Below are 144,179 nucleotides of genomic sequence, written 5' to 3'. Positions count from 1 at the left end.
AGCTGCTGGCTGTAGCTTCATATTTAGCAGACAGACATGACAGTGGTATTGATCTTCCCATCATACTCACAGCAAGCAAGCACATTTCCCATATCCAATATCCCTTCACGATATCGAAGTGGAACCCGCAAGTTGACGGCATTTTTGCTTGAGCAACTGTGAATCAATTATCAAAATTGCTCCTAATTAATTTTCGATTTTTTAAAACAACTTATTGGTCTCTGCCTCGCAGGGCAACTTCCATTGTCTCCAAAAACCATGCACACGTTTCTTACGGTACAGCAGCTTGCTAATGCAGAACTACGCATGAGACGAACATCTGCTTTTGATGCTTTAATGATTCCAACAGAAATGCATAGTGCTTGATATCAAATGTTCATGTAAATAGCTTATAGATACACCAGAAGTGCAGTATGATCAGCAGCTGCTTCTCTGGGCATGTAAGCCAGTGACGAGAAAATGCCACCGTCAAAAAATGATTCACACCGGAACGTATTCACCATGGCAACAAGTTTTTCCTCACGCATGAGTGTGTTGTCTGTGTCTGTACGGCATATGCTGGTATGTTAGGTTGTGCTTTTTGTCCCATCCTGCCTATCAACATTTCATTGTGAACTGTGTTAACGACACCTCGCTGAAAGCTCAGGGTGCGCGAAGCAGGAAGAGCAGAATGAGAGCGCCACTCCGCAGAGGGAGTGAGATAAGCACCTCTTTTGAACACCGGTGTATGACAAGCACAAAATGAGCAGTCATTCAGGAGCAAAGAATGGCCAGACGGGCTAAGAAAAAACAGATCGAGGGAAGATAAAGAGATTGGAGATCGTTTGGGTAAAGGGTTGAGAGAGGGAGTGGAAGACAACGAGCACAAATATTGTCTTTAGGTAGACAGACAGAGGCAGGCAGGGAGGGAGAGAGCAATTAGCAAGAGATAAAAAGCATGGCAGGGAGGGTAAGACAACCTCCTATTACTCCAATTAATCCAATTTGAAAAAAAAAAAAAAAAGAGAGAACTTAGCGCACCAGAAAGGCAGATCCATTTCCCTGACAACAGCAAGTGTTTGAGGGTCATGAGTGGGAAGCCGGAGCCGGCCTCCTGCCACGCTGAGCAGAAAACAGCGTGCTGGCATTTCAGCCAGGCGGAGGGGAGCGCACGCCCTGTCAGCGGGCACATTAACGCTAATTCAACATGACTTGTTGATATATTTCCATGGCGGTAATGATGTTAATGGCAGTATTTTAATGCCCGTGTGCATGGAAATCAGAGGGAATATTAATGGCGCCCGCCGCTCATCGTGCTGAGGGTGGAGCACATTAATATGCATCGAGCGGGCCCGTGTGCATGTGTGTGCGTGAAGTGACTAATACTACTCCAGTTTAACGTTTACTTGCCCGCCACTAAATTAAACAAGCAATGAAACGGTCATCACTTATCTTGCTGTTAAGCAGACTTGGAGCGTATGTCAGCGACACAACAGTTATAACCTGTGGATAACAACCTCAGCCTGGCCGATATAGAGGTGAATGTGCGGTGCCAGTAGAGTGAACTGACTCTATTTTGAGAGATCTGTGATGGGCATCAAAGCATTTGCTGTGGCACCCTGCCACCACGCAGTCCTTTACTGACCCAATTAATGTGTTGCCTTAGCCACAAGTAGGTGGAGTGATGTCCACTACAGACGAAAAGATCTGAGCCACTAATTAACGGGAAGGCTCTGACGTGTCTGTGATCTGCCTCATGGTCCTGCTCTTTTGAAAGCTCGTGTCATCACTGGATGCAACCGAGAATCAGGCCGACCATCACCTGCTGGAAGCTGTAATCACTGGCGCACAGTCTTGCAGGCAAAGTTCGGTTGTTGTCACTCAGGTTTGGGTTTCGGCGCCTCAGACGCGAGCTGAAAAGCAATTTATTTCGGTTCTCAAGCTGCGGCTTCATTAGCCTTATCTGCAGCAATTGTTTCAAGATGTGTAAGATTGTGTTCGTGTCCTAACGCTCGCAATCAAAATACCATTTTCTCCACCAAACATGGTCTGAGTAATCCCGCAAATAATCAGGTCCATTTGCGATCAGATTACTCTGGTATTTCTACCAGTGGCAGTAATGGATTAGACCTGTATGCGATAGCACAGTGGAACAGATTGCTGCCCTCAGTGTGATCTACTGAGTCTTCATCCAGCCCGTTTGACAGTTGTACTGTTTGAAAAATAGCAAGAATGGAGGCTGCTGTGAAATCCCACCCTGTAGGGGCTCTTTAAGCTGTTCACCGCCGTCATGGCTCCACCAGTGTACGATGGGAGTGTGGCTCTCAGTCTTCTCCCCAACGTCAACATTGAGCTATTTAGTGTTGTTGACATCTGGGGCCAGGTTATCGTTTTGGCACCCCATTATCGAGCCTCCCCCTTCAGCTGGCACTCTTACTGCTGTCACATATCACGCTAGGCAGGGACTGCTGTACACAAACTGCACTTTATTCCACAAAATATAGATTTTATTGCGCATACATTTGAAACTTTTGCGTCTAAAATTAAAAAGTTGTTTAATGCTGCTCTGAATGACACTGAAGCAGTGGTTCCTAATCTAATCATGACCCCATGTTCCTGTGATGTCCTCTTCTCAGTTTCATTTGAATTTATTCTCCTTAAATGTGAAAAATATCCCATAGAAATAAAAATTTATCTTATGATCCCTTGCAATGTCCCCCGACTCTTGGGTGGGGACCTTAAAGGGATATTTCTTTACTCCAGTTGTTATTAAATAATATTGTATTTACCAAGTTTATTAGTGAGATCTGGGAACGCACAACCTCCCTGGAAGAAATCAAACAATGCAGCAAATGAGCAGTCAGACAGAGATCAGAGATTTTAAAGGTAAGCTCCAGCTTAACCAAACTCATTTGCGGAGATGGAAAGAGCAGTTCTGGAAAATTGCTCTCAGGTAAAAGACTGTTACTTTAAAGGCATTTTATTCAAGTAAAAGCGGTGTAAAATGCACTCATAAAACCTTCAAGGCCTTATGTCAAAACCGACAATAAATTCTCTTTTCTATAGTTGGCACTTTGCAGCCCGTCCACACAACTGACTATCAATTAGAGATATATGACTGCCTGTCTCAGTGCAGCCTTACTCGAATTCAACAACAAATAAAAGATCTGTTGACACCACGGCAGGTGCATCATGCAATGAAATTAAATAAGCTTAAGCAGCAGAATAAAGCATCACCAAGGCAGACAATGCAGACACGTATAAACAATATACAGTAAACTCCACAGCGGTTGCAGCCAATAGACACACACATGAAAGCAAAACAGAGCATGAACAGTTCTTGCACACTGTGACTGCACACATAAGAGAGAGTCTGTTGATCTCACCTGTCTGATCGGCAGCCTGTGAAGTCCTCCAAAATCTGCTCCTGGTTCAGCTTGATTGGTTGTTCGTTCTAAACGCAAAATACGACTGAGTCCACTCAGTCTCTCCTGGCACACTTTGCTCCTCAAGGTTTTCAAATGTTGAGCTGAAGCAGCCCTCGGAAGACACAGCAGGTGTTATGAAAAACAGCAGGAAAAAAAGGCCAAAGTGAGCACACCTCACTCCAGGTAGAAAGCTCCTCTGGAGGATCCCTCCCATAACACGTTAGCTTGAGCCAGCTTGCACCTGGGGGTCAAGCAACACTGTGGTTCAGGTGTGTTCAATTTGGGTCACTAACGTAGCAGAACTCCCTGTCTGGTGCATCAAATCAGTGATTAATTAAGGTAGATGCAACCTTTTTTTTGTACACATGCTGAGGTAAAACAGTGCTAACTGTGACCCACATTTAATTTTACTGCATTGTTGTTCACACAAACTCCTAGGCCCAGTCCTGCACCCCCCACACTCCAAAGCAGTGAACTTACACACATAAAAGATGCTAGCTGAGTTTCCACAGCCAGGTGCCCACGTGGCTACAGGCCTTTTCCATCACATCTTTTCTTTTTCCACTGCCATGAATGGGATTTTCTGTGATAGTGATGATACCTTTAAGGCATCAGCGCACATGTCGCGAGACCTCGAGGTACCTGATGTTCGAATGTGTTTAAACATCAGCATTAAACCCCACTGTGAGCGACAATTTCTGAGATATTACACCCACATGCGACTCAATCTTTCCGCCTGTAAACCTGTCATACAGCAGGCTTTGTAACACATCTCAAACATTTTACACTGTAAAGCCATAGATGCTTGCTGCATGTATGGCTTTACTGCGTATCTTACTGTATAACCATCATTAAAATGCTCCCTCCCTGTCTGCATAGGTACTCCTTCTTGTCCACCACACTTTCTGCGACGTGAGTGTGTTTCAGATTTTCATTAGGCGTTTCCTTTTGATGTGTGACAACCGTGTGTTTGGATGAATGTTTGATGCAGTTTTTCCATCCATGAAATCAATGTTTTCATGTCAGTGTTCTGTCCATTTGTAGATGGGAACGGTTTTCTCGTCTGTTTTCCGCAGATATTTTCCGTTCCTCCTGCTGTGCAAACTACAAAAGATCACCTCCTGTTTGCGCAGGACTGGAGCTGGGTTTCATTTCTCTCCTGACATTTTCTGCTGCTCACTTCTCTTGTTCGGCTGTCATGGTGGAGTTTTTGTTTCTCCTGCGTTTCTATCAACTGCCCGCGTACCTGGACAGTTCACTCAGGTGGAGGTGGGTGAGGTTGGCAGTTCTCCTTTCAGCCGACGTCCCATCAGCAGCTGCACTGGTGATAATGTAAGGGCTGCCATTATTACACTCTGATTTTTTCAGTAGATTTTCTATACTCGGTTCTTTCTTGTACCAATAGACTAGATGTGATGCGCTTGAATTCCCAGCTTTCTGCCACGTCTTTGAACTCAGCACTGGCATACTGAGAACCATAATCCGAGATGACACCGTCAGGAATGCCATGCCTCGCAAACATCGATTTCATTGCAATAAGGACACTGCAGCTGGTGATCTGTGGGAACTTTGAAAAGTAGTCCACACACAGAGCAGACACTCTGCAGTGAGAGAGATCACTGCCTGCTTTCTCCCATGGTCTTTCTACTATTGAGAGTGAGACTAACGGCTTTCTAGGATTGCTGTTCCAGTTCTTGTTACAAATGGCACACTGAGATACCATCTCCTCAATATGTGAAGACACGTTTGGCCAATTAAGAATGCCTTTGGCTCTTTCTTTACTCTTGACAATCCCCAAGTCTAACTCGTGGATTTTGTTAAGCATTTCTTGTTCCAGTTGATGTGGAACAATGAGCTTTGCTGCTTTGAACATCAGCCCCGATGTGTGATGTGATTTCATCCCTGAATGTCCAATATGGCACTTTTTTCTTTTTCTTTGGCACTTCTCTTGTTCAGCTACCCATTTAGTCTCTTTCTGTGGGTGCCTTTCAGGGTCCTCTGCTGTTGATTTCATGAAACGGTGCAGTTTGTCCTCTGAAATGGGCAGGTGAGGTGTCAGCTGCTCCACCTTCACTTCTCTCTCTGCAACTTGAAATCTAAACCATCAATCACTCCTTGCCAGACTGATAGTGAGCATCGGTGACCAGCAGTTAAAGCAGCTCAAAACTCCTCCTTTGTGCTTCCTCACATAGTAGCACTCTAGTATGACAGGTTAGGTATGAACTTGTTAAGATGCTGACTCAATTCAACGAACCACAACACATCCCACCTGTCCTGTGGCGGTGGTAGCTGGGCCACTGCTCTCATCTTTGCCTCATCCGGGCTCAGTCCAGAGTGTGCCCAGCATATTTGATTTCCGTTGTCCTGATTTTGCACTCACTTTTGTTTACTTTCAGGTTATACTCCCTTGCTCAGCCTGTGGTTACGCTCTTCCGCAGAGTATCTCAAACAAGCGAGGCATCAATGATCTTTACAACACCATCCATACCTTCAATCATCTGTGCGATGGCCCTTTGAAACACCACCAGTGGCAATGAAATCGAAAATGGCAAGCGCAGGAATCCATATCTTCCTAAGGGGGCATTAAAGGTGCACAGCTTTAAGCTTTCAATGTCAGGTTTTATCAGCCAGAAGTCCTAATTAGCATCCAGCACAGAAAAGCACTTTACATTTGGCGTATGGGAAACTACTTCCTCAATAGTGCTCCTGTTTGTTAGCTTGGTTCAACTTTGGATCCATGCAGATATGGACTGTCCACAGTCACCAAACTGCTAACTTGCTCTCTCAGCTCAATCTGCTTCCATGCATTGAAGCTCCTCAACTACTCTGTCCATGAGTGCTACTGGACCACACACAACAGGTGTAACAGTGTGATCAATCTGTACATGGTGCTGACCAGGTAAGCAGCCTGAACCAATCAGAGATCACCGCAGTCATTTAGAATGCACTTTCCTTTTCAGCATCATAAACTCTTTTCATGAAGCCCAGTTTCAGATCTGTGGCTGCTCTCAGTTTACCTGGAGGAGGAGTGAACTCAGTGCTGTGCTTTTGGCCCTTGTACTCACACGCTAAAGCTCTCTTAGCCAGTGGTGCTACTTTATGAGCAGAAAAGGCACCGAGTTTGCTTTACTTGCCCTGGCTGCCTCTAACATCCAGTGCATTGAATGTTTTAAATAACATTGCATTGCGGTCTGCAGTGCATCCATTCTAAAAGATACAATTCTTTTATTTATTCTCAATCTTTCAGTCCATCTTTCTTTCTCTTCCTCAGATTATGTCCCTGCAGACTCCCTCACCATGATGTTTTTTGCCCTGTTCCACTTTAACTGTTCCAGTGAACACGCTGTTTTCACTCCACTCATTTGCATGCACTTTCATTCCAAGCTGATGCTGAGAGCCCATGGCTCCTGCATTACATCACATGTAATATGAGCTACAGGTGCCTGCATTGCATACAAGCCATTTACAACACAAATGCCGCCTCTCTGCCCTCCTGCAGCTGCAGACACACCAGCAGCTTCTTCTTTGCTGCAGGTGCTGATTTGACACCTTTCCTTTGTTCCCTTCTCACGTGGTTTATCAGGACTTTTTCATGCGACTTTTAGTCTCAGTAACAACAGTGTGCACAGATTATTTATTTTGTGCACATAAGATATAAAACATCAATACTATCTGTTGGGACCTCCGGGGCTTGATAATGTACTGTAACACCTTGAAACAGGCCTTCTGCATAACCTGCAAGTCCCACTTTTTACTTCTATTGAAGTTACATCAGTGTTTTTTTTTTTGCTTATATAGCAGATCTGAGTACTGACTGTGCACACTTGAGATGTTGTATATTGCCTGTATCTGAGCTGTCACTTTGGGGAGGACAATGTTATCATATGCAGCTATGCAAAATAAGAGCTGAGTTATAAAAAAAAAAAAAAAAAAAAAGGATTTTTCCTTTAAACTCTGAAATTCTGTCATTTGGGATTTTGCTGCCTTGCTCCCTTTCCAGCAGTACTTAATTATGTAACACTATATTCTCTCCCAGCAGTAAAATACAATCATTTCAAGCATCTAATCAGAAATCATTGTGACAATCCAGGGTGTACAGCCAGAGGGAGATTACAGGACCTGGGCTCTGAAACAGCGCTGAGGACTCGGCAGAGAACCAGAGCATGTTAAGTTTTGAGCTTTAGCTCAAGAGGAAGAGGGGATGCTCAGGCCTTGAGAGGGCTCAGAGACAAGTGAGTGGATAAAAGGCAGGCAAGAGAGACACGCTAACAGGTGGGACATGTAAAATAGACTGGACTCTACCAAGGACGCGGCTTAATAACATCAGAAGTGTCTTTACCCACAAGCCCTTTTCATTCCAGGTGTGTGTCAGCTTCCACGACAGAGCCGCAGCTTGACGCGCACAATTGCTTTTTGCCAAGTGAAGCAGCAAAATCCCCAGGCCCTGCTGACATGTAATGACAAATGTGTGAACACTGGCTGGGAAACCGGCTGTGATTTCTAAAACATTGTCTGAAATAATGGTGGCAAAGGGAGGGGAGAACGCTAGACAGTGCAAATTACAGCAAAGGCAATGGGCTGGAAAAAAGAACAGCCTTGTTGATGACAACACTGTGTGCTTTTGTGACAGAGACCCTCACTTTAGCATCCATCTCTCAACGTATTCCATAAAACACATCGTCAGCTCTGAGGGGAAATGGGCCGCTGAATGGCAGAACACCATAACAACTCCTGACCGAGATCTGAGGAGATCTTGTAAGGGTGTCTTGTAAATGTGTAAAAAGGGGCTCCATCACTCACTCCCGACAATCTGATGTGGCTTCGAATTGAATTCATCTAAATATTATCTCAGGGTTGACTGTAAATGTGGGTTAAGTGCGCAGGGTAACTGTTCTGCCCAGTGAACCTTCCCTAAACCGCCTCGATGAGCACTGCTCTTTTGCCGTATGTTTCCGCACACAATAAATAAGAAATGAATTCCTGACGAGTTTAAGTTGCTCCCTGGCATTTCGCACCAAACTAATGGGCCAAGCGTGAATCATTGATGAGTGTTGATCAAGGAGAGAGCAGAAAATAGGTTACCTTTAAGCTCACACTCAAACACAGTGACATGTCTGAATATTTCATCAAAAGGGGTAAATAGGCATGTGATATGATGATAATATTCCAAGGCTTTCCTTCTAATCGCTAATTTGGGAAATAAAATGAACCCAGGCGTTGCTATTGACTTGTGTTCTCTTCAGCTCGCAAGACCTCATTTGACTTCGAAGCCCTGTTCAGCAGCAGTCTTATCTCTTTCCTTTAACCCTTGCATCCCTCGCTCTCTCCCTCTCCCCGTTTGCTGTGGGAAGCGGTAGCTTGCGAGAGAGATGCGAGTGACCTTGGCCTGGTTCTGTGGGCTCCAGAGGACGGCCGTGTCTCGCAGCGATCCGTTCCTCCCCACCAGTCCCGATTAGCAGGCGGGCAGCAGGCAACGGACGGGAACAAAGTGTCGCAGTGCAGAGAGGGCTGTCGAGGAGCTGGAGCCGGATCTCTGGCCCAGAAGAGGTGTGAGGAGGGGAGGTGGAGTGTTGCCGGGACGGGGGAACAACAGCCTGTGGGGTGGAGGGTGCGCACGTGAGGGGAGGGTTCTGTAAGACAAGGATAATGGAGGGATAGTTCAGCAGCAGGTCAAGGAGGACAAAGAGTCGCAACTGATCTCAGTGGGTAAGGAGATGAGAAGGCATAAAGGCCTGGAAGGAGGCCGCAATCTGGGCTGTGCTGCTGAATGTTTGACTGCTCCTCAGAGCCATCACTGCACGCTGGGACAACACACAAACAGAGCCAGATGTGCACACACACACACGCACATGCGTACAAACACAAACTATTATCAAGCACCAAGTCCCAAACTAACCGTGCTGTGTAGAGAAGAGGAAAGGCTATAGGCAGATTTTGAAATAGTGCTACATGTGCGCTAAACGCGTAAAATGTGATAAATTCTCATTTTCTATTTTGGAACAGTAAGCAGGAGAAGGGGGATCTCAGATTTAATTGGATAGTGGTTGCACAGTGAGATGAAATGTAATTAAACCTGCAGCAGCTGATTTTTTGGGGCCATTTGAGGGGATGTAAAATAAGCTGCAAACACAACATTTGGCTATTTTCACACCCAACAGATAAGGAGCCGCATTCGTCTTATCTCTGGTCACCTGATGAAAGTCTAACATTCATCTCCTTCTAGCTCTCCACCAGCTGGTCGCTAACTGTGTCTGTCTGTCTGCAGGTGCTGGGCAGGTAGCGTACGCTCTGTTTTTGAGGCTTTTAACTACCTGCAGCAGCCAAAAGGACACCACAAGCACAGGGAGTGAATCAAAACAGTAAATTTGCCGGCCAGAAAACCCAAAAATGAGCCGAAAGACACTAAAACACACACGGAGCTGCAGGAAAATGCAGAGTTTGGTGATAATTCTCTGTTGGTTCATCACTGTGAGTTCACATACAAGCACTCATACGACCCTTTGTCATTATAAATATACTACAATCGTGTCACTTTGAAGTCAAATACTGAAATATGTAGAAGAATATTTTACACGTTTATGCCAAAATGATGGACAAAGAAGCGTACAACATACTTTATGTATTTTTGTTGATCTGCTCAGGCTCAGCTTAATAACAGGGAGGGCGGGCTTCCATACTAAGTATATGGGAATAACAGGGAGGTTTTACGGATATGTGACAAAACAGACTGGTGTTAACAACAGTACCAGCATGTTTCCTTTGTTTAAAAGTTTTAAAATTCACTCTGAAACTTTGTTTTAACCTCTGAGTTTTTCTTTGGAGATTGCAACTAAATGACTGCCTGTTTCCTTCAAGCCTTGAGGCAAACATTATGTTTTGTCCCCCTCAACCTTCTCCATGCAACCTTTCATCGCAACACACACACACACACACACACAAAGGGTATGTGCGTAATATACACACACACACACACACACAGCAGATGGGCTTGTGCAATGACAGCCACCTTTTCAGTGTCCTTGGCTCCCTCCTCGTATTCCCGCCTCCCCCTCCTGTAATTCTGCCCTCTGCTGTAACTCTTTCCTCTTGATTCAAATCAATTTCAGGGCGCTTCACTTGCAAGACAGGCGACAAGGTTTGCCATGCAGAAGCACTGGAAGTTTTTATCTCTCTCCCTGCCTTCCTCTGGCCCCGTCCATTTCGTTCTCCCTCAGTCTGACTCCCCCTCCCATTATACACTTCTCTTACATGAGGCCCTGGCAATCGACCCCAGTGATAATCCAGTCTTTCATATTGGCAGATTAATATTGACTCAGAGCCCTGGAGCTGATGTTCGGCCCATCCTCCAGGTGCTGGAGCATGCAGAGTATGAGAGATGGAGCTTAATATACATTCTGCTAGTGCCTCTCAGCCCAGAAGAGCTGCACGAGAAACACTGTTAAGAGTGAGGAAGTGATTGTGGTTTGCCAGCTTTTCAGCTTCACTGTGTGCATTAGCCACACATGTCTTTGAATGAGAAACACTCCCTGCAATACATGTATGCCGATGTGCATGTGATGTGCACACAGCTGGACATACTTATGTTTTAAACCCCTAGGCGGTTTTGAGGCTGGAAAGATACGGTTGATGACTAATAGAGGATGTGCCACAGGGTTTATTTAAATATTCTTTATCCATTTGCCCACTCGACCAAAACGCATGCGGGCGGCTGCGTCTCTTTTCCAATGGAGTGACCATGATGAGCACTGACTGAGACAGTTTCATGGTGATTAATGAGGATTTGATGATGGCAAATCAATGATGTTCATTAAATAGAAATCAGTGAGAGACACGAAATCGAATGCCCCCCAACGTGAGATAAAAATAACATGTGAATATGAAATAAATGAAGAGTAAATGGAGTCCACGGCAGGGCGACGTTTTAATCGATAGCCATAGATTTATTGACGAGCTCGCTAATGTAAATGCACTGATAAGAAAAAGAAACAATTATGTGTCAAGATTAGCAAGCAGTCCTCTAAAGGGTAAGCTCATGACAAAGGCTTTCAAGTCTCCAGCATGACCCACAAGTAGACAATAACCTCCTGCTTCAGCCGACGATAAGCCCCGCCCTCTTTTCCTATGTTTTCTACACAAAAAAGGTTGTTTGCATTTGACGTCACATCACTCTTCTGCTGTGCCGCGAACTGCAAACTGATTTTCTGCATTGGAAGCACAATAACTCAACATGCAATGTTTTGTGTTGTTTACGGTTGCTCAAATCGATCAAAATGGGAAACCACGAGGAGCTTTTATCGAGTACCAAAAGCAGTTGTTCATAAGAGTGAAAAATGCCAGAAACTGACCAAAAACACTGGGAAAAAAAATGACTTTTTACTGGCAGCATATTTAAAAGCAGACAATTTGAACTTCTGCTCTCATGTTTATGGCTTTAGTAGATGCGTGATATCACACTGACTCACTGCTAATGGTGCAAAGAAGACTGAAGCTGTAGGTTACAAGTCCTGGGTAAAAATTTGAAGTTACACTAGGCTACTGCTTTAGGTAGTAGCTATATTGGAGCTAGTCATGCTAACACTAGCAGCTTGCTTAGCAGACAAACAAGCAATTTAATTAATTCTTTGAACGTTTGCTCATCCAGTTTTGTAATGGAAAAGGCCCCTCATTCGTTTTGTAATGGAAAAGGCCCCTCATTCGGGGCCCAAACCTCTGCAGTATGTGAAGGGCACGTCAAAGGGTGACACACCTGTTGAGTGGCTGCCGAACCATGATTTGACAATTGCCATACATTAAACTCCTGAAGACACAGCAATTTCTTTGTCATGTCACAATTATGCCAAGTGTCTAGCAGGCTTCATAAAGTTATCATTAGTCAAGCAATTAAAGCTAATGGCCATGAGAAAAGTTTTTAGTAGTGGCATCGCAGTGGCTAGTTGAGCCTCATGCATTAGGGGTGTTACATTTTTTGTATTTAGCCCTGAAAAAAAGAAAGTGGTAAAACTCAAAATGTCACAGCACCCATCTAATTAGTAAACAATATGTGACTCTTGCACCTCTCGCCCTCTACCTGACCCTTCATCAACTACCCGATTAGCAAATACGTGCAAGCAACAGCACAATGTCGAATGTTTTACAACCTGGCGATCACAGTTACGCCCTTGTCCTTGGAATTTATCACATGCAAGCTGAAGTGCAGAGCGATATAAATCTGACTGCAGCGGGACCGTAAAACACAACCAGATTTCAGTGTTAACAACCTCCTGGCCATTACACCTCTGCCACTCCGAGATAATAACAACAATAACAACTTGACAAAGCAAACGAGGAGGGTCTGGCAGTGATGTGTGACTAATGTTTGCACTCTGTTATTTTAGCGCTGAACATCCAGTCGAAGTTCAAGTTCGAGCTGTTCGCAGCTTATCCGGCGTGTGGGCACTGCTTGGGAATTTCACAGTGGATAATGCACTAGCTGGGCGCCGTCATGTTGACGTTATGATTGTACACGGCTGCACGGGGACATTTTCTGTCCAAGACTTCAATTTATTATTTGAAATTGTGACACAGATCTGCAGAGATGATTCATAGCTGAAAGAAAAATAGCTTTCTGTTTTGACAGGAGAGATGTGATCAGGAAGGGGAGACAAGGAAAACAAAATGTTTGGCCGTGTTTGAGAAATGGCTGACAACGGAGGACCAGTCAAGTTGACAGCCAAAGTGTTCTCATCCTCGCTGACTTTTTGTCTCCCTGCTGATTCACAGCTTTTGACTTTTAGCACAAGTTTGAGTACTGCAGAGTGTCGTGAAATTATATGCCCGGGCCCGTGCACTTCCATCTGTGTTTGGAGCAGTTTTTAAGTATCAAGTATTCCGTTTTATGCCATTTATCATTTTAACTGAGCAATGAGCCATGAGAGTCTGTTCTACTGCAGCTTAAGACCAGCTGAGGAGGAATTAGGTATCACATAAAGTGAAAAAAAAAAACCCTTGAGCAGCGACTAAATGACACAGATGCAACAAAGCTCCTCCGCCATAATGTGGTGATTCTCAGCCCTTGTATTATTTGACAAAATGAACAGTTGTAGCCGTCAAATGATGTGCATTTATATGCTATTTTATAGCTCCAAACTCAACTTCAACTCAGCTAATAAAGTCTTACACTATTGAATTAATAGAGGCATTTCACAGAAATTAACTATTTCCAAAAACTAAACCAACCTCTGCTTCATTATCTACTATTAAATTGTCAGATGCGTCTTTACACTCCAAAAGTTGAAAACCTCATGTTTCTGCAGCAAAAGACCTAACCTTTTTTTTTTTTTTTTTTTAAGAATAGCATTGAAATCTGAACTTTGCATGGCACTGCAACACTCAGGGACTGCTGTTGTTCAAGGTTCAGGCTTGACAGAGAACATACTTAGCGTAATGATCCATTGGCTGTGTGTGTCTAATGAAGAAATAGATTATATGTGGATGCTTGCCCACTTCATTGGCTTGTTAATGAGCATATTTGTTTGCATGTATGTGGGAGGCTGCATGGTGGCTTGTGTGTGTGGAATATATAGCAGGGGAGCCTGCAGTATAGCCAGCCTGAAGAGGAGGGGTTAATGAGCCAATCACAGTCCATCAGGGAAGCTATCAAGTGCCCAGACGAGTCCACTGGTCATTCACTCTGTCTGGTTCTTCCTTTTACTCTTTCCCCAAACTCCTTTTCACTCTGCAGCCATACCTCCCTCCTTTTTCTCTCTCTTGAGCGGCCTCCCTCCTTTACTCCATCTACCACACTCCCCACAGATTAGTGTTAATGAGGATATTAGCCATGGCAGTAAACACAGTCCCTTTCTCTGATCCAGTTGGCAGCGAAGAGGTGAAGGGAGGATGGGTCTCACTTTTTGCTCTCTTTTCTAGCCCTTTTGGCTGCTGAGGTGAGCACTACTAGAGAGTAATACAGAGCGTTTATGTGTTTGGGTGTGGAGGAGACAAAGGCAGAGAAGATAGTGCCGCTACTGTCGGAGGGGTCGGATCACACTGGCACCAGACCACATTGGAGGTCACGTAATTTCAGCCCCCTGACTGGAGGAAAGTAAAAACCTTTCATCAAAGCCAGCACTCATCAGGCCAAAATTTTCGGGATTCTTGCCTGCGAGGAAACCCACTCTCTGGCCATTTGGCATTCTTTCATGCACCCTAACCGCCGCTGCAATATTTTACTCCCTGAAATGTGAAACTCGTCCGAGTTTTGTTTATTTATAAGGTTTGTTTTCTCCAGGGGAGAAATCGACCATTTCCATCTGTAGGGAACTATACATTTCTCCTGTGAGTGCTGGGGTGGTTTAGCGAGTACCTCCGGTTCACCTGCAGATCAGTTGCTTTGATAAATGGGTTTATGTCTCTCCTAAAACAGCCACAAATCAATAACGAGCACAACTGTCACATAGTGATTAAATCCTCCCATTCCAATGACATCACCCGCCCATACACACAAACATATGTACATGTTCCCACAAACTGAAATGCAGTTAAACACACCCTTTGTCCTCAGCAGGGAGCAGCTGAGACAAAAGAAATGTGAGAGGGAGTTCAAGGCCTGAGAATAGGTGAGTGTTACGCTTACCCCAAGGTACAAAAGTGTGCGTGTATGTGACCTCAAAGGCACAACTTCACATCCAAACCGAAACTCATAGGCTATCTTCTCTTGTAAAAACCCTGGTGTAAGGCTTCAAGTGACACGCTGACATTTGCCCTCAGGGTATGTGCAATTTGACTACAATTTTAAGGCTTCGGCGGCGCAAAAGAGACAAAAGCTGACCTAAATAGATGGATCTGTGGATTGCTCTTTTTGGACACAATGGGCTGCCACAGCTGAAGTACCTAAGGACACGGAGGAAAGAAATTCATCAAAAAGCAATCATCAGTGCTGGGTGGTGACTGATCTAGTGTGGCATCCATTCATTATGTAAATCTCACAACCTAGCTTTTCTTTATCATCAAAGACCCTCATTCTGAAAAATTAGCCACTCTCCGTCTGTGGAAAAACAACAGAACACTAAAACTGGACTGTTGCTATGGAAACTATGTGGGAGAAACCATTTTAGGGAGAGCGGGCGGACGGGGTGTGTGTATGTGTGTGCACCGTCGGGGCAGGTGCGTGAGGAGAGCAGCGTTAGCAATCAACAGGTGTACCGGCAGCAGCAATATCTGGGCCCCAAATGGAATGGTAAATTAGATTTAGGATGCCGTGACATCGGACAGTGGATTAGTCTGCCAATATGATGGCGTCTGTGTCAACCAAGATTGAGTATTAAAGTGAAGGTGCTGTACTTATTGTCACTGCCGCAGATGGACCTCATTATTAGGAGATTAGTCCACGGCTGCACAAAAAATAATCCCATTCATTGATGTCTATCAACACTGCAGAGCTGCGTGGAAGGCACCGGCTCGCGCAGCCGTTTAGAGCAAGTGTGGAATTCCTATTGAGGTGGGATTAAAAAAAAAAGCTAAAATAATACAGCAGGGTATGAATATTGCAGCATATGAAGAATACCCCCCCAACCCCAACCCCCCCCCCCCCAGCATCACGCTTACTTTTCGCAAACTGCAGCTAACATGGGCTCAATAAAAGATTCAAAGGAGAGAGAGGGTGAGAGAGAGAGAGAGAGAGAGGGACTACCTTCAAGGGCATATCAAACCCTGAACGATCATTTACATTCATGAATCAATAATCCTTGTCGGATGAAAGGGGGAGATAAAGGGTTGTCTCATCTTTGGGGTCATTTCTTTGGTGAGGGACCTAATTTTCATTACCCGGGATGAAACGCACCAAAGCCCAGGAAACCTCCATTTGCCCAAGCATCGGTCATCTCTGATGGCGCCCTACCTTTTCATTTTTGGAATTTATGAGGGCTTTTTATTCTCCCCCCTTAGCCATAACTTAGCAAGGTTTGACAGCAAACAGTGTTCCTCATCCCGGCATCGGGGATGTCTGTGTTTGGAATGTAAATTGTGATATGTAGCGGCGGCCCCTGTGTTCGCAGTCTGATAAGAAGGCGTTTAACGCATCAACATCGTGTGGGAGGATCAAAGTCTGGCCGAGCGGTTTGTCTTTCTCCGTACCTTCGGTTAACGCAGGCTGAGGTTAGAGCCACATTCACCCAGGATTTGCTCTCAGGTCATCAGGGATGATCAGCTCGGGGAGATCCTCTGTTGACTGACAGGAGCAAACACAAACACCAGAGGTCAGAAACACATGAGAAAATTGGATTCTTCCTCACAGCGTTACTTCTTCATCACATGCAAAGAAGGGAAGAAGTGTGTTGACGAGTTATTTTGGCCATCCGGGGTTCTGGAAGCAAAACTTCATTTCCTGCGTGGAAAATGCTCGGTGGCTCGCAGTCGATAGCCCGGTTCCAGATCTCTGCCCACATTTAGGATTTGTACAGAGATTCAAACAGATCTGGTTGGATATGTAAGAACACCTTCGCATAAATGTAAAATAAATGTTTCTGTTGCTGCTAATGATGAGTTGAAGCCAAATATTACACTTAGAAAGAAGTGTAGAAACCCTCTAATGCATTAAGCAGTTAAAAACAAATTGATTTTAGGTGTTCTGTGTAATTTAAACTTTATTTAATTACTGTTGTTCTGTGGTTTTATTTCCAATCTTATATTATACTTTGCCTTTATGTTCATTCATTTTTATGTGTTATTATTATCAAGTGGGCTTTATTCTCCATGTTATTTATCATTAATTTACCAATCCCTTTTGCTCCTATTTTTGTGTTTCTACTCTTTGTATGAAAGGTGCTATATAAATAAAGTTTATTATAATTATATTCTTATTATTATTTACAGCTGGTGGCCATCATATAAACTGTGGTATTTTTACATTATCCTGGAGAACTTCTATACAGCTATGGGGAACATTAAAACCATCATTTCAAGAAATCTTTCGAATGCTAATTCACTTTGAGGAAACATACATCTGGGACGAGCGCTTCCTCCCACTTCGCCGCTCTGTATTTGCATACCTGTGCAGCACACCAGGATACCCTCTGCAGCAACCCTCCAGGTATCTGTCTCTATTCATCACCGTGTTATAAATCACTCTGATGTGAAATTACTTACAAGAATATACAGATTTCGTTGCAATATTCTGCCTGATTCATGTATCGTAAAGCAGCGTCATGAGCCTAATTCAGCAGCCACCTGGGAGCCTGGTTGGTGGGGGCACCATTTGGAGGGGGGGGGAATGTGAGAGTGTGGTGTACTTCAGATGATCGGGTGAGGAGGACGATGAAGATCATGTGTGTGCATGCGTTTGTGTGTGCGTAGTGGGCACAGATGAGTGATAGATTGGGCGTTGTGCTCTGTCACCTGCTCAGGCCCCACAACAATGTCATCATAAGCCAGGCCTGAGCACCTGTCACACGCGATAGATGGAAGGCAGTCGAGTGGAAATACATGCGTGTGTGTGTGTGTATACCTGAGAAGTGAACATTGCAGTCCTTTCAGCTCCTGATAAGCGCGGGAGTTAACAGCTCACTCCCGGCTTTTGCTGCTGCTGGAGCCTCTTCCCTTCTCTCCACCTCCACAGGGGGAGACGCAGGCATGCAGTGAGTTCACCTCCACGCCTGTATGACGAGGAAGTATTCAGATCTTTAATTTGAGTTAAAGTAAATAAACAATCTTGCACTTTTTTTTTTTTTGCAAAATAATGCATTAAAGCATTCTACTTAAAGCGCTCCTCATGAAGAATGGCTCCCATCAGAGTATTAAATAATTGATGCCTTAACGTGTAAACAGCTGCTTAATTTTGCACTCGGTCCAGGTGGAGCAAAGCTTAAAAAACCTGAGAACCCATTTAATTAATCAGCTTTATACTGAATGTGATGGGGACCTACAACCCTGATTCCAAAGAAGTTGGGGCACTGTGCAAAAACATAACAATAGAAGAGAATGTGATAATTTGTAAATCCATATACTCAACTGAAAACAGCACAAAGACAATATTTTCAGTGTTTCACCTCATCAGCTTCATTGATTTTTGTAAATATCTGCTTATTCTCAATTTGATGCAGCAACACGTTTCAAACAAGTTTGGACAGGAGCAGCTAAAGACTGGGAAAGATGTGGAAATCTCCAAAAACACCTGTTTGGATCATTCCACAGGTAAACAGGTTCACTGGTAACAGGTGATAGTGATAGTATCATGATGGCATCCTGGAAAGGCTCAGTCAACTACAAGCGAGGATGGAGTGAGGTTCACCACTTTGTGAACACATGATTGTATAAAGGATATCACTGCATGTCAAATATTTTTTGTAAATACCTGAAAAACTGAGTTCTTCCTCACTGTTTTACTTAAAGACACTTTCTGTTTTACTTGAAGTGCAGTTTTCCCTTTGGACAGTGGAGAAGTAGAAGTGCGAAGGAGCATAAACTGACCTGTACTTCACTTAAATGGACAAGTAAATGTATGTGGCTCCTCTCATTGGCTCTACGCTGCGATAGCTTCAGGTCTTCCTCAGTTTCTTTGGCTGATAGTGTTTCTCTGAAGGCGGTTTTGGAGCATGTGGTTCTGGAAGGACGTCATGGCTTTGTTTGAGCGTAGGAGAGCTTGTTGAGCCTGAAGACAAGCCGAACGTTTCATGGGGATCTGCTGTGGAAAGACTCCAGGCTGCTCCTTCATGACAGCCGTGACAACCCTCCAACTGTCAGATCCACATGGAAAAGAACTGGTCTCACAGTGCTGAACTTTGTATATCCGCCATCCACCCGGACCACCTCCCTGTGTTTGACTCAAGGAAGCATCCTTGAACATAATCCAGGCCGGCTTTACGTTGCAATAACAACATAATTATGAGTTCAAATTAGCTGTAATTTCTAGGAGAGATAATGTGTTTAGTGATATAAACACACTCTGAATGGACACAGAAACGCTGGCAAAACCAAATGAAGAATTCCTGTTTAATTGAATGAATTATTCCACTCTGTGAAACTTGATTTTCACACTGTAAGAGAACGTGTGGGAGCGCATCGCTTCTTCTGAGGGGGACACCCAATTATATTTTTTGCAAACACAAGCACAGATAATGTCACTGAAGTTTATTTGTGGAGCTTCTAATCATAGATGCCGTCTCTAAAGACTTCACAAAACACACAAACAACCAATAAAGGTGACCCTCAAAACCATAATGTGGGAAGAAGAGACAGATGACACAAACATAAAAACTTTAGTTTGTTTTACTGCTTCTAGCACAGTGTGAAGACAGAGAAGGGCTGAATTAAGGCAAAGAGGAACCACAAAGCAGCGCCATATGGTGTTAAAAAATGTTTTCACATTTTAGTCAAAACACCCTCATTTTTTTTCTTTTTCTACATTAAAACATTTGTTGGGCCGTATGGCTCTACTCATGTGTTACTCCAGCACAAGTCTGCACACCGTTTCCTGTGAGTTCACAATCCCCCTGGCAGAGATCCACAACAGTTAAATGGATATAAACTCCTGTTCAATAGACAAACATGCTGAATTCACATAAATCTAAATCCTAATACAGGAGGAGGTGGAGGGACTTAAACTGCTGGGAAGGAGGCAGGATGCAGTGCTGAGCTGCAGAGTTTGCAGGACAAAAAGAATCATATCTATTTATATGGATCGCCTCGGCGTTGAGTCAGGTCATCGTTATTGTATATGATTGGAACGCATTTAAAGCAGCATCTCTGCCTGCAGGCTCCATGGATGACTGCACCAAAACACACATCTGCACACTCGAGCCAAGAAGCTGCAGCTGCATTGTGAATTTATTATTAACCATCGTTTGACCTTTAGCCTTTACATCATTATTGTATTCATTACCATTCCTTGCACTCGTGGAAATGTCTTCGAGACCATTTGCCTCAAAGCATTGTTTCAAGGCTTTCCTTAGGCCAGAGGCTGCCTTTCAGGTGACACAAACTTCATTTTTAAAGCATCTTTCATACAGGAATTGCAGCTCAGAGTGCTTTACAATAAAAAAAAAAAATCACATCACTAAGAGAGCGCTTCACATAGAAAAGACAGAATGTGCGTAAAATAAGATGGAGAATAAAACTCACTTGATAATAAGGATGAAAATAAAAAATGAAGACAAGGCATAAAACCACAGAATAGAATAATAAAATGTAGGTAAAATTGAGTAGAATAAGGATGAAAGTGACTTTTCTCATCAGACTTCCCGTTCTGAGATGGCCTCATCTGAGTGATATGGAGGCTGCAACAGGTAAAGAAGACAGTAAAGTATTTCACAAGAAAAATAAGAAAGAAATAAACCTTATTTCAACCTAAACCCAAGTTGGGAACCTCTTCCTTAAAGGGCCTAAGAGCTGGGTCCAGGGGTGCCTCTCCGGTTGGCTCTGCAGGACAAACTTAAGACATACGACCATAAAACTTGAATACAGCACTTCACATTTTTTTAGGATGCTTTTTCTAAAACTGTGACAGTGAATTGAACAAGAATCTTCTCCTCTCTCTTCACTCCCACCGGGTGCCCAGGCTCGCTTACAACAGACCTTCATTTATCATCATCAGTGTGAACCCGAGGGACCTCCACCCCCCAGCAAAGCCCTGTCCTGCGCATCTTCCTCTAACCGCTCTCCACTGCTTACTCTGCTCGCCATCGAGCTGGAAGTCTCCGAGAACACTGCCGTCTCTGCAGTCCTCTGTGACAAAAGCTCTCTGACAGCCTACTAGCAGTCCATTTCTTACTTCACCTTTCGGTGTGACACCAGCTTCCCGAGAGCTTAATTGTTCTGAGACAAGTGAACTTTTCATCAGGCTCCTCCACCACGTCTGACAGTTCCCACTCATCAACTGTCGTCAGCCATCATTAACAGAGAGACGGAGGAGCCACTGGAGGCTCTAAGAAATCTTGTGTCATGCCGGCTTCGACGTCAACCATTATTCTCTGACAACATGCTTATACAACATGCGTACACACTGTCATCGAAGAGACAAGCTGCATCAGCGTGCCGTCCCAATGTATATACTGTATGCTATAGGAGGCAGGAGGTAGTCTAGTACGGGGACATCCCGATGACCTTTTGATTAAGACACACCATGTACCGGTTTGATTCTCTCTCTCTGCTCTTACCTCTCAGCAAAACCTGTTCTCACTTCCAACTTGTCACAGACGCTTGGTCAGGACCTTTAGTGTCATTTTTCAGCGTGCAGGGCAGTACGATAGACGTTTATAGACTCCCAGCATGTCAAATGACAGTTTAAAGAGCGAGAGGAGTCCCCCTTTGGAGGAAGGTGAGGTGGTTGGATGGCACAAACAAGACCGTCACTCAGGAGACCAGGCCGGCGTCCTGAGTGAAACCAAAAGTAAAGGTCAGTCCTGTCCTGAAGTAACATACGTAGCCAAATGTATGTAAGTAGCATACACAGCTAAACCATTATGTTTTCATAAACCTAACCAAGCAGTTTTGATGCTTAAACTTCACCAAAGAGCAACTGTTTCACAACATTAACGTGTTTATTATTGTTGTCATTTATTGAAAACAACAGGATGCTGCATATTTGATGATGCTAAAGGGGGTACCGAAAGCCAAAAGGGGTACCCAAAGCCTTAAAAAGTGGAGCCAAGGGGTGCTGATCAACCCATAAGCTGAAAACTCAGGCTAACATAAGAACAATGACTTAAGTGGGGACAAAACACAGGAGAACGTACAGAATAATTGTGATGATAATTTTAACATCTTCAGTGATGTTAATTAAACAGAATAATTACAGCATAAAAAGACAAATAAATGAGGCAGCAGGATAAATGAATTCCCTTTGTTGAAGTGTGTTTTTAGACATGATTTCAAAGTGACACGCAGAGTGATAAATCATCATCAGCTAGGGTCCCTCGGTATGATCAGCTACTCACATCAGTGCTGGTGTTAACTTTAAAATTTTACTGCCAAGTTACAACATTTAATAAGAAAAGTGAGAAACGAAAGCAAAAACCCGACTGAAACAAAATGGTGCAGCTAACAACAAATGCACTTGAACCAAATGCAACCAAAGAGGTGACATTGTACACTAAGTATACAGTATTATACACAAAGTACTTTGCCATTGTTTGTGTCCCATTAAGTACACAAAGTCAAGCATCACCCTATAAAGCTCTGTACCAAACAAACTCTAAAGGTGGAAGCCTTCAAGAAGAAGCTTGCAGGAAAATCACAACCAGACACCTTCTAGCTGTAAAAAGGATGTTGATACTGTCTCTCTTCGTCTTTTACAGTGTGTTTTTTCTCTGTGTTGAGATTGATTTTTCCACTACTAACTAGCCCCCATCTCTGCCACTACCACACTTCAGTTTAGTAGTGCAGTTCAAATGCAGTCTGACATCCAATATTGCAGTGTATTAAGTCTGTGCTACAGTACTTCTACTCAATAAATAATTTAATGTAATTTTAAATGCCACCCATCAGGCCTTCAAAGGGCTGCTCTGAGGATATTTTGCAGGACAGATTGTTTGCGAGCTCTGCCACTAGAGGCGCTGCCACCGACTCTGCTGTGTAGCGTCTTACCAGGTTTTACGGGAGCGAAGTTGGTGCTGCATGATACAGATTTAGGATCTTTTCAAATTTAAGGTGCTACTCCGAACTACTCCACCACTGTGCATCCAGAAAATATGGGTCATTATCATTATTATGGACTTCATTTATCGAGGTGAACGGCACAGAATGGTCACTTATATGTCCGTTTGTTTCTAACAGCATATAATGTTGCAGATGATGCATTCAGTTTTTCTGAATATTTAAGTTTCGTGCAAACTCCTGCTTTATATTAGCCCGCTGTGACTAGCATGCTGCTAACAGGTAGGATATCTGCAGCTATTTGATGCTTTTGCATTTAATGTGGCTTAATTCCACCGAGCTGATCGCGATCATTCTAGACAAAGCTTGTGGTCCCACATGCGCCACAGCAGTTTTCAGAGGTGTGAAGCGGTCACGTCAAACGGTACAGAGCTGACAGAGCCGGGCAGGAAGTCAGACACAGGAACAGCATAGAGCTTCTGGTCAGTTTTCAAAATAAAGCCCGCTGTAGAAGCAGATTTAATCAAGAAAAAATGACCAAATCAGCAAAATTCAAGCAAGTCAAAACTGGGAGGGCAAAACGCTGGAGGGGTAGGAAGCCGGAGGACGGGCAAAACCGCCATCACAGAGGTGCGCCCTGTGGAATCAAGGTGTTAGGTGTGAGCTGTTGTTAGTGGATACACTGCATTGTTTCATCCTTTAGAACTACACACACGATTTCTTTATATTGCATTAAAATGCAGTAAATTGATCAACTGTCTCATGTCTTGGGGGAACATAGGGAGTGCATTCTCACAGATGTAGACTCCACAATCTCACAACTGAGAGCAGCCTGGCTGTAATTATTTGGCATCCGCCAAAAGGCCCTTAACGCCCACACAGGTGTTTTCACTTATTCTTGCTCATTTTTGTGCTGCTTGGGTTGAAGTTGGGTAGAAAAATGCTGGAAGTGCAAGATGAAAATCGAATCGACGAGAGGCGAATGTGTCTCGGCTCGTTTTATGTAGAAATTAATGGGAAGCGAAATGCATCTGACTTCGCCGTGAGGAAGATGAAGGTGCAAGTTAACCCACCCGCACAGGTGCAACAAAGCTAAACAAATGTCCGATAAAGGCTCATCAAGCACAGTCCTGACACGTCTGCACAGTCAAGAAAAGAAGGTCTAATAGGGACAATCAGTGGAAACAGCTGTGTTGGATGTCGCAGCGTGAGCCAGCCTGCTTCCCCTCAGGTGGTTTCGAACTTTAGGGCCCTGAACGCAAACAGCCTTTGTCATCTTTACTTTTCACAGATGTCAGAATTTCCAGGATGGTTCCGTCTGTGGATTTAAAGATGCTCTCTGGCTTGTACTTGGCTTATCTTTCTATGAGATACGGTCAAACAAAGTCAAATACTTTGGCTATACAAAAGAACAATGACAAAAATCAGGGGAGGGAAAGAATGTAAGAACCCGAGCAGGAAAACGCTGATGACATAAGTCGAGTTAAAACCTCAAGAACTGGAAAGACAGGTAGATAAAATCAGCCCAGTGGGGAGATGAATCATCATTTTAGCCTCAACAATTAGTATTGGTACATCACTCTTCCGGAAAACAACTTTCATAACCACAAGCCTAACTGTAACGGCTCAGGCGATAAACAGGCGGATAGCTGTAACACCATAACCTGCACCTTCAAGATGATCCATGATTCAAACAACGCTGAGTGTGGCATCACATCTGTTCACATATAGGGGCTGTAATTGCTCTGAGAAGCATGTTTGTCATCCATTTTCTCTTCAGTATTGACTTTTGTAAGTTGGGTTTAATGTACTCTTGCAGTCCCACATTATGGACGCCATCTGTGCCCCCCCCCCCCCCCCCAAACAGATGGAGACCTTTACTCAGACACACACACATGCATATATGGCATTACTGCACATGTGAGGATGCACTTTAAACTTTAAACCAGTTCAGCCAACGAACAGTCCCACGAACGAGCAAGTAGTGCTCTTCATTTTGCAAAATGTTTTTTCTTTCCCACCTGCAGTTTTACAGTGATGGCTCAGTTAGAAGGTGGTGGAGACCAAAACAGAGCTGCTGCGGTGGGAGAACGAATATCAGACTTACATTCATCAGGTGGCGAGAAACACGGCTGTGTATGAATGCTAATGTCACTCTGTGTCTGCTCGCTGTGTGTATAGGCAACTGTTTGCTAACCTTTTTACCATATCAGGTTAATAAAATGCTGGTGTGTCAAGCGTTGGTGTGCTGCCACCAAGTGGCCAAACAGATAAACTGATGTAGATTAGAAGTTAAGACATTGGCTTACCTCAGCTCTGAGTCCCCATAACATGACAGAGGGAATGGATTCTTGTCCCCACAGTGTAACTAATACAGGTATACTCACTCACTAACACACACATACCTGAGGGCCGAGCCCCCATCAGACGGACCCCGGTGTGTCCCCGGGCCTGGGATCCAGCAGACATCCAGCCTCTCTGTGAAGTCAGCACTTTAGTGTCTGATCAAATAATTGGATTCCCATTTGTCAGCAGAATACACGTGTACCCCCTCACTCAGCAGATCCAAGCAAGAGTGAGGGGGGGGTGAGGGCACGGAGGGGCCGTTATTAATTCTTGTAGCTATTATGTGATTTGCCAAACAGGGAGATATTATCGCCAGAGGATTTTTTAAATGATTTTTTTATTGTAATACCTCACTCGCAGCTGAAGAGCACACTTCTCAAGCAGAGTTTAAGCACCAGGTTTGAAGGCTCTTTTCAAGTAGACCCCCGCAGTGCTGTCACTGACTTCACTGAGACCCTGACACTGGTCTAGAGTCAGCAGCTGCCGCTGGTAGAGGCAGCAGTTAAAATCCTCGCTGCAATAAATCGTTGTTTTGCTTTCCCCCGAGGGAGGGGAAAAAACAATATTGAAAATCTGAAAATTTAAATGACTCAGTGATCCCTTAAGGCTAAAGGGGAGCCTAATGCGATATAGATACTGTCAAGAAGACAAAGCCGGCACAAGAGGAGAGGGAAAACTGCTCCTGATCCCAGCACATAACCAGACTAAAGGTAAGAGCTCCGTTAAAGCCTTCACACTGTTCACAGTAACCTCATATCTCTAATAACTCAGGTTTATGATTCCTGATGATTTTATTTCGCAATTTTCCTCCACCAAAATGCTTGCAGCTAAACTACACTGATGAATTTACCAAATCAAAATATGAAAACAAATGTAACGTGGAAAACCTACAGGAAATGCGAAAGCAATATAGCTATAAGTGAAGTATTATGAGAAAAACCTCAGCAGCGGCGGCGTGTCGCTGTTTGCTTTCACTCCCTCTCTGCTGACCTTCTTGAAGTCAGCCTGCAGTGGCCATTAAAAGAAGCAACTTAAGGCATTTCTCCATCAGTTCAGCACTCAGGAGGTGAAACACTGGAGCAGAAGTCCAATCAATTTGAACTCTTGCCCATTGTGCCAAATTGTCGCCAATGACCACACAGCGAGTGATGCGAGTGGGAGATAGAGATGAAGAAATACAGGCTTGTATATGGTAGAAACAGCCTTTATGCTTGACTGAGCTCCCACAAATTTTCCCTGGATCTTGCTGATAAACAGTGATGGTAACGCTATTCTTCTGGGGCAGCCAGGTTTGTGGCTTCATCTGAGGGTAAACAGTTTGGAAATTTTACCATCCCATTAACAAGAGTAACTTTTTTTCCAATATTCTATCATTTCATCCTCTCATTAGTTATTGTAATTCTGTCTGGACAAGAACTCATCTAAATTACGACTTATCTTCAGGCAGCAGAAATGTGGGTAAAAATGTAATAAATCTGCAAAGCCAAGATACGGGCATTACCTCTGTTCCATAAAAAATGTTTTATTAAATGTTTACCAAGTCACATGCAAGTCGCTCAATTTGTCCATGGCTCACTCAATGAAAACTTTCTTCTCCTTACGCCTGATATTCTTGCTCATAAACATACGCTCAGATATGCGATGTACAATCGAGTTGAACCCTTTTTTAATCAGTGGCTTGCACCCACATTTCGGTTCTGAGTGAAATGTCTCAGCATGGGCTGGGATGCCATGACGTTTTCTGCACACGTGTCAACGTGCATTTAGTCCAGCTGAGCCTGAGCACTGCTGAGGCCGACGAAGTGCCGCTTATACTGCTGATCGTTGAGCCAAACCTTCCTCTAGTGGCACCCTCAAGCCAAAATATACATATTTTTTTGCCTCACTAGTGGTAACGATCAAAATCCAATTTTTCATCCGCATAACAATTTCGTTTTCCTGGTGTGTAATGAGCATTGCAGCCTCATGGGGCCACTAACAAGGCGAGAGACTATTGGTCTTGTTGTTTTTTTCCCCGCTACTTTTGCTTTGATTGCTACATTTTATGGTCTGCTTACTTTGTTTACCTTCATCTGCATGCGCGTGTGTGAAGTGTGCGGCAGAGTGGGGTGGTGCAGGTATTGATGTGATAAGTTTTGGCACAATTAGGGATCTGGTATTTGAACCTCTTGTTAACTTCTCCTCATCAGTTCTCCTGCATGTCTTTCTAGTGTTTCAGATGTGAAAATAAACCAAACCGAGCATGTTCTCTGCACCCTTGAATCCCAGCGAGATTCGGCGGTGCAGAGGAGCTGCTGCGGGGTTCAAACACTACGCTGTGTGATTAGCATTGTGTGTGAATGATCATTTTTCATGTGCATGGACAAAAACATTGAAATATGGTGATGGGGATTAGAGCCGGCACTTTATTTTCAGCTAAATTGTTTCCTTATGGCAACATTGCATGAATATTGACGATGTAACCAAATTCTGTTTTACTCTAATATTGCCTTTGCTCATAAATATTGTACCATATTTCTGAGCAGAGTTATCATTTATTATAAAAGAGTAACTCTCTAAAATGTGCTGCCTTACCATAGAAGTCTTATTTATATTTCTGATCAGACTTGAAATAAATAACACTGTGAAGAAATGGGAACGCAAATTGCTGTAACATTCACACTGACACACATCGAAATTACAAGTGACAGAGAAACTTTAATTTCGCCAAAGCTTTGAAAATGGTATCATAGACTATTACGGTGAATGAGGACACCAGCTCTGCGTTTTAGAGGAGATGTTTCCAAACATGATGGCGCCATATGGAAACAATTGCATGTTATAAGTTAAAGAAGAAGTGAACAATTCAAGCATATGTCTGATCAGTGTGTTTGATGTTAGGTTTATAACAAAAAAAAGCATGTTCCTGTGAATGTGGGGATGCAGGTGACAGAAGACAAATGTTAAGCCAAATTCTGAAATGTGAACGTGGACATTTTTCCAGCATGGATCTCATAAACCCCAGGAGAAATATGGTTCTGTTACTCGCTCGTGTCGGAGAGGCACAGAGAAGCAGGGGGAAGAAGAAGCCCACTCACTTTAGATTATGTTTAAGAAATGAGGATGGACACCGCAGGATGTCCAGGCCTGCAGGTAGAACTTACGATGAAAAATGATCCATCAGATTGTCGGGAAAATTCCACTGTGTGAAAGTGAAAGAGCTGCTCTGGGAGATATCATTAGCGGGCTCGCAACAAACCGGCCGGAGCGCCGGCCACGTCGCTGAGCAGTTGCTCTGTTCTGTGCAGGCCTTCTGTGACCTGAGAATTTGGACGGAGCGACTAGAAGGCACAATGAGAAATCCTGAGGCTGGCTGGCAGAATGACTTTGGTGTTGAGACAATCCCTGGATTTGGTGCTTCCTCAGCTGATGATCTCTGCAAGCTTCTAACACAAAAAGGCATTTTTTCATCCAGCAAAAGGAGTCTCCGTCTGCTTTACACTTGCTGTTTTTTCACTGCATTTCCAGTCCAGTGTTAGCCTGCTTAGCTTGACAAGACTGGGATTCACTGTCTTGATCAATACCACCTTCTTGTCTCTACACTAAATATGAAGCTCCGGCCAGCAGGTGGTTGGCTCCGCATTAAGATTGGAAGCAGGGGACTAGAGCTAGCCTGGCTTGGTCCAAAGGTAATGAAAAACTGCCTAAAAACACAGATAAAGCCCTCTGATTGTACAATGTGTGGGTTTACAGGGAGTTGCATGCTGTCATCATTTCTTGCAGTGACTTCCTGAGATTTAGAGGTGCTGGTCGGCAGGTTGTTTGACAGAGCCAGGCTAGCTGTTTCCCTCTGCTGCAGTATTCATGTCATGCTAAACTAGCCACCTGCTGGCTCAAGCTTCATACTGTAAGACCGTGAAAGTCTACTGCAGAAATGAATGATCGAACAAATATGCCAGTAAGTAAGGATTATGCAGACTTAATGCTAAATTATGTCAATAACTGATGTAAATGTATAATTAATTCACTCCCTTTCTTATGATGCACCCATGACGGTACATGAGATCTCAAGAATGCTAAATGTTGATAACCAAACTAGCTCATTTTGAAATGCTAAACAGGATTTCCTTTTTTATGCTTCTACAAGGTCCGACTAATATCTCTCTGGATGCATGAGGACAATCGTATCACTCTGATCCATTTCTTGTAGGCATGCCCAAAAGGTCAGAGCGTATGGTTAGAAATTCATGAGACTATCAAGCCTGTTGTTGGTCAAGACATCCCATTTACACCTAGCCGATATGTGTCGGGCAACCCGCAGGGCCTCCTTGTGCATTGATTGCATGGAATATCTATATTGCATGGGGTGAAAAAGCTTTTTGCTCCCCTAAGATGTAAATCTGCGGAATGAACCCCAGCGAGCGTAAAGTTCATGCAAAGTGTAAAATGATGCGTGTATCTACTTATATACACACAACATGAAGTTATAATGATGTAAAAATGATAGATTTTACTTTGGTGGTTTGTTCTTTAAACAAATGCAATACAAACTTTGATAATTGAATAAAGCCTGTTTTCAAATGAGAGCACCCTTTGCCCCTCTGTGCTGCTGTGTTGCATTCATTCTGCATTTGCATTGAATAACAGAAGAAGTACACACAGCAGGCTGCTGTCAAAGAGCACACAAATACATACTTGTAATCGTAGCTATTTTTGAGTTTTTACCAATTTTATACAAAGTACTGTTGTTGACATTTAAATCTGCCATCTACCTTGTCACGGCTACATCCCATCCACAGATTAAAAACACACCTTGGTGTCACTCTGCACATACTTTCAGTACAGGTGCTGCAGAGCTTTTGAGAGGCACTGAGTGTAAATTATATTCATGCATGATTGCCTCTGTACTCTATATTCCAAATCCATACCAGTTAGGCCAAATGAACCAAAATGAATTCCATGATGAAAGACAAATGGTCATTAACCACTTCTGAACCATGCACTGTAATGGCGGCTGCAGAAACATAAAGCCTGCATGCTGCACGGTGTCCCAGCTCAGTCTCCCACCCTCGCTACTTTGTCTGCAACTCTCCTGGGATCCCAGAGAACTCATCTATCTGTAAGGAGCGAGAACAAGGTTTTTGATTTTATTTTTGGCGTGTATAAATTATTCAGAGTGCATCCCCCTACATTTATCTCCGATGGAGCCTGGCTGTTCAGTCGGTGTCGAACTCTCTCCATCTAACTCTTACTCCATCTGTCTTTCTCCTGCGCGCTCGCTCCGTCTCGCAACCCCCACTCCTTTCAAACACACACACGCACACACGGCGGATAAGATCTGTCTTTACCTCATCTCAGAGGGGCCTTGGCAGGCACTCTCAGGAATATTGATCATGACACCCTTGTGTGGCAGGCCTTCTCTGCAGCTGCGGCACACAGCAGATAGAGCAGGGGCTCTTTTGGGACAGCTAGACTGGGATTTTAGCTGCATGTTATGAGGTCTGAGCGAGCTCGGTGGCCCACAAGGCACAGCAAGAAAAGCCTTTACATGGAGGTACCAACATACTGTGGGGCTCTCAGGGGCTTGGATTAGTCGTGGAGACTCTGAATAGTGTCACTGCATTATTAATCTAGAAGGAGGCTGAGGCTTACTTTCTGTCTTGTCCTACCCCACAGGCTAGACAAACCATTCTTGGCTCCCTCAGACCAGCTGGGAAAAACCTGTCAGAGAACGAATGAGACTCTACCTCACTGCACTAACTGCTGCTGAGGTGCTTTTGAGCAACAAATTTGACAGCGAATTGCCAAAGTGATGCCACTCAGCATCCAATAGTGAAACAGTGTGGCTGCAGTGGGCAGTTCCCAGGTGGGAATCTATGTAAGAGTCCCACTGTGAAGTAGAGCAGAGCTAAAAAAGAACAAGTATGCAAAAGAACATGCCTGCTCAGCAAAAAAACACTCCCTGGAAGAATAAAGGCTCAACTAACTTCATCCTGTGACAATCTGAAGACACAGCTCTGCACGCTACTGCTTTGCATCTCATTATTCACATACAGTATGTGCCCATCACAGTCACAGTCTGCTGCAGGGCTACAGTATATTTACTGCATGTTGATCTGCAAATGCCAAAGTGAAGCCGACACACATTGTCCTGTGTTTGAAGAGTTATGGTCATTTTCATCCCTTAAACCTCAGCTGCAGGTGGGTCAGTCTTTGTAAACTCAGGCTGCAGCCAAACATGGGACATGCCAGCGTTTCCAGAGATGACACATGATCCACAGAGCAGCTACAGTGTTTGAGTCTTGGGTGTGAATATTTCACGTCATACAGAAGCTTAAATCAACAGCAAGAACAAGCCGACGCACATTATACAGCATATGATACTCTGCAGGCTGGAATAACAGGTTTTTTACAACCCTGAAGGGAAAACAGCACGTTAAAAGGGGCTGAAGTGTCACAATAAAAAAGTAAAAGTGAGAGAAGTCACTCACCACCTGTGATATCCAACCAGCCATGGAGCTGTCAGCTGTTTGTGTCTTAAGGCTGTATCTGCAGTAGAAAGTAGATTCCATGATCACGTTCACAGTGAGGTTGACATGAAATAGAGTCTGACGCAAGAACATTTTTGTATTGTTACCGCAAACCTGTCTGTGAGGTTTGCTTGTGTTGCAAGTTGAATTCACAAACTCATCAATCACCTGTTTCAACTTGATGAATGCCACCTGTTGATCAGGAGGTGAGATCATTGGCTACCTGTTCTGCTGCGTTTGTGGGCAGGTTTCATCCCTGAAAATGTCTCCCAAGAGTGAAAACAAGAACTCTACAGGGTGGAACCTGAACTATCTCTGCAGTATTTATGATTCTGATTGTGATGAAATCAGCAGAGGAGGAAAGTCTAACAAATTTAGCAGTCCTGATATTTGGGGAGCAAGAGAATAAAATGTTGAGAAAGCTGTCAGCACTGTGTCACCGCAGAGCTGCACGGTGACAGAAATAAAGAAGGAATTATTTGACATTAAGTCAGATGTCAAAAACGTCTTGCTAAAGCAAAGTGGTCCATAACTGAGATGGGAGATGACAGTCCTCAGTCCCTCTGGACAGAGACTTGCATGAAGACCCTGAGGCAGCTATTCCTCGTAAAAACTCTGAAACTGGCAATCCCTCTGATATGATAAACAGAGTGTTAATATTTCACGAGGTCTTATTTTCATTTTACTTGATTTTGGTAACAAATTGAAGCCCTAAATACATCTTAAATTCTAAATACAAGAAACTGGTGAATGCCACAAGTGAAATCACTCATACTGCACCTGCAGTATGAGTGATTCTTGCATGAGTTATTATTGATCCCTGTTCTCTGCATTTAAGCCACCCCAAGATTTAGGAGCAATGGGCGGCCACTGTGCAGCAGCAAAGGTCCAGCTCCAGTTTGAAGCCAGTACCTGACAGGAGAAATAACCAAACATACATGAAACTGGAGCACCAGGAAGAAAAATGTAAACCTGACAGCAAACTGCCCCGACCTACATCCGACTCTGGGCGCTCTCGCTGTGAGAAGGCATTTTTCACTGCACCACAATCAAAATTGCATCCACCCCCATTGTGTCACGGTGAGAAAAAATAAAAACCAGAACAAAGAAAACCAAAACTACACATGTGACACCGCTGGTGGTGAGTGTGAAAATACGCTTTTTAAAATTATTTGGGTGAACCGACCCTTTGAAGAGCTTGGAGTAAAAAGGCGGTTGCAGCAGTTTGTCACACTCAGAGTCATTATTAAACCTCCACTGCGAGCCCCTTTGGCTGGGTGACATGAGAATTATGTCATATTGCATGGAAACCGCCGTTAGAATCAGCCTCTCAGTAAGTAACCTGTGATTAGCCTGGGCGCTTGTTTGCTTTGGGGTATTGCATATGTTATGGTTGTTAAGTAAATTGGCAAACATCTGGGATGATATGAATAACCTGAATTTTCCACTAAACTTGGGAAATGAAATAACCCCCACTGTGCGGCTGATGAACAGCGTGCTCAGGCATCCTAATAAATACTTGCTCATAATTTCAACTCGCTGTCATGCTGAGAGAGGGCGACAGGGGCGGCTGGCGAGGTCTCACCGCTTTGAATGGGGGCGTGAGAATAAAAACACTGTGAACGCCATGTGTGAGTGCCGGGTTAATTTGCTGTCTATGCTCTCAATTCAAAACGCAAAGAGAAGTTGCAGTTAATAAAGTAATATTGCTTAATGTTCAATTAATCGATAGAACTTTTTTTTTTTGCCATTTAGATTTACGAGGACACACGCTGGCTGAAATGTGATTTGACCCCCACTGCAATGTGCGTCAAGAGTGAAATTACACAACAGTGAGAATAAAAGAGAAAGTTATGTCCTGTATATCCTTTCAACAGAGTCCACAAAGCAGCCATCAATCTTGAAAACACTGTCACGAAGGCCACAGGGAAATACAAGCCAATGCACAATCTGCAGGGCTAACAATAGACAACTTGGAGGGATCAGGCGGGTGGGATGAAAAACAGAGACAAAATAAAGCAATGTGACATTTTACCAGACCCAGAAAATTGCACAGGAGCTCATCCATGTGTTAACATGTGCAGACGCGTTCTGCCCAGCAGACGTGTCCATCCCCACACGCGTGCACACTCACAGTCTGCAGCCAGCAGCCTCAACTACACCTGAGACGACAGTGGCTGGGATCACAGACAAGCAGGTAAGTGTCGGGTCAAGGGCGAGGCCACCATCACAGGGAGGCTGGAGCCGGAGGCAGTAATCTAACAGCGTGTCGAATCGAGGCCTCAGACTCCAGGACTTCACCCATCTGCATGGGGGGGAAAAAATAACTCCACTTGGAATTACGAAACCTTCGCCAGGCCGAGCTTCAAAAGCCAGAACTACACGCTCATGTCTAACAGGAGAACATTCCTCACAAACCCACTTTAGAGGGTTGTGGAGGCTGGAGACGAGACAGAATATTGTGCTTGAAAAGATAACAAAGCGCGCTCAGATATCAGGTTTTTAGTTATCTGCCGAAATCAAAGAGTTGTACCCTGTAAATAGCTAAAAAGCACTCTCCTTTAATCCCCCCAGAAAGAGAAACAAAACTAAATGATGGAGAAAATATCCTCCGTAGAATTACTCTGATGACGAGCGTGGATGGGAACATTAGGGCTTATTCATAATAAGGCTTATAGGTAATACCTTTCATCTAAGGCTCCTTTAAACACCTGCTTCCTTTAATATTAACCGGATAATTGTGGGGTGATGTCAGATACATGAGCCTGAATTAACATATGATTAAACTATGCATAATCAAACTGACATTAAAACCTTTTTTTGGAATTCAGGCCAGTTCAGATTATTTTTGAGGGGGGTCTATTAAAAGAGCCTGACAGTGAATTTATCATAGCTGGAGAAATTTATGAAAACGTCCACAGCTGGTTGGGTGCCAACTGGCAAAAGTGGCTACTTTTCCATTGAAATGCCACGAGCACAGTCCATCACATCCCCGGTGTTAATGGAAGACATTTTTTTTAGAGCACTTCAATTATCATACTCCATGCTGGGCAATTTGAATGTTGCTTCTCGGCATTATTTGTTCCAGACAGAGACAAATGTACAGGAGATGTGGGCAGAGCCGGCCAGTATAAACACAGCTTGGCCTGGCTGCTGCAGGGACTGGCGGTAGACTCGGCCCACCGCTTTGGTCCATACTGAAATGTAGTAGTCCTGTTTGTATTTTTGTTTTGTTTTGTTTTTTTAGTGAAATATCAGCTTTTAAACATCTTGCTGTGAAATTGAATGCAAATATCCACAGTCCCCCCGGGATGAATGCTAGTGAATCTGACTTCTTATCCACCTCATGTCTTCGAGCACCTACAAATGGAGCTGCCCATGGCTTCCTACATCAGGGGTGGGGAGCCTTTGTTTACAGGCCGCGACGCAATTCACGAATGCTCATCCCACTCAACCTGTTTCAAGACGACGCTTGACTTTGACCTTTTTTATTACTGTGAGTGTGTCCCTAATTGCACAGGTGTTTATCACTTGTGCTCTTCCATCAGGTTTTGATGGGACAAAGGTTAAAGGCAAATAGGTCTTCAAGAGCCTACAGCAAGTGCAGCCGCCAATGACTCTGCGGTTGATACCACGTCAATGCATCATGGCGCTTTCCAAATGAAATGGACCTGAAACAATTATCTATTTTCTTTTGGTTGAAGTAACGACTAGAATGACAGCTGGGCGGAGCTGCAAGAGGACAAATGTCTGGCACTTCCCACCAATCTTCTAGAACCACAAGCAAGTCTCAGTTGCCTTTGGAAGCACTTAGATGTAAAAGGAATTAGCTTGTGGGGATGTGCTCACAGTGATGAAGGCCAAAGTCAAGAGCCATCACAGCTTGAAAAATGCTGAACTGGATGAGCGCGTTCGGAAACCCAACAAGCAGCTTTGACAGGACCACATTCTGACAGAGATGGTGTGACGCTGGCATGCCTTGCGGTTAGTGAGTTGACAGCTCAGACGCTGAAACCTCATTCAGGAGGAGAACGTCTCCATCGGCATGCAGCTCTTTGGGCCTCAAAATGTCCTCACCCAGTTTGACATGATTCAAACTGTGATGACTGATGAGTTTGGCTACTATTGTCACTGAGCTGTGATGCTTTTTCTCTCACCTGTAGTGTTCTTTACAAGAGCTAAAGGGTGGAGACGGAGGACTGAGGGTAGAAGACTGGTGTGGAGAAGAAAGCCAGATGGACAGACAGAGCGAGAGCCCACTCCTCTCTCGATATACAGTACATCCAGACACGGGAGAACTTTTTGTCCTGTAGCTGCTGTCGAGGCTTTTCTGCTGTCACACAATGACACTATAATTACAGAGCAGGGACCAAAGGAAGACAGGCACTGCCCACTTAGCCTCCACAGAGGGAAAATCAGCAAGCAGGGGCAATTATACAGCTCCCGATCCACGCCTGAACTTAACCATTCCTGTCTGTACATCCAATCTCCTCTGGATCTTCAGTGTTTCCCTTAAAATAACAGGAATTTTTCTCTCATGGCCTGAAGATAGTGGAAATGTCCTCACATATGCACGTCCAAGAAGGATGAGGTCATCCCTTCTCCTGCTGCCAAATATGTTACGGCTTTAAGATTTAATCACCAGTCTCTAGACATGCCAAAACCTTGTGAGCAATCAGTAGGAATCATATATCTGTCATGGTTGTCCTCAATGACGCGTCATACTTTTTTTTTCCACTGAGGAATGATAACATCGCCAGAGCTTTTATTGGCGCACCTGCTGTGATTAGTGTTTGGCACTGTGCATGAATGGTTGATGTACGGCAGCCCTAGGCGATTATTATCCCAACCACATTCATCTCACCAAGACCATTGATTTGCAATTAGTCCAGGGGTGATGTTACACACTCAGGTCTCTCTTTTACAACCAGGTACAGTATCTTTTGTGTGCTGCGCTCAGCTATTGTTGTTGAGTCCCACTGTGTCGCCCCAGGCTCTAAGTCAGCGTGGATAAAGTATTCAGCAAGTGTGGTGTTGTCGACTTCCACCGTGATCCTCTGAATTGCTGCGTATAAGTATGCAGGCAGAGTGGCGGTGTGCGTCTCCTCAGTCTCCCGCTCCTCCCCTTTGGTGAGGTACGCAGGCGGTTTTATCAAACCCTGACTGGGAAGACAGATGGCTTTGAATAGGGGAGCCTAATGTAAAAGTGTGTGGAGTATGGCGGAGTGGGAGATAAGCAGCAGCCGGCCATTTCTCTCTGGCTGTGTTGAGGTACAGGGCCTTAAATCACCTGTTATCTCCCGCAGCCTCAGCCAGACGCTAATGGTCATCACAGCGGGCTGAACCCCGCAGGCAGCAGCAGGGGGAGGCGGGCGGGGGCCGGAGCTGTGGTCTCTCCTCTCCACCGCTGCTGCAGCAGGCTTCACATGGACTCACGGAGGGATGGCGGATGTTTCAGCAGCAACATTAGTCTTTGTGCTGTACGTCCCAGGCACACGAAGCCCATTAGGCTACTGTAAAGAGACACCACTACCCAGGCAGAATTATAGGTACAATGACTGCATTTTAAAGGAATGTTAAGGTTTCTGAACAGGACATTTTAGTGTCTCAAGTAATTCCTGAGATCTGAGAAGACAGCAACATCACGTCCGTTAAGTCCCATGGGCCAAGAAACATGAGACATTCTGACAAATTGCGAATAAACCCAGAGTTTAGACTGATTATCTAAAGCAGGCGCAACAGCGGTGGTGGCTAATTACAGAGAGTAATTGTCAGCATAAAAAGATAAATTCGGACAGGGGGTCTCTGAGTTTGTTTGCGGCTTCAGGTGCATGTTCACCAGTCATGTAAGTTTTGGCTCAGGTGTGATCATGTCTATCCTCCAAACACCTGGAACAGAACCTTTATCTGGTATGTATTTCACTGTGGTTCATTACTAAATAAAACATACGGGGGGACCAGAGTCAGGGAGTGACTGGGTACCACGCATGCTGATGACCTGCTGTAGGTAAAAATCTGTATATTGTTGTTGGAGGCGTAACAGGGAGTGATGAGGATAAACCCACTGCCCCAAGTTCAAGTTAATTACCACCAAAAAATGAATTGACCATAACAGCATATGAAGTCGTATCATTAGCATTCAGCTTTTCTGGCCCAATCATATCATTTCCTTGCGGCCCAGCAGTGTATGATCCACGGTCCGGTTCTCGTCTGTGGCCTGGGGATTGATAACCTCTTATCTAAATCACTATTTAATAGTAAAACCAAACACTAATGGTAATAATCCCTCACGGCACAGCAAAACTGCATGTGCACGGGACTATGGTGAGTACAGCTCGACTGTAAGCTGTGATGGATGTTTACTACGTACAGTTTGGGGAATAATTTCACAGTTTGCTTTCATCTCCTCCTCCAAAATAAGTTTGAACTCGGGGTTTGTTTACGGCATACAGTATTTTCTCAGTCAGCTTCCTACTATGAGCAGTGAGGTCTGACATGAGTACTTCATTTTCTGCAAACTTCAAACTAGAGATTTCTTTTTTTTCTGTGCTTCTCACGCTGGTTTGATGTGGGTGGGGCTGGGTTGGAAAGAGGCGATGTCACAGGCTCCTATGCACCAATCAGAGTTTAGCAGCATTTGCATTAGAATCTGATGACAGTTGGTTGGATGACTGTCATGCATGCTTAATGTTATAGAGAAATATTTAAGGTGATTGCCATGTTTCTTGCCCTGTCAGACAGTCACTGAGAGGAACGACGGCCAAAACTATGAAAGTAAAACCTACGTTTTGTAATCATCATACGCCATCACAATGTTACATTCACTGCCATCATTATCGTGTATTATTATGCACTATTATGACATCATTGTCACAGTGCTAATAATATACTTCTTCTTCATCAGGCTGGTAATACAAAGCGCTTTGTCTGTTTCACAACAAAGGAAGCTACAGAGAGTCGAGTGAGTGCAGCTCCATTGTCTGCGTGACATCCGAGCTCTTGGACCAGTCGTGGTCTTTATGAAACTGTCAACAACTCTGCTGCCGGTACATGCAACTCATGAAAATGTTGTCAAGAGTGTTCGCTGATAGTTTTCAGGCAAAGCTCAGCACACTGCTTTCATCAACCTGAACTGAACGTTTACAGTGATACGTCAAATGTGTTTTAAAGACCCTCATCCAATGAAAATCAAGTTTTAAAAGTCATGTCATGAGCGACTCCATGAGAAGTTCTGCCCTGGAACGGCAGTGTAAAAACAACTCACATATTCAGACAGCCGGGGTTTCATAGGTCACGTCGCAAAAGGAACCAATCACAGCAACTTTTGAAGCGTGGCTATGGTGAACCGAGGGGTATCAGAGGTTAAGCCATGTGAAGCTATGTATCAGTATTTTACAAGCTTCTAGCTTCACTGTTTTCAAATCAATGGCAAAGACGTTTTTAGTTTCAAGTTGCTAAAGGGGAAGCCTTCATGGATGACCAAAGGATCTCAAGATCTGAAACAGCAAAAACTCAGCTTTGCAGTGGCCATTTTCAAAAGAAAATTTCACACACGAACTGATGGATTTTGCCCAAAAACTTCAATTGAAGCCCAACGCTGTCCGTTGCGCGGGACAAGGCAAAACATTCAAGTGCATAAGGTGCGTGGGAGACGTTTTCCTTCCCCCGTTTGTGTGTTTGATGAGCAGAATCAAAGGCGAGCAGGTACGCTTGAGCTGTAGGCGAGCGGCAGAGGGGAGGATGGAGACAGGTCCGCACATACTAAATGAAGGCAAAGGGGTGACATCTGAGGCATTTATAGGTATAAAGGGATGTTTTTGATGGAAAAACTTCTAAATATGCATTTTTGATGAACTGAGATGAGTTTTCAGGACTTTAATCAATGACAGGGAAGAACTTTAAGCTTTTATCACCTGCTGTTATGCTTGCAGGACGATAACAATATGTAGAACCTTTATGGACAGCTGTTACATGAACACACCATTGATTAGATTCTCATCTTTTCAGGCTTGTTTTGTTAAAAATAGTCGAGTATGCAACTGGAAGCTTGAAACTATAGTCAGTCAATCAAAGCAGTCCTTGAAAGCTTTATGTGCAAATTCAATGCAAGGGTCAAAAATAATCAAAGTGGTTTTACTTCAGACAGGCCTTCACCTCCCAAAGCAAAGAGGAGTGCTGTATGAAGCAAATAAGAAAACACACGTTCCTGGTTTCACTCATAAAGGCAGGCGACGTGGTAGCAAAATGCTGTTGAAAAGGTGTCGGCTTTCCTGATAAGAATAAAGTCTCCCGTGTGTCAGCCCTCCATTAGAAATGATTTACTGGATTCACAGCAGGGATCACAGTTAAGTACAGTATGTGTGCCAAACAAAACGCCTTTGTTGCTCGGAGTGATGATGTACTCCTCTCCGGCTTAAGTTGGCCCTGCTCTGTGCCAAGAATCAGGTTTACAGAATCAGGTTTATATGGAGTCCAGATAACAGGTGGGATTAAAAATACAGAGCTAATGAAAGCCAAACTGCGGCCGTTTGCTGAGTTGATTTAAGGTGAGGAGGAGACAGATTGACACCCTCCTCTTTGCCTTATGAAAGCCTGACAGTTTCTTGTTCGAGTTCCTCCCCTCAGCTTTGATGTGGGCCAGGTACCGTAGGGCAGACTTCACTTGTTACTGCTGCGCCAACAGACTACCGATTGGAGCCGGCTGGGACTACAATAATCATTTCCATTTCCTCTCCCTTTTTCATGAGTCAGTCAGAATTAATTCAGCTGCCCTTTACAAGATTAGGGTTCCACAAGACGACGGCGTACCCACTTATCTCTATATAATATGAATTCCATCAGAGTTACATGGCCACGTTGAAATCTTGGTCCATGTTCTTGAGCATTAAAGGACAGGTTCACAAAACTACACCCACATGCCCACATGGACTTTGAAAGCGTTACTGGTCACTGTGATTGTTCCTGGCTGTTAAGTGGTTCAAGTGAAGGGTCCAATGGCTTCAATCAAAGCAAAATGTCCAAGTTCAGTAGGAGGCAAATTTGATTACAAGGAATCAGCAGCCTGAGGTCGTCAAATCAAGCGGGTATCTTCAAAAATCCGTCTTTTTAGCAACACTAGCTGCGTGGCTTTATGCATGCCAGTTGATCTGTTCAGACTGACATATCTGAACATGTTAGACATGGATTACTATGAAATTTTGCACAGACATCCATGGTACCCACAGGATGAACCCCAATGATTTTGCAGGGACAACACGAAGCTGACATTTGTGGTTCAGAGTGAAACATCTCATCAATGACTCGATCGATGGCCATGAAATTTGCCACAGGTATTCAAAGACCTTAGAGGATAGCTTGTAATGACTTTGGTGATTCCCTGACCTTTCATCTAGTGCTACCACCGAATCAAATTAGTCCATTATTTTGGTATGTGAGCAAAAACCTGCAAAACTAATGACATTCCCATCAGCTGTACTTTGTGTTTAGTGCTAATCAGCAAATGTTGCATGTTAACGTTATAAATAATGGACTTATTACCTCCTTAACATGAGCACTCAGAATAGTGACTGTTAGCATTTAGCTCAAAGCGACACTGTGCCCATCTCTTTGGAGTTTGTAGAAGAAGAAGAAACCACTAACTCGACATAAACATGGCCCGTTGACACATGTTTGGAAAAGGATCAAGCGCTCAGATTGGATCTTACAACACATAACTTAAAGGGCCGCAAATGGCCTCGCTGTGCTCTCAACGCGCTCCGCGACAATTAGACCACAAATGTACAGAAAGAAACCCGCCTCCCAAAACCCTGACTGCTCTCTATCAGGAGCAGAGTCCAATTAACAGAATAATTAACTGAACTAACGTCTCTCTTAAACGACTGTTACAGGCCACTGCGACAGCAACGAGTGTATTTTAATTAAAGTGCTCTCCAGTTAGCATGCACATTTATAAAGCCCACGAGGGACTCTTTCCCAGTGAAAAGAGATGTTCAATGAACTGCTGTACACTGCATGTGCATTGTGAACGCTTTGTCAACGTGGGCTAAATTGGTTGCGGATTGTTGTCAGGCAAGGAAAGAAAAAAAAAAAAAAGCAATAAAACTATTCCTCTCCCTCGCGCACGCCAAAAAGCTCATCTCTGCTACCAGTGCTGCGGCTTTCCTTATGGGTGTCCAATGAAGCATGCAGATCAGCGCTGAAATTAAAGAGGGATCTGTAATGAAACTCCCAGAGCCCCTTCAGTAAGAAAGTAACAAGACAGCCCATAAATAAGACACAGAGAATAAGATTATAAATGATTTCGACAAGGAGGAAGCAGGAAGTGGGACACTAGACGAGAGCAGGAAGTCTTCTGGTGCTTCAGTGACGTCGCGGCGTTGCGGCTCCACGGGGAGACATGTTTGGTATTTGGGGCAGAAGTGTCATGTAGCTGTCACCAGGAATATTCAAATGAAGGGTGGTAACGTCTCTGTTGAAGGTACTGATCTTGTTCTTCAGTTTGAAATGTAAATCAAAGACGGATTTAAGAGTTTTCGCTCCAAAACGACTGGAGAATGGATTCTCTCTTCCTGAATGATTTATAAAACAAACTACTGGTGCTATTTGAAGGTAGAAGGTAGCTCTAATCCTGGGATGCCAAAATGATGTCAATTTTAGAAGCCGGGTCCTCCTTTTTATGGAGATATCAAAAGATGAACTTAAGGTAATGACTTTTACTCTTCAAAAATAGATGGATACCCTTCAGGAAATGAACACTTCAAATGTAAAAACAGCCTTGATTTTCAATTTGGAATGTGCGTGATGTCGCTGAAGCGTGTGCAGCCTGATTGAACGAGCAGGTGTGGCCCGTTAAGAGATGGAGGAGCAGATGGCGAACAGAATCAGACCGAAAAGGAAAAAAAATGCTGTGTTGATTTCTCAAGTTTATTTGATCCGTGGTTATCAAAGACAATGCCCAAGAACATAAGTTATGAAAAAAAAAGCCTTCATGATGGGGACTCTGAGTTTGATATGACATAGCAGTATCATTTTTAAACATAGGCATATTTTTCCTCATTTATTTTAAAACAGCAATGTTAAAAGTAAAAAAACAACAACAACAAAAAAAAAAAACCCAACAAAAAAAAACAAAGAGATGGACAGAAGAGACTGCAGAGATGCCGAAAAAAGGACATTATTCTCGGTGGAGTGCTTCTTTTGGTGAGCCTCAGGACGGCTCCTGTGTCTGTGGTGTGTGCGTGCACCATGAGTTCACCATACTCCACATAATCTTACCATTGTTCACTAGAGGTCACCAGCGGAATGACTGGAGTTCACCATTGTTCCAAGTGCTGGGGGCTGAGGACAGTCCCCACCGTCACCGCCAGTCTCCCGCTGGCCACACAAACACTACTCAGTCGGGAGGAAAGCCGGAAATAAAGACACACACCGCTCAATAACCAGGCACCAGGTCGTGACATGGCCCCTTAGACTTAAACAGCACACACAGGCACGCTTGATCTCACACACACGCACGCGCATCCCTCCACACGCACGCGCGCACACACACTGTACAGTATACAATGCACAAGCCCCTTGCACACAAAATTAAGACCTTTAAAAACACTCGTTTAAAAGCACAATATGGTATTTTAAAATTAATTGCACGTGTAGAGACGAGATGGAGGAAGCACAGTGAGTGGAGGAGGAGGAGGAGGAGGAGGTGGTGGGGGGGAGGGGCAACAGTGAGCATGGCAAGAGGAGGATACAGTACATTCAGTAAACAAAAAAAAAAAAAAACAGGAGAAAAAGGGGAAAAAAAGGCAAGATTAGAATCAAAAACCACTGAAAAGAATTAAATAAAAATCAAAACACCTTTTTCCAGTTTGTCATATTTTTTTTCTCATTGATTCGAAGCTAACTCTGGGGTGTGCCAGTCTTACAGTAGTCCCAGTCTTATCTCTGGAGAGCGAGCTTGGTCAGTTGTGTGGATTTTAATTGTTTTCTTGCTTTATTTAAAATCAATGTTCAACGTCTACGTCTCTACAGACCCAATGTCAGAGCGTTGGGCGGGGGAGTAGTGGTAGGGTGCAAGTCTTCCATGACCTGACATATGCACAGGCATTTACACAAGTGCACACGCACACACACACACTCTCGCAGACACACACACACACACACACTCTCTCACATGAACACAGAGTGCATTCTCATTCCCATCACCCCTGGGTACAGGCTTTTTCTTTTCTTCTCAGCTTAGCGCACTAAGTACGCCTCTCTCTTCTGTACAAAAGCAGCTTCCTTCCCTGGAATCGGAGTCTGCGTGTTTCTCCTCACTCCTCCTCGTCTTTTACTTATTTATTTTTTTCATTTCCTCTTTTACTTCTTTTGAGAGTTGAGCATTTTGTCTGCCTCGGGGTACGTTGGGTACTTCACGGTCTCGATTTTCTCTTTGACCTTGTAGGAAGGGTAGAGGCCAGTGCGGCCCAGTCTGCGGTTGATGCCTTTGGAGTATCCGTTCCAGTGGTTGCCGGCCACGCCGATCACGTCGCCGGGCTCCAGGGGAATGTCCTCGCTGTTGCGCGGCTGGTGGGGGTAGATGGCGATCTGGTTGTGGGCATTTTGTCCTCCAAAGTAGTAAATGTCATCCAGGGAGTAGAAGAAAGAGGAGGCGTCTGGATGCAGCATCTGCATGATCTCGTAGGCCACACGGCAGACCTGAGGCGGACACAGGACACAGATTCACATTCAGCTGTGGCCCAGGTAAATAAGTACATACACTCGAGTACTGTACTTAAAGGTATACTATGCGTGATGAAAAGCAATCAATCTCCATCATCATTTATGACCCAGTAGAAGTGTGCGATGGTGTGTGCAGCTGCCAGCCAATACCAGCACACAGGTGAGGTCAGGACTCTGTGAACATCAAAGTACCATTTCACGGCCTCTCTAAACGTGGACCGACCTGTGAGGAGAAGGTGCAGACCAGGAAGTCAGTCTGAGACAGGAAGTGGATGTCCAGGATGACTCCTCTCAGCGAGTTCTCGGTGTAGCGGTTGTGAAGGCCCGCCGACCACGAGATGGAGTTATCGCTGATGAACTCATAGTCTGGATACCTGGAAGGGACAGCAAGGCAGGAGGCCGATGAAGTCCAGAGACATGAACGTGGTCTGACACTTAAGGATGAAAACACACTCTCACGTATTCACTGGAAAGTCCGCGTACACACACGCACACACACACGCACACACACTCCTGCACACTGACTTGGTCTTGGCTTCCTGCAGCAGGGAGGGATCGTCAGTGGCCAGGTAAACTCGTTTCTTGTCCACGTGGACGCGCCTGGCCAGATGTTGGAACTGCTCCTCCACATGCAGCATGTACTCCTCGATGGGGTGGAAGGCGGCCTCCGTCCCCACTTTATCTGTCCTCCTCACGTGGACTCTGCAGACAGACAGACAGACAGGGACACAGACAGGGTTACAGACAGCACTTCCCTTTAATATTATTCCATCATGATGGACAGAGGCCTTACACTCGTTCCACCAAGTGTCTTCCAATTGAACTGCACGAGTGTCCTTTTTTACACCGCGAAACAATGTTTGTGCTGTAGGTAACTTTTAGAAAAAATACTTTTTGTCACTATATCCAGACAGTAGTACATGAGACAGATACTCACACTCATCATAAATCTGAATTACAAAGTGAATATCAGATAAAAAGTGGCATCTTGTCCTTGTTCCTTCAAACAAAATGTCTGTGTTCAGACACATTCAGGAAAGAGCGCTGAGACGAAATGGAAAAGAGTTCTGTAGGCTGAAGCATTAAAGAGCAGATCATCTACAAATGAATCGTAATTAAGGAAAACAAGGTGAAGGAAAATCACTGACTGCAGGTAAATACTCAGTAACTCTGAGAGCTGTTGACACACACTGTTCACAATGTTTGGACCCACCTGTTATATTAGTGCTTTTTTCGCTAATGCCCATTTCAAAACAGCTAAAAACTGTATAATGCGGACAACATATGTATTTCCTGACATTTCCATTATTTCGAAGTTTCGAGAATAGCTCTGCTAAAGCGACACACCTGTTACAGCACTTGATACTGAAACAGGAACCTGCTAAGCTTCCCGTTTCTTTGATGACTGACTGCTGATTTCCTCTATGTTCATTCAGCTGATGCTCAGAGGAATCCTTTCTGCCCTTTCAGGTGTCAGTCTGGTTGAACCATTGCAGCATTGAGTTCCCCACGTACAAAACATTTTTTTGCAAACCTTTCATACAAAATAACATCCACTGGTAAAGAGGACTTCCAACCTCAAAGATCGCTCTGGCTGAATCGAGCTTTTGTGGCAGGCGATTCCAAACTTTTTGAACGGTGGTGAACATGTATGTGTTTTATTCATCAAGTCTTTTATTCTTGTCGAGAGAACCCGGTTTTAACTCTACAGTCAGTTTATTCATTGACGTGCATTCATGTGTTGTAACACTTTCAGATACTTGTTCACAACACTGGCGCTTTTCTCTTCCTCTGCTCTTCAGCTTGAACGGCACATTTGGTGAATCTTTCCATTGTTGGTATAATCGCAAAACAAAATTGATGGGACAAAAAAAAACAGGAAAAATAAAAGGCAAACGGTGACAGAGAGGGGAAGTTTGAGAAAGACAGACAGAAATAAGAAACACTACTGTGTGTTTTCAGTGTCCTTGTCATCGCTTCCAGTGAGCAAGGACAAAGAGAGAGCGTTGTCACCGGCTGAGAAGAAGAGCACGGCTCGTAAACGAACAAAGGATGGCCGAGAACGGAGATATTTTATCTGCTGACACGGAGGCATCCCTCAAACTGATGGATGCCGGAGCACCATTTTATTCTGTCCAGCACTATTCAATTACAAAACTAGCCGGCCACATCTGCATTGTGACATCTGGCCTTGAGGAGCAAATGAAAAATTCAAAATCTGAGAGTGAAAAAACTCGTTTTCTTATTGAAGGAAATCGAACAAACACTTCTTTTCCTCTTTCCTCCACGTTCACATCGTCCCTTCTGGGAGCTGCCCAGTGCTACCAGCTGTCTGCTGCTGAGCAAAGGGCCAGCTCCTCTGGAACACCCAGGGTCAGGAGCCTTTTTAAATCAGAGTATTAGTCTTTTACTTCCCTCATTCAGGATTTCCCAGTTGCTTTTGGGCTTCAAACAGCTTCTCTAACCTCAAGGCTGCCTCGAAGTCTTTTGTGAGAACGAGGTGCAGATAGAAAAAGCAAAAAAAAAAAGAAGAAACAATCAGAGGTTCAGAGAAGGAGAACAAACAGGCTGTACCTAATTTCTACCACTTGCCAGTGATCAATCAGAGGCTATTGGGGATGCTTGCCGGAGAAATGGACCCTTTATTTACGTGGCAAATAAAAGCCAAAGAATGGAGAGAGAACAAACGGGTGAGTGGGTGGCGAGGGTGTCGGAGTCTTTCATTGGGCTCCGTCTCTCTGATCAGACGGGGGTCTCGACTCCCAGGCTTTGTTAGCGTCCCTCTCTCCTGCTCCCTCGCCTCTTTCATGTCCGTTTTTTTTTTGTTCCTGTGAACCCTCTTTTTGTCTTGCCCTTTTCTCTCTCCGTCAGAGCAGCAGAGGCCGCGCTGAGGCTTCGCTCTCAGCCATCTCCTCCCTCAGCACTCTCCCACACCAGTGCCACAATAATTCAATTCATTTCTCTCTCTTCGTACAGTACACTGGCAAGGCAGGGCAATCCTCATAGTGGGCGTAAAAGCATACATTAAAGACATCAAACACACCCACACTAGACACAGCAAGCGCTGATCCTTCCAGATTGGGACAATAACATACAGAAAATAGGTTTTTTTCATTTGACACTGACCTCAGCTGACGGAGAATACAGCAGTTCCGGGCTACTTGGCCTTCGAACTGCAGCCTCCATTTGCATTTCAGTCTTTAGAAAACAGCTCGCATCCATAATGTACTTGCTGTAGGATTGCTGCTTATGCAACATGTATTCTGACATCAAAACATGGCAAAGTTGTTCTTGAGATTTAACTGCTCATAATTGCAGGTGGGTGTCGAATTAAAGGAAAGGCCAGCATTAAGTGTCTTAATCGGGCGAGCCTCCAAGCCTCCAAAACAGCTGCAGAGCTCTTAACACAGATTGTCTGTGGAGGTGAAGGGATGAACGGCATTCTTCTGCAAGACATTACCTCATTTGGTGACAGAGAGCGCCGACTAACACATCGCTCCAAAAGCTCCCACAGGGGTTCAACTGGATTGAGATCTTGGGACCGTTGTGGTGACATCACATCACACATCACGCCCAAGCAGCGAGCCCTTACGCCTTGTATGGAAGCGTCCGTATTCTCTACACGTCTCCACTCACATACACACATATATAAACTCATATACATTATGTTTGACACCTATTTTTGACAGACACCACTTCACGAATAACACTCATCATTTACTGATTTCGATCAAAACGCATCTGGATTTTTGTTCAGTCGTCGATCTGTCACAAACAATTTTTCATCTATACTTTTTTTTGTCCCCATGCACCCGTATTCGCTCCATTTCCTGCTGCACGATAGCTCCACTGCTGTAGTTTATTGTAAATTGGTCTCTTTTGCAATGAGCAACAGCTCAGATAATCTTTAAATATTTATAGAAAGATAGTAAAAAAAAAATGGTAAAAATGCAAATTAGTTGCTGATAATGCAGAAAAAGGAAAAACCTCAACGACAGTTTTTTTTTTTAACATCATATAATGACATTCTTGCATTATTATTATGATTATTGTTGTGATTAAAAATACATTGCACACAGTATATTGTAAGTCTCATTCAAACAGAATAGACCTGACACAAGATGTTATACAAAGTACACGCAGTACATTCACCTCCTGATTAAGTGCATTGCTGTGGCCATAACGCCGCTCTGGTATCTACAACAGACGCACTACCCCTACTTTCTTTTTCCTCTCTCTATCCTCACTACCATTAGGGAGCATTAAATGGTGGCAGGATGGAGCTGTGCTGATAGCTGCTTTTAGTCGGAGCCTTCCTGCAGCTCACGTCCTGAGGGAGCAGCAGCGAGAGAGTGCTGCTGGTGGCGGCTGAGACGTGTGGGGGTCGGCTGGCGGTTGCTGGGCGCTCTGGGGACAAGCTGCCTTCCTATCCCTCTTGGTACTCTCTCCATCAAGGCCTGCATCTTCCACTGCTGCCGCCCTCCTGCTTTTTTCTTGCACTGACACTGTGGATCTCTTTCAACCCCATTTTTACATCTCACATTCACCCCCCCCGCCCCGCCTCACCCTTTTCCATACACACACATATCGCCTTCCCCCACAGTGCTGATAGAAGCACACAGGCACTTTGTTGCAACATCAGTGCAGAGTGGAGTGGATGTATCAAGAGCCGGGGAGGGAAGAGGAAAAAAGGGATAAAAACTTTGTTCTACCCAGCACTACATTTCAATAACCCTTTCCCCAGTGATACGGAGGGAGAAAAAGGGTGGGATATATGAGTGTGTGGAGGGGGAAACACAAAGAGCCGTGATAGAGACGTGTGTAACACTGAGAGGCAAGAGAATTGTGGGTAGGGATGTGCACCCGGGGAACGTGAGGGAGAGGTGAGTGTGAAATATAAAAAATTGAAAAATCTTGAAGCGGGATGAACAAATGAAGACGGAGCAACGATCACAAATGAGAGGATGTGAGAGGAGGGGAGACTGAAAAAGTTGGGATGAGTCACAGAAAATTAAACAAAAAAACAAGGTAAAAAAAAAAAAAAAAGGGGGAGGAGAGTCAAAGAGGAGAGAGAGGCAGAAGCTGCTGGGGGTGATGAAAGGCAGAGAGGTAGAAACCAAAGAGAGGAGCATCTGAGAGAAAAAGAGAGGGAGTGTAACAAGAGGGAGTGAGAACTGAGCAGAGCAGGACAGGAAGAGTGAGGAGGAACGGTGACGGTCGCTCGCAGCAAAATGTTAAGAAGAAGGTGAGGAAAAAGAGGAGCTATGAAGGGCGAGAAGCTGGCACAGACACTGTGAACATATGGATGTGAGAGATATGAAGGGGGTGACAGAAGTAAACCAGGCTGATTCAGAAACTATTAGAATATAACTCCTAGCATTCGTTTTAAACTACCTCCTTTACCAGCAGGGTGGAGCCGGCCTCATGGGACGGCGCAGAAACTTTAGACCGTCTCAGCGAACTACCTGAAAGTCATTTCACATACTTTCCCATGACTGACAGTTTACCAGTAATTATGTGCATTGTCCTAATATGGTAAATCCCCTCCCTTCTCTCCTCCAGACAACTGAGGGAAATTATTTGCCAAGTATCTGATCCAGGTTTGAAACGCTGCTCAAAGACGGGTGGAATTATTTATGAGTGAAGAGAGGCTGGCAGACAGCACACGAATGTTCGTTGACTGAGCGTCTGACAGGGATACAGAGAAAAATAAACGAGTAAATAAACAGCTAAACGTGCCCGACCCATTTCTTAGAAGGTGCTATCCGGAGCTGCTTACAGTAGCAGTACTGCGTGTGCTCCCACAGGGGGAGGCCCTCGTGGGAAATGAGCACCTCACACTGATGAATACTTTTCCAATTATGCTGTACTGGACCACAGCAGGTCTCAAATCAGTTTCAAGCTGTGAGAGCAGCGGCACTCTGGAGACGGCACAATGCTGAGTCTGCACGAATCGAAGTCGAGACAATATGAAGGCCTGAAATCGGACCTAGTAATGGCATATTTGGAAGGGCTTGTGTCATCTCATCTGCGCCGTTTCTGCCCAGTTTGATGAAAAATAATATCTAGGTGGTGTATTCAGATATTAGGACACTGAGGTGCTTTGTACGAAATGTCTGCAATGTGGAAGTGCACTTCCATGTGGACTGTTAGAGGACAAGGATGCCATTATTCTATCATTTTAGACACACCGTGGCTGAGGGTCGGTCAGTCTGTCCACCGCTTTGGCCCAGACGGAAACATCCCAGCAACTATTATTTAATTTACAAGTATTTTCTACCTTTACCTTCACCTTTACATCTAGCGCCACCATCAGGCTGATATTTGTGGTTGGAGTGAAACGTCTCAACAACCATTGACACTCACGTTCTCCTCAGGATGAATTACAGCAGCTTCAGTGATCCCTTTGTCTTCCATTTAGCGTAAACATCAGGTCAAAATTTTAAATTGTTAACGATAAAATACCAGCTAAGCAAACAGCCCTCCCATCATCTTCAGCTGTGCTTTGTGATTAGCGCTAATTAGCAAATTTTAGCATGCTAACATGCTAAATATGGTGCGTGTTAGCATTGTCATTGTGAGCATATTAGCATGCCGATGTTAGCGTGGTACAGCCTTGCAGAGAGGAGCTAGCATGGCCAAACCTACAACGTGTTATTCTGTCTCTCAGTACTCACTGACTTCTCTCGTGTCGGAGGCTCTCAGCCTTATGCTCCTTCATTCCTCCTGAAAATGTAAGCTTTAAAAAAAGATCTCAAATATGAGGCTCAGCAATATCCCAGAACAGCCGGGCATTGTGGGTGCACCTCATGGGGTATGAGGGGTTAACTCAAAATAAACTTGCTAAACGGTTCCTTGTAATTAAGCAGCATGTCATCCAGTGCAGGAGTGCAGCTCATTTATGTGTTTTTAATAGTTTTTGGACAAGAATAGAGCTCCATGGAGGAATAAGCTATATCAGGCTTTGGTCACACAGACAATAATTGCTGGAAGGAAATAATAATTGTTGTTTTTGGTCTTTTCATGGGATTTGTTGACAATAGACAAAAAAAGTATAGGATATAGGCAGTCTGATCCTTTCATTAACAAAGGCCATTGAAGATAAAAGAAAAGCTGCCAGGCTCTTCATTTTTAATGCGTCCATTAAGCTTCTCTTTCCTCATCTCTTCGCTTTTACTGATTTTAAAGTCAGTCAGCTATTTATTCAGCATTCAGATTTATAACTGCTTTAACAACAATATAAGTCAGATCAGGATTTGGTACCCAGATCCTCATTATTAAATGACTGGGATTAGACTAGACTAGAGACTATAAAACCCTCATGGAGACATTAATACATGGAAGGAGACCGAATCAGACATATCATATCACCACTGTTAGAAAAACAGAGTGACGAGGGCAGAATGATGAAATTTCTCGAACAAGTTGATTTGCATGAATATGAGCTGCATGAGTGTAAAGCAGTGAAGTAATGAACGAGCAAAAGCTTTCCAAGGATAAAGGTAGAAAATTAAGCAAACAAAACACTAGCATCAAATTAAATTACTTTTAATACTATTGTATTAACCTCGTATTAACCTCACCCAAAGCACTGTTTGTATTGCACCACAGCCCTCACGGCTACGTTTTGTTTTCTTCTTCCTATGCCTTCTGTTTGCTTTGATTGTGAAGCACTTCGAAATTGTAGAGATTTGCTATAGAGACAAAGGACTTACTATTTACGTGTTTATAACCGCGAAAGAGGAGAAGACAAAGCCACACACAGTGAGGAGTGACGGCTCAGTGTGCTTACCCGATGATGGGGTGTTTGAAGCCCAGCTTGGCGGTGCTCTGCTGGATCTCCTTCTCCAGCCACGCCTGCGGGCGAACCAGGTACTTGACAAACTGGGACACCCACCAGACGGAGGGGTCGCCGTGCAGACGATGCAGGCGTGGGGCCAGGTCCTCGGGGATCGCCAGGGGCAGGTAGGGGGGCCGAGGGTGGAGACTGTCCACTATAGGCAACTCCACAACCTGGACGTCCTTATCATGTGCCTCTCCTGGATGGGCCAAAGAGGAGCAAACAGTGTGTAAGACATTCAGGAATTAATACTTACATGACACAAAACAGGGGTCATCAGTATCCCAGAGCAAAGCAATGACTTCAGGTTGCTTTGTTTTGTCCAACTGATGGTCCAAAACCCAAAGATATCCCATTTAGAATACAGAGGAAAGCAACAAATGCTCAAATTTCCATCCATTAGCTACAGCTGCTCAGATGCTGGGGAGAAATGAAATATAATGTAAAAAGTGCAGGATTTGTAGTATGTATGTCCTTGATTTTGAATGCTTATCAGACACCAAAACGCTGCACAGTGCTGTATAATACTGAGAGGATTTCATAACTGTGGAAAGTTACAGTACTGCATCTGACATCATTCCATCCCTCTGTGCGCCCGTCGTGAGGTAAACAGCTGAAATACACTGTTCACGTTACAAAGTCATCTACCATGTGTGCTCGCAGTGGCCAACGCGGTGCCTCGCCAGATGATGTCACTTTGTCATCCAGTAAACGTTGAGCCAGGTTCAGCTTTGTCGGTCTGTCGGCCTGAACGTGGCCTTTGGGAGTTTTTCTCCTGATCCAGACTGAGGCTGTATGGATAGAGGGTGTGCTGTGCTGTGCAGACTTTAAAGACCTTTTAAGCAAATTTGTGATTTTTGGATTTTTCTGTCAAATCTGTTGGATCTGTCAAACTGTCAAACATCTGTAGCTTTACAGTTGTTCTTACAGAGATAACGACTGAATATTACAATACTCTGTGAAAAATACAAATATGCTGTGATGCTGATATTCCAGCATAATTCCTCAGCCTTATTATATTAATTCCCGTTCTGTTTCCCGCATGAATCCAAATCCCTCAGCCTCTGCGAGTCCAGCTTTTGTGACTGACAGCTGCTCTTTGCCTGTCCTTGCTTAAAGGCCAAGGTAAGCTCCTTTCTATCAAGGCTGTGTACAGCCAGGGGCTGATGCAAGGACCTGGATTGGTGCTCTGGCATTGGCCCCTTCAGGCTGAGTCCTGCTTGGCAGAAGCCCTGGGTGGAAGGTGGAGTACGGCTGATTATGAAGGTCACCTCTCTGGGCAACAGTGAGCCCCTTGGGCACTGCTAGACCTCCATACATTCAAGGCCAACGGTCCATTCACAAAGACACATACATGACACCTGCATGTGTGAACAAAGGTGGAAGACACGCAAACAGGCATGTACCCACACACAGAAATGTACATGAAAAAGCACATGCATGGGGTCTTGTGAAAGGCAGAAAAGAAAGTGATCCAACAGTGGCAACTAATGGGGATTCAAATAAAACAATAAAAAGAAATGTGCATTCTCATACACACTCACACCCTCTCTCTCTCTCACACACACAAACACACAGAGCCCAGCTAATCTCATCTCACCAGAAGGGATATGCCTGGCAGACAAAACCTTCACTCTCTTTCAGTCTTAAAACCCGAGGAGTGTTTTTTTGTCCGTGTGTGTGCGTGCGTAAAGCCCCGATTTCCGTAAAAACAAGTTTGAGGCCTGTGTTCTGTCAGACTAAAGTGGCTTCTCTAACTGCCACAGACAGGCCCTAATACGGCTGCAAACACATCCACGACACACTTCCAAATAAATGGCATAATGACTCATTAAAAATGGCCTTTCACAGAAGGGGTACATAAAAAACATGTTAAAAACAAGGACAGAAACAGAGGCTTCAATTTGTGTGTGTGTTTGCCTGAGCATGAACTGAATATAAATTGGTAGGAGCATTAAATATTGAACAGAAAAAATATTCCCAGGCCTGTCTTTGCTTATATAACAGCATTGGCATGATTCACATAAGGGGGAATGGGCATATTTTGAGGCCTGCACTTCTTGGCACAAATGTACAGATATGCAGTATGTCTTCCTCCCACAGCTACTTAATTAGATCACAAAGCTCTTCTAAATTTCATCACAACTCTCTGCATAGATTGCCTCCATGCATGCATCATGACTTAAAAGCATATAGGTCTGCACTGACACTGAATCCTTGCTCTTTATTTTAAAGCTATGATGTATACTGGGCCTAATAAATATTTCACAAGATTAACACAACTATGAAACGGGAGAAGCAGGAGTGACACCAACCAGACACAAAATATGGAGCCTTTCCATTCATAATACATTTGAGACCGAGTTTATGAACTTGGGGAACTCTTGTTCCAGTCTTTACATGGCAGGGAACATTATGTTTCTCCTGCTGCTCTCAGACTCACTCATAAGGCAGTAATATCTCTACAGAGATCCTCAAAGGAATATACTCTCTTTGGCAAATTAGCTCTTTGATCAATGAACCATTGTTCCACAAGAAGACTGGTTTCCCCTTTGTGCGTTCAGAATTCAGTCTGCTGTGCCCGGCCTGTGAGATGGTGCTAAGCTCTCTCGTGTTGTCCACTGAACATAAAAGTTGTAGTAAAAAAGCAACGTGCACCAATGGGCCAAACAGAGAGTAAAGCTGGGTATTTAAAACTCATTACTTTCTTTTAGTACTGACAGAAATATGTCTGTAGCGTAAAGAATCTAAAATTGTCAAGCATTAAAAACTGGCACTGAACGTCTGTTCAGATTTGTAGTCAGAATTCTTCACTCTAATTCAAGAAATGCTTTTTGCACGCAGCTGGTATCCGACATAAGAACCGATATTTGGGTACTGTATTGCCACGATTATGCAGTCCTAACAGAGAGGGAGGAGGGTCGACCTTTATCAATGTTCCCGTTTCATAATTAGAATGTAATAAAACAGATTCAGATTCGTAATCTAGTTCCTAATTAAAAACAATAATTTGTCAACTTTAAATTGTATTTCACTCAGACAAAGTTTTTGTCAGGTTGCTTGTGTTTAAAAAACATTTACCAGTTCAGAATTTTGATTTCTTTCGTTAACCCTCTGAAACACCTGCCAGCGGGTTTGAAAAGCATGTTTTCCTTCACCTCATCTATCAAAGCCAGGAAACAGACATCATCGCCTGATTCTCAAATTTCCAACGGTCCTTGAATGAAACGTGTGCAACGGAGGCTTCCATCCATCCATATCTGTAACATTTCAGGTCACTTGGAAAAATTTACCATAGACAGATTTTAAGAAATTCAACTTGCATTTGTTCTTTTTTATGATTTGTGTCATTGTAACTGTGTTATACTGCACTGAAGACATTTTTGAGTTCTCCCTTCTTCCAGCCATGCCTGTGCTGTCTCCACAGAGGTGCAGGATTGTTTACTGCAGTGAAAGTGGAGCCCACAGTGAGTAAAAACATTTCGTAGGAAAAACAAGTTGATATCTCTGAGGTATCGAAAAGTATTATCATTATGTCCTGATATTTGAATAAAATACATGTCTATTTCCATCCTGTAACATGAACATGAAACTTTTCTCCTCTCAATTATTTGCTCTTTTCTTGTTCTGACACAAAGCGGATCATAGAGGGGTACTCTGTGTGTTCTGTGGATTTTCTCATTTCCCATTTGCAGAAGGAAAATCAGCATCTCCCATAATGACTTTATTGCTATCTTTGATTTTCCCCCCAAGCTATATGTTTTCCTGACAGAAATACCCTGTCACAGATGGATATACTATGCATCTTCTCTCTTTCTATAAATGCCTCACATCCTAGGGGAGGCACTTAAGATAAAGTGGGCTAACCATGTAAAGATAAATGAGGAATTGTGGAATCTGGTAAGGCTGCTACACAGAATACCAACAAAGTCAATTTCCCATACAAACACAAGGCTAGGCAAGCGATACGAAGACTTGTCAGTGCAGAGCATCGGCAGCAGTGAGCACATTTCCGTGTGAAGGTGATCAGGATTGGTGGCATTTACAACAAAATGATACAGCAGAGACAGGATGATAAGGGTTCAGAAGTAATTCAGTGTCCTAAAAAAGATCCCTGCCAACCAGACAGTATGCACAACCCTCTTCATTTGCATGGCAGGTAACGAACACTGGTTACCCACAAAAGGACATGTCATCTTTTAACATAACGCTCGGCACATTGCAAGTTCAAGAGACCCGTATTCATTACATGCGAATGCGGTACCTGTCCTGGCATGGACAAATACAGATGTTCCACCTAATTAATGACATATTCAATGTATACCTAGTTATTAATCCAAGGATTTAGCATCCCTTTGTGCTACAGTGCCCCAAGGAGTGTTCTTGCCTGCACTGTTAACAAAACAGGCATTACCACAAGCATAGCCACGCACTCATTAGGCTTGCATTAGCTATGCCTAGCTAGTTAGCCGGCGTGGTCGATGGAAAACACTGCCTCTGCGTACTGCAAAACTTTAAAGAATTGAGAATGCTAAAAGGTGTGGGAGGGGAGTGGCATTTGTACTGAATTGGCTGTTGACTGCGAGCGGCCAGATGGCATATATGGATCTATAGGAGGCTTTTTCTAAGACAGACACCAGAGACAGACATTAGATAGTGGAAAAGGACACATGAAAGGCAGGAGAATAAGAGAAGGAAGGTGCTGGGAGAGCAGGAGATAAAAAGGGAGAGCCCAGGAGAGCACAAGTCAAATGAAGCGATAGGAGAAAAATGAAGAGCTGAAAGGATGCTGCGATGAGAACAAGAAAGCAATGAGAAAGACACCGATAGTGAGGGAGAGGGAGAGGCCGGCTCAGTCTCATCCCTCAAATCATCACTGATCTTCATTTACAATTGCTTTGGTTTGGTCAGCTCAGCACCGGTAAACACACTTATACTGCAGGGCTCTCCTGTAATCGCATTAAAAATCTCAATTTCGATTCATGCCTCTATGCAATCTCATTCATAATGAATCTGCTACCATTTCATTCGTGGGGAGATCCATTTCTCTCAAACAAGCATATCCATCTTCAGCCTTAAGTATTCTGGAGCAGGTACACATATGAACCACCTTATGCTTGAATGTGCTGTTCATTATGGAGAGTCCATGACTGGCTCAGAATTCTAATAACACACATAAATAATCAGAAAAACAGTCTGCAGTCATGCACACTGCAGTCAGCGTGCTAACATGCTAATGTTCTGCAGGTATGATGTCTGCCATGTTCACCGCCCTGTAGTTTAGTGAGTTATGATTACATTTAATCACACTCTCCTTCGTCATAGACCGAATACCAAGAAAACACAAGAAACGCTGAACATTCTGGAAGTTCTTCATAGTGACACATGTATTTGTTCTCATGCGTAACAACGAGTTCAACTTGACTTTGATGTTGGAAGGTATGCGTCTACCTTAATGTCGCAGGCTTGGCGGCAGCTGCAGGGCTTCAGCTGGTGAAGCACATTCCAGTCATGTCACATGAGACTGAGGCACGCTGGACTTGGCATGTGCACGTTGCTCGTCACTGTGTTGTAGGCTATCATTACTTATTGTGAATTGTCACACAGTCCTCATGCAAGCAAGGAGATGAATTGGACTGATTCATTAATGGCTGGGAGCGTCACTGCATTGCTTGAATAACGGCTGCAGGGCTCAACAGTAATGGTTGCTATTGGAAAGCATTTTGATTAACTGGTGACCCAATTCTTGACCTTTGCCATCAGTGGCAACCACGTGTAAAAAATATGAAAATGTGTACCCAAAACTAAATACATTTTTCATATTTGTTACATAAGTGATATCTAATGAGTGCACGTGTTGCATGCATTTACACACGCACAGGCGTCTGTTGTAGGCGAAGCAAATAAAGCTGTCTGACTGCGGGGTGAGAAGCTCGACAAACGCTTCGACATTATGAACAAATGTGCAGATGAATTCAAAGAGACAGAACCAGACGAACCTGAACGAAAAACAAAAAGGAAATTATCCCCGTATGCATCTATATAAACGCTCAGTCAGTTTAAGCAGACTTTCACTTGCATGCATTAGATGTGTTAATATAAGACCCTTTCCTCAGTCTATGCAACAACCTGTGGCTGCAACAGTCTTCCTCAGTTATGTATAATTATAATAGCTGAAATTGATTCCTGGGGTCTTAGATGGTCCACGCTGAAAGATTTTCTCTCTATACAGGAACTGGTGAATCAAAACTGTGCAAAGAACAGATAACAGACAGCACTTGTGCAAATATGATTCCCTGCGATCTCTGTCTCTGTCAGACACTACAAGTAGAAACTTACTGTAGGTCAGAGGAGCGGGCTGTTTACTGAAATCACATTACAGGATTTCTTGGCAACGAACCCTTTGAACAATAACCTGCTGCTGCTACACTGGATGCCAAAGTGCTTTAACGGGAACTGCATAGTCCTGCTTAGCCAGGGAATTCACACTTTGTTTTCGCTGTAGCAGCACAAAAGAGGGGTCTGGCAGACGCTATCTTTTAGCTGGGATAGTCAAAATAAAAAAGCGAGGGCTATTTGATTTCCAAGCAACCAATCACAGTCGGCGAAGGCAGCACTGAGGCTATGACTGCGTGCAGCTCATTATGCCTGTTATGTGTGTGTGTGCCTACCTGACCAGTGTCCAGTGGTGGCTCCAGAGCGGTCGGTGCAGGTGTTACTGACGGGCAGGAAGACGGTCTCCCAGCCTCCCGGGGCGTAGCGCCAGTTGTGAGACTCCAGGATGAGCGTGCGCTGGGTGCCATAAGCGATCATGAAGCAGTAGACGACATGGTGGAGCTGGCAGCCATAACCACAGCCCTTATTGATGTTACACACCAGCTTTCTCGCCTTACTGCAGTCTGGGGGGTTCTAGGAGGAGGAGAGCAAGGAATGTTTCAACAGTTTTTTATTGCTTGACCTTCGTCTTGGTTCTCTCAAAGCCCTGCTCTCTGACTTGTAATAACACATGGCTGATATTGTTTTCTTTGTTCCCTTTGTCCGTCTGTCTCATCCTCCACTTCGCTCTGATTCTACACCTGTTCACCGTATTTCTCGCTTTGCTTTTCTCTCTTTACCTGCCACTTTCTTTTCCTCTTCTCCCTCTGTGATAACCTTGTAAATTCCTCTTTTACTATCTCTTCCCTCTCTTTGTTCTACCGCTTTTCTTATTGTTAAAAGATAAAACTGGCGACATTCTATATTTTTCTGTTTTATCGTAGCAAGTGGGTTGGGTGGTTGGATGAATATATTGGCCACTGTCTGAGTCCATCGTCATTTTTTCTTCTTTTTCCGATTTCCTTTATTTTATTTAGCTAATTTAATGGTCTGTCTCTGCTCAGCGACAGACTCTCATACAGTGAACTAACCCAGTAGCACAAAGAAGCAGCAGGGAAAACAGTGTGACGAGCCAGAACATTTTCACATCCAGCCTGGTGAATTAAGGGTTTATTTCAACCAAACTGGAGTTTAGATCCCACACAGACTGTAAATATTCACTAGAGCACATAATGTGGATTAAACTACATTTGAAACGCCCCCCACAAAGTCACTCCTGTCCTGTTTGAGACCTATACTGAAAATTACTGAGCCTGTATTAAAAGTAAAAGCTGTTCTTAAAGATTTACATTAATACAAATCTTGAGACTTTGTGCCACTGAAAAGTGACGGGAGTCAGAAAGCATTGAGAAACGGACCTACGCTAACAATGCTAACATGCTGATGTATAGCAGATATGATGCTTACAATGTTTACCATCTTAGCGCAGTGTGTTAGCATGCTAACATTTGCCAGTTAGCACTAAACACAAAGTACAGCTGAAGCTGATGGATATTATCAGTGTTTCGAGCTAAATGCTAACATCAGCATGCTGACATGCTCGATGCTAACAGTGGAAAGACAAACCAAGATGGTTTTGGTGAGTTTTCTTTCATTTCTGTCAAGTTTGAATGAGGTTTAACTTGTTTTCCGATGAGTTAAGAAGGCAATTAAGCTAGTTAGTTCAGTCAAAGAGAGAAGGGTGTATTTCTCTAAATAATAAGGAAAATAAGCACAAGAATATTTACTTTCTTAACATTTTATGGGTTGTTTTGTTATAAGACTAATAAATAAATACAGCAGACTTGGCACTCACACACATCTCCCAGCTGAGCTGTTCTCAGAAATCATCAGGCCTTTTTTAAAATAAACGATACATTTGTGACCAGTTTTTTAAGATTAAAGTCTCCAGTAGGAAGCAACGGGCTGGAAGCAGACGGGAGAAGTCGGAAAGTATTGACAGATGGCCTAACTCATTGGCTTTGGGTTTTCCTGGGTTTTGCTGACAATAATAAAAAAAAACAGAATATCTCTAGCCTTATCCTTTAATATCTCTTCCTCCTTAATCTCTTTTTTTGTTGCTCTTGCATCCCTTCATTCCTTCACTTGTCACTGCCGCTTTTACTTCTTTTCCCTGCCTTTTTCATCATTTTACCCTCTCCCCTCCCGCCTATTTTCTACCACTCTTTCTTTCCTCATACCCCTTTCTCTCTGACTCCCCCCCCCCCCCCCCCCCCCCCCCCCCCCCCCCCCCCCCCCCCCAAATCCCTCATCCCATAAATTAGCCTCAATATCACACAAAGTCAAAGAGGGGAAGAATACCAAATGAGAGGCACTGGGGGAAGAAACAAGGATTTTTCATTTTAGTCTAAAAAAAAAAAAAAAACAACAAAAAAGTGGAAACCAACAGAGTGACACATGCTGTGTTGTCGATGAGTCGCCGGGCGGTTTGTGATTCGCTCGGCAGCCGGTCTGAGCGACTCCGCAACGCTCGTGCCAACCAGCTTCCTAAACAGCAATTAGCGGCTGATGGGAGTGTTTTCCTCATTAGGCTGCTGCAGCTGTGGATGGTTCACAGTAATCAGGCCGCACGACACCCACCGGCTAACGCTGCCTATCACACACGAGCAGGAGAAGACGAGGAAGAGAGGGAGGAGGAGGAGGAGAGGAGAGAGAAGCGAAGAGGAAAGCGATGAGAGGATAAAAGAAACAAGTGGCGATGAAACAAGAAAGAGGACGGAGGGCAATACAAAAAAAAGAGGGGCAAGGAGAGGAGAGGACAGGCTCCTTTAGGTGCTGAAAACCGATCACCACCACTGCTGTTCAATAACACGAACAGAGCACAGCAGCCATCGAGCTGACAGAGCAAGCCACAGGTGTTTCCTCAGAGTTACAGGCTGCCGGTTCACAACTACCCACATAGACGTAAGCTAACTTCCCATGCTAATAACCTACAGTGGCTGACCAAAAGAGCACGCGTGAAGCTTTCCTCTCGACAGAGCTCGGCATCTGAGCACACGGCGATCAATGCGTGGCACGAGCCACGTGTCATGGCGGCCACCATTGGATTCCCGGTTGATAATGATGAGGCTGGAACGACTCCGAACCGCTGAGAGACTCGGTTCAAGGATAATGACGGCGGATGCGTGCACAAAGGCAGCCTCTGAGTACCGCTCTGTACTGTAGGTTAAGTGCCTGTTTAAATGGTGTGCTTTTTGAGTGTGAAAAACAGAGGCAGTCGCAGAGTGATTCAGCTCAGAGAGACCACAGTGACATTGTTTATGTAGGGAGTATGGCTGAGAACAACTGGGTATGAGAAATAGAGATATTGTATGTAAAGCTCAGGTAATTATCCGCTGTGATGTCCACATTCAAAAGCCGCGGTGGAAGATGAAAGGAAGCTGCTCACACTTGAAGTCTAAAGTAAGGCTTTGTATAGGTAAATGTCTGTTTTGCTCCTCTCTGTTGCCAGTAGATTCACCGTATATTCAGCTCGCTGAAGTTCTGTATTTTTCTCATGGACCCCTTTAGAGGAAAACCACCTGTAGTGCACAGGTTGTTGACACCTTTCACGCTTGAAGAAGCAACAGTGCATCAGTAAGAGGGACTGGGTCATTACTGAACTGTCAATGAGCTCCACCTAGAGAAGGTTCAAATGTCATTAACGGAAGTTTTTATCATTTCAACAAGATTTTTATTAAATGAAACCCAGTTTTGTACCATTTACTGCTGGCAATATTCCATTCAATGTTTGACATTCTGCAAATGTTTCTATTTCATTGTGACTTGCTGAGTTCGCCCTTTCTGCTGCTGGATTCAAATTGTGTACCCACGCACAAGGGATTTACAGGGATGGATGCATGTACGCACTGAACGAGATGCGGAAAACAAAAGCCAGCACGATGCATAGATTTCACACTCGAGCTTTGGTTCACTATTACTGTGTCACAACACAACGTCTTCTTAAGTCTTCAATATCATAACTATGTGATGATGAATGCTCTCACTCCACTTCTCTTTGGCTCTGCTGTAAACATACACCAGATGTTGCAGACATTTGCCTTTTATGCATCTAGCAGATAGTTAAATGCGCCACTAAATTCTAACTTTTGGCTGCTATTCGGTGCATCGAAGATAGCGTACAGCTGCAACTGAAAATGAATAAAGTTGGGGTCAGAAAACCAAAATGACAAGCTGAAAAGACACTATAAAGCTAAAGTCTGTGGGTTCATGACTATGAGCAGCATATTTCACATACACATAGCAATATGTTCTACTGTTAACATAAAAATACTGATTATAGCGGGTACTAGACACCCCCACTGACTGACAAGTGATCTCTAGAGAGCGTGCATTGCTAATTAACACCACTTTACAAAGACTCGTGGTTCAAAAATAGATGAAAAGCATGTCCAACAGAAACCCATCTGAAGAAGCCAGTCGTGTTCGCTGAATGTTGTGAGTGGCCAGATGGAGCAGACACAGAGATGGAGTTAGTTAAACCAGGAATGAAGGGAGAGGCTGGTACGGGTGGCAGAGACAGCAGGACAGGAGGGAGGAGTCTGCCTGTGTGTGTGTGTGTGTGTACATATAGATGTGTGAGTGTGAGAGATAGCAAGACACACACACATATGCAGGGCCGCTCTTTGCATCAATCTTGTGGCTCAGCGTGTGTGTGTGTATGCATGTGTGCGCCACTTGCTTGCGTAGGTGTGGGTGAATCCATCTGTGCACGACTCTGTGTGTGTGTGTGTGTGTGATGAATTAGTGATGGCAGCTGGTGGAGCGGTGTGATCCCTCAGCGGTGGTGACAGCAGCTGTTAGTGGTGCTGTCTCCGCCCAGCCAGACTGACTGGGTCCTCTTCATCAAACACACCGGCTCATTAATGCTGCAGGGCCCGGTGCCACGGCGCACCGCCCCACCCGAGAACCCGGCAGCACCAGAGCTGGGGAAGGGGAGCGGGCCGGCTGGGGGTGAGTGGATGTGTCATGGGTCTCAGGTTGTGCACGTGGACCTGTAAGCATATGTGCATCTAAGCCAGAGTAAATGTGTGTGTGTGTGTGTGTGTGTGTGTGTGTGTGTGTGTGTGTATGTCTCTTTGCCCCGCGTAGACATTTTTTGCATTTCTGCATATGCCGCGTCTGCCAATCTGTCATTTTGCAAGTCTGCATGTGTGTTTTGGCGCATGCGTCACTAAGCCGCTGACAAGCAACAAGAACCCTGCCTGTCAGGTCCGACTGCTGAGACAGTCTGCTATCACACCCCTCACCTGCTCCTCCTGGAAACCGATGCTGACAGTTATGGATGGTGCAAATGAGACAAGCAAGTGTGAACGATGTCCTGAAAAACGCATATGCGCGTTTGTACGTGTGAGGGAAACATTTGCAAAAATGCTTACAACGTCGTTGTGTCTGCATGTGGGTGCGTTTACGACTCTGTGTGCATGTGAGTGAAAGAGACAGTAGCAGGGCCAGCTGGTTAAGCAGCAGGTGTGTCTGTAGATACCTGTAGGTAGGTGATTCTGTTCTGGACCAGATCCGACAGGTCTTTAGCTTCCTTCATTCTCCACTCGCCCACTCCGTCCGCCTGGCTGAGGTAGTACAGGTCTGTCATGATGGACCTGCCAACACAGACACAATTCAAAACTTCGATTATTTAAATAACAAGCTGAAGAGGCACTGAGTGCCACAAACTCTGTCGGGTGCTTGGGTGTTGTTTTAATGTTTGTAATACAATGCAAAAATAGCAGCATATTCTCCAGATTTAGGCCAAATCTGGAGAATAGATGAGTATAAATACATTAAGGACGACTTGACTAGATGATGAAATATGTGGCCTTATGTCCACAATAAACACATCGACGACTTGCACTTAATTCCCATAGTAGCCGTTTAATTTGTGGCAAGGATTCAGTAACGAGTTCGTGGTCATGATGCAATTAAAAGGGCAACTTGTTGGGAAGCCAGAGAGACAGAAATGTCAAAAAACTGTTTACTACAGTGACCTCAGCAGTTACATCGCGCGTGTGTGTGTAAGTGTGTGTGCGCTACAAAAAAAAAGCTATTTACAGATTTCTACATACACAATCACACACAAAAATTCTACACACACATTTCAGATACTGTGTTAAGTCAATTGAAACTCAGTGTGCAAGAGAAAAATGTGTCTTAGTACACACACATGCATGCACGCACACACACACACACACACACACACACACACACACACACACACACATACACACACACACACACACACACACACACACACACACACACACACACACAGGTTCCTGTTAACCACCTGAGATGGAGAGTGTGATCAGGACATGTGTTACTGGGCTTTTTGACCGTGGCTGCTTGTGAATATGTGAAGCGTCTTACTGCTGCCAGTGTTGGTGTTTATCTGGGTTTATTCAGGGCAACTGGATTTTGGATGAGAATGATTATCCTCAGGCCTTCAGATCGGATCACACCGTCCTCTGTCTGCTTTTGGATCAGGGCTCTCTTTTTTGGGAAAACATATTTATGCGTGTTGGGTTCAGGTACGCAGTATTCTCGGGTATTCTCTCCATTGCAGATTGGCTTCCATAATCCTGGTTGTACGAGACCATTGAGACCATTGAGACCATTGAAAATCAATGAGCAGGACATTCCCTCCTGGTTAATTTATCTATAAACAGTTTCTGACTGCTTCAAGACCAGATCAATATCAAAACATAAGTGTACATATATTGTCCTTGTCAATACTACCCAGCCTTCCTTGACTATGCAGATGAGTTCCAGTCAACACAATCTCCACTAAGTGAACTTGCATATTTTATATATCTCACACTACATACTTGCATATCTTGTCTGCTGCCTTATTTTTGAGTAGATTTTTAAGTCGACCCCCTCTTTTCTGTCACGCTGGACCAACGACAACACTGTATTTCTCATTGTCTAGCTCTTTTTTGGATTAAGTCTGCCATCTACAAGCCTCTGACAGAATTTGTGTCCATGTCACACGCTGCCGAATATCCTGACCATCCACTTAAAACACGGCCAAGAGCTCTGATATATGCAGCTAAGGGCAGATGCAAACACATCACACACACTCTCTCTCTCTCTCACACACACACACTTATGCAAGCTTAATTTATTACTCACTTCTTTGACCCAAATCAGTCACATCCTGTGTGACTGAGAGCTCTTATGCAAATATTCAGCAGCGCTTGCACGCACGCACACACACAAAGCAGAAAAAGGCAGCACGTTCCATTTTAACAGTGCAGCAGGGTGAATAGCGCCTTTCTCCACGACTGAGACAGTATCATTACTCATTGTCCCATTTTGAAGCTGGAACCACAACGTGTGAATGGATGTCAAATTCTGTTCCGGGGGAGCACAGGGGAGCCATCAGCGACCCTCTGCGGGAAGGAAAGGCAAACCTGGCTGGCCGCAAAACTTAACAAGACAGAATCAACAGACAAGCCCTGAGGGATTTGGCAGCAAGACAAGGGAACGCCACATTTCCACAAAGTCCTGCACTCCCGTACATATTGTGGGTGTGCATCCCCGTGTCTGTATGTAGTAGTGTGTGGTCTTGGGCATACGGGAAGCCTGTGGGCTTCCCCGGTGCTTCTGATGGGCTCAAACGGTAGCCACTGAGGCTGCAGCAGCTGGGATTGGCAGCAGAGCGTAGCTTTCCTGAGTATTGATGCTGCACCAATGGGAGAGCAATTACAAGGTCTTAGGTTACATTACGGTGAGAATGACACCAGGCCATGTAAGACAGAGGGAGGAGAGACAAAGGGTCCTCTTTCACTGGTCTATAGACAAATAGTGGGCTGCAAGCATGTGCATTTGTCTCTTCCCTAAGAGTTCATTGAATAGCTGACTGTAGTTTTGGACTGCTGATAAAACTATAAATAAAGATATTTGAAAATGTCACCATGAGCTGACTTTGTTGACATTTTACAGACTAAATGATCAAAAAAACAAACAAGCAAAATAATCCGTGATCAAACTAATTGACAGTTTGAGGACTTAAATCGGTGGATCAAGATCATTTGATCGATTTAGTTGAAAATAATCTCACCTCAAGGTGTATTTATTAGCCCCTCGAGAGCTTTCAATCACACTGTCAGCTTCACCAGCAGATGGAGTTTGACCTGCTGTCATGGAAAACTTTCATGTCACTGCTCTGAGTATCTTTCCACTTTGAACCTCAGACTGTTAATTCCCGTTGGAGGCATGTGAACGCTGAGCCATTGTGCAAATATCTGTCAGCTTTCCCACGTTTTCTTTCACGTCATGTCAAACTTGTGAAACTGGAATCTCTCCATTATGCACTTTTTTAATGTGCAACATTTTTATTTAACTTGAGAAATTTTTCGACGCGAGCACCTCACCCCCTTCCTGAGCGGAATTTAAATGAGGGAGCGGTGCATTTATTCGAGTCAAGCATTTCATTGCTCTTTCCACCTCTGCCTCTATCTGTGCTGGCTCTCCCAGCCTTTGCCTGCAGCCCGTACAGAGAAACACAGACGGAAAGTGAATGCATGTGAAAGTCTGTGGCTACATGTGTATGTGTGTGCGCGCGGGGTGAGGAATCAGTCTTTGGAAAGCTGCTTAGGCGGCGATGACTAAGACAATGGGCCCTGTAAGCCACTTCAGCAGGATTACTATGAACCACTTGGCTAAGTGACGCCAGGCCTTTCTTCATTCAGCTGTGTGGAAGCCGTCCATCCCGATGACAGGGAGGGTTTGACCTTTGCCCCTTGTTTCTCAGCAACCGCTGCAAGTGATGCTTTCAAGTTCTCCTGCAAATACCCTCGCTTCAACTTTTGACATCATCAGTAGCTGGTAAAGAGCAGCCTGTGAGCCTCTAATCAACACTCAACGCATCTACAGAGGAGAAATGGGACAAGCTTACAAACAGCGGTACACTTAGTGCCAGGAGCTGTTTCTTATGTGGAAGACCATTAGCACCGCAGACATCTATTCACCTTCAGCTAATGATTAATCTGCTCGGTCTTCTGTTTGCTTAAATGTTTAGTCTTAAAGATGACACAATCTGAATTTGATTAGGTGGAAACACAGAACACTTTAAAAGTTACCCACATGATGAATCAGTGATCAAAATGATTTATTCTTTGTCGGTTCAGTTCTGACACACATGTAACAAAGTCAAGCTGCGTCAGGCTTTAAGTTTTACTTTAAGATCATCATTAGAAGGAGGTAGAGGTGTTAGCAACACCAAATAACATATATGACGATTTCCTGCATGTTCAGGCGACTGTAGCCCACCTCTCCTGGTGTCCCAGGTCCTGCAGGAGCGTGTCAGCATACTTCTGCCTCTCGCTGGGCTCAACGCTGGACAATTTCTTCACCTCGCTGCGAACAAAATACCAGAACTCCTTAACGCCGTTCTCCACCTTCCTCCGCAGCTCCTCCTGAGTGGGCCCAGGGCCTGCAAGGTGGTGGTGATGGGGGGGGGTTAAAAGAGGACAGCTCACATGAAAACATGACAAAGATACTCAGCTGGCATGACATTTGAGGCACAGGTATCATCCACAACAACAAATCGATGACGTTAACTTTACAGCGCCTCCATGGGAAGGCAGCTGGGAGGAACACAGGGGAAAAGGATGCCAAGAGGTCTTTAGCAATCTAGGAGTATTAGATTATGTGATGGCACTAAACAAGGTTTTGGAATATAACCATGAAATCTTCCTCTTTCATACTTTGTCCCTGGGTGTTGCTTTGACCTCATTGAGGAGCACTTGATCGCTGTTTTTGTGCCTCATGGCTCTCTCTCTCATGTTTTTTCTCACACAGTCCTAACAACAGGAAAGGAACTCTATACCCCACCCGAGCTAAACAATGTGGAGTAACCCACATGGATAACACAGCTGCCTGCTCTGGTTTCTGCGGAGAGAAACAATCACCAAAAAAAAAATCGAGGAAAGGGAAGGACAGCCTCAAGCGGGAGGAGGTGGTGGAGAGGGAAAAGCGCTCTTTTTTACCCTCCTATCTCGCACTCTCTTCTCTTCTCACTCCCTCCCTTGGTGGAAAAAAGCTGGAGGGTATTTTTAGCTTTTTCTTCCCCTGCGGCAAGATGGAAAGGCTGACCTCGTGCTGCCCTCCACGCTCACATGTCCTTCTTTATTTTCTCTGTCTGTCTCTTTTCCCCTCTCTCTCTCTCTCTCACTCTCTCTCCCATTCTGCCACTGGGGCATTCACAACGCTTCCACTTCATTCACACATTTCCCCGCTCACCTGACAGCTTCCCTGCCCCTCTGACCACTGCTTAGAGTGGCAAATACACACATAACCCTGGCCGTTGCCCGGACGGTGCGGCTCTGCCATCATCGCTCCTGAGCTACAGCAGGTTTAAAGCTGGACTAGGCTGAGATTCTCGCTTCAGGCGAAGGCTCACAAGAGCCTTTGACTTTGTTTTATACCATATATAGTCAACCCCTGTGCCGTCAAAATCAATCCTTTCATATTTCCAAGGCCTGTGCCAAATCCTTTCCTGCAACCTTTCAGACAGCCCTGCCCTGTTTACCATCTCCAGTGAGTTTCTGGAGGCTCTGGATCTTCTTTGTGGCTCTGGTTAACTGGTCCTCCAGGGAGCGCAGTCTCACTGCAGCCTGGGACCCGGCTTCTGCCTGACCCTCTGGTATCCTGGGGGGTGGAAGACACAAGGAGAGAGAGGATGCAACGGATGAGCATGGGAGCATGTGCACATTGACAGCAGGAAGAGTGCGCAAACATGTCCAACTGTGCAGATACACTGTGCTGGAATTGTACATTTTTCAATTTTTCTTGCAAAATTCCTTTAAGTAATGGAAAAAAAAAAAAAAACATTAAAATTGCTGACTAAGCATCTGGTTCAGCTCTAGCTCAATGTAAAATTACTGGATAACCTGTAAAAACATGATTACAACAGTATGAGATTGTCACAGTACAATCACAGTATATAACGTTACACACAGAGTATTATCATCATCAGTTACAATAACCCTTAAAGGAATGAAAACTGAAGGGGAACAAATGCTTTATTCTAATTTATGTTCTTTGGACTCAATACTGTAGATAAGGAAATGCACATGCAATGAAAACTGTCAATTATCATACGACCATCTGCAACCCTAATGACAAGATTACACTTGATCTTTCCAGTGCAAAACAAACTGAACAAGAGGACCGAGATCAGACTGATTTCGACTCACTTTGGTCTTTTAGCACCAGGAATGAGTTTGTTTTCTTCTTCACCTCAACAACAACCATTCCTACACCGGACTGGATGGACATACCACACTTGGACGGCTGTTATTAATCTTTGCTCATGGTTTTCAGTTTGGAAAAACATGACGGCTGTTGTGTTGTGAAATTCCTCTCACATCATCCAAAATCTGTGTCTGGCTGAATCTGTGTGGACAACACTTTGTTTAAATCGTCATTAAGGAGGTGCGGGAGTTTGGAGAAGCAGTGGGGGTGTCTGCTGCTCAGTCTGATCTGTACTGTATCTTACTGGGGTGACTCCATTCTCATTTGGGTGTTGCCAGACTTGAGAGCTGCAGTGAAAACTGAGCTGTGACGGCTGGCGTCTTTAAGCATTCACTAGTGAAAATTCCATTTCATTCCCTGAGACACCACAATGGAGCCTCCTGGGGCCCCGTCCCCGTTTATTTATTTTAAGCTCAAAAAGGACTCAAAGTGCTGGATCATTTCCCACGTTTGTTAGGTCCAGCCCATCTACTTCTGTACAATACAGCCAAACATTGTATCCAATGACTAGTCGATTCACTGAGTGTCAAATTATGGGAACAAGTAGCGGTTAGATGCCATTTCTTTGTGACTTTGTTTTAAAAACTGTACAAAAAAAGAAGAAATTACTATTCTCTTTGACTGTTTGATGGCTCTAAGGATGAGTGCCTTTTGTGCCAAGGCCTTCCTTCATTCAGCTGTGTGGGAATCCACTACAGTGACTCTGCAGTGGATACAAATTGAATTTAGTGGAGGAAAATAGATAAGTGAAAACACACTGCGATAACATTAACTTGCCAATTAAAAAAATAAAACTACGTCAAAGCCATTCAAGTGCAGTAAACAGATTAAATATAATTTGTTACTGTACTTTGGCCATTTATCTGCAGCCGCAGTGGAAATTCCCTTTCATTATTACTGTATGCTGATTGGTGCTGCAGTGGCCACAGTGGCCTGTTCTTTTTTATTTGTGTGAAGTGGGACTAAAAAGACCCATTGTCAAACCAAACATGCACATGGCTCCCAAACAACTAATCATTCTCTTCCACTGGCATCCGGGCATGAATCGGCTATACGGTTTGTGTGGCTTTTTCTTAATAAAATGCAAACACGCGTGACTGAGATCTGTGCTGAAAAGCATCAAACTTAAAAGGCTCTGAAAATTTCTGGCCGATAATCTCGCAAAGTCTAATTGCTCATTATAGTTGAAATGATGTTCGGGCAGCCTTTAAGTTCATTTAATGTTTTCCACATTAATGTAATAAGCTACTTGCAAGTGGAAACATGTAAAGTGATCTGTGTGAAAAATGCATGTTTTCACTGTTTGGTCAATTATGACTCCCTGATAAGATATAAATAGGGCTCACAGCTCTGTGTCGATGAACTATGAATAGCTGCTGCATGCACGTAATAGAAACACAACCAAGCACTTGGACATGCTCAAAACATGTATTTCAAGTCAGCCAAGGAGAAAAAAGAACTTCCAGTGACATTACACCAAATCAATTCCTCTACATAAAACCATTAAAAATGGAATATGTTCGAATGCACAGGGGCATTGGTGAAGTGCTGCAAAGGCCACGTTAATGAGTCATCAAGGCATGCAAACTCAATTTGCTCGCTGAGTGAGGAACATCAGTCGCTGGCAGGCATAAAGATGAGACTTTTAAAGTTGCAACAGCCCTTCTTGCTGCACAACTCCCCCTTCGCTGTTCGAGCCTCGGCCCCTGAGAAGCCCTGGCCTCCCACTTCACTGAGCACTAACTGAGCATTGTGCTTCAAAGTCATGGAAATAACTGAGGAGAAAAGGGAGGATGTGTTAACTCCTGCATTATGTAACCTTGTGATGGATAAGAATAATCCTTTCCATACCTTTGTGGCATCATGGGTATTTATTTGTATGTCTTAAATTACTGCTTCCTCTCTATGTGAAATCTGTGGTGTGCCGCTTTTTTTTGCTGTCTGACATATTTTGAAATAAGACCCAGGTGTATTTCCTTTCCAAGTATCAACTCTCCGATCTGTTCTCACAGCTAAGTCTGTTCAAACAATCCTCAGCAGGATTTCTCAAAGGCCACACCCCAACCTGCTAGTTACACCACTGTACAGGAAGCAGGACTATTTCCTAGTGACATCATTTCCCAAGGGTTTTAAGTGGTGCTAAAACTGTAACATGATATCTCCTTGAACAAGGCAGAGGAAATAGGCCAGATCAGCACAGGCTAATGAATAGCGACGCGGTACAGAGGTTAGCTAACGTGCTCCAGAGAGACGTAAACTGCTGAGACACATTGCTGGTGCAGGCAAAACACAAGCATCCCCAACAAAGATATGTAGATATAAAATATATCCAAACACTCAGCGGTATCAAAACCCACAGACACCCACACGCACAGGAAGGAGGCAAACACCGTACGCAAATACACAAATGATCCCTGACGGTATCTCTGGAGGACCCGAAGCGGAGACTAGACGCAGCAGCTGGATTTAACAGCGTCTTAATCAAACGATACAGGAGAGGTAACAGATGAGAAAAACTCTGACTCAAGGGAGGGGGGGGCGGAAAGGTGGGGGGAGATACTGCGGAGTGAAAGACAAGCTATGAAAGCAGAGGGTGATGAGCCCCACCGGCACTAAGCACTGAGCCGGAAAGCAGGTGAGGTTCAGCATCTATGCCCGTTTCCTCTGAAACGCGGCCCCAGCTGTCGCTCCATCGGCTCCTGCCCCTGCACCCGCTAACCATGGAGTTCACCGGGTGATCAGAGCCGGGCGGAGCAGTTTGAACGGCGGGCGCCTTGACGGCACTACGGCGCATACATATTTCTGTGGTATCATTTAATGTACTGTGACTTCAAAAGAAAAGCCCATGTGCTGACCTGAGGAGCCATACATATGGATGGAGATGCAAAGTGTTCTGGGAGATGAAAGCAGACTACATGGAGGCAATTTGCCTTTACACTGTTCCTATACTGTGTGTGTGGATACTGTACATGTTCATAACCTGTGCATGAAACACTCATGTTAGAGCCTTTCTGGGAACTCACTCGATGTTAAACCAAACCACTTGACTCCAATAAGTCAAGCTTATAAACCACAGCAATGTGGCAGAGGGGAAAGGAAGTAAACACTACAGATGAATGGAAAAGTCTGCCATAACCAAGAAAACCTGCTACGCCTGCTCAGAAATCAGTTTGAAAGACCTCTGTGAGATAACAATGAGAACGATGCCATCGCCATACGTTCACTGACTGTACTGTACATGCACTACAGTAGATGTATGTACTACAGTAGATGTATGTACTACAGTAGATGTATGTACTACAGTAGATGTATGTATCTGCTGGAAAGTTTCTGCAGTGTGTCGAATGAGGTAATCTTGTTCCCTTCCTTTGCTGTGTCCATGTCGCGTCCGCTGACTTGGACGGCTTGATTCCACGTAAACTGATTCTGAATGGTGCATTCCTGCCTCACATGCTTCAGCGCCTCCACAGCCAGCCAGCTCCGCTCTGTGGCCTGTTTGACAGAGATGTCCTGACTACAGACAGACACAATGGTGTGTGTGTGGTAGTGGACCGTCCCCCTCTGGGCCTGAACGACGGCCCGGTCGATGGGAGTTCAGGTCTGGAAGTGGCAGCGGCATCTGTTTGGTGGGTTAAAACCATTATATGATAAATGAGTCGTCTCACTGTGTCTTTATAAATGGGTGAACCAAACTCCACGTCTGATTTTTACATTGAGAACACACGCATGTGCCCAAATGAGGCTAATACATGCAAACAGTATGACGTGTGGGCAAGATTTTGGTGCAATGGCTGTGGTCTCCACAACTCTTTTCACCCCCTAGTACTCATTTTCCATTTCCTCCTTGCTGCTCTTTACTTGGCGCCATCCATCATGCTCCCCTCCTCCTCCTTTGCCTCTTCTGCATCGCCCTCGTCCCTCCCTGCACCCCTCTGTTGGCATGCCTAGGGGATCGATCAGGTCCTCATCGCTCAGCCCAGCTGTCACTCGCACCCCTCGCCGCCTCCGATGTCACACCATCAGGCTGGCGCATGTCATTGTCTCTGCAGGGGCCGTGGCTTCGTGCCCGAGGTGACTGACAGCTGCAGAGAGGGCGGAGCCAGACAGACTGAGCGACTCGACCTCGTGCTCACCTCTCATTAATGCTGCTGGGTGATTGGTAGGTTGGCACGCTGCCTGTCACTCAAATCACTCAGGAGCGGCCCGCAAACGGAACCGCTGGACTGAATCTGTGGGCCAGCCAGGTGATACTAATTTGAATCTGAGCGTTGATTGATAGATTAATTGATTTCACATGACTATTCCGTTCTAAAAATAATGAAAGGTTCAGGAACAATTGGCAAAACATGATTAGCACTGTGTACAGAATCCACTGAGTAGGTTGAACAACAATCTTCGTCTTCACAGTGATGCAACACAAACATGCAATTTGTGATGAAGAAAATCAAAATCCCGCGCACAAGGTTTCAGCATGACTATCACTCTCTATCACAAAGCAAATGAACAATGTGAACAAGATCCCTTCAGGTACATAATGAATGCACAATGCTGCCAAATAATGCGCTACACATCCATCTAGCGCCGCTGTGGCGTGATGGCACTAACCAAGTTAAATCCTACTCGGAACTATAAATCAATCGCAATGCAGCGGGTTTCTACCGCGCAACAACTCAACACAAAGGTGTAATAATGTCAGTTTTATGGCTTTAAGTCTCTCTGAGGCCACTCATAAAAAATGAATGCACTAATGCGAAGGTTAGATGCTCGGGATGGAACCTTCTTTATTACCTCATGACAGCGGAATGCCTGCTTCTGCTTCTTACACAACATTCAGACGTTCATGTTCTCCGTCCAAAGCTGCAGAACGTGTAAAGGCGGTGGATTGGGTTAGGCATGCGTTAAGCTGGTCGATCAGTGAGCTAGTGAGTTGTTAGATAGTCAGTCAGTCTGTGACAACCTGCCGGCGGGAGTCTGGCTCTGCGCCATACCTCCGTCAGCAGTTTGGTCGTGGAGGGAGGCAGAGGAGGAGGGAGGTGAAGAAGGAGTGAAACGAGGGACAGGAGGAGGTGATGGACGGATGGAGAAGGGAGGGGCTGTGGCAGGAATGATGGGCAGCTCACTAACAGCCTCTTTGCGTCTATTAGGGCACTAATATAAGGATAAGAGACACAACAGGAGGAGGCAGTGGTGGAGTTGTCTCTCTCTCCTGGGCCTCGATCTGACCAATGCATGCGCACACACACACACACGCACACACACAAGCAGAAAGAGACAAAACTGAACAGAGGACAAACCAACCCGTGTCTCTGTTGATAGCTCATAAAGCTTAACCTCAGCAAGCCAGTTGCCTGCTTTTGGCTTGCTGTGCTGGATACTTAGCCGAAGCTTAGAGGGACTTGAGAAGGCACTGTGGCGCTGCCCCAGTAAACAACTGTGGAGGCCTCGGTCCCAGATCAACAACAGAACTCAATAACAAGCAACAAGCGTGCAGTGTGTCGGGGACCCATCTGGACACTGGTCGACTGAAAGCTGCACTTGTTTTTTTTATGCCATGAATTCCACCTTTGTTTTTGAGCCAATTTTGAATAATTACAAAAGCAAGGGATTTAATCAGGGACCAGCTGTCTGAAGCAACGTGTGTTTTTATGTTAGTGTGCGCTGATGAGGGCCCCGCATCAAAGTGAATCTGAATATCACAGAGGAGCTGCAATAGCAACATCTGAAGCTCGGGTTCCCTGTTAATATGGCACACACCAGGACACACTACTGCAGTCCCCGCACATGTATGCACGCTCACAGACGCGCACACCCGAGCACAGGCCGAGTGTTTATGTGCAAAGAGAAAACACTGTCAGCATGCGGAGATAAGAGCAGAACCATCTGTCTCTCTATCACACATAGCTTGAATGTGTGAATGATGCTGTGTGGTTAATGGGCTCGTACAATGTGCTACTGTCTGCCAAAATAACACAATGAAATCTGGTGAGGTGTGTGACAATCCATCCATCTGTCTGTCACACAGAGCATCTCTGACATCGGCTTTTGATGAAACTCTGCAGCAACATTTGTTTAAGTGTACGCAGCGCAAGACGCTGATTTAATCAGATGCTGATTAAAATTTCACAAAAACGAAAGAAACAATCTCAGTGCCACATTCCGGCATCTGTAAAATTATTCTGATTGGACTACCAGGGAGCTACAGGCTGTATTTAATTGGTAGAATTTGCAGAAACTTTAGGGAATGATGCATTGCACCATAGTTTTTTTGAACTTGAAAAAAGTAAAGCACACTGACCAGGCAAGCAAAAGACGGCATCACATTTGTTTGCTCAACTATGTGCAAAATCTCAGACGCAGAAAGGAGAAAACTCTGGGAAATGATGCATTTTACCAAAAGCACTCCACATTTGATGTAACATACAATGGCCCTGACCTGCAAACACGGATCAAAATGCAGAACTTGCTAATGTGCCGCTCAGAAAAGCTAGGATGAGGATATGTTGAGCTGTGGATTATAGTAGAAAAGGAAGACGGTGATGAGTCAGCTGTTACTGTTGGTGAGGTTTGTTTCTGAAATACTCTGCTTACCTTTCATGAAGTACGTTCACTTGAACACTAACATCCAGATTTTTTGTGTTATCTCAGTTTTGACCATATCAGGGATATAATGTTTACACAGGAAGGAGAAACCTGGTCATTTGTATTGTGTACATATGAATTTAACAGCACCCAGGCTTCTGATTGTCTGAATGCAGGTCCTGCATGTCTTTCCACTCCTCGACATCAAGACCACACTATTACTTGTGTGCCGACTGAGTCACCCAAGTGGTTGATGATGAACCCACTTTGGTTTCTGGCTTCCTGGACTCTGTTGCATTTACCACTCGACTGGATTTGGCTTCTGTGTTTAATCACCGATAATGGAAACCAAGAGCATTAATACAGTTTATCCTCTGCATTACCGGTGTTGTGTCAGGCTTTCATCATTATATTGTTCATCAGATTTTTTTGTTTTACTGACTCACTACTGTTACATGACTAACGCTGCAATGATCAGAAACCTGGATCAGGTGTTGACATGTCGTTTCACAGCCGTCCAGCTAGCACAAGGGCTTATCCAGGTTTCTGAACTAGGTTATGATTTTATATGTTCAACCACATTAACAGGACTCAAGCGTGCATGTAAGCACAGGTATTTTGAGAAATAAATATTTGGTGTTGTTACAGTGAAGCACATCAGCTCAATAAGCATCCAGCCTGATGTTACCTGAGCGATTCGGCCATGCGCCGCAGGTCTTCATTCTGCTGCTTGAGCCGCTCTAGCTTGGCCAGGATCTTGGAGAGCTCCCGGCTGGACCGCTCCGGGTGCTCGCTGTCTCTCACCAAGTGACCTCCGATGTAGAAGAGGAGCGTGCCCCAGGCCAGCAGCACCAGGGTAATCCAACGCCATGAACCCGCCCAGGGCCGCATGGTTTAACCTCGCCCACCCAAAAATGCCTCTTGGTGTGCCTGTACACCCACTGACCTGCCGGCCTGCCTGCCGGATGTGCACACACACACACTCTGTGCCCCGTCACCACAAGTGCCACAGGGCCAATCTTGGCATCCGCATCGTTGCAGGGATGGTGTTCAGTAAATGACAGATGAAAGGGAGATGCGTGCGTTTGTGGTTCAGGAGTTTGTAGGAACAGTGGGTGTCTCTCCAGTGATCAACCAGCCTCTCCTGTGTGTGCTAAAGCATGGCTAGCACGCTCAGAAGTCTGTATTTTGGCGGCCCGGTTGGTGTCCTCTCCCCTCCACCCAGCTCCGTGTTGACCAGCTCGCCCCACACCGTCTTGCTTTTCCCTTCCTGTCCCGTGGGACTCGCTTATTCTGGTTGTGTCCTGAAGAAACCAAAAAAAAAAAAAGACAAAGAAGTTAGTTGAGCTTCTCGCAAAACATTTTGTCTGGCAAAACACTTTATGAGCTAGTTGTTCAAACAGATGCAAATTAAGATCATTGCAGAGCTCGGCCAGCAGGCTAGCTCGACAGACACACACCCCTGCAGAGGAGAGCAACGCCTGAGACATGCCTCACATAGTGCCATATAGAAACAGAGAGCACAGAACAGGGCAGACAGGTCGACAGACACAGCCAAGGTGCTGCACACTGGTCCCAGCATAACCCTGTCTCAGCAGCCTACAGGATTGATCAGCATGACACTGCAATTTGCATTTACATAGTGATGTGCAGTCCCTGCGCTATGCTGCATTGCTGTCGAGGCAGGACAGGGATGTTCCACTTTCCACGTCCTGCCTGCTTGCACATTACACACACAGACACACGCACGCACACGCGTCTCTCAAAAGCTCTCATGCACACAATCATATACAGAAGCCATCACACAACTGAGAATACATCTTTTAATTCCTCAACAGCCCATGCCGCATCCTCGACCACAGCCTACCACAACCCACTTCCAAAACCTTCTCCCTCGCTCTTAGTTGAAGCACAACTCAAACCGACAGTTAATGGATTTGTTTGGAGGCAACTCAGTCCCACAAAGTTCTCCCCGAGCGCTTTCCTCCTTCCCAAGTGCCCGCTGCCATCCCCGTAGCCTCCATGACAGAATGCAACATTGTCAAGGTGATACAGTGAGCTCAATGGAGCAGAGGGAACGAAAAATCCCTGGATCATCACTTCCCTTCATCCCAACGCAGCGGGGGAGACGGAGATGGACGTGTGCCGGGTTTATGAAGCAACCTTCACTGTCAACTCCCCAACAAAGCCCTGCCATGCAACTGAGACTAGTTGTGTGATGGGATGAAGACTGGCAGGTGTGTGTGTGTGTTTGTGTGTGTGTGCGCAACATCTAAGTGTGTGTATGCGCGCTATCATCTCTGAGTGTGTAGTACCACAGCGTGCTGGAAAAATGCCAGACATCTTAGACTTTATGTGAGTGGTGGTGGAGGGGTGGGCTTGATTGACATGTCGCAGTGTCTCTGGTGTTTCTGCCTGTGAGCGTTCAAGACAGAGGAAAGTGTTCCTGCTGGGGTTCGCCTGGCAGCACAGAAGTAGGTTAACAGTAGCTCATCATGTTTACCATGGCAGCATAGTTGATATGTAGGACATAAATGGTGCCATGCTGTAATACCATAGAGACTCTTCATGCTTCACTGGTGCAAACTGCCCAGAATGCAGCAGCTGAGATCACTGAAACAATGAGGGGCAAACTATTCTCCTTCATTTCTTATTGAATGATGTGGGATTACTGAAATCTGTGCAGACGTTGCTTCCTTGCCGGTGCTCCTGTTGTGACTAACCTAGGTTGACACAAGGGTGGCTCCTCTTTATGCATGCAGCACAAGGATGTGCTGAGCTGTGTTTTATTATGGAAAATAAGAGCCGCGAGTGGGTAGCACTCCACCAGCTAATGCACGACTGGGACTTTACTAAAAGGCAGGCTGCAAAAACCCCTGTCACTGTGTTTGAGGAGCCATAATGAGGTTTGTGTTCAGTAGACTAAAACTGATAAATATAAAACTGTTGGATGAGGTAGGCAATTGCTGCTAAATGGGATATGGGATTTTTTTTGGAGATAACATTTCTAGCTAGTTTATACTTGAAAGTCAAGCTTTGCTAGTAATATATTACCGGTATATTAATTTAACTTTGGGGGAAATTAACATGAACTCCTTGCAGTTAATGGCCGACCTGGGACACTGACTAATCTGTGATTTCAGCCCATGTAACAGAGGGAAAAGCTAAAAAACAATAAATGCAATTAAGTTTAATTAAAGGTGCACTCCACCAGTTATAATTTCTTCTAAGGCTTTAAGAGATTAAGTTTCGGTTCATTTTGCGTTCGACAGTCACCAGCTATTAACCGGTGACTAAGCGGTTGGTTTTGAGCTCTGGAGCACCAGGACTGCATCTCCCAGGCAGCACTGCTGAAGTGACAGGTAGGTGTGATGTAACACTGGGAGCTGTGCAGCAGTCAGTGGTGGGAGCTGGCCTGTCTACTCTGGCTATCCTGACTTTCAGCTCATCTTCCTTCTCCTCAAAAATGTTTTTCAATGTGTTTAATCACAGCGGCTCTTGATGGCATAACGTTCATTTGGCTTGAGGTACTGAACCAGATCTTTGAATCCCTCCTTTTAACCCCAGGCTAAGGGAGCTCTTAACTCCCCTGAAAACATCTGACATAAAGCCTGGTTTACAAACGGGAAGCACTGATTTTAACTAAGGACTGAAAGTCGGGATATCTCACCCTCTTCTGCTTTGATTTTGACCATTCCTTTAATAATATGTCTTACGCAAGTCCACCAACTTCATGACGCAATGCCAAATTACTGGAGCCCCCTTTCAATAGGCTTAAAATACAAAGCTAAGTCATAAATGTGAGATTTTGATTGTTGCACTAGACCACTGACCTTACACTTTGGCGAAAAAGTCGAGTGCCATCGATGGCAAAATCAAATTCATCATAATGTTTGAGTCTCGGCTGTAGAGCAGCGAAAGCTAATCGGGTCACATTACTGGGAACTCAGTGTGTGTGTCAGTAGAGGTGAGGTAAGAGATCCTGAGATCACCCTTTTGTAATTAAATACCGGAAGCACCTCATAATTATTATTAAAGAGATGTACTCTACAAACCTGTTTGGATAACTCAGTTTTAACATGAAAGCCATCAGAAAGTGAGCGAAGGAGGTTTTTAGAGTTTCGTCTCAACGAGCCTTTCAGCTTAGCCTTGGTTGTGATGAAGTGGCAAAGGAGAGGAAAAACACATTCATGGTCGTCCCTCTTTCAACAGTTTCGGATCGCTGTGTTTCATAACTAAAAGAATGAGGAGACATCTATTGAGTCCTGTGTCAGCAGAATGTGCTCTGATTAAAGAGAAAGTGATACTCTACTAGAATTTATTCCACTGATGAAGATCTGCCAGTGTAATATTCCACCAGAGATACAGCCAAGAACGAGCCGAGCCCTGACGATTTTTGCATTTTCTAAAACCTCTCACGTCTGCCCTCCAGTCGCCACGAACAGGGGGCTACATAAATAATGGAAATTATAATAATGTCAGTTAAATAAATAAAGTTCCCCACTGTGGCACAATCATTTCCAAGTTGGACTGTGTGACAGATATGCTGACAGTGGGATTTTAGAGAAGCTGGCCATATAGTGCCTCTTTTTTTTATTCCGCTTTCCTCCACCATGACCCCTCCCCCTTCGTCTTCCAAGGAAAGTGGAAACATGATTGCAAGGTCTTAGCTACTCTGGACAAAATGAAATATGTCACTGCTTCCTTTTAAATGTACAGTCCTCCAACTTTACAAGTGGAAGGAATAAGCGGGCCTACGGTGCTCATAAATTGGACCTCTTGTCTGCTCCACCTGGACGGTCGCTCCCCAAATCTTCCTCTCGACCTCGCGTTTCACACGTCATCGCTTTCCCACAATGCCCTTCACCTTGCTGTCACGCCAATGCAGGGAGCAGCTCAGCCAGGAAAGGCTCGCGTGGCACATGTGGTACTGTGGGGCGGATTGCCACCCCTGTCACAAAACGCCCCTGTGCCGCGGCAACACACAGGAGCCTGAGGGGTCAGCGGAGATGACCTGTTTTCAGTCCTGCTGGTTAATCTTCAACGTGACTCAGGCTGCAGCAGAGGTCATCTATCAGCACACTCCGGTCTCCAGGCAATAAGCACCGCGATGAAGTCCACCACTGAATTATGCATGAAAGCCCGGCTGAGGACGGCTTCTATTACACCAACATGGCCACTCCAGCTCGGGGACATTGAGAAGGGAGCTATAGCATATACTGCATACTGTAGATATATATATATATATGTGTATGTGTGTGTCGCTTCTCATCTGTGTCGGTGCAGGGGAGAGTAATGGTGTGTGCTGCTGGGGCAATCCTACAGGAGATATGCCACAACATGTGGTACATGCTATGGCATGTTGGTGGCACAGATGTGATGCATATGTCTGGAAAGGAGACAGATAGCAGATCAAGAACAAGTGCATACAGTAGCAGCACGGAAAGAATGTGAAAAGCTATCTACGTATCAACAGCTGTGATACAGAAATATCTGTCTGACAGAGGAAGCTGAATGTGACCTCGGACAGGAGCTGTATTTTTGCGTTGATGCTGTCAAAAGTATTGAAACAAAAGAGATTTTGGCTTTTCTATCCCAGCGTGTGACCAGTTTGATTTGAGATGTCTGAATATCACTCTATCAGCATGACAGAGGGGGGGAGCATGCAGGTGTTTGGACGAAAGAATTACAGCAAGAGAAACATCAACTCCAACTCTGGCAGCAATTTTTAACCATTTTTTATCCAGGGATGGTTTGCTGAGCAAGCTGTTCTTGAGAAAGAGCCTTCTTTATAGCCATAAAGCTACGCTCAGTTCCGCCTGATAGCTGCCTGGTGCGGCCACATTTTCCTACAAATGCCCACTGAGCAGCTTTTCTGGATATTTTCTCAGCTGGTCTGCAGGCTCAATCCGGCGACCTTCCGGCCTCTACCCCAGTTCCCAAGGGATGGATCACGCTAGTGTCAGGAACACGGGGTTGACACATTTCAACTGGAAATACCAGAACAAAAGACACAACTTAGTGGATCTAACAAAGACAGAAAAAAAAAAAAGAAGAATCCAGGGTTCATGATGTATTCATTCCAAAAAGCAGCAGCACCAGGGGAAAACAACACAAATGCTTCAGGAGAGATTGTAACCTGAAATGTTTGTTCCCTTGTTTGCTGCCATTTTCAACAAAAACATTACGATTAAATTTTAAGTGTGACTGTGACTTTTTTCTTTTTCCATCAATATGAATATCAGCAGCCGTGTGACTCACTCGGAGCAGAGCGCTCCCGCTCCCAGCGCTCCTTCTCGCCTCTCGGTTGGCTCAGAGTCGAGATGCGGAGACACCCGTAGCTTTTCTGGGACACACCCGGCGTTTTATGTGCATGTGTGTGCCTACGAGTGGGTGTGCGGGAGTCACCCTGCTCGGTCAGGTACGCCTCGCTGCACACACATAAACACACGCACACACACACGTACACGAGGGTGGTAAATATTTCATGAGCTGCTGTTTACTTCACAACATTTCTTAGCTGAATGTGGAGGAGTCCATTAACTTAGGCTAAATGGCAGAGAGAGAGCCTGGCACGGGGACAAGCGAGGGGAAAGAGAAGAAAACAGAAAGATGGAGACCTGGGAGAGTTAAAGGCATGACGCCCAAGTAACTGCACTGGGTTTTAATACATACACATGGAAAGGCCTGAAGTCAACACGAGGCCATGTCCTCAGAATTGTTTGTGGGAATTTTGGAGGTTCGGTTTTACAATTACAGGCAAAAAACACACGGTAGGTCCTTAAATGATCTTTAAATGTGACTGCAATTATGCAAAGCAATCGAGCCAAATTGAACTTATCATCACGTTTTTAAAATCCTGGCTGCGACACATGCTGAAGCTGTGGAAGCTGTGTATTAGCATGTTGTTATCAATGCAATAAACATGATTTATTATTGTACACAAAAGCCAGTATTAGTACGTTTTGAACAGCAAGTGTCAATGATTTTTTTTTTACACAGCTACAAATAAAACATATAAAATCAAATGATATCAGACCCATTGATTTAAGAGGTTTGATTTTGTAATGGCTCACGAGCACATCGTCTCAGAGCTATATCAAGCTTTAACTGAGAAATGTCGAACGTATAAAAATGGGCCAATAAAACACGGGCCGCAGCTGTTTACAGCTCTGGGATTTGTTACTGCGTCTGCCAACATATCCACATATACACTAATAATCAAGGCTGGATTTCAAGCTGAGGAACTGCCCTCCTGCACCAGACCTCAAGGGTGAGGTCCACTGTATGTCAGTTTTGTTTTTTTTTTGGAATTTCCAGCAAGTGTATTTGCACGACTAAAATATTCTGTCAGCTGAAGCAGGTTCTGCATCATTTGTCTAACTTGATGCCAACTCTTGTCGAGGGACCCCATGTCAGAATCTAGCTAGACAGTCTTATTTTAGTTTATACTGAGCTGACATGATGCGCATTCCTAAATTATGTTTAATATAATTACCACAACTAGCACACATCAAGAATTATAGAAGCATAGGTGTAGTGATTGCACTTAACTTAACTGTACACACTGTATACATTGCCCTAAAGGTGGCAGGTTAGGGCCCAACAGCAAATTTGGCTTTGGAGCTTCTTGCCAAGTTCATTGAGCCATGCAGCTGATGTTGGCCTGCAACGCAACACCAATGTACTGTAATGGAGACATGGTCTAATTTGGACCAGGTTACCACAGAGTATAAAAATCAAATATTTGTCAGCTCCTTTCACAGAGGGTTGTGCATTCACAGAGCGATGCACTTTCATCATCACTTTCACCAGCTGTCTGAGCACTTGAGCACTGAAGGCTGCCCACCTCATCGCAACTTTGGGATTAAGTCTCGCAGAAGTGGCTAAAGGTCTCAGAGAAGTTCTAGCCATGCAACCGCTGAGCCCGCTGCAGCTTGGCATTCAGTATCAGAGCTAAGCACACAGCCTCTCCTTCAAGGTTATCTCTGTGGAGAATTCGCTGACAGCAGGGTACACACGCACACGCATTCACACGCACATGTGCACTGACACGGTGACACAAAGATAGGTACCCACACATACACACACCTCAGTGTCCCAGCGAGGGGGGGGGGGGGGGGGGGGGGGGTTGGGGGGGGCAGGGGATGGGGCATGTTTGCGCTGACGGTTTATGCAAACAAGTTTTTAATTGGGACGGTGGGATGTATGATTAGCAGTAAAAAGCACCAATCATTCCTCTGTTTTATTACTTTTTATGTCCAAATAAAAACAGGGACCTGGGCGGGGGCCCCACCTGCCAGCCCAATCTGTCTCCTGACGAGTGAAGGTGGATCACGGGGCTCAGACGTGGTCAAGGGCAGCATTGTAAATTCACCGTGTCAGCGAGGGTGATGAACTGGCTCTGCAATGGTGTGCGTGTGTGTGTGTGTGTGTGTGTGTGTGTTCGAGAGAGAAGGGAAAAGAGCAAGAGTCAATGCCACTCAAGCAGCTGCATGTATCACGCCTAGAGCAGAGAGGACATAAAGTGTCAGAGTGTGTGTGTGAGAGGTTGAGTTAGTGTTTATTTGGGCATGGGTTGGGCAGGGTTGCCGAGAAATTGTGGAACTAAGCATCATTTCAAATTGATCATTTACTCTATGCTCGGCAGTGTTGAGAAATACAATCCTCTGTGAAAGCCTACACAGAACCTTGACCGTTATTACTTGCGAGGAACAGAAAAGAGGAAGCTCATGGTTATCCATCTACCTTGAGCTATACTGCTTTGGCTTGGATCCACACACACAGACACACACACTTCCTGTCTGTTCCAGTTTCTGTTCCTCGTAATGAGTCCCAATGACGGCTGACCTTTCGCAGCCTGGGGTGCCAGGGACAAGATACAGAGGTGGAGCCAGTGAGGGGAGGGTTGAGGGGCCTGCGGTGACCCCATACAGAGGGTGCCAACCTTCATTCAGTCACTGTAAAGAGGCCTAATGATGGACTGAACACAAGAGAAAAGAGAGTGAAAAGAGGGGATAACAGAAGGAAATCAGTGGCCAGAGAGGGAGGGGGATGAGGAGAAATAAAGAGGACGGGGGGAGAGAGAACAGCTACTGTTACACTGTGCTAAATTGTATGATTTTTATCATCTGAATATGCGGTGACGCATAATGTGATACGCCTGGATCCACTAAATATGGATTTTGCTCAGATTACAATCAGACCTTTGAAACTAGTCTTGGAAGTGGTCAGGCTCACGTTGTTATTATCATTCTGTGAGATTTCACCGCAATCCACAATGAGAGCCGCATAAAGACATGGAAAAAGGTGTTCTAAACAGAGGAGTATTTCAGTTAATACACCCGCGGGAGATGCAATAGTCATTTCCAGGTTAAGTGAGTGAGCTTCAGCTGTGTGAGCCAATAAAACACTGTGATCAGGTATCAAAAAATCCTGACATGTAACCACAGTCTGAGTGACAGGGCTGGCAGGAAAGTAAAGGGAGAAAACCAGAAATGACACCGCAGTGAGAGCAGACAGAGAAGGAATGCGTCTGAGGCTGAAGCCAGTGGTTACGGGACACAAGCAACAGAGGTAGACAGTGAGAAAAATTGTCCTGATCTCCGACCGCAATCTCCCAATAAAAGCCAAGATTGACGAGAACTGGGGGCTCGGCGGTCTCTTGTGCAATAAGTTACGTTTCCAACACAATAAGCAGCGCACCCCACCCCTAAACACTCCCTACCTCACTCATCTTCTGCGGCAGAATTTACGGTCAGCGGTTAACTCCCATTACACCCTGACTGAGGGCAAAAGTAACCCCCCCACCCCGCCACAAGTGCCCTCTGCGAGGCCGAGGCTTGAATGATAAGGCAACGACTGGGGGGGGGGATGAAAAGATGGAGAGGACGGCCGTGGCAGAAGAGAGCAGGGCTGTGCTAGCAGAGGAGGAAGATGAAGAACAAGGAAGAGGGAAAAGCAGGAGAATGCCCAGACAGCAAAGAACATCAAGAAAAAAATAAAACAGTCACAGACAAAGACAGAGGGGAAAAATAAAAAAAAGCATTGTGGTACCAAGTAGGAGCCAGGGAGGTGAAGAAAGATGGCGGCTGTAGACACAGACAGAGGGGGAGATGAAGAGTGTTCCCCGAGGGAGCCTGAGTCCTGACTAATACAGAGAAGGAGTTCTATAAACAGCAGTAACACACATCTCCCGCCGATTCATCGCTCTCTGCTACATTACCTCCATTCTCTTGTCTTCAACCCTTAGCTCCTTTGCTCTGTGACCTTAAAATCCCCGCGCTGCAAAAACACGTCAGCGGTAACAAGTGACATATTTATTCATCCTCTGCTCAGCCTTAAAATCTTGTTTTTTTTTTTTCCCCGAGACAAGAGAGAAAAAATATCTGGCAACTGCGGGAGCCAGTTGATTACATGGTAACTCCCAAGACGTTTGTTCAAACACACGCTTTCCTCCTGAAATAAAGCACCATTCCACATACTTTCGAAATGTCACCCATTTTAAAGAAAGTCCTTGCACAAGAGGCATGAAAGCAGTTTAAAGTGCCTCTGTCCTTGCGTTAATGCTTTTTAAGACAGTTCTGCAGATATTAAAAATGGCCTGGTGCTTCAGCGACAGTCACATCTCGCCTTCAAGCATGAGGGCCGGTCATTTCCGTGCCCACCCTCCATGTTGGCTCGTCCCTTTGAGTTTATTCCAGGTGCTCCAGTTTCCTCCCGCACTCCGAAGACGTGCACGCGAGATGAAATGAAAACTGGAAATTTCCCACAGCTGACATGCATTGGTCCGTCGGCACTGGCCCTGTGATGGACTGGCGACTGGCATGAATAGATGTTAAAGCGGACTACGAAATTAATAATTGAGAAGTTGAGATGGGTGTTTTTTGTGCCATGCTCAGCTGACTGCTGTCCTCCTCTCAACTCGCCGCTCCACTCCCTACTGCTTTATTCTGATCGCCAGTTTCCTCTTAACTCCATTCCCTCTTCCTCATCTTTACAGATTTTTGTTAGAGCTTGACATTAAAACCCAAACCCAGTGGGACCTGCCTGGAACAGACTGGGGTAAGCTTGAACTGGATTTTCCATTTAATTGCTTCGCTTTGGGTCAGGATTGTTTGAAAATGTTAAAATACTCCTAGCCTCACTTAATGATGAGAAATTACTTAGCCATGTTGAGATTCAAGGGGATTGGATATAGCCGAGTTTGGAACAGCTCGGACACAATTTCCAAGATAAGATCCAATTTTTGCACCTCATAACCTATCCTCACCGCCCCTTCGTGCCCTTTCTCTTCCATCTTTCTTTACAGAGCCTCGCCCCTCCCTCCTCCCTCCCCACCACAGCAGCCTGCATGCGTCACAACACAAGCCATATTGACAGAACTCCTCGTCCCCGTCAGGTTGTGTTTTCTGCTTCGGGTCCGTACTTGTTTGCCTGACTTCTCCTCCGTCTCTTCCACTGCGGCTCTACGTCTGGCACTGTGTGTGTCTGCTCAGCCCATCAGCTTCCGCTCGGATGCTCCTTTCAGTCGATGTGGCCTGTTGTAAGTCTTTTGTGGTTAATGTATAGATCGTGCAACAGTTCCGTGTGCAGACCCTCATGTGGAAGGAGGCTGTTTTTTTTTTTTTTGTCTGAGGTGCAGCAGCAACGGTTGGCATGATTACATTTGACCGGTTCAGAAAGAGTTTACTGTAGTGTTGTAGGAAAACAATCCCGTCATCCCGGCTGAAGGGTTTCTGCTTTGCTGGAGACACTAATCACATTCACTACATTCAGCCTTGACATGTTTGACTCGGATACACCATTGGTTGTTAGTGTAATGAAACTGACAATTACAGGCTACAGTGCAAACATTCCCTCTGTGGCTCTTCATAACCGAAGGCTTTTTTAGTGTAGTCATTCGGGCTTGGCCCTAAATGGTTCAACTCTGCATTCCTCCGGCGCTCAATAAAAAAAGACACAAGACTCATTGAATAGAAGAAAAAAGAAAAAACCTGCCTCATCTTTAGGGGATGAAGTCTCCTAAATGCGATTAAAGCGAAATACTGGCACACAGTCTTCCCTGACCCCTATTAACGGAGCCTGAGAAAACAGCCACCACACACCCTGCCACTGAGCAGGACCTGTTGCTCAAATCACATTAACTAACAGCAGATGAAAAAACTCAATACACCGCGTGCCAGGCTGTGCAAACAATGAGCCGATGCAATCACACCTGCAAACACACCTTTTACTACTCCATCTCTCACAGAGGAAGACGGAGGAATAAAATCAGGCGTTGCCGCAAAACAGAATATTTCGGTCTAGCCCTTCCTTCCGTCCGGCGCGGGCACCGCTGAGGCCTTATTAATGCTTGGTAAAGCCAGAGCACGAGTTTACGCAACGTGACTTTGTAAAAGCTGAAGTGAAGGTAGAGACTAACACTTCAACTGCTGCCGGAACATTGTGATCCAACTGGGAGCAGCTGCATCCTTGTTTCAATAACACACCAACAACGCACTGCCCCCCTTCCATTCGCCAAGATCAGTCGAGAGACAACCCACGGGGAAGACTCTGTTGCTCTCCTTCACCGTGCTCTAGGACACCATGTGTCTGCCATTGCGCACAGCAGACGTGGTAGCAATGTTACATATATGTAACGTTGGGTGTGCATCTTGTCAGTTGTCTTAAACATTGGTCCTGACACTAGTCTAGACAGCACAGGGAAGTCCATCAATCTTCCTCTGGGGAACCGGTTTGTTGCTTATTCAGTTCTGTTGTGCAATGACTGGGCTTTCACCCCCTCACTTGCTTGCAGCTCCTATTCTGCGAGTGTGTAACCAGCCACTGCACACAGCTGTCATGTGTCTGGTGAAAGCGGTGTGACTGACACTCATTGTTCAAGATTGAATATGCATTTCTCCCTCCAGGACTGACGCATGCCAAATGAAGGACATTCCCCTGATTGATGGCATCTATTTCTAATAGAGCTCTCTCTTTTCGCTCTCGTATAGACTTTCTCTCCATTTGTCTCAGTCTGCCATGTCGACCTTTGACAGGCCCAGAACTAGAATCCACCAGTGGGTAAACAGAGGGAGCTCAACTTGAATGGTCAGTCCAGAGTTCTTGGAAATCTCTCACAGTTCATCCAACTTTCCATTAAGGGTTGAAAAATATTCACCCTTTCGGTGCAGAAATTATGCATGGGAACAGGGAAGATGGGGGGAGGAGGGGCACTCCTGAGCACCGAGGTTAGATCACAAACATGATCAATAATGCACTGCCTATTGTGTTTCGGCACTGCAGTCAGTTCACTTCAGTTCCATTCAAGTGAATCCACATTGCCGCACCGACTAGGCTTGCGCTAAGTCAACAGTCCAGATGAAAGATGGGCCTTCTGCAAGGCAACCACAGTAGAAACAGCGAGGAAGAGAAGGGATGATGGCCTGAGCAGATGAGAGGCTACGTGGGCGGACTTGGAAGGGGAATGAGGCACAGAGGGAGTGCCTGGTTGCCACTGCCGCAGATGTTGTTTGTGAGTCTTCACACAACGTTGCACTCCATACGCAATCCGCCAAAACGAACCGAGACCATGGCCCTGGGCTGAAGCACGAGATAGTAAAATAATGATAAAAACACCACCATCTTCTCCAGTACGCTCACGGTGCAATACATATTTCATCTGGTGCATTTAATTTGATGTAAACTACTAAAGTCAGTTTTTCTCACCAATCCTTGCACTCTTTTCCAGCTGTTTTGCCATGGCTCACGTCAACTGCTGGAACCTATCGATACTATCCACGCCGAGCAACCAAATGCTTCCTTAACAGCTAATCCACCCCGCCGGCAGAGCATTGACGGCTACACCTTCATTTGCAAACCAAAACACGGGCAGGAAAAAAAATGCAGTCAACTGCCATCCGAGATTCCGTCCATCATACTCATTACTGTTTATCCATACAACATCCTTATCCACACATTTATTACTACATGACATGCACAACTGTTGTTCCCATTGCTTTTCCTGGTGACCATGCAGCGGGCATCCCGAGTTATTGCCTTGCAATGCAGACGGCTCGTGTGTCTACTGCTGAATTATTGATCTGCTCATGTGGAACGTAAACACAATAAACAGACATATAATACCTCTCTGTCACAGCACACACGATGCCAGTGTGTGTATAGATCATCCAATGATAAACATCTGGAAGCTACTAAACATGCAAGATCATAGGAACAATTCAACTGTGAAATGCACTTGCAAATTTCTTTAATGTACTAAAACACCACAGGCAGGGTTTGTTTGTTTTTGGTTCTTTTAAATCTTTTATCTTGAGATAAAAGGGAGTCGTACTCGACTGTTTGAAGATCCTGAGCGAAGACATAGCCTATTACAAAGTTCTCCAATTCAAACGGCCGCTCGGTTTAGAAATTCTAATCACATCTCTGTGATTACATGATCCTGGAGAACCACATAAACCTACCAGGCACATTTTGTACAAAGTGCGCATTGATCTTAGCGCTGCTCAGCTAGCATTGATCTCATGCCAGGTCTGTGAACAAGCAGCGTGCTAGCTGGATCCCGTGTGCTTGTGTGTGAGTCTGTAATGGTCTAGTTTGGTCTCCGTCTGTCCGGAGGTAGAAATTTCCTCCCCCCTGCGTTCCCTTCTTGCCTCCTCAGTCTGTCGGATCTGATCCTCCCAGTGTGTCCTCTGTGGTGTCTGCTTCTGTTCCCCTTCCTGTCGGTGAGCTGAGGGCCAGCAGAGGGGAACAGGCTTCCAGCGCCTTGGCCTGGTAGCCTGGCTCCCGACAGCCTAGTCATTACTGCTGGCTAACAAGCAGAGAGCGAGGGACGTCTGCGGCTGCTCTTCCCCTTAACTAACAAAGAGAAAGACCTCACGGGTAACTGTGGTAGCAGCGGCAGCACAGAGGCACAGGCTCCTGCTGGACTCATAATGGTGCTTTCTCATTATATGCTGTCTCCTGGGGGAAAAAAAGATGTACACGCTGGGCTACAGGTCCTTTCAACTAGGCATTGTGGGACTACAGGGGTAGAGAGGAAGGAACATTATGTGCACGGGCTGTCACATACCACTGCTTTGAATTATCTTTACGTAGTGATGCATGTGAACGTGTGTGTGCGCACATGCATGCAGGCATGTGTTCTGTGCCGTCCTCACGTGCACTCAGCTGGATGTTTACATGCTTCCTTAATGTCATCTTTTATTTTTGTTGGTGCCAGGGATGTCAGTGGAATTCCTCGGAGGGGGAGGGGGGGGAGGGGGGCATGAAATGAGTTTGACTTGATTTGATTTGATTCCAGTGGCTCCATCAGAGCCGGGGGCGATGCGGGGGAAAGGCAGGACTCACAGAGCCCATGCGTACTCAAGCGTACATGGCTCGAACCAAAGCACAGGCGCACATGCTCCCAAAAATATATATTCCCAACACAGACACACACACACAGAGAAGCACATTCTGCTTTCTTCAAGGCCCACAAATTTGTGGGATAGGCAGCGTTTCCCCAATAGTTGGCAGTCAATGTCAGTGATGGGGCACGGAGGCGTGGGATATGTTTATTAATGACTTGTAAAACACTCTTAAATCCTCGGCCCACCACCGTTGTTTTCATTAATTTTCAGTTGTGTGTCCATATTGAAGTGGGCTGTGTTTTGGCAGTATTTTTGTTGACATTTCATTTAGTCAGCTCAATATCTCATCTATACTCAGACACCAAAGTCTCTCAGTCTGTTATGAGCTAATGAGACTAGTGATACTTCACTTGCTCATGCAAATTTACAGGACCATTACTCTCCCAGCCGATCATCCTCAGTTTTGCGAACAAATATCTTGCACAGGTTATGGCTCAAGTGTTGTCACTGTACTGAATATATGGCTTAGTGACAGCTGTCCTCTTATACCAGGTGGACAAAATACCATAAGAACTGTAAATTCTAATGCAACCCACTGCAACAGCCCTGCAATGTATCTACTTACAGCAATTTTTCTGTTGACACTGTCAGAGAGGTGTTGACTCAATGCAGTGGTTATTTTTGAAGCTGTAGTTTGTGGTGCTGTTGTACTGGATTACATTACATTGTCAGTGTTTTCATTATTTTTCAATATAACAGAAATGCCTTAGTATTGTTTTGCAATATGCTGTTGGCTGTTATTTTTCCCTTGGACAAAATAACATAAGCACCACACAGTATAACAAATTTTGACCTCAAAACTGACTGCAGAGTTGGATCACCATCTCTCTGACACAAACTGGAAAATAATCAAACAATCAAAGCCTCACACAAAGGTACAGGGGTATTTATTGCACGGCGGTTGCGTTGCAGTTTACAAGCGTTAATGTAATTGCGTCCATCCCCTGCATCTCACATCTCAAGTGCCTTGTATTATGGTCACTGTAGTTCTACAAGTTACCTGTACTGCGTCTTGGCGTTGAAGCTGCAAATGTTGCTGCTTAAAATCAAAACCACTTCCCTCCACTCCAGATGCATAAAATTTTGCCTGTTTGTTAGAATAATGTTGGGATTTGGTTATTGGTGCTGAAAAAGAAGTGATGATTTCAAAACATTCGACTGCAGAGCAGGCAAGTTAAAACTCTTTTTAAACCACTTCAGCACTTCGGCCGACACCAACTATCAAGACAAAGGCAGCTGCTTCGAAGCATTTTTACTGGTGCTCAATATAAATGCACAACATTCAGTTCTTTTCTGCCACGGAGCCACCAAATAACATCACCAAATAAAGCTAAAAATCTTTGTACCACACTATAAATCTAAACCAAAATTCACCTGGACCAGCTGTCAAACAGCTGTTAGCCTCATTCCTTCAGTGGCTCACACACCAGTGATGCACAGTAGACACCAGTTACCTCCTCTGGGCATGCCCCCCATATGTACTCAGGTCACGCGGCTGATCTTTGACAGGTGCGCACGGAGGCCTGTGCAGAGCCGCCCCAAGACCAGAGCTCTGACCCCTGGTAATGGGTCTCTGGGGGTGGGGGGAGCCAAACACATTCGGCTCTGTACAGTTGTAAACTGGCTTGCTCCTCCCCTGGGACTGACTCCCCACATTACAACCTCTCGTCACCTTCCTTCCCTCCTCCACTGCAATGAAGCAAAGTGACTGTTGTCAAGGTTACTAGGGGATGGGGGGGGGGGTTAGGAGGGACAGATGAGGTGGTTTGTTATCTGTCTACATGGCTGATGTGAGAAGAAATATGATTGTGTCCTGGTGGTATAAGTAGTGCTGGGCTGATGGAGGTATAGGAATTTTGGGCTGAAGGGGGTATGCAGGAACGGTAAATATGTATGTTTCAGAGAAATTGCAAATATATCAGCATATATATATGTATGTGTGCGTGTACGTGTGTGTGTGTTAGTGTGTGCATGTCTAAGCAGAGCAGAGGTTGGTGAAGCTTAGCCGACTCTGTGGAATGTAAACTAGCCACTGCAGCAGTCCTGCCCGGCCTCAGTCAGATGCTGCCCCACCGGGGATCCAGCATGCTGTTCGAAGCCCCCCACCTCTCCTTCCTCACGCAGCCCTGCATCCAGCACCAAGGGCTGCCATCCCTGTTCAAAAACTGCCTGCCTAGCACCCACCTTCCACTTGCCACTGTGATTTGCTCACCTTGTCTCCATTTTCGAGCATGTGGAGATTAAGTACAGTCTGAACATATGCACACGGTCACTTACCATGCATTATCATTTCACAGCTATTTGATGCCAACCGCAGCCATCTCCCCAGACGCCCAAGGGAAGGTTAAATGCTTTAATCTGATGACAAATTACGGCTGCTCGATTATGGCAAAAACCATAATCATGATTATTTTTGGTCAATAGTGATGAGTAGACGATTAGTCATTGCCTTTGGAAACATGCAGTTTTTGAACTTTTAACAGTGGATGTGCTTGAACTTTAAATATAATCCAACTGAAAAACTAATCTTAAAAATAAATGCCTTGTAATAATGATACATTAATAATATTCAATGGTTAATATTTAATGTATGCAGGGCGGACTATCATGGAAATTGCCAAAATGTGGATGCAATTCATAAAAAAGACGGATCAGGGTTTTTCACACACACACACACGCACACACACGCACACACACACGCACACACTTTACAGAGCCCCATATGTGATGTGTATTAGAATGTAATGGGGTTTTTTTTTAGAATAAACAGTAAAATATGAGGAACGAACGCTGAAATGTGGTTCTCGCCCTTTTCGGCGACTCCAAGCATCAGTACCACATCATCCAAGCAACAGCTGGCTTGACCAGGTCCTTGCAAACGGCGGCTCACTTGACCACATTGAGCTTAACTAAACATGCCACAGCCTGGCTCAGAGTGGGCTTCAAGGGAGGGGGCGAAAGCACAGCACTGTAAAGGAAAGGGGTGCGCTGGATTTATCACACATGGGAAAACAAGTGCGTCGCTGCTGGGCGGAAAGTGGCACAATAATTGTTTTACCTGGAATCTTCGATCGTCTTGTTTTCATAATCGCTGAAAGCCAGAATCGTAAGTGAAAATGAAAATTGATGAATCGTCCAGCCCAGCGATGATTCGATTAGCTTGGCCACCCATTAACCTCTTCCTCAGAGTTTTCTGCACATAAAGCTGAGAAAGCATCATTTCATAACCCCACCACCCTCCTCCTCGCTCTCCCTCACTGGATGTGACTCTACAAATGTCAGCGTTGGCTGCATGTGTCACTGACTTGATGTATTGTGCTGTGTGTGTGTGTGTGTGTGTGTGTGTTTGTGTGTGTGCGCAACGGTGGCTCTGCTGCACCCATGGCTCACCAGCCATCTGCAGCCCACTGAGGGACACATGATGATGACGGCTGAGTCACCCATTAGCCCAAATTAGAGCCATCCTTCCACCATTCAAGACAAGGCCGCTGGCAATGCCACGCAGTCAAGGCCATTACGGAAAACACGCACTAAACTGATTTTGCTCTGCAAATACCATTAGCTGGTGCCCCAAGATTATAAATATCCGAATTCCCAATCTGACGAAGGAAATGGGCTCAGATGGGGAACTGTGTTACGAAAATCCTGCATCAATGTCATGGACTTGTTCACTGGGTGCCAGAGGGCAGGGAGAGGAGGGTAATGGCTACGACAAGCCAGAGACGAAGGAACAAAGGAAAAAAGCGGTGGAGAGAGGGTTTACATGGACAGCTACCGTTGCTGCTGGGGGAGTTTCGTGCGGAAGATAACAGTCCAAAGATAAGAAATATTACAGCTTTGTGTTTATCAGAGACCCCCTACATTTACCGATCAAACAGCTCTATGCACAGCAGCTCTACATTACTTTAAAAACTCAGTTATCACGGTGAGGAATCCAAGAAAAAATGATTTGGAAGTTTAGAGCTTGAAATAAGTGCTCTCTAAAATGGATGCAGTAATGGCGGGCCGCACTGTTTAAACGGCCTTGGTTTGGTAAACAACTGTCCTGCATGTGGGCCAATTTGTCAAAACAACACGGCCATTTCAGGCCCGGGGAAATTGCCATTTTGTCCATACAACCTATTTCGATCCACTCATGTTTCCGTTTTGCCACAAACGCACCCCAACATCACCCCCCCCCCCCCCCCGCCTTTTTCACCATTTCCTTTACTTGAGGTTTCCAGTCGAATGCCAACAACTGTTGCCTAGCAACTAAATATTCACCCTGCAGAAATCCGCTAGATTATTATTTCTTTCCAAGTTTCACATTTCTGAGAGAAAAAAAAGATATCTTTGTGATTTCAAGTTTACAAATCCCGGTGGTGCACACGCTCTTCGTATGATATGCACAACCCCCCGTCACAGCCAGAGGAAGGCGTAGCAGAGGCGCCACGGGGACTTCAGGGCGGATGAATTAATACAGTGTTAACACAGAGTGAAAGCAGCTAAATGTGTGCATGCCCACATGCATTCCGACAAACAGCAGAAAAGAATTTCCTAAATGAGATTTCAATGCTGCTTTAAAAATAGTACAACACGAAATTAAATCAAGTACTTTTTAATCATTGGTTGGACATGGACACCTTTCAGAGCTGCTTTAGAAATCCATACTTTCCCAGTTAGGAAACTGCTCTTTTCTGCAGTGTTTACGATGCTTTCATTTTTCAACTGACTCGTGGTGTTCCCGTCCAAATGTTCAGGCAGTGAATATATTTTTCCCTTGAAGACAGCGTGTGCCTGTGGCTAGCCGGCAGTGTGGGCTGAACTCTGGACTCCCAGTAATATGTCTATTTATTCAAGACAACAAAAGGCCTTCTGTGATAAATACCATTGGGTGGAGGGACTCATAATGCACACAGTCAACATTGTGGTAGTGTAGTCAGAGTGTGTGTCTGAGCAGAAAGAGCCTCATGCCAGAGACAGCAATTTATTAGTGAAAATATGTCTTTGTGCTGATTGTTAAGTCAGAGGTGTTTTAACAAAAACAGTGATGCTTTGATGGCTCTTTTTTTTTTCCTCTGCAGAACAGCATGTTTCCTTTCTGCCATATTGTGTATCTGTTAATAACAGCTGGAGGGGCATTATTCATTTTAGTCATGGGCACAACAGTCAAGCGACGTCATACGATGTAGAAGCAAATTATCGCACACATAATGTACTGTCAGAGATAATGAAGCGTAATTATAGTTCTTGTGTATTTTAGCTTGACACATGCATCTATAATGAAAGATTTTCTTTCAGCTGAGAGGTTTTTATGGTAACAAGCAGAGGAAAACACGCATCAAATCATCTATCTGAGGGAATTAATTACTAATTAATACAAACAAATTATTAATTTGAGGCTGTGATCTGCAAATTTGGGCGCACAAGCTATCGACAGTTTAAGCAAAAACCTGCTGGGCTCTGTAAAACGACGGTGCTATGAATTAAAATCTACCAGTCTTGTTTGAGGATCCTTATGACGGCAAAGGGCCCAAATGTGCTAGTTTTAGCTATAACTCTGCAATCGATGCTCAAATTTTGCTATAGAAAGGTGGTAAATCACTTTTGGAGAATCAATCTTTCTCTGCATGCCAGTTGGGACGTACTTGAATCCATCTTTCCAGTAAAACTGATTGGACAACTTCTGTAAAAGGATTTAATGGTGCATGGGAGAGTTCTGAGGCTTGCTCTGGATACATTTGCACACCCACCATTGTGAGTATGCACTCAGGGAAGTCAGGGAATAAGTGTACCAACACAGACAACTAGAGGGGCCTGTTCTTTTTTATAATTAATGACGTTCTTCTGAGACCTAAATGAGTCTGCTTATCTGATACAGGCTCTGTGCATGGCTGCTTATTAAGCTCATGCCCTATCAATCTCATGCAAAAATATGAAAATGACCTATGAAAGAGCAGGTTTGGGGCTAGAAAGCAGACAAGCATGAAAGGAAGGGTGTCACAAGTTTCTGTCAGGCCTCTCAGTGATGTTCTCATCATCGGATCCTGAACCTGGAAGCCATCGGCCCTCCAGAGACATGCCTCCTGCTCCTCAGGTCCTGGATATACATGGATATCAGCAAACCAGCACCCCCGCTGAGAGTGTGGGACCAAAAAAAACAAAAAAAATGGCCACACTAAATCTGTGGCTGTCACAGAGACCCACCTTGTGCATTTGTGCTTATGCAAATATTTATCTGAATTCACACTTGGCTTAATTTGACAAGAGCAACCCAGTCTTGAATGGCTTTGGATGCAAAATGGTAATTACTCCTAAACCAAGCTGGAATAATGAACTTGTTAGCATGCTCAGCCTCCTGGAATTCATTACCCCGCTCGACGCCGCACCCCTGATGGAGCAAAACCTGATCTGTTTTCATTCCACGCTGCTCAAAGGGACACACTGTGAGGGGAGCTCTGAATCACACAGACGCACTGGCTGTGAGATGTCCAGCAGCCACTCCAAACTACTCACATACATACAGTAGACACACATACATCAGTACGTCTAATGAGACGGACACGTCTCGTCCCTGCCTCCTGCTGTCTCATGTGATCTCACACAGAGTCTCAGTCAGAGGAAGGCGGGGTGAGAAAATTTTACCTGGCGCACTTCACTTTGGTTTTTGAAAGAATGTGAGCGCATGACACGCTCAAAACCAACAAACAGGATGTGATGAAAGCTGTTAATATCAATGTCACCAAGATGACAACTGAAAATATTTTCTTTCTTATTAAACAGAGGGAAGGCAGCTATTTGACTGGTGTGCCAACTATTTTTGAAACAGTTAAGTGCTCTCTGGGGAACATTACACTTGGACGAAAAGGACAGTTGCAGCACGATTTGAAAGTTTTTCCTCATATTTTACATTTTCTGTCACATCGACAGAAACTGTCATGTAATGCGAGTGATGCCAAAAAAACTGTCGAAACTTTGGATTACAGCCAGCCATTCAGCACAACTGCATCAGGCTGTAAACTTGCACACTTTGAGATGAAACTCCAGCAAATTTGAGAACAATGCAAGAGCTGCAATGAGACAGGAGGAAGTGCCTGTCTTCCTCTTTCTGTTTCTTTCTTTTGAGGGAAACTTTTTCTTGTTGTCTGAGGAGGTTATCTTGTTTAGGCCAACAGGCAAATCACAGAGACACACATTAATAGTCTTCAGTTTGCGAAAAGCAATGCTTGATTTTTTAATTAAGGCTGAAAATAGCCACCCACAGTGGGATACTCTATCAAGAACACTGTGATATTTATACAGAATTTGATGCTACACACTGACAGTGAAAAACAACTAAGCAGCAAACATCTCATTAAACAATAGAAAATGCAAGAAAGCAGCTTGCAGTGCTTTAAAAAAAACAGTACATGAATGCAGAGAATAATCAAAAACTACTGAAGCAGAACTGTCCTTAAAGAATCTATCCTGGCCGTTATTACCTGAATGAAGCAAACTGCTCTGAAAGCAGCCCGTGCTCTCATTCTCTGCTTTGCACTGTCTCGTTTTCTCACAGTCTTCCCCACCAGCTGGGTCAAGGACAGATCAGGGGCGACACGCCTCCAGTCAGCATTTGTCCTTTTTATCTAAGGAAAATGCTCGCAGGCACTCTGCCTGTTTGTCCTGCATTTGAGTCAATCACACCACCAAACAGGCTTACAGTCAATGCACACATTGCTGATTACATTTCAGATGGGTGTTTGGGAGGTAAACATTCGAATGACAGTACAAACAGACACAGTACTGTGAGAGACACTGCTTTGTGCCGTGCCAAGTCAGTCACACGCCAGCAACTGTAGATTCGTGATCACATTCTGCCACAACGCAGCGATGCCAGTTTCTTGTAGAGACCGATATTTATGTAATATTGGTTCCGTCTAATGCTGTCAATTTACGACTATAAACTAATTCTATCGTTGCCCTCCCTGTGACTCACTCTGGAAACAAGCATTGGCTACACGCCTAATATCTGTAAAATATAGCACAGCTTTTCAGCAGAATAACTCAGCACCTGCAAGTGAGGGAGCATTATTAGCATTGCAGTGTATGTGGTGACAGCTAAAGAGACTTTCAGGGCCGAAGCGTTTAATGGAAACAGCTGTGCAGCATGTGGGTTAATGTAATGGCTTTGCATGTTGAGCAGAAGTGGTGCTAAGCTCAGCCTATCAGAGAGTCATCGACAAAGCAGACCCGCCGCTCCATCTCTTTGGCGCTCCGTCTCGCTGGCCTCGTATCTCCACCTCTCCTTTTTCACTCCCCTCTAAGCACCCATCAATTGAGGCAGTGAAGCCATCAGTGCCCACGCTCAGCCCGCCTGTCTCATTGCTTGGATAGCCACATGTGTGTGCGTGTGTGAGAGAGACAGGAAGACAGAGAGAGAGAGAGGGAGAGAGAGCTTTGGTGTTTGAGGGTGCTTATATGTGGAGGTCCTTGATTGGACTCTACAGCAGAAGCTGGAGCATTAATGAACACTGCCTGTCACAGTCCCAGTCCTTTTTGCAGATCTCTCACCCATCACTCTGGGCGATGGATCAGCGAGGCCTGATCTAAATGGGCTATCTTTTCCTTTTTTTCCTCCCCGCAGACTGCTCTGCTGGCTGGGGATCACAGACATCAGTGGAGGCATCTAATCCCGGCCTCTATGCCCACCTCCCTCAAGTGTTTGTTACAGCTCCCTTGGTGGTGTTCGTGTCAGAATCAGGACCAAAGTGAACTCAGTCACATGCTTGGATCATGTGACATTTAAGCAAAACTTTTGGGGAGGACACACCTGAATACAGCACAGACAGATACATAATCTAACATACTTTGTGTTGCAGCGAAATTAATGAAAACAATCAAGGACTGCAGAGACACAACAAACTGGATTGGTATCAGCACCAAAGTTGCTCTTATTAAGCAAATCTGATGTGACTGATGCACATTAAGTGCTGTTTCCTTGTGTCTTTCACTGTTTTCGCTGGATTTTTCTGAGACAAAGGTGGCAAAGGCTGGAGGATGTGCAGTCATGCGTGCTGCACACAGTTTGTTTGCATACTTCATGCATACCAACTTGAAGACAGATAAAGAAAAGAGACAGTAAAGGACAAAATGGCATAAAGCCTGATGGAAAGACTGATGGGTGATGAAGGAAAAGAGCTTTCCAATGTGACCAGTGAACAGATACTAACAGGTGGCTCACTGGTCACACCTAAACATTCACATTCTAAAATGATCTGTCATGTCGGAGGACTCAAAAAGCAGTCTCCAGAGGCTCGATATCCAGTCCTGTGTTCTTCTGTTATCTGTGATTTCATCACAAACACACCATCGTTTGCCTCACGAATGAAGGCAATCTGTCGGCATCTTAATCTTGCAGTCATGTTCCCATCACCTCCACACTTGAGCGCAGAACGGAATGTGCACGTTTGGTACCGTAACGCATCGCAACGGTTCCTGATAAAGGGCACAACAGCAAAAGAGCTAAAAAAATGTAAACAAAAAAAAAGTCTTTGTGTTTTTGTTGGTGGAATTTTCAAAAGGCGATGGCCAATGATACGAAGGCAGCTGGTGGAAAACCCTGTGTTTGTCTCTCAGGCCGCAATCTCATAAACTGTGAGGAGCAAAATACTTGAAATATGCCTAAAATGTTTACTTGGTCATCTCCATTTATAGCTAAGAAGTAACATGACGTTACCTCCCCGTGTTTGAAGCATTAAACAGATCTAAAATTGGGCGAAAAGCTTCTTATTTCTAGACCTTTTCAAACAACTTCCTGAAGAGAATGAAATTATTCCTGTCCAGAAGTACCAGGGAAATCTCAGCCGACTGCAATTAAAACTAATTTGTCAGCCACACTGAGTGCCCTTACATGCGTGTACTGACCTCCACTATAAGTGCATTTAAAATGGTAATTGAAAATCTTCAATGCAGTTTATTTCTTCATTAGACTGATGCGCATTTTTTTCCCTCACTGAAGGGCAGTGACTATAAATACGTTTCAGTTTCAGAACATGAGTTTTAGGGTGCAACCGAATTCGATGCTGGAGCCAGAACAGAAAAAGTTACAGAAAAAGAGGAGAATGCACGATTCTGGACTGTCAAACTCTGCAGCGCCTCAGCTCCAAACAACAGCACGCATCCGAGAAAGACCCGACCTGCGCAACATCCTTCCACTCCACGCTAGGAACGAGCGCTCATTATGAACATGCAAGGTTACAGTAGGAGCAGACTTTTGTCCTCACTCCCATGTTTTATTTAATGAGCCTGGGGTTGGTTTGACATGATTTGCATGTGCTTGTTATAGAACCACACAGTTCCACTGCTCATGCCCACACATTCCCCTATATAGGGACATTTTGATTCCATTTTTCGCTTGGCTTGTCTGTCAGTTTACACCAGCAGAAGGACCATGACTCAATTTTCCACCAAGGAGGATGCCGGGGCTTTCATTTGTGTGCACTTTTGCATCAAGGATGGAGGTTCTGCCGCCTCGAAGTGCGTGTGCGTATGTGAGCATATGCGCGCATGTCTGATCTGAGGTGTGTCGTTTGAAGCGGAGTGTGTGTGAAAGCAGCGACTCCCCTGTGAGTTAAAGCTCTGAAGAGAATAGTGCTGATGTGGTCCCTCTCTCCGACAACAGCCAGATGACACCAGGAGACGAGACGGCAGGATGCGAAACTACATGAAAAGGCCTAAAAATCTGCAGCCAGCCAGAATATTTCTTTGATAACAGAAAAAAAGGAAAGACAAAGATGTGAAACTCCCTTGTCTCTTTTCCCTTCTAATCTGGAAATGGCATGCAGGAAAATGTGGCTCATTCCATAGATGGCAATTAATAGCCCCCGGGGCAGCAATGTGTCCCTTTTTGATGATGTCAGTGCTTTGAGGAGTGAGGGACAGGTCAGTGCTAGCGTCACGGACATCAGAGGCCCTTAGCGCTGTGGCGAGATGTCAGCCCGGCTAGCGTCATCTCCGTGTGATGGGGCCTGGACAGACGTGCAGGGGGGCCAAACGTGACAAGGCAAGCAGAAACGGGGATGATTCAACCCTGCAGTAAGGATGGAGGCAGGCGGGGAGAGACAGAAATGCGAGGAGAAGGGGAGGAAGGATACAGAGAGCACATGGCACAGGAGAAGACAGACTGAAAGGGAGAGCAATAGAAAGAAGAGGAGGACAGGGCAGCGGGAGAGATGATCATGATAGGGCCAACAAATGGGGAGTTTATATATACAGTACAGAGGAATTCACCAGGGAGGTGAAAGGAGGAATGCATTAATGGAGAACAGCACGGAGTGAATGAAGCACGTTAATGAAAAAGGGTGCTGCTGAGCACCCAGAGCAAATGGGAATAGCTTTGAATGGCTGAACCTCGCAGCAATAATGACTGAAAGGCGTGATGACGGGAACCGAATTAAAAGACGAACAAGTGGACTGAATCGAAGTAGGAATAGAAATCCGCAACAAGTCACAGGGATGATTACTGTGACCAGGAAAGGCCTGGCTGAGGACAAATAAACCCTTTCCCCTCTCCCCCATCGCTCGACGCCTCACATGTACCCACAAGCGCAGCACATACTGTCCAATCTGCTCCAGTGTGGCTGCTCGGTAGCACAAGCAGAGGAAAACAAACGTGCGGTTCTCCTGCAGAACTCCCCGAGCGAATTCGAGCTGCTGCATGAATGTGAAGCAGGGCACTGCAGAACAGGAGCGCACATCCTCTGCAAACTTTCACTGAATAATTTAATGAGCTGTGTTTTAAGAAATAAAGGTCTGTTTTTCTATTTTCTGTTGCTGACTGATCCGGCGCCACAGCCGTTCAATCTACGGGCCGTTTCATAGCTTTTTCATTTTCCCTTGTAAAACAAAAAAGTGTCTGGTAGGTCCTTCGCTAGGAAAATATCACACTGGATATCAAATATCAAAAATAAAATTTGCTTAAAACACCAACAACCTCATGCTTTGTCAACATTTATGCTTGTTTTCTGGGCAAAAAAAAAGACAAGTAAAGCATGTGCTGTATAAATGCTTTTGGAAAATACATAAATATACGCATTTTTCAAAAGCACAAATGCATGTGATCAAACTGCAAACACTGTATGTGCTTGACATTGTTCAAACAGCCTTCTAAGCCTTATTTGAGTGTACTTGAGTTTGCTGTTTTCTTGAAGAATTTCATCTTATTTGCTGTTAAAAAGCCAATACAGCAACGGCCATTAAAACGTTGAAGGAGCCCACCGCGTTTCTGAGAACCTGCCTCATTCTGCTGGCAGCGGCTTACACATGCTTTACATATTTCATATCATTCACGATCATCTCCCCACTCATCTGACAGTTGTTTCTGTGAGGCAGTAAACTGTACTCATCTGTGGCGTAAAGACCGACTTCACTGTGAGAGTTCCGGCTTGTGGCATGCTGGTCTCACAATGAAGCTGTTCTTTATCCAAGTGTTGTCTAAGTTTCGACCTCCACGGACTATATAGTCTTCCCTTCCCCATGCATCTTGGAGGCAGGTGAAATTGTGCCAGAAATCCCAAAACTGTAATCACTGCCAGATTAATGCTAATGAGGACTTTTGTACAAGACATCTCTCACTTAGATTGTAATGGCGGACTTTGTTGCAGGGAGCAGAGGACGTGGGCGGGGGCTGGAGGATGCAGGGAGGTTTCATGTGTGCAAAAGGTGCGGCGCTGACACCCCGGCCATCTGGAGGGCCGGTGGGAGCTGAGGACCTAACAGAGAGAGCAGACTGCCACCTCATACACACACCTGATCTCAGGCCAGTGTGTGTGTGTGTTTGTGTTTGTGTGTGTGTGTGTGTGACTGGAGAGAAGGACAGAGAGGGATCTAGTACAAGGAATATTACAAATATCAAGAGGGTGTGTCGGTACGGCCATTTAATACAACTCCGCTTATCCATCAGCCGCCTGTGTTTATACAACAGAGCGAGTGAAAGGGAAATGGGTTGAGGAATAAAGAAAGCGTGAGGAAAAGTGACGTGTGGTGAGAGAGAGAAATGCGAAATGGTGAAATGAGATATCATAAGTGTGTCAGATCATATTGACAGAGGTGTCTCTCAACAGAACCAGCATTCCTTTGATGTGAAATGACGACCTGAGCCATTTGTGCCACAGAAACCCAGCAAAGAATGACAAATGCGGCACAGGATGACAAGATGGGAGCTAAATTCCCAGACATTATATGGCCGTGCGACGCTTCTTTGCTCACTCCTTCTAAAGTCAATGGTAAACTCGCTGTAAAAATTAATTTCGGTGGTTTCTTGCGGACAGAAGGAGGCATTTGGGTTAGGGTTAGCGAAGGAAAACAAAGGCCTGCATTGGTTCGACTCCACAGTGTGGACAGGCAGGCCGGCTGGGTAGACCTGTCCAATCCTTTGCAAACAGGTCGCCACTGCATGAGAGTCACAGTGGACTAAAACATCAGAGGTGCACAGACAGTATCTGTAACATCAGAACTACTGCTGATAAGGCACCTTCATACTTTGCATCCGAAAATTAATTATTCTGTCTCAGATACCAGAACTGATACTTCTTATACGTCCTTTTCCCCCCTCAGCTTTTCCATTATAGAGAAAAATGACTTGTGTGGAAATTCTCTTAAAGTGAATGCAGCAAATGATAAAAATTAAAATACAAGACTTGAGGTTTACAATCGAGTTTCCTCTTGGGAATGAATTTCTTTGATGAACACTTTCATTTATCTGGCTGATCCATTTAATTAAATGCTCAGATTGTTTGTATGGTTTCAATGCACCTCTATTAAATATTTTTAAAATGCTGCTTTGCTTTGCAGAGACACTTTCCATTTCCTCTTCCAGGTTCAGTGCTTTTCTCCATTCTCTTTGTGAACATCCTGGAGTCAGCTTTTTTTAAATTAATCATTTTGAGGCATTATTTGCTTAGTTTGTTAAAAGGATATCTTCACCATTGTGGCCAACCAACTCCTCATGCTGGCATTCCCTCACCTGCCCATGCTGCTTTTTCACCAGAGCCGCTCTTTTTCTTGAGGTTTTTGTGTAATTATGAGGCTGCAACAAAGACTGAAACTTGAGCTCTTTACAATAATGCTGCAGCTAATGACGATTATCATTCAAAGTTATTTTCTCAATCGATTAACTGGTCATTTGTTCTATGAAATGTCACAAAGTAGTGAAAAATTCCCATTTTACAGAGCCTAAGGTCTTATTTATAACAATCTGAAACACAAAGATATTAAATTAAGGGCTGCAACTAGCAATTATTTTCATGACTGGTTTCAGATTTCCATTAATTGTTTGGAGAATAAAATGTCAAAGAAAACCAGATCTTCACATTTAAGAAACTGCTCAAATTTTAGGCCTTTTCCCCTGAAACTTAACTAATCAGTTCAGCTGTATTTCCTGGTTTCAGTGGGTTGTGGTCACATCTGTGCTCCTGCACCACCTACCATGGAGTGCACATAAACAAACGATGTAAAGCTGCAGTAACTGTACACAAATCTGTAGGCTGCTGTGTTTGACTGTTTCCATTTCTGACAAGTTTGACTTTGCTGTTATTACACCGCTGCCTTAAGCGTGGTTCGACCAGGTCGGACACAGTATGGGTCTATTGCTTCTTGCAGTGTTGCCTACATTGTAGGTCAATGCACACACTAACACAATCATGTTCAAAAACACACACATGCACACAAACACATGCAGAGCAAGGCCCCTTGGCTATACAACCACCCTCTTTGCCTCCAATATAATATATGTTGTTTGTTTGCTGGATCTGAACTAGCCAGCAGCATTACCCCGATGCAGCCAAGCGTAGCCTGCACTGGACACACACTCTGTCAACGGCAGTAAGCAAGCAAGCAGAGTAGTGCACTGCCAGAGATATGGAGCAACAAATCTATACGTCTCACAGAACGGGAGGGTGTGGAGGGGGCAGAATTTGATAAACAGCGGGGGTCAGCAGGCAGGTCAGCACAGCATTAAGTTATTCTGACAATTTTGATCCATTGCACACAATACTGGGACGAGGCACTGGGCGTCACCTAAGAGGGGTAAGGGAGAAAAAAAAAAAGCGAATGGAAAAAGGAAAAACTGGCAGGAAGCATAAAACAAACAGAGACCGTCTCTACTGCAGGAGATGAGAGGAGATAAGAGACATCAGAGGGAGAGTCTGCTTTATCAGAATGCAACGAGAGACCAGGAGGAGAAACGCACTCCCTCCAGGGAGAGGGGAGGAGAAGAGATGGGCAATATGGAGTGGGAGAGCTGACGTAAAACTGTAGTATAAATCATGTAGAGCTGCATTAAAAGAAAATTTAACAATAATACACTTTGACTTACTGCAAGACTGACTGAAAATACAGTATATTGGAATATCACAGGCAATGGAAATAGAGGGGAAAGTGATGGAGTGTTCATATTTCTGCTCTTTACTGTATAAAATGGTCTTCAGCTCAGCGGGGGGTGTTGGGACTCGACAGGGAAAAGTAAGGCCTTTGTTTTAATTACCAGTTCAATTATCAGGCAGCTAATGGTTTGGTAAATATAATGGGTTAATAACCCAGCAAGCGAGATCAATCATCTGATTGTCATTTTGTGAAGCTGGACAAAGTTCCAATTTAGGCCGCCTGCACATGGAGACGTGTACATATGTATATACTCTGTGTGTGTGTGTGTGTGTGTGTGTACTGTGTGTGTGTGTGCTGTCGGATCAGTGAAGAGCACAAAGCAGCAGCCATTCCTGAGATGAGTTTTCCATTAGATTTTTGTGTGAAACATAAAAACTGACCCACTATCAGCTCTTAGCGGTACATATCAGGAGGTCGTTTTCCGTAAGCCGATGATCCTGATGTTTGGCAGTCTGTCATGTTCACAAAGTAGCTGTTAGCAGCTTGTCGAGTGTAGGTCAACAGTCTAAAATGAAAGAAAAAAAAAAAAAAGAAAACCTCTCTCTCTCTCTCCAGCCACTGTCATAGACAAAAAGACGAGGCTGTGTAGGGGGAAATTATTTTTGCAGCCTTTATGTCCTAAAGGTGTGTTAAATCGTGGTAGTTTCAAGATAACCTTATGTACAGTGGATCCATTCAGATTAAGTATTTCAGATATGATTGTGTTTGAGGCTGTGCATGTGGGCATGAGCCCAATGAGGCAGAAAGGGTGCCAGTAGCCTTTGAGGAAGGAGCATGTGTCCGGCATCCACCGCTGTTGTGCTGGGTCACAGATGTCACCTGCTCCAGCAGCCTGCCTCGCACCACTCGCCCTCCCCCACCACTTGCCCACTTGTAAACAGCACTGCACCGGAGGGTAGGAACAAGCAGCCCACAGTGCTGTTACTTATTTGGATTGTAAATTATTGTTTTGCAGGAAAAATCTGATTCAACCACGGACTGTCGCTTGGATAAAAAGAGAAATGTTATCCAGAGCTGCTGGCTATGTGATGTTGCCATGGCCTTGCCAAGCACTGACACTGCAAGTTCAACTGAACGAAAACACTGCTGGCTAGCGGGGCTGGTAGCCTTAAACGCAGAAAATTAGCCCTGAAAGAAGCCTGGCAAAGGAACACATACTTAAGATAATGTCAGCCACAAGAAAAAGTGTGAAACCACCATCCCACCAAATAAATCAACTATGAGACAAAGGAGTGTGTGTACGTGTTTGCGTGCGTCTGTCTGTGGCGAGAGCATATAGACTCTGCTAATCTTTCAAAGGAGCTCCGTTGCAATGGTGTGGTCATCTTTTTGAGAGGCCCTGAAATTCCTTTTGCACGCCTCACCACTTGTTTGCTTGAGAAGCCGAGAACGCTTTACCACAGGAATCCTCCATGGAGATTGTTGATGTGTGGATCTCTCTCTCTCTCTTTCTCTCTCTCTCTCTCTCTCACACACACACACATTAAATGTGCCCACCCACACATCGCTGACTTTTCAGAGCGTCTTCAAATTACCACGCATATTAGCGAAGCACTGCCAAGACCCCTCTTTTTATTATTCCTTTTAATCTCGTGTGTTTACAGGGTCAGAGGCTGCCCCGACTCCACCCTATGCCCTTCCTCTCCCCATCACTCCTCCGCCTCTGTGCTCTCCAGCTAGCAGAAACAAGACAAGTGGTTGCACCCGGCCTTCCACGGAGGCCCCGCTGCACTGCGCTGACAGATCAACCTAGGACAGCATGGCACGCTCCTGCTGCACGCCTGCCTCCTCTCCCAGCACTTGCCGCCAACCAAACCCACTTGATACCAACTGCGATTCGCTTCTCAGAACAAAAACAGCCGAGCAGTTCTGCATGCCAGTCCAATGTGTCATGATTTTAATTAATAATCTGGAGCATGTTTCAAGTTTTTTGGGTTGCAACTGGGTGTCTAATAGTTTATGATTTCCAGCAAAGATTAAAGCGTCGGTATGCCTTAAGCAAAGCGGATAATGGAACACTATCTGAAATCCCCTCCTCATACCTCCCACAGCCTGTGCATAAGGGGTAGGTAACTTTTATAAAAATAACTTTTTGCCATTTTTCCTAAAACTCTCACTATATCCTGACAGTAGTACATGAGACAGATAATCAGGTTCTTCTGGCTCCTCCGATTGCTCCTTGCATCTGGAAGAATCCACCGCGCCTGAGTGGAAACAACCAATCAGAGCTAGCTGATTGTTGGGTCTCACGTCAAGGTCCTCACATACCGGCGCTTTGGGTCCAGTTGCCAACCCATGGCGTCGGTGTTTGATGACCTGGGATTGAGACTCATTAACTTCCTTTCTCCAGAACTGCAGACTGCACCTTTCAAGGAACTGCATTCGCCAATTTTTGCAGCTTTCCGAAACTGATAATCCGAATACCAGGTCCACTTCAAGCAGCAATTGGTCAACAGCAACACATGCAGAGCAGATAAAGTATGCAGGATCTGGACATTTAATTCTTCACACAACTACTGTGTTCATTTTTTCTACAAAGACAGTGTTGGAAAGTGTGCACCGTTACCTCCATTTGAACTATTCATCAACTATACTATCACGTCCTTCTTTATGACAGGCATAAACACTTTTGCCTTAAGACATGTTAGTATGGCACTTTGTCTCTCTATCTTTGTTTGTTTGAAGCATATTGAACCCTGCGCTTGCACACACCTTACTTCAGAAAGGCAGCAGGGTTCATACATGCATTCAAGGACAAAGTAACTTTCTGGTAACAGAAACAATCAGGAAGCTAATGAACAGTAAAACAGTGCGGTTCAGAGCATGCTGTACAAGCTGCATGGACAGCGTTGGCAGATGTTTTTTGCCTTTATGTTGGCTATAAAAGGATAGCCTTGTTAACTTCACTCCTTTGAGTGAAGGCCAGAACGGAACCTAGGGAGCAACTCGCACTGTTTCAGCTTTCAGTCGATGAACATTACTTAGTTTAAGTAGTTAATCTAACTCTTTTCAAGTTTAATTTTGGAACAAAGTCCCGAAGTTTAACATTCAGGTAAAGTTCATTATACAGTGGTCAAAATCGTCATTTTCTGGACTTCCTACAAGAAAAACCCAAGGGCACGAAGAGGGTTCACTCAAGTACGAAGGCAGGGGCATGAGCGCAATGTGGGGGCCGAGTGGGTGCTAGCAGCTCATGCTTCTAATCCCAGTTAAGACAAGCCCGGCAGGCAAGCCGACACAAAGGAGCTTGGTCCAGTGTTAGTGGAATTAAAGCAAAGCCTCTCCTCTGTTGTTATGCTAATCCACAAGACAATGATTATCTGCAGGGCAACGTTGCCACGGTGATAAACATGGCTCAAGAGTGCCTCAATTAGGGCGCCGATTGCCAGAGGAGAGTAAAGACCGAGTGAGGCTGATGATGCTGCTATGGACGAAGAAGAGAAGAAGAGCGCGGAAGGCGTTATTTCAAGCAAGTGGATGGATCAGCCTTCAAATAGAAGCGTAAACTCTCGGATGAAGCTCGATCTTCACAGCTTGACCTTGGCCATACTTGACCCTCTCCATGCCGTAAAGATGTCCCTGCTCACTGGGACGAGGACTTCAATAGTGAACATGTTATTAGTTCTCAAATGCACACACGGTAAATTATTCTGCAGCGACTACAGGGTACCATTATGACTCTCACTAGCATGTTGTCTGTGCGTGAGCATGAGAAATAACGATAAGTGAGTATGCCATGCAGGACTGCATTCATCCTCTAATGTGACAGCACAGCAGTTCAGGTGGTTGCACTGTTTTGGTTTTTGTTTAAACATCAAGAGTTGGAGGACAACCATAACACTGGATTCATCTATAATAATCCTTCATTTACGCCACAAATCAAAGTGCGGAGGCAAAGCCCTCACCGGGCGTTTAAAGCTCCTCACTGAGTTGATGTGCCAACTTCAATTCTTTGCCGTTGTCACAAGATCAAAGAAAAGTAAAAACCAGGCTAGGGGAGGCTGTTTTCTGTTTCTGGAGTGGCTTGTCACATAGCTATTTTACAGATGCATATTTGAAAACTTGGCAGTGTGGCTGGCATCGCACGAGTGTCTCCTCGATCCTCGTCAAAACTAGCTCTGTCACCGACAGGCAGACAGTATACATCCCACTGGTTCAGAATACCTCCATCCTGTCTATCCGGTCTTCTGTTACACTTTCCTGCTGTTTCCATGAGGAACATTTCATCATTTTTTTTGGTATGTGGTCACTCACTTGCTCTCGCTCACTCCCTCCTCTCCCTGTCTGTCCCACAGCTCCAACAGTATAATAGGCCTTGGACTGCTGTGTCATCTCATTGAGTCCTATTAGGGGCTCTTATATCTGACTGGCATGTTGTTATTGCTCTCCCAGACCACAGCTAAAACTGAGGAATGGGTCTGCCAAGCAGGCCCTTTACAGTCCCCTTCGCACTGATGGAACTAGCAATAAGGAGCAGTGGGGTTGTGGCAGAGGGTGATACCACGACAACATGAAAGAAAGGGAGGAGGTGACACCATGTGCAGCAACACCCCGGGGGCTACATGGCAAGCATGTCGGATGCAAATGGTCTCGTGCTGGTTTGCTACGGGCTTTGCCAGAGGTGAATGCCAGTGATGCCACTCTCACAAATGCTGAAGGACTCAACAAGCTTGCAGGGGCAGCAAGATGCTTAACATGAAAATGCTGATCAGGGTTAGGTAAAAAGACACATCACTCCATGACATCACTTTAAAACCGCGAGTGAACTTTGCTTTTGTAGTTCAACTGAGAGGTGACTCTTCTCCATCTCGATCGTGGCACGTTAAATACAGGATGGTCCCTGCTCTACTGTTTATGTAAATCAGATTGATATTTTGGCTCCATTAACCCCATAGTTCTGAATCAGGACCTCCATTGTTTCAATCAAACAGTTTGTGAAAAATCAGGCGTAAAAGCCAGCGTTTCAACAGCTGTCATTTCAGAAACAATCAATATCAATCAACAATCAATCAATTTCATATCAGCTTGCACCACAGGTTGTGAAAGCTAATCAGGCTAGATCAATACTAATAATAATGATGTTAATGGTGTTGAATTTGGTAGCTTACCACTAAAAACTGCATTTCTGGCTTCTCGCCCAACAACAGGTGGTCACAGATCCAGAGGCCTGATTCCAGGCCTGTGGATCTACGTCCTGATTGGGACGCTGTGCAAAATGTCAATAAAAACAGAACGCAGTCATTGCAAACAAACTGTGTTTACTTACAACAGTTTTATGTTCCTGAGCCCATGTACTAATATCCTTTACACAGGCACGTGTTCACAAAGTGGTGAACCTCGATCCATCCTCACTTGTGAACGACTGAGTCTTTCCAGGATGCCCCTTTCATACCCAATCATGATACTCTCACCTGTTACCAATCAACCTGTTTACCTGTGGAATGTTCCAAACAGGTGTTTTTGGAGATTTCCACAACTTTCCCAGTCTTCTGTTGCTCCTGTCCCAATGTATTTAAAATGTGTTGCTGCATCAAACTCAGAATCGGCAGATATTTACAAAAATCAATGAACTGAATGAGGAAATATATATTGTCTTTGTACCATTTCCAATTGAGTAAATGTTAAAAAGTAATAGCCAATTATCACATTCTGTTTTATTTATGTTCTACACAGCACCCCAACATTTTCTGAGCTGCTGTTATTTAAACTTTATTTGCAAATGATGAAAGCTAAACTTAATGAGATGAGGAATTAAAAAGGATTCAGACTGGGTAAAGGGATACTGGATTCAGATTCGATAAAATGCTGTCAAACCCCAGCCGTAGTGGTAACGTAGTAAAACAAAGGTGGCCTATGAATCTGACTGGGAGCTCAGTGGAGGTGTTGGGTTTGGACAAGACGTCCTGCATGGTTTACAGTCTTGCCCTGCAAAACTGGCAGACCTAGATGTTACAGTTGCAATGTTTTTTTAACCCAACGACCCCCTCTATGACAAAAGCTGAATTGAAATCAGAAATGAGAAAACAACAAGGGGGAATCAGAACAGGGACAAAGACAAACAGGAAGGGAGGGGAAAAAGAAACATGAAATATTAGAGGCTGATTTGTTCTTTTCCCCTTTCTGGGGTTCATGGAGCCTCAAGAAGCATCAAAGAGAAGCAGCAGCTGCACTTCCCAATTCCCAAACTGATAAAAGACCATGCTATCCTCCTGCTCCTCAAACTCACAAAATCTTGAAGCTCAGGCTCATGCTGGTAAAATCACACTCTTCCCCACATGCAACCAGCTGAACCATAGATACATTATGCCTGACTGATACTTTAGAGACCCAAGAGAACACTTAACCCTCCACTGTATCAGTCACTAGCTCAATGCTGGGAGAGATTACATTCTGTAGACCAATGGTTTAAGTTGTACCACAGTAAAAAAGAAGGCTACTACACTCTGGTACTGCTTCCGAAACGGCGCTCAAAAACAAATAGAGCTGAGGGAAAAATTGGTTTCTTGGACATTATTTGTGAAGCAATTGATCTGCACGGCATGACATGAGAGGAAAGAATGCAAAGGCCAGGGGATGACATGTGACAAAGATAATGAGTGCGGCATTCATGTAGCTTTCTCGCACAGCTCAATTCACCCTCAACAATATGGTAACTGTTTACACAAGAATGCACAGCTTTATTTCACTTCTGCAATTACTGTTTTTATAAGTGATGTGGAACTACAAAAAATCAATTTGCCCCTTTTTGATGGAAAACCCCTGGCAGCCAATGAGAGAAATACATGTTACTTTGCACAAGACATGACCATTACTTACATGAACTTCCCCTGCAAGCCACAAAAACCTGCCATCTATACCGTACAAGGGCAGAAAATTCATATTGATACTGCGGCATAAAATAATGCAATATCTATTATGCAAAGCCTGCAACATGGGCATTATAAATTCAGTTTATAACTCAATCAATAACTGAAACACTGGGCATTAGAGTTTTCTGGCACACAGAACTCCTTAATACCCAGAAATATCATTAAGCACCAAGAGATTGGACATCACTTAGAGGTCCGTTGGGAGATATTCCCACAGTCATCCAAAGGAGGGGCTCCTGGAAATGTTTCAAGTCACATCTATTAAATTAATATAACCTTAAATCTATTCTTCAAAATGCATTGCAGCTGCAATATATGTCAAAATAATGCTGATGTTTTGTCCACACTGCAGATCTAGCTCTGCGACTGTCCTCTGTCTTTGGGTGAGTAAATTGCTCAGGTACGAATTAATGTCAAATCAGTGCGAGGATCACAGTGTAATCCACTCCTTAACACTTCTGTGATCCCTCTGCACAATGGAAATGCAGATATTTCTGCCTGTTTGAGGGGCGTGCATTCAATGAACAAAATCAGAAACATCAAAATTGTCCACATTCATGTAGTGGGGTATGCAACTCAAAGCCAATGGTAGCATTAAAAAAAATATTTACTGCATCCTGATGAAACTGAATCTGTGACACAAATCCTAACATGTTAACTTTAGAGGTTGAATTCAGCCACGTATGTAACACACCATTCACAGTTATCCAAGTCTAGAGTCCCTCTTTGCAAAATACCACCCTGATCCTTTCCTAATGTCCTCAATTAAATCCACCTCAGCCCTAAAGGAGAGTTACAAGAAAAGAAGTAGAAAGAACAATCCCCCCTCAGATACGCTTACGTGGTTGAAAATCATCAATATGTGATGAACAATGCATTCCAGGAGTTATTCTGCGATTGTTATCATTACTATTTTGTTGTACCCACTTTCTTTCAGCCGTCCTCTTCTAATTTGACTTCAGTTAGTGATTTCCTATATTTCCCAGAGTGCTTTTCAACAAGCCCCCGAGAAAAGGCCTGACAAGCTCAATGGAACAAGCTGTTTTATTCAGCAGTGGGTTATAGACCTATATGCAGGGGGTGGGGGGGTAGTCAGCATATCAGTGTCTTTTTTTAGTCAAAAACATTGTGCACTTTCATTAGAACACAACTGTCTTGTTGCTGCATTGCATTCTGGACTTTTGAGGCTGCTTATTGGAGAAATTAGCATCGCAGCCTGGTTAACAACGGATTTCTGCCAGTATAGTCATTGATCATCACTTAAAGGGTTCAAAATAAAGTCTTTTTGGTTTAATTGTGAGGGGTGGATAAGAAAACTGGAAATTTACAGTTGGGGTTGTCAAAAAGAGGAAAATGTGACATGACACCCTCTACAGAGTAGTTAGAAAAATATCATCAAGCAATTAAATGTTTCCAGCAACTAACCAGTACCATTACCTCCTAACTGTTTTAAGGTGGACTTTTCCAATAAGGGAATATTCTGAACATCTTTTAAAAGAACCTAATTAAGGTTTTGGCATCAAGTGGTGTCAGATCAGACTTTAATGTGCTTCTGATGACTTATAAAATTGAAAATGGACATGTCCCTTCACTCCGGGCAGATCTCCTTAAACCTTATACTCCATCCCCATGCTCTCAGAATACAAGGCTCTGTCTGTCCCCAGAGTTAAAATGATGTTAGCAAGCTGCCGGGCCTTTTCCTATCGTGCCCCTTTCCTCTGGAATAACCCTCCCGCTAATATCAGACAGTTTGACTCTGTTAAGGGCTTTAAATCCAAAATTTAAACTCATCTTTTTGCCTTAACTTTCAGTTAGCTGCCTATTACTTCAGGCCTTGTACCAAGTACCACTATCCTCACTGCAGGTCACTCTCAGTCTCATCCCAATCTATTAAGCCTAGTACTTACAGTCCATGTTCGTCCTGCCGACAAGAATACTGTAAACTTCCTGACAACCACTGCATCCCTCTGACCCTGTGTTTGTTGTTGTCCTACAAGAAAATGAGGATCCAAGCTGTGTGCCTCTCTCTCCCTAGTTTCTCCTGCTTGTCCTCTCTATTCACTAAGGCTTCTCTTTGCTGGACCATCGGCATCCTGGGACCTCTCTCTTTCCTGGCTGTCAGTGCCTTGTTCCACATGCTGTGGATCTGGATCTCCCTCCTCCAGGATACTAAGCCTCTCCTCTTGGTTGTATGGAAACTGCATACTGCAATTTTACTATACTGGTCTACTTTGGACACGTGTCCATCTGTCTGTCCTGGAGCAGGGATACCTCCACTGTTGCTCTGTCCATTAAAGGGTTTTTTGGGGGAATTTTTTCCAAAAACGTACAGAGGGTCCAAGAATAAAGCCCATTGAGGAAAATTTGTGATATCGGGCGATAGAAGTAAAACTGATATGACTTGACAGGAAGTTTATCTTTACATTCTGTACAGTAGATGACTGTGTCTGCATTGCGTAAATGCAGATTTTGCTGTATATTCACAGTGTGACTGCTCCCTGATTGCTAACCCACAGTCTTCCAGAGCGCCATGCTGGGCCAGGTGACAGGACTCCTGCAACGGAAATCCAATCAGGCCAATCCTCTACGATCCCTCACAATCCTCTCAGCCGCCGCCCTACACCGCCAACCATGTGTAACACACACTGCACATGCCACACATGCTTACAATGAAGTCTTTGATAGATACGGAGATGGACACATGCACATTAACCACCTTACCTCCCGTGAACTTGGTACAGACAACCAGGGGCTTAGCGCTAAGCGAAACACTGAATCCCTTCCAGCTACGAGGACCATGCAGTGCAGCTGACCTTACATTCTGACCTCGCAGCAGAGGTCACACAGATGAATTTACCCCTCGGGGATCAACAGTGTAACAGCAAAAATCCACAAACACCCCCCCAACCATGGCAAACAAACCCTCTAGAAAGTAGGACTGGCACCAGTGACATAAATAGCCCCCCGCCTGTGAGAAAGATAATGCAGGCCTTTCATCAAGGTCCAGGTCCCGCTTTGCCGGGGCCTGGGGTTGAACCCTCTCTGGACCTGTGTGGCGGTCACACACAGGCCACCCAATACTGGCCAGTACTGGATCAGATACCACTGGCTAAATGGAAGTCATTCAATAGTCCTCGTGTGTGTGGGTAGAGGTGGAGTGGCTGCTGGGAATTTGGGCTTCCTGTTGAAAACAGAATAATATCCACAAACCCCCGTGCAGAGGCAGGCCTGTCACACAACCTTTCTACACAAGTGTGGGAAATGCACCCATTCTGTCAGATGAGCTCATAGTCCTCTTCTTTTCTATTCCTGTGTGTGTGTGTCTTTGTGGGCTTGTGCATTCTGTGTTCTGGCTGCAGAATGAATTTGGGCTATTGTCACTGTGATCCTAATGGCCAGCATCTGGCTCTCTGGCGCTCTTTTTTATTTTCTGGGGTGGAGAGAGTGGAGAGTGGAGGGATGGGAGTGAGGTGGGTGATCTGACTGCTTATGCCTCAAGCTGCGCAGCTGTCCCAATTACTACCTCTCTCTTCTCTCCTAATTTCCCCTTCGTACCCATCTGCCTCTTCTACACTCCAAATCTCTGTCCCATCCATCCGTAGATGCCACTAGTGTGGGTTTGTACTTTCAGGAGGCTTCCATGCTAGAAAGAGCCCTTTAGCAGCCAAAGAAGGTTTAGATCCTGTTTTTAGTTCATCGCTGTGGGGTGCATAAGACCCAGACAGTGCAGTATCTTGTCAGGCGGCTAAGAATTTTTAGCAGCATCCCTGAATCCCTCTAGCCCTCCATGCCTGCTCTGATCCTGGCCTGAGCTGTGGACTCAGAGGGGCTGACAATGCTGTTTGATGGGCCATAGGCACTGAGCATCAGGGGATTTTGTGGGTAGGTGGGTGGGTGGTTGGCAGGGAGAGGGGGGGCTGTTTGTGTCCCACAGTGAGTCCCTCAGCAACTTCTGATGAGCTAAAAATTCTCAGTGTGTGTCACACACATGTGAATTCAGTTCCTCATGCAGGGGAGGCACCAGAAACTTAACTGTATTCTTCTTTTCCAGGTGCTAAGCATTCACAGAGGTACAGTAAAGAAAAAAAGGAAAAAATACACAGACACGTAGATATACATTTTCATATGTATGCATATACACAGAAACAAATGAATGCAGAAGCATACGGGAGGCTGTACAACATGGGGCAGTTAAGTGCTTCCTATTGAAAAGGAGAAAAAAAAGGGGAATGAGAGAATTTTAAGCGCTGCATGTAGATGGGTACATGCCCATTTCTGGACGGCTCCAATGAGCCGAGAAGAAATGTCGTAAGACCCACTTCCCAGCTCAGGCTGCAGCAGCAATAACTCCCCGAGATACAGAAAACGCAAGCACACATAAGTGAATGTGCACACACACAGACAAACACACACACAAATACACATCCTTTCTGATGTGAGTGCACTGCAGGCTGGGTTGTCTCCCTGCAGGGCCAAACAGAGCTGGGGCAGCACACTCTTCAAGGAGTAGTTCAGGTCGGGATCTCTGACTGGTCTGCGCCTCAGCCCAAACCTAACACACATTCACACATCCTCCAAACCCACCCAAGACAGCTGCGGCTAAGGCATGATGTGAGCTAGATCCAGTCCCTACACAAATCCAATCTGATGCCACGTGGCTATCGGGCCAAGGCCCTATTGTGCCTGTCTGACTGAATCCCTATTCCAAACTCCCCATCTTCCATCCTGTCTTTAGACATTCAGCTGAGTAAGACAGGTAAACAAGCAGCGAGACATTTAGACAGGCAGACAGCAGGGCAGGCCTGCTGGGGCCTTTTCTTTTCTGCTGCCGGAGAATGCTATCAGCCTGGATCAGGCTGGGCTGCTGAAGCTCAGCTTCAGCAGCCCAGCCCGCTTTTCTCCATGGAAACCTGCCCCACACTCGTCCTGTGATTGGCTCGTACGATCACTAGACAGACACTCTGTCTTACAATACAGATAATAATGGCCCTCCAGTAGGATGAGAGCAGGAGAAGAGTGATGACAGAAAGGTCTTTTTCCTACAGATTTTGCCCTTTAGAAAGTCTGCATTCAGCAAGCTTACAAGAAACTGGAGACTACAGGTATGTTGCACTGCACATGGCATGCAGCTGATTAGCTCTTCAGTCCCTACTCTCATGCACAAAGTTTTTAACGTCCTTAATTTCTCATCTCTTTACTGGCGTCTTCAAAAGCCTATAGGGTAGAGGAGACCGAAAACAGACAGTAAACATTCACATGACAAATGCCAGCCAAATGGCAACATTGGAGATACAGTGATTGTTCACTGCATTAACCAGCTATTCTTTGTCTTTCTTGTCTTGACGGACCAAGTCTTTAATAATAAGGCTCAGAACTCAGATGGGTGTGTGTCCATGTATCCATCTGAAATCAGTCTTTCCCTTCCTCAAAGCAGGAACAACAAAGGAAAAAGCTTCTTTTCAGCGGCTTCGGCTCTATTTACAGTACATTGTCTGGAATTGGGGAGCAGAAATACCCTGCACATGGATTAACAATACAAACAAAACAATGCTTCCAGATGAGCCTTCCTCTTTTGGTAGCATTGTTACTGCAGCTTGCTACAAGCATTGCCATGCCTTGCATAGCCTCTTCACTTCAATGTTCTTTGTGTTTGTAGCATGAGGACTCCCAAACTGGGAACATGTCTTCAAAATGTGCTGTTTGTTTCCTCCATTGCTCAATTCAGCCTTCTCTTCTCATCCGTCTGACGTCTTCAGAATAAAAAAAAAAAAAAAAAAAAGGTGGTGGGGGGGATCTGGGACACCCGTGTGCAAAAAGGGGATGTATAAACAGCACACTGAAGCCAATATCAAGCATTATACACACACTGTACAGTGCGCCAAAACACTGTGATGCCTGAAATTAGAATGGCTTTTCATGCAAACAGAGGCACTTGCTGTGCAGGTGATAGGCTGGTATTGCAGACAGAATTGAAATGAAAAACAAATCCAACTGCTATTTTAAATAAAACTCCACTTGGCAGTGGCTTGCTGCACTAAACCAAAAAAGAGAAATAGAGCTTGCCATGTGACAAATGTGCACAGCGTTAAATACAGATAAAACTATGAAATGAGTCACCGCCCATTTTTGCTCACCACATCTAACCTCTTTGGCAGAGCAACACTAATATGTTTAATGAACTCATTAGTCAAAAATGAAGACAGACAGTGGCATGAGGCATGGAAGGTGGAAGCACAAAGGGCACAGAGACAGAGGGGGGAAGAGGAATGAGAGAAAATAGAGCAGCTGAAGTCTGTATGTGTGGGGTGGGGGGTTCTCTAGAAAGCACACTCTCCTCTATTATAGATGCAGTATCTTGTGTTACAGTACCTACATGGTAGCAAATGCAACATTTGTCTGAAGCAATCAAATCAACAACAAGAGACAACACAACCTGGGAGGCATTCTGCAAAAAAAAACGTCAGAAATGCTAAGTCAATTTCAAGGGTGAGTTTGACTGTCATCACTACTATTTCATTTAAGTGCTTCATCAAAAATTACACAGCCTGGAATGAACTGCTCTAATGTAATTATTTGCACTTGGCTGATATAAATGGGTCCACCCATGGCTATGCCTATTCATTCTAAAAATGGTAAAGCCCAGATCACAGCAATTTGTTGCCAAAGCATGAGTCACTTTGCTTTATGTAAAATAATTGGCCCCTGACAGTTTAAAACAGTTAAAATTCAAATAGGCGTCTATCTGAAGCAGCACATTGCTCACCACTGGAATTTAAGACAGAGTCCCTCCCGCCGTGGCATAGACTGCTGTCACCGCGATATAAATGGCTGTTTACTTATTCATGAATGGGTTAAGGCTAATAACTCAATCAATCTGCTTCCAGTTACCAAGGCTGACTTTATTAGATAACATTAATGATGCATTAGTTGTCCATAGGTGTTGAAGTTTCTCCCTAGTCAGCATCTACAATTCAAGTAAGAACACAATGGATATTGGCTGAAAATGGATCAAAACTTGGGGATAATTGGGGGACCATGAAACACTGTGAGCTGATCATTTATAGTCAGACAATATGCTGACAAAGAAAGGAAAATCCCATTGCTTCACACAGATGAAATATGCCCTGTAATATCAGCTGCAGACACTAAGTGATATGGAATGCTACAGTTAAGTCACAAACCAGTTTTATGCAAACACAATAGGATATTGCACTTATTTTCCACTGAATGCGTCTTATTAAATGAGATTAAAAGGAGCATTACAGTATACTGCTCCCTGACAGACTGGAGTTTAGATCTGAGATCACAACAATATTACACCCATCCATTCAATGAGCTGTACATTCACCACAAGCCATTCCACCATGAGGGCATACATCCTCTAATGGGTGGTCCTGCTGGGAATTCAACCTCTAGTCTTACCAGCACTGACGCCAGACTCCATCAGATAAGCTACACTGAACACAGAACCACATGCACTAGCTGTGGATGTGGGTGCTGCCATTTGTACTATCGTTAGCCCCGTAAAGTGTGTGAGAGGGAGGAAGGGGTGGGAAGCTGAAAGCACCCTGCTGGCTCCCTCTGACTGTCCTGGTGTGAGGGAGAATGGACTGACTATTTCATAATCACATATCAGAGGGCCTTATGACACATTAACCACACCTCCAGATACTGAAAACAAACGCACGCCTGGCTGTGGTCATTATTACCAGGCAAGTCCTGAACGTAGCGGCGCACTGAGGCTGAAACACAGGCAGCTGCTTTGTCTGCCCGCCACACATCACACACACACAGCGACGGGAAAAGACACTCGAGGATACACACCCGTGTCAAACACCACCTCCTGTGTCATGTGTCTTCATTTTCACGTTACGTGTGCGAGGTCAAACGCATTTGGGTCTCGTTTAACGGCCAGAACTGGCGCTGTACATGCCCACCACAAACAGAAAACAAGCGCACCCGGACAAGCTAGCTTACAAGCTACACGCTTCTAGCTCTGTTGATGCTTTCAGGCTTGAACGAGGCAGCCGAATTAACGCACTTTGACACCCGTTCGCTCACGCGGCGCAGTCCAGGTAATGCCGCGGAGCTGAAGGAGGCTTCAGGCTAACTGCCGTAGTCGTTGCGCGGATACGCCGTGAATTGTTTTGAACATGCCCACTTGCTTCCCAAACGCGAAAAAGCAACAAAGAAGAACGCGGGCCGGTATTTAGGGGATGTAACGTAACCCAAGAAGCAACGGAACATCCCTCTGGAGCTGAACAAAAACGTCCGTATAACGGTTCTGACAGAACGCGGACCTGAAATTCCTGCCTGCCGTGACCGCTATCTGGTCACCGTGATCTCAGCAGCGACGCAGTCAACAGGCCGGGATGTAGCGGGGGAATCTATGGGCTGAACGCTGCCTCCGTAGCTTCGACATTTCCGCCATGCAGCAGGGTTACTGTCACCTACCTTGGCATGGTACACCGGCGTCCAGCGGCATCCGACCGGGGCGGCGGAGGCTGTGTGTCGCAGCGGCAGCCGAGATTTGTTGCTCCAGAAAAGTGAGTGGAAAGGCTGCGGCGGAAGCAGGAACTGGGAGAGCTGGGATGTCTGAATACGGCAGTCGAGGCTGCTCTGTGGTAGATGGCCGGTGTCAACGCAGACCTGAGAGGAGGGGAGCTCCATATCCGGTCACAACTTTTCAAATTAATAGTCTGTTTGGGCACGTAGTGTAGTGACTTTTAACACAATGTAGTGTTTCTGGCATCAGGTCCAGTTTAGTTGGTCAGTTGCACTTGACTCTAGCACCTGTCAGGCATTGATAATTAATAAAATACTACAAATAAAGACAAATGGCTGTGCTTTGAGGTACAACTCCGTGTTAAATGTTTACTAATTGGACTTTGTTGAGCTTCCTTTAGGTGTTGTGATGTATATTTGACTATTTTTGCCAAATGCAAATTAATATAGGCTTTCAAATAATAAGCCACCTATACCTTCCGTCTACCTACATTTGTATTTTATCCTTTTTTTAATGCATAGAAATTGCATCATTTTTGTGCATTTTCTATTTCTATTGATTCGATTTCATTGTATTTATTTTCCTTTTATACAGTTAAACATCTTAAATACATCTAGGCCTTTATGTAAAAAACTTTTAACTGCCTTTGTGTTTAAAAGTTCTTTCACAAATAAACTTGCCTTTCCTGTCCTACGTTCAGATTTCGACATTTTTATGGAGACATATTTAAAACACATTCGCTGGATAGTAATTACGTGGTATAAGTTTATCGGTTAATCGTTGGATCATTTATTTTGAAGGGACGGTGATCTGATTTCCTGATTGCGCCTGGCTCTCGCTGGCTGCCTTGATGCTGGTGGGAGTAGGATGGAGTGGAAGCTGCAGTGCGCACACCAGTGTCAAATTGTTGTACTGCAGTCGAGATCATAGACTGACAGACCTGGTGCCACCTGGGTGATGGAGGGTACCACTCCCCCCGAGGGGTGACACTCTGCCTGACCTTCAGACTGTCACAGCACTGGTGCAGGGCAGAGCCTCTCGGACACCATCCTACACACTCAAGTGTTACGCTCCTCAATCCTCACTCATATCAACAGTGATCATGTTACCTACCTGCTCCCCAAGAAGCAGCACTCTGCTCCATCTGTTACAACCTCTAAGATTACTGCTTATGCATATTCTCTTTCCTCAACACAATCAGCATCGCTCAGTTCTTTCTCATTTGAGTGATAAGAGAAACCAAATACTGTAACTTTCATAGTCAATTTTTATCTCGCTTGATAAACTCAGTGCAGCTGGGAATACGTCTAGACAGACAAAGCAAACTTTTCACCAGGTGGAGGAGACGGGGGATTCACATTAGGCTGTGTCATTGCTCAGATGCTCGGCTCAAATGCATTTTCTAAAGTATGATGTTAACATTTCATATTTATCTGTCAGTCAGAACGAAGTGGTTTCATTATCTACATGGCACAGAGAAAAGGGCCGACTCTGTCCTGTCGAGAACTAGAGCAATCATGTACAGCTAAGCCAATGCAGCTGTAACAACAGTTGGAGTAAAACTCAGATGGCTCGCAGTGCTTTCTTAATGGTGGTGAGGGTGTGTGTACTTGTACTTGCTTCATAGTGAGGACACGTTTCTAACAACAAAGTGAGGACATTGTTACATCTGTGGAAAATGAAGACACTTAGCACAACTCCAAAGGGCTGTTAGAAGGTTAGGTTAGGTTATAAGGTTTAGGTTAGGGAATGCATTATGTCAGTGAGACTACAGACATAACTCACATTGACAAAACTCTGTTCACACAGTCACATAGTGGGGACCTTCCTTACGGGGACAAAACACAAGTCCCCATAATATAAATCATTCAATTCTAAGGTTTAGTCTACAGGGAATGTCATCGCAATATATGCCTGGCAAAAATAAGGGTGTGATGTAGAACAAAGAGACTGAAAGTGAAAATGTTTTCATCATGACTCTTTCTTGTTTCAAAGAAAGCACACCCAGATTTGTTAATTCTTACAACAAGTGAAAGCAAAACTCTGAGGAAGGCTGGATTCTTGTAAGAGCAATTACACAACATAGAAATTAGACTAACAGATAGAATTGTATTCACTTGCAATTTCCAGGAAATTAAAAGGTAGTATAAGAGCAGTAAGTTGTTGTTCCCAGCAGAAGCATAACTTACAGAGTGAAGACTGAACACCAGCTTTCTTACCTTTTTGCATAATGCAATTTACAACTGTGCACGTCAGCTTTTTGAGAAGTTGATGATTTATATACTGTAAAAATGACAGAACTCTGGTGCAAAGCTCATCTATTTACATTTGTCAACAGCCCACCTGAGTGGACAGGGCTTCTGGACCAGTCATCAGTTCCACAGCTATAAACCACTGCCGTAAAGGCCGGACATAATCACACTCAGCAGTCTTCCAGTGGAGACCTGCTTATTCAGTAACTCCCAGTCATGGTTCACATTACATGACATTCATTGCAATTTCAGGTGGTCAAGATTATTTATATGAAACTGACTCAACACAGACATATTTCTCGTACTTTTTCGTTGCCATAAGAAGAATATGAGTGCAATAGCTTCCATTTCAGTATGTTTAAACATCCATTTAATCCTCATAAATTGACCCCTGTCAGAGTCAAGTATTGTATGTCTCCAGGCAAAAGGAAAAAGATGCCGAGGGTTGTGTGTGTAAGTGTGTGTGAATGCTGTTAAACAGTAAACAGGCTTTCAGGTTGCCCTTGAACATGTAATTTACTGTACCACTCTCTTTGAACTGCTGTATATGAATACTTCACTGCCCCCCTTTTTCAGTCTCACTTGAGAATTAAGCCACTAAATCAAATTCATAACACCCAAAGGCTTTTTATTTGTTGTTGCTTCTTCATCTATCTTTGAAAAAAACATCCAGCATGCCTCTGAGAGGTCTCACTCCAGTGGTGAAGAGCTGAATCACAATAACAACCCCCACCTACGGCTGGTGCACACATATTTTCCGCCTTACTTAGCGTCTGGACTCTTAAAGCTGATGCAGTATCGCCATCATGTGGTACAAAGACCACAATGCGCCGCTTTGAGAGGGGGTAAACAAGTCTGAAGCATTTTCTTGACAGTGTAGATGTTGGTTCAAGGAGAAAATATGACTCAGAAGACCTTTCAGTTTTGTGTCATCAACCAAACTAATCTCATACCCAGAAAAATGACTCATAGTTCAAAAGGTTGTCTATACTTGTCGTTGGCACACATGCATGCAAAACACCAGCTGTACATGCACCGATGCACCTGAAAAGCGAAACCCCCGCATCCCACCCACACACCCGCCCAGCCACACACAAACGCAGAATTTAGTTAGCCAGCTGGGATGTCGTCATTGGGTCGATCACTGCTGACCTTTTTGTCTTTCTTGACCTTTTCAGATTGAGACACTGAGGAAGAGTTTCCAAAGTAGAACATGAGAAATCTATTCACCTGAAGGAAAAGCCAGAGTGGAATGACGCAGAACCGGCGTGGAGGGTGTGGAGCACCATGGCTCTGATGCTGCAGCATGTCTGCAAACTTAGCCGGATAATTAGGCTGAAATGCTCAGGAAAAAAAAAAAAAAAAAAAAAAAAATCAGAGATGTGGGCGGTGGTTCAGAGGTCTGTAAGAGGGCTAGCACAAACGCATGTTGACATTAGTGTCACTTTTCAAGCCACAACATGCATGTTATGAAACAGACACAAAATGATACAGAATAATTAAAACATCATTAGAGCGCCATTAGAATATCATCAGTGTATTCATTTGTGATGCATCATCGTGACAATTCTTAAAACGTATTCTGTGATACAATGCATTTCATGGAATGTGCGATACGTCTAAATGAAGAAAAAGCACTCTAAGACCTTAGATTCATAACATGCAACTGCAATGTCCCTAATTAAATTCTGGCCGGGGAGCCCCGGGGCTGAAGAGCCTTCTGGGGATTATCAGCATTCAAGAGACGTGATAAGCAAAGCGCCATCTTGGAAGCTTGAACTCTTCACACAAAACAATTCCTGGAGTCGGGGAATTAGTCCAAGGTTTAATGCGTGGAGAAACGGCGATAGATTGGAATATTAAGTATGAACCAATTGTTAATATTGTAAGATTGTTTGTTGAGTGTAACATTTAGCATTTTTGCGAAACCCTTTTCACATGTGCTCAACTACTTACAATGTTTTACCTCATCAACTTCATCGATTTTTGATGACCCAACTGAGGGGACTTGCAGAAACCTTAGACAGTAATTTGTCGTCTATTCAGTCAAGTGTTCTCGCCTGTTAACAGTAGTGAGGAAACACAGTGTCGTGGCTGTTACTGCCCTATTTCTGAATGCAGAGATTCACAGTTTTAGAGCAGGGCTGGTGCAGACCATACGACAGTTGTTTTGAGAGTGAATGGTGAGACCTTACCTGCATTATTTACTGAACAACAGCAACAGTGGAAGGCTTGGCTGGCCTTGGTAAAAACAATGTAAATTATGGATGTCAAGCAAACTGAGACTATTATAAGTGGAATAAACATTTCAAAAGTTGTACCGAATGCGCTGGAGTCAAAATGGAAAGAAATGAATATAACAAGGACTGATTTGCTAATTAAAAATTATAATGAAATTTAGAACGAGTTCATAACCAATAAAAGAACTTTAACCTCTAATACTGATAGAGTGAGTGGCACAGATGGAATTGTTAATTTACAGCAGGAGAATTATTCTAACTTACTTAATTGTACGCGTAGCAAAAAGTCAAGGCAGCTGTTAATGATGTTGACTTCACGGCGAAGTCTGCTGAAACATGGGCGTCAAGGGTGGCAACCCACGGAAACCTCTGTCTGTCATAAAGAAGATGGCATTCATTAGAAGGTGAAGGCTTTTTTTTTTTTTTTTTCCAATTTGCAAGGTGTATTTGGTTGGTTTTAGCACATAAAAGAGTTGCATGCATACAGAAGAAGGAAGAGAATAGACAGAAATAGTTTGTATTTATACAGCCTTCCATCCCTGTCAGTCCACTTCTCCTCTTTCATCCCAATCCCCAGCCCCCTGTTAGTGTTTCAGGAGTTAATCTGTGTCAGCTTGCACTTGAAGCTAACAACAATACATGCATGCGTGCCTAAACAGAGCCTGGAATGTACGTGGGATGAATATAAAACAGAAAAACCATAATATACGTGCATAAGAGTTATATGAGTGGCAAAATATTCTGTTCTGTATGTCATCATTATCGCTCATCACCACAGGGGGCACTGCTGCGCACACACTGAGGGATTAGCATGGAGCCATTTGTCAGAGAAATGTCAGTAATTACAGCGTGAACCCAACTGAAGCTGGTGGAAACTCAACCGACACATTTAAAAACAACAAGCAGATGGAGCAGCTGCGACAGAAACACTGAGGTAGACGGCGAAAATGCAGATTTTGAATCAGGAGGTGTAAATATGGACGTTTAGGGAAAGAAGTCATACAGTGTGACTGTGATTCTGGAGCTGATTTTTTCCCACCAGGCTTTGTTTTGGGGGGATTTCAGACAGATAACAGCATAGCAGTTTCAAACGAGGCTTTAAGTGATGACAAAACAGAGGATCAGAGAAAGGAAAGAAACGTAACATCCGTGTGGGAAAGTAAACAAGATGAGCCAAATGAATAAACAGAACAGGTCACCTTAACTTAGCAAGATTTAAGTAAAAATACCTCATCTCAGCCACCCATAATCATCTTAAAAGTATCGCGTAAGACTAAAAACAAGTTGATTTATCTGGATTCAAAGAGATTCTGACTTTGGCAAAGCAGTTTTGTACTTGTTAATTAAATAGCTTTACACTTCTGGAAATTCAAACATTAAACATTTAATTACTCAGAACGAGTAATAAAATCACAGTAGGAAGTTGTGATATCTTATTAAGGTAATCAAGGGCGCTTGGCAGTGTATGAGAGTGTGTACACTTGCACATACTGTATGCTGGGTAAGCTGCAATAAAACACAGTGAATGATTTCAGTAGATGAGGCAGGAATATTGAAAATGGTCTGTCAGTCCAGGATGGTGATTCTGGAGCTGATATTGATGCTAGTTAATGTTAGCTCTGCGAGAGACAGCAGTCCCAAAAGAAATTATCCACTAACCTGTGCAGCCAGCTGGCTCGACTGGTGCACGCCTGTGAGAGCTTCTCAAGTTGGGGTTTTTGGCCCGAAAGAGTGAAACGAGACAAATCCGCTCAGCACCCCAGAATTTTGTCTTGTTGTGCACAGGAGGGCGACGAACACACACCTGCTTCAGGGTGAGACAACTCGCTCTGTAATCGCCTCTTTAATGTTTATTGCTGGTTTAATGAGCGAGGCAACAGTTTGTGATTCTGCATCATCAGTGCTTTGCTAATCAGTTAGCAAGCCGCAGTCTGTGTTTATTTTCAGAGTGTGAATTGCAGCTGCCAGGTAGTTTAATTTAGATTTTATATACTGTAGGAGTGAAACTGATGGGAAATGGAGCATTTGTTATGATTTATCAGAAACGGATGTGTGATTCACTGGCATGCATTGAGCAGGCTTCAATGTTTCCCTGCAGCTGATTAAATCCTGTATTGACGTTCAGGTGCTTGTCAGTGTGTTTTGCCTGTATAGAATAAGCCATCTAGTGCAGAGCTATAACTCAGTGTTATTGTATATTAGCTTTTGGTGGGATTGTGTTGTGATGATATGATTATATTGTGTTTCTGAAGGTTCAGTTGTCAGCTTAATGGTTCCAAGTAAATTGTGTTTTAAAAATAGGTTTTTGTTTTATGCGTCTGAGGAGATCTGTCTGATGTAATGCTTACAGTGAGGAACAGCTCCCTGCACCAGTTTATGTACATCGCTTTGCATTCATTTCCCACATCATGCATTCGCAGACCTCTCAGCTGGAGAAGGTGTAATAAGAGACACATGCAGACACATTTGTGGATCCAGAAACGCCTTGAGCATCTTTGTGAGTGTGGCAAGATCCTACTGTGATATATTGGCCAACATGAAATGTACTCATATGTCAGGCAGTGATAAGACATGTTATGGATGTGGGCTGGAGATCAGATAAGGTCGAGAACAGTATAAGTGATACCCTGCCATCTGCACTCGTCACACCACAGATACATGGAGACTCCTGCAGGAGTCTGTTTGTACACTCTGCAGATGGGTTTTAAATGCATTTTTAAAAATCTTATTTAATGTGTTTTTGATGTTTCTCGACAATGTTAAAAATCTTTCTACAGTTTTGGTATCAGTGTTGACAGACACCCCGGTTTGGTGTTTTAATTGGGAAATGTTATTTCCATAATATTTCCTGATTAGATTTGAATAAAAATAAGTAAACCTTGATATACCGTATATAGTAGTATCACAATATAAAATTATTCACACTGTGATGAAGGATTTTACGCCATCAAATGCATTTTATAGATAATAGACTCCCCAGTCTCTCAAAAGTGCACTTTGCCCAAAATTACTCTGGTGATGCACCAATTATGTTGTATTATTCCATTACATGTCATTTTCTTTGTGAATTCCACGGCACTTCAGACCCTGAGGTACATTTTGTGCATGCCAAGAATTAAATGGCACATTTCATGGCATAAATGCATTTAAATGCAGCATGTGATTCTTGGGGCCTTGTTGTTTAGTAGGACAACTTGTTTGCTAAAGCGTGACACTAGTTTCAGTATTTCCTACAAGCAGTTTTGAATAGAAAAGAAACAAAGGATTTTATTGATGTTTTAGTGCTTAAAATTACAAAAAGGGATTAAAAATATGAATGAATTAAAGAAACACACATAATAACATGATGTAAAAAGGGTCAAATACAGGATAAAGACCATTTAAATAGATATTATGTATTCAACACATTTCAATTAAATAAAAAGGGTACCTTTTTCCTCTTGGCATGGTCATCACATGTCACTGGAGAGTCAGTAGGTGACAGTCATTAGAGAGTCATTGGAGTCACATGAGTTAAGATGTGAATTGCCCGTGAAGATCACGTCAGTGTAGCAGTTTCAGCGGCTCATAATTGGTGTCACAGCTCATCATCCTGTTCAAGGTTGGTTGTTCTGGATTGACACAGATAGCATCATTTTGTCCTCTTTCGAACCATTTGTCTTCTCTTTCTCAAATCTAATAGTCCACTGTCCTTTTGATCTGGATTGCTCAACCTTAACCTGAGGAAGCAGCCCTCATGAGCCAGAGAGGCTTCCAGTGACTGACACACCAGTTTGGAAAAGGTCTGTAAGATGGAAGAACGTAGATTTTAATACCTCGTTGATGGGCATGTGAGGACACGTCCTGAATCTATAATGACTTTTAACGCCATCATATACCTGCCAGCCAATAGTCTCAATCTTGATTAAAGAACATCCTCTAATATGGGTCTGGTGCAGTAAATCAAACACACGGACTTCTGGCATGATAAATATCTGCAGTCACCATTATGTAGCCGGGGCCCCTGCCCAGTCCTGAGCCATGTGAATCATTCATGGTTTTCATGCAATAGCGCGACAGCCACCTCCAAGAAAATTACATTAGGTCACTGTCCCCATTTATTCTTATTTCAGCTGTAAAACAGCTGTCACATGAAATCTGGATGAGGATCTGCATTTTATATATAAGAAACTGCTTTTGGATGTGGAAGCAACTCTAAGGAAATCAAATATTCAGTGACATTTACATTTATTATGGCTTTTAAACAGTAGATGGTGGTGTTGCATCATGTCTGCACACTCAGTCTATTCACACTCCTGCATTACGCTGTAAATCCAGCAGCCTACAGCAGCGTCTATACGTGTTGGTGATTATTTTTAAAGAATGTGTTGTGTGCTGTATGCATTACTCTCGATTATTCTCTGTCAAATGTGCGCTCTGTAATCCCTGTTTACCTTGCTGGTTCTTTCCAGGCACATTACGTCTGCAGGGCTGCTGCTGGGGGTATGTAAATGTAGTCAGTGATTAAACCAACTGGGGAAAGAAAGTGACACTGGAATTTAGTTAAGCATCGCAGTTCCAGGAGGTTCAGGCTTGTCATGCTTCCAGCAGGTGTCGCTGAAACCTCCACATTGCTCTCACTGCAGCCTCTGATGTATCTCTCTAACCATGCCTTTATCTTCGTCCACTCTTGCATCTCCCAATCACCACAAGCATTGTCCTAATCATCATCATCATCATCATCATCATCACCATCTTTCTTCAAATCATGTAATTTGTCATGATGAATTACCTATGGTATGAAAATGACAGGATCACTGACAGATATAGGTAGAATGGTAATACGTATGTCACTATAAATACACTTTCAACATGTAAAATCATTACATAACACCATATATAGTGCAGGCCAGGGGTAGTGCTGCAGGAGACATCTTCAAGCTGCTTCTGTCATCCAACTAACCATCCAAATCCAAAACATGTTTAGTTAAAGGTAAAGGAAGAATGCTTGAAATGATTAATCAATTTACCAAAATACAGCCCACTACTGTATTAGTAGATGGACAAAAAATGAATTGCAATAAGTTTAATTACTTATTGATCATTTAGGCATCTAACGAAAATGCTGAACATTTACAGCTTCTCATGCGTGAGTATTTGCTGCTTTTTTTCTATTTCATATCATTTTATGACAGATCTTTGGACTGTTGGTGGGAGAAAACAAGCAAACAGAAGACAGAAAGAGATTGTGAGGGGCATTTTTAAAGACTTTCTGACATTTTTCTGACTAAACAATGAAAAATTAATCAATAGAATAGATTAATGGAAAATGTTATCTGCAGCTTTAATTGGAATCACAAGCCTCTCATCCCTCTGTATTAAGCAAAGCTGTATACACTTGCTGTACAGCCTGTCAGACATTTCACCACTCATTCATAAGAGTTCATTAATTCTACCGATGTGTGGTGAGTTCCCAGCACTTGTTCATTTTCAAGGCACACTTCCCAGCACTTGCAATTTCATCTCTGTTGTGTGATTCACACCTTTATTTCTCATAAAAGCTGCTGAGTCACATGGCAGAGTTTGCACCGCAGAGAAAATGTAGTGAATGGCTGCTTTGCATGCTGCTGCACAATACCTTGAGGTCAACAACTTTTAGCATTTTGAGCTAAGTTGAAAGATTTCAAGGTTTATGATATGTGATTTCAAGAGCTCTCCACTGGCAGTGAAGCTGACATCTGCTCTCAAATCACTGTACTTCATGGTTGATGGCAGTACCTGTGTTAACTGTCACAAGCTAGGTTAAATGACTCCAGCACTTCCATCTGTGGCAGTGCCTGACATTTAGACTTAATGAGGAAGTAAAGCTACGCAACTATGTAACTCATCAGCAGCTACACTGAGTTTGAAAATGCCACCAATTTGACTGCATTGTAAAACAACTCGTCAAGGTCACGCTCTGTACATAAGGGTATTCCAAAATCAGGTACTGTACTCAGCACCAAGACTTGCCTTGGTGGAAAATCCCCGTCACCTCTGCAAGAGCAATTGTACTAAAGCACCAAGTCATACTCAGCATGTCAAGTGGAGATTTAAATTGAATCCTGGTGGTTGAGACTGTCACAAATCTGCACCCGTTAAAGAATGTGCTGAAGAGGAGCTGGCTGAGTGACTATTCTAATTTGTGAGATAGTGGGTTATCTGGGAGATCTCGTGCTGTAAATGGGAGGTGCAGCGGCAGTGAATGGTTGGAGAGATATCGTTTATATTGTGTGCACTGTGTGTGTGGCAGGTATCAGCGTTTACTGCATGCCTGTGCAGGTTGTAGACTGTATGAGCAAATCCCAAAGCACACAGAAAGTAGTGAGCATGTGTTTTAGTTTCAAGAACTTCAGAACACTCTGTATGTGGTAAAGAGGGTGTGGAAGGTTTAGGGAGAGTGACTCTGATTTGTAACTGATATGATGGCAGAGAGAGTTCAACATACGACAACGTACAAAAAGCACACAAAAGAAAAACATCTTCATAAACTTAATCTCACAAATGTTGCATTTTGAAAAAATGCTGCAGCACAACACAAACCAACAGCACCAGGAACTGTGGAGCCACAGGAAATAAACCAAGAAAGTGCACAAGGGACTAAAGGTGCTTTCACCCCTAAACTGTTTGATTGGGTTCGAACAAATCCTGCCGTATTTGCTGGTTAAGACAATTTGTCAAGAAGACAATCACCACAACTGCCCAATCAGTGAGTTTCCTGTCAAATTTTATGTTCATTTGTAAAAAAAATCAGCATGAGCATGAATCTGAACCAGAACAAAAATGCAACAATGTATATATTTTTTCTTTTGGTTTGGACCAAATCGACTGAACTGCAGACGTGACAGCATCCTGAAGGTCTGTCTGTGCTTGCTTACTGTGCCAATGAAGCTGTACACAAGCTGTAGCAGCTGTGAGTGTTTGACCCAACGGTGATCCTTGGAAAGCAGACTTTCATGGCATCCGGAATTAAAACTGAGGAACTAAGTTTAGACCTGTGATCGCCAAATGAGGGCCCACGGGACACATCTGGCCTGCCAAAGCTTCCCGGAATATTAATGAATACAGGAAACGTGCATCTAACGTTACTCATCAGTGGAAAAAGTCCAAGTCGAAGTCCTGAGAGTGATCGTTGATTAGCTTACCAAACCCTAGCAACAAGCAAAAAGTCTGTAAATCATAGTTCACCCAGTTCACCTAATTCCACAAGTCCAATTATTCCCCAAATCCATTCTCTCTACTCCGAGGGCCCACCATCAAACCACCGGGTTCCCATGGTGGCCATTCCCAAGAGTGACACTCCCTGGACTACAGGAGGTCACTCTGGAATTGTGGGAGAATCACTGAGCTTGTCTATTAGACGCAAGAGGCATCACTTGGGTTTATTTCTGGTGGCCAACAGTGTTTATGCACTGGGATCTTGAAGAGTTTTTTGTTGAGATAAGGACTCATTCATTGATAGCCTGACCCTAATCCTTGGCAGTAAGTAGAAAATGATTAGCACTAGGTGTATAACTGGTTGTTCGAATGATAAGGCTAAAATAAACATAGATTTTTCATAATCGCCTCCCTTGGTTTCACACCATTCCACTGATCAGCAGTTGGTGGTGGTAATGTGCCAAGAGAGTTAGCAATGCAGCACCAGAATGAGGAAACAAAGACTCCACTGTGCAGGTTTCAAAATATTAAAAAAATATATATATATCGGCTTTGCAAATGTGTTATGATGGAAAAAAAAATGGATTCACCATGCTCGTTGTTAGGCCACAAAGATCCACACAATGCATGTTGATGAGAAAAGCTGACTGCATACAACTGTTTGTTTACCAGAAAACTTCAAAGGGCACATTTAAAGGTGCCATCTGTTCCCACAGTAAGAAGATGCTATTAAAACCCCATGCTTTAACACAAATAACATCAGTCTCAAACATCCATGATATATTCCAAACTACACAGGCGAAAACCATCGCTTTAAACCTGCGCACAGCGTTCATGGTACCAAACCAAACCGAGTCTCATCTTATTTCCAGGAGTTTGCCAAATGGCCAGCTGAGCCTGAACTAACAGGAAATTAACTAAAACTGCGTTTGATTTCCTTCTAGCAGAGTACACAGCGCCAAAGATAAAGCTAGTCACAAATAAATCCTCCCACAGCTTATCACACAGACCATTCAGCCACCTTGAAACACACCGAACTCTGCGACACTAAAGAACAGCACACCTAAAGGTTTCAGACAGAGAGAGAGGAAGACACAGCTGCTAAATCAACAGCCGAGTTGCCACGTGTCTCGTTTCTCCCAGCTATCTGCCTTCCGTTAATGATAACACACCCAGCGTGACAAGCATGGCTGCAACGGTGGCCATGCTGGCTTCAGTCTGCTAACCAGCAGGATTGGAGACAGGGCTCCTCTCTCTATGTTAAAGAGGAGACAAAGCAGAATAATGACAAACCGCCCACAGAAATGCAACAGTACAAAGATAGAGAGGTGTCTGCTTGTGTGTCTGGATTTTGATTTTGATGCATTTGCAGGGACAGTAAACAACAGGCGGGTATTGAAATAATCAAAGCAACTTGGCCGACTCGTCATTTCATTGGGATTTCAGTGCCAGAGACAAAGCAACCAAAGCATGACTTCACATGATAAACGGACATTCTTTGAGTAAACACATTTACACAAGCGCATCCTTTCCTCTCATAACAAAACAAATCCCTGGTACCAAATCACAGTGACTCAGCACAATGTGAGAAGTGGTGTAAGCATATGCAAAGTCAGTGGAGGATGAAGCTGTAAAGATGTCGTTGGCGGCCGTCATCGCGCCAGCATCATTTGGCAAGGGCGTCTCCTCCCTCTGACTGAGGAGAGAGACCACTCAATAAAGCCGGATGGCAATCTGGAGTCTAAATTGAGCCACGTCCCGGCCTCTGACAAGATGAATTCACTTAATAATGAGAGCATTTGGGATTTATGGGTAACAGCGAGGTGAGCCCCATATCTCAACGGACACCGACTCTTAATTCCAACCAAATCCACTGACTCACGTCCTCTCTGTGGATGTTAGCAGTCATACATACAGCACCTTTTCAATCTGTCTGCACTGCTCAGCGCCAGCGACGGCAGTTCCTCTGATGAAGCCTGTCCTGCTCTATATTTGCAGATCACAGTGAGGAGGCCCCGTTGCCAAGAAGACAGAAGAAATATTTGGATGGCTCTGACAGAGAAATAACTCTCTTCTGTTTTCACTCGCTAACTTTGCAAGACTTCACAGGTGTCGGAAAAGTGGGATAGGGAAGAATACACATTTACTAAATATATTCAAACACCGATCATACCCTGAGGAGGAGCTTTTGGCCTGGATAATGCTGCATTCGTGCCCCAAAAATAAACAGTTTTTCCTCCTGGGAGAGGTTCCTCATCATGGCAAAACAATTTAAGAGCAGATACCTGACATGTACGTGGGGTAAAGCAGTGTGGTCCGGACCCCCCGAGGAATCGCAAGATAAACTCAGTGAGGTAGCAGCATGATTAATAGGATCGGAAAAGATTAATGCTACACAAAATAAGATGTGTTTTTCAGACATTAATCTAATCTTTGCTAAGGAGTGGATACGTTTACCTCTTCAAGCCTCTAAAAATAGAACTTTTGTTGACCTGGTTATAACCCGTAGATATTGCTTTAATAGGAACAGATCAAGAGCTGAACAATTCTGCTGTCTTTCGTAGAGTCCTTCCAGGGTGATAGTTTTTCAGTAAGCGGTTACAGCGTAGCTAATGTGGTGACCTGGAGCTATTCTGTAGGCTACACCGTAGCTGATGTGCACCTCCTCAAAAATGTGGAGACATCAAAATTTTTGCTGCTTATTCTGAATCTGCTGCAGCAACACGTTTCAGACAAGTTGGGACAGGAAGTGTCCTAAAGACTGGGAAGGTTGTGGAATGCGCCAATAACACCTGTTTGGAACATTCCACAGGTAAACAGGTTGATTGGTAACAGGTATCATGATTGGGTACGAAAGGGGCATCCTGGAAAGGCTCAGTCGTTCACAAGTGAGGATGGAGCGAGGTTCACCACTTTGTGAACAACAGAGGACATTACTACATGGGCTCAGGAACACTTTGTGAAACCCTTATCGGTAAACGCAGTTCATTTATAAATTATTGCATTTTGTTTATATTTATGTTTTACACAGCGTTCCAACTTTGCCGAAATCAGGGCTGTACCTGTTTTCTCTCACCTCCAATCTTTATGCTAAGCTAAGCTAATGTCACTCTCAGAAAACTCACAAAGAAGACGCGATAATAACTATTCCTTAAAGGGGTCACGTGCCAGACAGGTTGAGAACCACTGGCTTAGCCGCTACATGTTCATCTCATGAGCTGAGCAACAGAAATTCCAACAACCACATCCATTTCCTGTCTTTTCCAGACGTTGAGAAGAGATGGTGATATTGAAGGTGGAGAGCAGCGGGCAGAGAGGTCGCAGCAGGATTCTTCACTCATTACTGCAGCCTGACCAAACAGGATTGGTGTTTACTGTGAGCGGAGCATCTTCTTAGTCATATCATCGCCCAGCAGGCTCATTTCCTCTACATCTTCACCCCATGCTGCTTTGCGCTCTATGTAAGTCATGCACAAAGCTTGAGAGTCAAAGGGAAAGGCACAGCAGAAAGCATGCCTATATTCGAGTACGGACGAGTATGATGAATAATTGTGTTTTGTGAATACCCAGAGTTTCATTACAAACACATGATGGATTGGAGTCCTGGTGAGGACTGCAGATGAAAGCTGCAGTCCTGTTTTGGCCCAGCTAAGTGCGGCTCACCCTGCCTTAACCATTGTAAATGAGTTCTCGCTCACAAAGGGAGGTTGCCCCGCTGCCCGGCCTCACCGGGCCCCGCCTCGCTCCACTGGCCCCTGGACTCGCCACTCAAAGCCTCCTTTTTCCATTTTCCAATGCGGCCAGGAGCCAGCTGGCTTTATTGGAGTTTTTAAAAGCTATAGCCTCAAACATTCATCCTCTGTCTCAACACGTTCTAGACAGTTTCCCTTTTTCTCTCTGCCTCACTTCATCTTCATTTCTCGCTCACCTCCTTCTCTGTGCGCTGTGGACTCTCTCTCTCTTTCATAACTTATTTCCCATTCCACCATTCTCCCTTTTTCCCTTAATCCTCCATCTTATCCCCAGAGCTCACTCCAGTGGTTCAGTTTGGCCTAGCTTCTTCTAAACCCCTCTCATACAGACAATCAACACTGCCAACACAAATGCTAGTTTCAGCCATATTAAATTCTCCTCCTTCCTTCTTTCGCACTGAAACAAAGTCCTTAGAGTGCTGGGGGCCTGCTCTCATCTATTTAGATTTAATTTAGGTTTCACAAAATGATACAAACACATTCTGCTGTCTGACTCATGTCGAATGAAAGACCTGAGACGAGAGAGACTGGCCTCAATTTTCTTCCTGTGCTTTATTATTATTCTGCTGGCAGCGTGTCCCAGGGCAAGGTTGTGGTCAGCGGCTCTCTGCGGTGCTCCAACAAAATAATTACAACGGACAATTGGAGAAACCACAATCAATGGCAGATGAGGTGCATTAGCCACGGTTATTCTTTCAATTTGACTCAGTTCTGTGCTTTTGTGAGCATGTGTGCTCACATTTTGCACATTCATTAATGCCCTTGAGACATTATTCTATGGATCACACAAAATGGGGCGATTTTCCTCTGATTCCAACGTAATTACCACCGGAACTTGAAAGTGACTTAAGGACACAGTTTGAGTCAAAGAGCTGTATATATATAAACAAAATTCTTGCCAAATGAGACAGGCTCTGTCCCCAGCAGAATTGCTTAGTGGTGTATTTCTATATCATTAGTGGGGAATATGTCCAAATTCTGCACAGAGGCATGTCATTTCCCCTTGCCTGGGGAAATGAGCACATCTGTGGGGGGTTAGAGGCTCTCGGCGAGGCAAACAACACAGCATCTGTGTTCTTGGAGATGCATATCCGCAACGAATAGGGCTGCTTCAAAACCCCAATGAATCCCCTAAAAAGAGAGACAAATTGGAATGCCATTTGTAGGATAAATTGGGATGATAATTTTGTGGGAAATTAGCTAAATGCAAGTATGAATCGAAGCTTTGTAACTAATTTAGCCCTTATGCCATCAGTAATATTATACTGAGATAAATGGTTGCTATGGTTGCCTTTCAGCTTTCCGCATTGTTCGTGCCATCGTGAGGCAGCAGTCTTTTAGTGCTGTTGCCCTGACATGGAAATGAGCTACTGCTGACTTGCAAGGATTATTCAGACACTAAGACCCCACTTACACCTGGCATTAAAATGTGATCTGTATGTAGACATGTTATCCGGACAAGGAAAAATATGCTAAAGCGAATAGTAAATGCGTCATGATCGGAATGCGATCTGACCACGTGTGGCTCACAGTATGCTCAGATCTTAGGTAGATAGGTAACAGAACATTAATACAGATATATAATTTTAGCTAACGTAAAACATAGGTTGTTCAAGTTGTGCCAAAAAAAAGCTATTCGACAGAACTGCAAAAAAAAGCAATATGGGTGGGAAATGAATGATGTACAATAAGACATAACTGTGTGCTGGCCTGCTGGTACTGCAACACACTTTTCTATAAAGAAAGCAATTAATGTCATTACATTTGCCAAGTTTACAAGAGCAGGCAAATATTATTTGCCATAAGAGAGTTCCACAAAGTTAATAAAGTTTCCCCCGACTGAAGAACTCCTAAAACTCTGTGTTTTTTTTAAGGGCTGATTTGTCGTCACCTCAAATTACTCATGCAGAGGTTCTGCTCTGGAGGGCAGAGATCTGATCTCAAAGAGGATAACGAGAATGCATTAAATACTACAGATAAACGCAAAGGTAAGAAGGGATCATTTATTATCTGGATAACGTATCCGGATACAGATCCCATTTTAATACCAGGTGTGAATGTGGTGAAAATGGCCTCCATTAGTTTTAGCCTGTCACTAGTTTCTGTTTCCTCTTATTTAGATTTCATTAGTGTCTGTGTGTTTACTCTTCACTGTTTCATACATCATATTGTTTTCACAATCATCATCTTATTCCCCTTCACATCAATTGTACTCACTAACATCCTCCCATTCATTAGCAACAACCCATTTGTTAGCATTATCATACAGAAAAAGTATAGATTAGTACAGAAGTACTATGGTTTTATAGGCTAATCTGGGTTACAGGCCGAGAAAAAGAAACCGTTCTTGCTGTGGTCACTTGTAAACCTGCACCGTCATTGTACTGCATGTACTTTTTAAGTGCTTCAACAAAAGATCCTGAATAACCCATTAGGTGTTGAAACGTAGTCACTGAAATGCTGTTGAAACAGTGTCTTTTCACCCAGCTGACTGGGCCGTGCTGTTATCTGCTGCTCGACAACAAACTTCAACTTTGGAATTTTTCAATTTTCCATTTTAAACAATCTCTGTGAAATCGTTATGTTGCCTCTATAACGACACACTCTGCAAGCATATCATGTTTCCTGGCTGTAATGAAGAGAATTTTACTGCACAGTTTCAATTTCACATGCTGGTTTTTGTTAAATTGTGTATTTAGTACTGTGCTTCATCTGATTACATTGCAAGAAGTCACTGATTACAAGTTTATTGATTTAGAATCGTAAGCATATAAGTTCCACGCAAAGCAAGCTCGATCTTCATTTCTGTACGGCAATTGAACAACCCTCCTGTGACGGTCATGCAAAAGCGGTACATTGACGCTAATTTTTTCTCCTAAAGCTTGCCAACAACCTCAGACTCAACGATTTCTATGGCTGCAAAACATCCACATAGGTTTCCTAGATCTGTCAGAGGGAGTGATTGCTACACATGATCAATCCAAGCATCTGTGCACTCACAATCAGTGAAATTACGTTCGGTTTGACTCTGCCTCTGCGGTAATGTTTGTGTCACAAGAGAGCGCATCACGATCAGCCAGAAGATTAGTCTATAGCCAAGCAGCCACTGATATTTACTGTTTATTTCACTTAGATAGAACAGTCTAATGAGGTTAGAAAACTGTATCATGCTGTGTTATGTGCCAACATTTAAGCTGTGCCAGGATATTATAATAGAACCAGACATTACCTAGTCTCACATGGCAATCTGATATTATAGCTCTGACTAAAAGCCTTAAAAATAGCACAGAAGAAAACACACACCCTCCCCTCACTTCGCTGCAGTCATGTTCGTGTCAAATGCCCAAAATATGAAACTGGCACAGGTGAGAAATAAACCTGCATGAGCAAGACAAACATTTGACTCTCATATGGGCCGTTATTATTAAAGACCTTATTACCTTCTGCATGTGGCATCTTCAACTTATTTGTCATCATTATTACAGACAGCAAATTATCATCTTCATCAACCACATAATGATCATTATCATCATCATCATCATAAATGTCATTACTCCTGCTATAACATTAGTATTATTACACTGTCATCATGTTCTTGTTCATCATCAGCAGGCTCTGCTCTTTGAAGGAGCCCTTGAAGAATCCAAGTAGCCACAAGGATTCAATTGAGAGCAAATTCCCCATAAAGAAAGACACACATGAACATGGAATCTTAGTCAAATTAACAATAATATACGGGGGATATTAGGGTGATGGAGGGACCTCAGGCATGCAGAAGGAGTTGGCATTAGCGAATCTACAGAGTGAGACGTCTCAGATTAAAACGGCGGTGCTGCACACCTGCACGAATATCAACAAACAGCTGATGAATGAGCCAGTGATAGTGACGCATGAATGAAACAATTAGCACATACAAGTGCAGCTTCAATGCTCTGCTTGAACTAACGCCACGCTGCAATTGTTGCTAACACTGCAGCCTTCACATCGTTAACCTCTTCATTATCATGATCATCTAATTAGATTTAGAACAAATTTATTTGTCTGATTATGTTATTGTGATCTAAAGCACAGAAAAACAAAAACTAACTTAATGATAGACCTATGAAAGTGATAGTTCACCCATATAACTGTAAAATGTTTTGGCGTTATTTGTCGTGGTTTGAATGTGCATAGTGTGAACATAACATAACATAACATAATATAAGTTAAATATGTCCAAAGTCAAAGCTAACACTACAGCGAGGCATGTGAAATATATTGTGATATGGTGGTTTTGGCTGGCTTATTTGGCTAATGTTAGCTAACTTACTAATGCTGAAAAATTACCAGCTAGTTAATATAGCAAAATACTGTCTTGACTGGATAACATCAGCTAATCATCCAGACTGGCTGGTAAATTTGTTAGCTTGTGGTTTGCAAATTAGTTTCAGCTAAAGCTGAAGCTGAAGCAATCATGCAGATCCATGCAGCAGTTACAGCTAGCTTGCTAGGCTTGGCTTGCTTGCTCACTGGCATTATCGCTAGCATAACTAACACTGTTAGCTAGCTTGCCATATAACTTCACCAGTGATCCATGATACTAACACATATTATGAGAAATGGTCATAATGATTTTAGCCAACATTAAATTATGTAACAGTACAATGCAAAGGTGTATAACTAGATTGCTTTCTACTAGCCAAGAGTGACACAAGGCAGGGATGGCCAACTAGCTAACTTTAACTTATGCTAAGGTTAGCCAGCTAGCTGTAACTTAGCTACACTGCACGGATCTTGCATTGGTTGCTTTGTAACGTTAAGTGCTTTAACAAGAGATCCTATATAACCCATTATGTATTGGAATATAGCCATATCGAGTGAATCTACTCCATTATGAGTGTTCCTGTGTGCATTTGGTACAAAGAAATGCACACAGACACACACAATTCTAGACATTTTGCTGAAGGTGTTGGGCAGGTCTGACATGTTCTCTGGAGCATCAGGCTTTCAGACCTAAGTAATTTAGAAACTGCAAATTATCGTGGAGCCAGTGGTCCGCATAAAATACAATGCAGACATTATTCTTAATATGAGTGTAATTTATTTTCCAGCACGTAGAGTTCATTTCAGTGATCAGTCTCTGCTTTGACTGATGGCCAGGATGGCCCTCGTCTGCCAGAATTCCCATCACCAGTGCCTATGGAGTGCAAGCATGAGCAACAGGATGCTGACTGAAGTTCACTTAATGGCCACCGCCGTCATTAATAACTAAGATTGACTGAAAATTCCACATAGTACCTTTAATGCTGTCAGCATATTGTTATTATTTCCATTAGCTTCATCATGACCATGACTATGTGCCCATAAAAAGCTTTTCATCCTTGGTATTTCATTGTCCTCGGGCTCTTCATCACCATCATTATCTTCATCGTCACCGGTATCACCTCTGAAAGTCTGCAGAGGCGCAGAAAAATGAAATGATTTTCCTGCACCATGTAACAAGGATAGTGGTGGAAATGTCAGAGTAAATAGCCCGCAGGAGAAAGAGAACAAAACAAACAGGGGCGATAGCGAGTTTGATCTGCTATTTATGAGAAAGCGGAAAAACAAAGCAAGACTATGAAATCGATAGCTTCCTAAATCACCTAAGAGAGGGTTAGCAGAGGCTCCTGGGCAGCCCTCCAGCTCAGGGACTGGCAGTTTATGGATCCTCCGTCATACGAACACACACACACGCACACACAGACACACACGTGAGCAAATCCTGGAAACACACATATCTTCATGTGTCCCTCAAATAAACATACACCCACTTGCAAAACTAGAATGCATACTTTTCTGTGTCTCTCACAATCACACACTCAGGCAGAAAAGCCTACACCCACACACATACAGTAATCCCCCTTTCTGTCACACATGCACACACACACGCTGACGTCCACAGTGACAATCCCTAAACAAAATTTTGAAGGCACGTCTCTCCCACACACACACACAG

The 144,179-nt window shown here is 44.3% G+C and overlaps 1 protein-coding gene across 1 annotated transcript; it reads right to left on the bottom strand.

Annotated features, from left to right (window-relative positions):
* Positions 1 to 42,727: 42,727 nt before the first annotated feature.
* fut8b (fucosyltransferase 8b (alpha (1,6) fucosyltransferase)) lies at positions 42,728 to 122,921 on the bottom strand. Its single transcript, XM_076755687.1, has 10 exons — positions 122,731 to 122,921; positions 77,284 to 77,899; positions 69,292 to 69,410; positions 68,031 to 68,193; positions 64,246 to 64,360; positions 59,057 to 59,294; positions 52,338 to 52,584; positions 45,071 to 45,247; positions 44,769 to 44,919; positions 42,728 to 44,521 (listed from the first exon to the last, which is right to left on the bottom strand). The coding sequence occupies exons 2-10, from the start codon at positions 77,484 to 77,486 to the stop codon at positions 44,183 to 44,185; spliced, it is 1,752 nt and encodes a 583-aa protein (XP_076611802.1). The 5' UTR covers positions 77,487 to 77,899; positions 122,731 to 122,921; the 3' UTR covers positions 42,728 to 44,182.
* Positions 122,922 to 144,179: the final 21,258 nt, after the last annotated feature.

Source organism: Chaetodon auriga, chromosome 18 (genome assembly GCF_051107435.1).
Source record: "Chaetodon auriga isolate fChaAug3 chromosome 18, fChaAug3.hap1, whole genome shotgun sequence".
In the NCBI taxonomy this organism is placed as follows: Eukaryota; Metazoa; Chordata; class Actinopteri; order Chaetodontiformes; family Chaetodontidae; genus Chaetodon; species Chaetodon auriga.
The sequence above is the reverse complement of the archived record's forward strand: the minus strand, read 5'-3'. Positions and strand labels throughout refer to the sequence as shown.

What these genes read in the sequence shown, in the direction of transcription:
- fut8b (XM_076755687.1), bottom strand. Translation starts at nt 77,486, where the DNA reads ATGCGGCCCTGGGCGGGTTCATGGCGTTGGATTACCCTGGTGCTGCTG. An exon ending in CGCATGGCCGAATCGCTCAG is followed by an intron (nt 69,411 to 77,283) that starts GTAACATCAGGC and finishes TCCACCCCCCAG; the next exon opens with GATACCAGAGGGTCAGGCAG. An exon ending in CTGCAGGAAGCCAAGACCAA is followed by an intron (nt 44,920 to 45,070) that starts GTCAGTGTGCAG and finishes TGTCCCTTCCAG; the next exon opens with GTATCCAGACTATGAGTTCA.